This window comes from Siphateles boraxobius, unplaced genomic scaffold (genome assembly GCF_051911475.1).
Source record: "Siphateles boraxobius isolate OS27281-9 unplaced genomic scaffold, OSU_SipBor_1 3, whole genome shotgun sequence".
Lineage (NCBI taxonomy): Eukaryota > Metazoa > Chordata > Actinopteri > Cypriniformes > Leuciscidae > Siphateles > Siphateles boraxobius.
Window position 1 is genome coordinate 16,981,928 of NW_027508919.1, and position 144,179 is coordinate 17,126,106.

General features: G+C 40.8%; 1 protein-coding gene across 6 annotated transcripts; it reads left to right on the forward strand.

The window, feature by feature from the left end:
• The first annotated feature begins 16,238 nt into the window (after positions 1-16,238).
• On the forward strand, positions 16,239-105,201 carry gria1a (glutamate receptor, ionotropic, AMPA 1a). Of its 6 annotated transcripts, XR_013210374.1 has the most exons (17): positions 16,317-16,594; positions 16,760-16,894; positions 33,246-33,485; positions 38,134-38,318; positions 49,178-49,231; positions 66,446-66,604; positions 66,763-66,930; positions 69,041-69,145; positions 69,397-69,507; positions 73,084-73,290; positions 73,736-74,169; positions 90,105-90,303; positions 91,199-91,446; positions 95,891-96,005; positions 96,493-96,607; positions 99,025-99,159; positions 102,725-103,043. XR_013210374.1 is itself a non-coding variant. In XM_077248009.1 (16 exons), exons 1-15 carry the CDS (start codon positions 16,513-16,515, stop codon positions 99,262-99,264), a joined length of 2,682 nt encoding a protein of 893 aa, XP_077104124.1. In that variant the 5' UTR covers positions 16,239-16,512; the 3' UTR covers positions 99,265-99,275; positions 102,725-105,201. The 6 variants fall into 6 exon arrangements, 4 of the variants coding, with proteins under 4 accessions (XP_077104124.1, XP_077104122.1, XP_077104123.1 ...); XM_077248009.1 differs by lacking the exon at positions 96,493-96,607 and having other exon boundaries at positions 16,239-16,594; positions 99,025-99,275; positions 102,725-105,201; XM_077248007.1 differs by lacking the exon at positions 96,493-96,607 and having other exon boundaries at positions 16,285-16,594; positions 102,725-105,201.
• The last annotated feature ends 38,978 nt before the right edge of the window (positions 105,202-144,179 follow it).

The following is a 144,179-nucleotide window of genomic DNA, read 5'->3' on the forward strand; positions in this document are numbered from 1 at the left end:
AAGAGGGCCAGTCTGGCGGGTGTGACCCTGTATAGCCTTACACCCCTCAGCTCCCCCTTGGTCGCCAGCAGGCAGCTTGGTGCGTTCGAGGACCTGGTCATCCGCCTTCTCACGCGCCCCCTGCTGCTAGTGGAGACAGGTAAGTGTTGCACAGCACACTAACACCACTCTCTCTACTTTGCTGCCCCACCTCAGGCTCGGCTACCCCGCTCAAGTCAGTGATAATCATCACATTAGGTGTTGAGCAGACGTGCTCCTGAAAATTCAGTGATATTCATCACACCGAGTGTTGAGCAGTGCTCCTGACTTGTGCGTGCTTATCTTATCCTGCTGGCGAAGGATTTGATATAGCCGCTCCTCCAGCCGGTGCGAAGGCCAGTTGTAAACTTGTTCTTCGTGCTACTAGGTGGTGGGTCGTGACCATCTTGGCCCAAGATTGGTCTGCAGCTCCGACCTGAAAGACATGTGCTTCAGATCTCTACCTTCCGCACCGCAGGCCATCCTGTGTGTTGCGTGTAAGGGTGGAGTATCAGTACAGTGTCCTTCCCCTCGACTGCTCCAGAGCCCGTTGGGTCTTCAGGTCAACTGGAAGAGAGTAATCTCGCCCACGGGCTGAGCATGTCTTTTTCAGTTTTGGAGATGGACTCGGTCTAACACGTCTCTCCAATGAGAATGTGTTCAGCTGGTGTTTGAAGTGAGAAAGGGTCCCACTGAAAGAACTTTCAGAGGCTCCTGGGGTATATGGTAGTTGCAGCCTTTGGCTTCCTCCATATGTGACCGCTTCAGCGCTAGCTTCATGATCGAGTCCCGAGGTGACCGTGGCAGAGCAGCTCACCCTGTGTGACTATAGTACATCCCGGTCTGCTGCCAAATCCTCAACAGAGGGGCCATGCACAAAGGGCGTGTTTTAACGGGGGCCTGGGCGACCCTCGACTACACGGGCATTCGTGCCTCGAGTTGTTAGACATTGTGACCGTTGCGCAAGCTTCCCTTGCATGTCACAACTCACCCGTCACCTCCTCCTTGGAGTCAGAAGCTTCTGAGGACGCTTTGTTCCACTCTTCCCGCTCTACTCAATCGTGCCACCATCGAGCCTCACGACAGTTATAGCCAGGGCAAGTGGAGACTCCATCCCCTGGGTCCAGCTGGGTCATGACCATTCCGGGGCCGCTCAGTTGCCCCTCCGGTTTCGTCTTCCTGCCAGTGTTTGTATAAACCGAGCGGACTACCCTTGGACAAACACTGGCTCTCAGCTGCCCCAGGGGCCTGCAGAAATGCGTTTAACCCCAGTGAGCCTTCTAAAAGCGACTGCGACTCATGGTCGCCTTGCGCCTGCTCAAATCAGTGAATTCATCACACTTCATGTTGAGCAGAAATGCTCCTGAAGCTCAGTGAAGTTCATCGCACTCAGGTGTTGAGCAGCAATGCTCCTGTAGCTCAGTGAGTTCATCACACTCAGGTGTTGAGCAGAAATGCTCCTGTAGCTCAGTGAATTCATCACACGCAGTGCTGAGCAGAAATGCTCCTGTTGCTCAGTGAAGTTCTCCGTGCTCAAGTGTTGAGCAGAAATGCTCCTGAAGCTCAGTGAGTTTCTCACACTCAGGTGTTGAGCAGGAATGCTCCTGAAGCTCAGTGAACTTAACACACTCAAGTACTGAGCAGAAAATGCTCCTGAAGCTCAGTGATCTTCACATGTTGTGTTGAGCAATGCTTCTGTCTTTTTGCATCCGTCGCTTGCACCTACGTGCCAAGTCAGGAGAGGAACAGGTCTTCATAGTTGCCCCTTATTGGCCCAACTAGACCTGGTTCCCATCGACAGCCTTCCTGACTTCCCCTGAAAACTCTTTCAGGGACGGGGCACGATGGCACCTGCGTTCTTCCCCCGGAGATTCCGGGCGGTCTTACATCTGAACGCGGAGGTTCAGGTGGCTATCACAGGGACATGTGATAGTTACCATCACTTCTGCGAGCACCCCCTAGAAATGGGTAGCGTGCTTGCGCCTTTAGAAGTGGAACCTAGTCGTTGAGTGCGTCTTCTCTCCAGAGGAGATCCTGAAAGCTTTTCGATCACTTCAGTGCTCTCTTTCCTGCAAAATGGGTTGGAGTATGCTGTTTTCCTTCACCCTCAAAATGGTGTTGCCTCGGTGTTTAAACGACGCTCATCGTGTTGCAGAAGGGAACCCACCGTTCCCTGAAGGAGGGAACGGAGGACGTAGTCCCCTTGCCACTACCGCTGGACCACCGCTGACCCCGGGTTACTCTCGGCTCCTCAGCGAAAAGCAACTAGTGCGTGCATCCACTTCCGTATTTATACCCGCGCCGCGGGGCCGGAGTGTGTGATGCGAATCACGCACGCCAATTACATTGGCTCGTTCAATAGTACTCGAAGAGGATAGGCTCTCTAGCGAGATCCCCATTCAGTCGACCGTCGACTACGTCCTCCATTCCCTCCTTCAGGGAACGGTGGGTTGCATACGCAACCAGGACGTTCCTCGGAACTAGACAGCTGAAGCACCGGTGCCTCTTCCGGAGCGTAAAGAACCGTGGGACAACTCCGGAGAGAGAGCACTGGATCTCACGGGTAAAGGTTGAGAAAGGGTGAGATCCATTTGCGATCCCCACTTAACTGTGTGTTCACACCGCCGTCGGCGAAAGCGGCAAAATTCGCTCTCGCCGCCCTGCCAGCGACGCCGTGGAAAGATTTGTGGAAAAAAAGTGTATAAGCGCGAAAATCTTGCCTATAAATAGTGTTGCGCGCCTTCTTATCAAATTCAGATGATCAACGTCTCCTCTATTTTGCTTGGGAACTAATGTGGTCGAAACGAAAGTCTACAGGACTGCTTTCTCTGGAATCCTCTCAAACGGAGCACTTCTACATTCCAATTCGTTGCCGCCGAACTGTGTCATAGCTCATTACCATAAAGTTGACCAGATTTCAACTCTCCTCGCCGCTTTCACCGTCCAAGACGTGCCGCGCCGCCCTCGCCGGAGGCAGTGTGAACGCACAGTTAAGAGCTTCCGTGTTGCCTCGGCAGCAGCAGGGCCCGAACCGCAGGGAACGCTCACCTGAACACCCTCCTCAAAGAGTGACAGGCGAGAGCGGAGCATGAGAAGCGGCAGCCATTCACAATGCTCACAGTCATCCCCTCGGCAGACAAAGGCTGACAAAGCATGCTCCGCTCCCAAACACATCACACAAAGTTTGTGTGTATCCCCACCCATAAGATAACAAGGGCAGGGAGAAGCACACAACTTGAATGATTTTTTGGACGCCATGATAGATATATATAAAGCTGTATGGTTTCCGTGACAGACAACAATAAATATAACAGACAGTTTGACACAGAGCGCTTCCTGAGGCACAGAAGCTAGCGTGGTTCTAAACCGGATGTGCTTTTATACTATCCTGGTCATGACGTCAACCGCCCGTGACGTTCACTCTCGCCATTGGACTAGTTGACACATGTGCTTCAGATGCAATCAGGCAGGGACGTTCCCAAAGCATCATTGACGCATCGCTAGTTCCCTCGAAAGGGAACGTACAAGTATACTTGTGTAACCGGTCCTAACTGAGCGGGATTCAAACCGGGGTCTCAGGTGTGGTAGTCTGGCGAGCTATTAAGGATGCTAAAGAATGCAGCCGTTAGAACTCCTTTTGAGGCAAGTGGGGGGTGAGGTTTACACACACCGCTCTTACTGGCCTTCAATTCAAGCACATTGCATTGTGGGATACTATGTTTTCCTTCAGTAAGCTCTGTTGTACCACACATTTTGACAAATTGCACAAGCAAAAGTGCACAAGCTTTGTATGCAGTTCAGCCTCCATTCTGGCACCTTTCATCTCTTTCTTATTGCTAATGAAATGGAAGCTCACACTGTATAAAACAGGCTTTATCCCCTGTCACATGTGCACACTGTGATTGAGATAGATTGGTTGTCGGGAGTGGTGAAATACTCCTGGATCAATGATATGTGTACAATGAGGTAATTCTTTGTTTTTCTGTGTATTTATTCAGCAGGGATCTGAGCGTGTGCCAGGAACACTTGTCTTGCTCTCTCTGTGGAGTGACACTGACGACTCTCTCTTCTGACATTCCTCTAGGGTGGCCCGCTTCCTCTCATCCATCCATGCACTTGTCTGCCTTGTTGACAAAGTTTCGCAGGTCTCTCTCCATCAACACCAACACCTGACAGCACAGCGTTTTACGCCGCATGGAAGACTGTCGCGGAATCAGGTAATGGGTTTGCTGACACAAACTATGCGGGTCAATAAAACTCAAAGATGTTTCGGGCTCTGGGAAATGTCTTTTCTGTAATGTCTGCACCGTGATGAAGCCCTTTGAGGAGCCGGGAATGGGATCTTTAATATTGACCTTTGGCTATACACAGACACCGAGCTCTTGTTTTGAAGCCATAACAGAGTCTATGACACACTTAAGAAATTTTCAGAGGCTCACTTTGAAATACTCACCATATTCACCGTTTTGAAGTTTTTAAAAACATCCCACCAGGGAAATGTACTTTTTTTTTGTGCAAATATCAAATTGAAAGTTCTGCTTCTTGCAGAGAATAGTTTATTTTAAAATATTCTGTTCATAGAGTACCTTAATTAGCCTTTGGCGCTGACATGGCTTAATTCAATAAACAGGTTTTACTATAATTAAATGCATTTATAGTTAATAAATATAATAATTATTTATTAAAAAATACAGATCGCATCAAGGCGGTAAAATATTTTAGATTTAATTAATTTTGTAGATTTTATTTTGGTAGATTTTTTTATTTCTAAACAATTTTTTAAAAAAATTTTTACGTTTGCTGCCAGTTGGACCCCTCCAGGCGATTTGTGTATCGAAAATGAATATGAAAGGCATTATCCATATGACACGATGATGAGCCAGTAATAGAGCAGTGGAGGCACCACATGGGAGTTTTCACCCGAATTTCGCCATTAGCACACTTACATTCACGTCAGATTTTAGGATATCAATGACAACGCAATAAGCTTGAGGGTGGAGAAAGAGACTTTGCCTTCCTCTGAATCCTTATCTGTATCTGGTGTCACTGTTGGACAGTTACTTTTTGGTCACTTTTGAAAAAAATGACACTTTTTGAGTTCATAATTTGTTATATTTACTTCTTAAAATGATTTATTAAATATTTTTTTGTCTTGCTGATAATTTTTTCATCAGATTTTTCCCTCAGAGAAAACGCCCCTCCCAAGTAGGTATCTTTTGTGCTTGTATAGAGCTAGTATGACTCACTTCATGACCCCCAGTAATTGGCATGAGACCTTTACAAGATCTGTGAGCTTTTACTTCATGTTAATACAAGACAAGAAGACTTGAACCCTGCTGTACATGCCTTTAGGTGCAGTAAACGCATACATTAAATTTAAAAGGTCATCCAGGCCATAAAGAATACAGAGCACTCCTCTTACAAACAAAACAGTGTCTCTTACATTCATGTTTAATTATCTTGAGTCTAAGATGCTCCCAAAAAAGGTAAGCTTTGGCATGGTGTATTTTTATTATAAGATATATGTAAACATTGTTGTACATTTACGTTTTACATTTATTAATTTAGCAGACGCTTTTATTCAAAGCGACTTACAAATGATAACAATAGAAGCAGTTAAACTAACAGTAGGACAATATATGTAAGTGCTATGACCCTTCTCAGTTTAATCTAACGCAGTACTTTAAAAAATATATATAAATAGAATAAAAGAGAAGAGAAAGTGTTAGTATTACTGGATCAAGTGCTGCCAAAAAAATACGTCTTCAGCCGTTCTTTGAAAATGGCTATGGACTCAGCTGCTCTGGTTGAGTTGGGCAGATCATCCCACCAGCAGGGAACAGACCAGGTAAAGGTCAGAGAAAGAGATTTTGTGCCTCTTTGAGATGGCACCACAAGACGACGTTCGCTTGCAGAGTGCAAGTTTCTGTATGGCACATAAGTCTGAAGTAATGAGTTTAGGTAAAAGGGAGCAGAGCCAGTGGTTGTTCTGTAGGCAAACGTCAGTGTCTTGAATTTGATGTGAGCAGCAACTGGCAACCGGTGCAATTTTGTGAGGAGAGGAGTGACTTGTGCTCTCTTCGTCTCGTTAAAGACCACTCTAGCTGCAAGCTGGAAGACCTGCCAGGAGAGCATTACAATAGTCCAGTCTGGATAGAACAAGGAGTTGTGTAGCATGCTCTGATAGAAAGGGCCTGATCCTCCTAATGTTGTACATGGCAAACCACTTCTCTTCTCCACATGACATCACTAGGATCTGTGATTCAGAAACATCACAGATCCTAGTGATGTCATGTGGAGAAGAGAAGTTGTCCAAGCACTGAGCCCTGAGGCACCCCAGTAGCTAGATGTTGGGTCTTAGACACCTCACCCCTCCACGACCTGTATTAATAGGGGCTACTTTTGTGATTAGGGAAAGGCCTAGGTGAAGTTCACACTACTGTATATTTATATTTAAGTTTGGAAACAGGCTATTCTTGGCTGCAAGATGGACCATGTTACACAACATAATGTTCTCAAAGGGAAATAAAACATGTGTTATTCCAGAATACACCTACACACATAATGTAGGTTTCCAGAAAACGACTACACAGCAACTATACATTAAAGGTGCTGTAATAAATATCAGACGTTTCTCAATGTTCTGCGTTTCAGTTCTGCGTTCCACCTCTGAATTCTCAATCACATAATTATTCTGATTGGTTAAAAAACGTATGACACTACCCCTGGTCACCCCATCCCCCCGCCACCCCACACCCCCACCCCCCTTTTTTAAAACCCCTACTGGTAGATGTCATAACTGCAATATTTTACCTAAAAAGCATATTTCTGTATCGACATTATTTAAAATGGCCCTGGGTTCTGATTTTTTTCATGCAACACATTAGCTCTGTATTCTTATAATGCAGATGTTTATCCAGAGTCTTTTTTTGTGGAAGACTTGTAAAACCATGAAATTGACCTTTTTTCCCTGTCTTTCACGTCAGTGTTGTTAGCTTGTCATGGCATCATTTTCCTGCAGCTTTGGAATAATTAGTTTTATAGTTTTATGAATCAGGTGACTGGCTCAAAACCTGTATGTGGAAGGATGAAATCAGTCCTTATGGTCTTTTGCTCTTTCTCTAATTCCCTTCACTCTTTCATACTGTCATTCCCTTTTTGTATGGCATTAAGGTGATTGCATCAGACAGCCAAACGATTGAGATCATTAGGCGAACTGATTTAATGAACAGGAAGCGTCCTGCTTGGCCGTGGCAGGTGTGCGATACTCACACAGACAGGCACAAATTGATTTCTCAGCCAGTGATTTCCCTGCATAAATATATGAGGGCCCAACACCTCCACAATGCGAGCCGTCAGCTCAGGTGGCTGCGAAGGTGCTAGCACAGCATAAACAATGCACAAGGCATGATACGCAAATCCATCAATGCTAAAAAACACCTTCGTTTATCTCATATGACCTCCCAGCATTCTCGCCTGTTGCCATGAAGAGTCTTATATCACAGTCAGGGTTTGAAAAGTGATGGTATGAAAGCTGAAATCAGAAGTGACTGCTGTATTGTATACAGCATGACATGGTTTTGTCTCTTCTGTTTTGACTTTGTCCATCTCCTGTTTTTCTGCTCATTTTTTTGTAACCTTCACAATACCATTTTCTTTATTATTGTTACTTATTAGGTAATGCGTGCAACATGTTTGACTATACCCCACTAGGTATGCAACATCTCACAAATACTTATTTTTCATATTAAAGGGATAGTTCACCCAAAAATGAAAATTAGCCCATCATTTACTCATGAAGCCATTCTAGGTGTATATGACATTCTTATACATTCTTTTTTAATTCTTATATTAAAAGTATCCTGACTCGTCCAAGCTTGATAATGAGAGTGAATGGCTGTGAACGGCAGACGGTCGTACGCAAGTCGACTTACGCCAAAAGAGTAGCACAATGTAATGATGGCAATTTACCCTTCGCTAAGCCGCGCCCGAAAACCGCCACTGGCCAATCATGTCTTAGCAACCGTAACTAGGCGCGGAAGGTCTAGCAAGCTTTCGAGCAAGGGCAACATGGCGAAGCGTTGTGCGTATGGATTATGCAAATCTGATACCCGGTAAATTATCCTAGAAGTTTGGACGGGGAGTGGAATTTTTTTCCTTCCCGAAAATCTAAAAGCCAAGGGGAGAAATGATGGGCGTGGATCAAAAAGTGTGGGAGACCCCATTCACAACTAAATGTCGACAGGATTAACAAAAACACCTTGGAAGTTGGAAATAATGACGGTTGTTTGTTCATAATGCATATATTTTAACGTAAAATAAGACGATTGAAGACAAGACGGAGGCTCACTGACATCACTTCAGAAGACCTTTATTAACCCCCGCAGATCCGTGTCGAGCACTTTAATCATGAATAGATGTGCTTTAATGTACTTCCAAAGTTAAACAGCCATTGACTCTTATTATCAAGCTTGGAAGAGCCAGGACATCTTTTAATAGATGAATAGAAAAATAGAAAAATAGAAAAATAGAAAAATAGAAAAAATAGAAAATAGAATTTAATAGAAAAAAATCGGATTTTTTGAAAAATCGGAATCGAGCATTAAGCCCTTGCAGTGTGAACGAGGCCTTTACCCCAATTTCCAGTCTAGATGAGTCAACGTTAGTTGCAGATTTTGAGCAGTCAAAATTGACCGTTTTCACAGAAAATTGTGTAGTGTATAATGGGCATCAGACTGATTCCATCCAGTCGTAGGATATCAAACATGTTTGATATTTTGAGCCAATTTTAGAACACATATTGTTATTATATGTCACTCATCTCTTAGCATTGAGGCATATGTTTCTGCATGAGTTTGTTGTGTTTGGAAAAACTTGACAGTCTGGTTTTTTATGATCCTTAGTTATTTAGTGTATGATGCCCAGTTTTTATCTGTATCATTTACAAAGTTGGGAAGTGTATGATCTTTACTTTTTCAGTTTCAATTTTAAAAGTCATGTTTATTCCAGCTTTTAGTGACATCCGAATCCTAAAAATGCAATTCAGCATTTGTGTAAATAAAGAAGGCTTTTTTATAGACATTTTTGAAGGCAGCATGAATGTAACCTGTACTGCTATTGGTGCGTACAAGTCATTGAAAAAATCAAGGCCAGTATGAGAGTGGTGAACTTTTGTAGTGTTCAAATATTTACTTTTCTATATCTTGAATTTTTGTTCTATTTCATTATACATGGTGTTATGGTGCTTTGGGAGGTACTGTCACAGTTTTGCACTGTGATGCAACATGTATCCAGTATGTATCTGTCCATTGTTTGGGCCCCATCAGATACATCTTTACCCTTCTGCTTTCGGTGTGGGGTTTGGAGAGATCCACTGATTGGCAGTCATGTTGATTGGCACTTATTATTAGCCTTATGACTGCTTTGCAACTAAGTCCAATTCCATTTAACAAAAGCCAGCTATTGCTGTCAGCAATTAATTTGTTTTTATTGATTTTTAATGCTTGTCAACTATACTCGCATTTGGGCTGAAGCAACCACAGTGTGTCTCGCTCTCTTTCTTTAACCCGCATGTCTCTGTAGCAGATCACATTCATTTATTTGTTTCCTGCACCTTTTATTAGCGAGGGCGAACGTATCTGTTACATAACTGTTGTAGATGTATTTCAACTGCTTTTTAAAATGTGGATCAAAGGCTAGACGTAGTTCACAATTAATAGCTGTTCGTTAGTATATATATATCTACCCGTCGAATACCCTCCATCCCTCTCTTTTATCCATCCTCATCAGTGAGAATTTCCACCCCTTCACCTTGTCTTTATTTTCTCCTCCTCTTCTATATGAGCGTACCAAATGAATGGCCATATGGCAGGCAAAGTTCATAAGTATTCACAATATTTCTATTTTCCCTGAAGGAATTTATCATGAGTCAAGCGATTATAATTTGTTCCCTGAAATTTGTCATGTCTGTGTGCGGGGGTGTTCGATGTTCTGGAACCTGGCGAGGTATCGACTCCATCAATCAGTATTACCGCGGTAACGCTCTGAAAGCCCTACATCCAGCGGCAGGCAACGGGATGGAAAGACAATTATACCGGCGGGAACATGGAATGAGCGAGAGAGACAGATGGGGGTTTTAGGCCTTTAAAAAATGCCAAACACGCATATCTTTGACTCACTTGTTTTCAACCTTTCCATCAGTTGGTGTCAAACGTAGTTCTTAACAGTGTAATTTGTCCCTATAGACCCGCCATGATTCTGAATATTCAAAAATAGAGAAAATATGTTTTGTGCCACATGCAAACAAAGGGATCCGGAGACAATTAAACTAAAATAGTCTTAGTCTGATAAGGCAACTCTCTCAGTTAATCAAATATGGTAATTAATTCAGTCATAAAACCATTACCATTACAATTTATGCAAACTTGCTGTAAATAATACATCTTTTCCTGGACATCTCTACATGTTCTTTTGAATCTACAGAGGTACAGATCTTTATCCTAAGAAAAACCCCAACCACAATTGATCACAAAGTCTAATTAAGTTGCACATCAATACTCACAATTAAGACAGAGTTGAAGTTAAACATGCTTCCCTGCTTCATATCGATCTTTAGCATTGAGACATTGGTCCAACAAGTCAAAAAGGGATCCTTAGCTAACAATAAAAACTAATTATGAGAAACTGATGTTGTCTATGAGTATACAATTCAAAAAGTCAGTGCCTCCGGACAGCAATATCAAGTATGCAAGACCAAGGTCTATCAGCATGAATGGAGAAATAGTGAAATCTCAAAAACTGCTTTTCAGATCCATATTTCTGTCATGACAACTCTCTGAGTGTTTGGCATGGTAATGATAGCGAGGAGGAGTGAATGTAATTTGGGCCTAATGGGTGGAGCTAGAATATCCAACCACACCCTAACCCTACCCACAACTCCTTCCCTCCCCCCCTTAGAGCTCCAGAGAGGAGGAGCTGGTCGTCATTTGACTCTGCAGTGAGTACTACTTGTATATTTTGGTCTTGGCAGAATAGATTGCTACACTGCTGCTGCAGAGCAAGTACTGGACTTACTACTGCCAGTGCATTCAAGACATGCTACTGCTGTACAATATAGCGCACATGAATTACCCGTAGCAGATATATACAGGTGGAGTTGGGGATGGTGGAGTGTCTCAAAACACGCTGCAACTGCTACAGCAAATGCTAACCAAGTATTTGAAAGTTGAGCACACAAGTTCATTGGCTACTGATACAGCAGTAACCAATCAGATGTGACGTGATCACATCTATAGAGAATGATGTGATTGCAAACAGGTTGAGTTAAGAACTTATCAGGCTCTGCCATGCATCCAGAATTTCATGACAGAACTTTGTATTTAAAGCCACGATGAAATAGAAGTATAGCAACAGATCTTTCGTCCATATTGTGAAGTAAATCCGAGTGTAACATATTGTCGAAAAAGAGAAAAATGTAGGGAGGGGACTTTGTTCTATTGGTGGTTAAATGGATTTTGAGATGTTGACTTTGCACAAAAAAAAAAAACGGACATGAACTGACCCAAAAATTTTGTTTATTATCCTGAAATAGCATTAAAAAAACATATATTTCAGGTTGATCCAGCCAAGGCGCATATGCAGTCCAAACTCAGGACACTGACTGTTTCTATGGGAACCGGAGCTTCTAACGGCAGATGCAATGACTTGATGACTTTACCAATTGGCGATTGGTTCTTTTATTTTGAAGGTGGGACTTTGTCCACCATATGGTGCCCTGCAGTTTCTCTTATGCAAGTAATCTCTCTTGGTATTTGCAGTCTTTGGTCTTTTGGTTGAACAGCCCCAATCATGAACTAAACTAAACAGAACATGACAGACAAAATATAAACTATATTTCTATAGGTGTCATTTAACATCTTATATAATCTGTCTGTCTGTTTATATGGCCTTCTGTGAGACATCATGTGATTAGTGGTATAGGCATAATGCTTAAGCTTATGCAAATGTTTGTGTCTTCCTGTGAAACCAAATGCGTAAAAAAATAAATACTACAGAAAAAACAAATGTAATTTGTACCTAAATCATTTAGTTCAGGCAAGAATTTAAAAAACAAAGTAAATTTTAAATTAGTACTCAATTTAAGCTTTAAATTAAAGTATAAATATTAACGTTATAAAATTAAGTAAAACTATAGACAGTAAAGAAATGGACACAGCGACCCCATTGATTTCAACGGAGAAGACTGAAGCCCGATTATTGCACTTCCTGTCTGATGGCTGAGCGACTGCGCAGGCTCAAACTGAGCTTGACGACAGTCTGAACGTTGTTAATCTTCTAGTAGCTGTGGCAAGACAAATCTGAATCACCTAATTCCTCAAAAACGTTGTTGAAATATTTTGTCCCGTTGTTTTTATGGACTCTCTATCTACGGGCTTCTCCCTTGACTTTATGCCTCGATGTCCCCCCGATTGCCTCATAGACAGTAAAAGATTGCCTGCGAGCTTCTCCTCCTGTCTATACGTTAATGTCTCTATTGTGCAACATAAAGTCGCGTGGTTATGACGAAATTGTTAGCCTGTTTTTAACAAAAACGGCTTCTACTGGGCCATAACGTAAGATACAAAGTAATGGAGCTTTTTATACATTGTCGTGTTTCTTTAGAAATAAATAATGGACAAATTAAGTCTTTGGACGCTTCAGAAGTAAAGTTAATCGCTGTCAAAGTGACGCCAAAATGAATGGGAGTCAATGGAATGCTAACAGCAGGTGAAGTTCTGCTACAATGGCGGCTCCCGCGAGGCTTCAGTTTCCAGCTGATGGATTACCCCCTTGAGTAAAACCTACTTTACTTTCTTTTACTGGTGTTCCCATCATGCACTGGAGCATGAATAATTAATAAGGTTGCATTTTTCACTGTTTTCCAGCTGTATTTACTCTGTTTTATCATTATATATATCAATATATGTAAATTACGTATATAATGTCAGTGCCCATGTATGTCTGCTGCCTATATGAGAACATATGCAAAATTCATATATATAAAACACATAGACATACAGTATATGAAACATATTTCAAAATATAGCAAAAATGGCCGTTTTCATGTAAGTGCCATATATTTTCCCGTATATGTAGCTATACATAAATGTTAAATATATGTAAGACGCATATATGTATATATGCATATATGTACTTTTTTCAATGCATCAGCATGTATGTTTACATACATTTATTAAATATGTTGGAAACAAATATGTATGTCACATATTTATACTTAATGTTGTCCATATATGCAAGAAACCAATACTATACTGTAATATATGCAGATATATGGTATCATATATGCATGAACTCAAATATTTTCTTCACATGTTTGGACACATTAATGTTTATATATGTTGCAGGCATATATTGTTTTCTCAGATAAGTCAAATACTGTATATGTATAGATATATGTCATGCTATTTAAAATATAAGTACATATATGGCCATATATTACATTTTTGTATGGGTCAGTTTTATATTGTATTGAGTAAAATGTACTTGAAACAGATGACTGCAAAGTAATCTTCGACTTAGTGGAAATTAGTTAAACTTTAACTGGCTTGAAGTTAGTTATTTTCTTTGTTGATTTTTCGTAACATAGTTAAGTAGATTTTACTTAATTCCATATGTGAAATTTATTTTAAAGAATATGCATGCAAAAACTTGCAAAACAAAAATTAAGTACATTTTACTTAGTATTTTGTTCAGTGTGCAGTATTATAAACTGGAGGAAGATATGTAAATTAAAGATGATTCTGCGAATCAGTATCATATCTCTAATGCACAGAAAAAAAAACATGCTGGCATTAACCATTTGAGTTCTTTGACAGCAGACATCATCTTGAAAAAGAGATAACATTAATTATGTAGGCCCCAGAGAAGAGTGCACAGGATAGAGAGAACAAGATGTGTGTACAATAATCAAAACATCTTACGTAATGTGTGCAACTCATTTTCCAAGCCTCTAACTACTTGCTTCTTTTGCCTTGATGTCTAATAGAGGTCTTTTGGGTTGAATATTATACAGGCTTAATGAGAAAGGCCTCCTCACCTTCTCACTTTCCAATGGGTAATTGAGCTTCATGGTAAGAAGCTGGTGTGGCTGATTGCAGCCCATATGCTTTATCTCGCCTCATTTATACGTGTGCCTTTCCTCTTGAACTTAGTTCATAATAAATTATACCTTCTCTTTCACACTTTGCAGATGATAGTAAGTTCTAAAAAGTCCTCTTTCATTTTCTGCAGTGCTACATCTCACCAGATTTCCTCTAGTCTCAAAAATGTCACAGCAGCCAGATACCTATCATGTTTTATCACTGGTGCATTGTGCGTTTTAAATTGAAGGCAGGAAAAAAAAGGACTCTTGTTTCTCACCCCACACCCATTAAATCGCTTAAATTGTATTGTCAGTGAAAATATGCTAATTGCGTCCTCTTTTTGCATGAGACAATATTAAAAGGAAAAGCAATTTTTTCATTATCCAGAGAAGAGAAATTGCCAGGGTCTGATAAATGTGCTTATCCTTAATCCTAATTATGTCAAAGACAGGATTTACTGCCCTTTTTCATAAACAAGTAGGGAACTTCACAAAAGACTTGACAATGTAACGTGGATAACATTTAAGCCCACACTGCATTTAAAACACCTGACGCTAATATAGTTTCACTGTAGAAACTATGGTTGGTTGAGCTGAGCCCAAATAGGGCTGAGCTCATCAACAAGGATAATGCTATGACCAAATACATATGGCATTTTTACTGTATCCTCAGACATGTGATAATTTACCCCAGCTGCATGATATATAATACATAGATCCATGAGAATATGACCATCTTGAAGGGCTCATGTTTGAGAATTACTGTTGCTGCTGCGACAGTGACTGGCATGTTGTTTCCTGCAATGTTTGCCAGGTAATCTCTATAGCACTGAAAGTGCAGTGGATTATAAATAACCCACTGTTGTTCTGAATCAGCCCGAAAGCTCTAATCTTGTCATTGCTCTCTCCAGCTCAAAGTGGCTGTGAAGCCAGCTGTGCAGCTTTAAGTGGTAGAGATTGCCCAGCAACATCATAAAGGATGGTTTCAGTGCCCGACCCTGCATGTTACAAACCATCACAATTTTTACTCCAAGTTTAAATATTGTGTGAACCACGGAAGATAAACCATAAAGTGGGCCATTGGAATTCACTTGGAATCCCCTGCAACATGATCAAGCACAGACAACACTTTATTTATTTCTATTTTAAAATGACACATTTATTAAAAAAATAATCTTTTCAATTCATTTTTAATCTATTTCCTTACATTCAAATTGCAATTCTACATCTTGTTTTCTACATCAATTTAAAAGGCATTGTCCATTTAGTTCTGAATGGAGCACAAAACCCTGCTCTATGCAGTCTTGAACCACATCAAATTTATGTGAGCTGTACAAAGTTTTCTTTTTTATTATATGGCCTACTGGGAGGTATTATGTATGGACGTAATTCTTATTCTAAGCTTATTGAAATGTTTGCATTTTCCTGGGGAAACCAGATGCAGTAAACTGCATAGGCCTATATATATAAATATATGTCATCCTGTCATCTTTTTTCAGTATGGTGTCAGCTGTCAAAGAACGTAAATGCCAGCATGTTTCTTCCCTGTGCATTACACATACTGATTTAGAGAATTTAATTTAGATATTTTAAATCCAAATTATAGCTTAATATGGTTACAAAAATGTTACAAAGATGTCCAACATGTAGCATCAAATTTCTTATTTAAATTCCCCCCCACAACAACTGTTTTTAATAAATAACATACAGTTCTTGAAACCGCTGGAATCACAATACATTCTTTTAATGACCCGTTCAGTTAAAAAAAATAAAAATCGAAAACAAGATTTATCGTCATTACAAGAAACCAGAAGAAATATCAGAGCCCTGCGAATGTGTTCTTTGACAATGAAGTACCTTGAAGTGAAGTGACAAAGGTTGAAAAGCACTTTTCTGAAACATCATTTCAAAATATGGGCTCTTGTTTGTTTACGCGTTATTCGCTATCGTCTCATTGTGCGTACGCACAGTTAAACGCGAGAAAGATCGCTGGGTAATTCAATCATACAGTAAGTAGTTAATCGTGAACGTGAGAAGAAAGTCCACACACGGTGTTGAGCTGGACTGGAATACGGTTATTGGGGTCCGTCACTCATTCTCTCTCTCGCGCGCGCGTCCGCGTCCGTGGCTCTCAGAGGAAGTACTGCTTGTGCTGAAAGAACGGCTGGGAGCGCAACACACAAGGACGCAGCGCGAAAGAGGACAGCACGCGCAAAGAGGTGCACCTGTAATCCACGCTGTTCACTCGCCGATGTGCGGATAGTGTGAGCGCATCCAGAAGAGATATTCTACACCTCGCGCATACCCATGCTTGGGATTTGGCTTTCTTTTTCTTCGCTAATGCAAAAGGAAATATGCAGCGAAGCCTCACACTGCTCTGCACCAGTTTTCTGGGATTGTGCTTTGGTTCCAGTTTCCCAAGTAATATCAACATAGGTGAGTGAATTACAAAAGGGAAAGGTGGAGTGTAGAATGTTTCTTTATGAATAAAATAATGGTGATTATGGTATAATAAAATTATGGTCTTAGTAAATTTACTTATTTTACTAGAAAACTGCTTGTGTGGTTTTAACGTATTCTGTAATTTATCTCTCCCTATAGGAGGATTGTTCCCAACGGAATCACACGAATATGAAGTGTTTCGGTTTGCGCTCTCGCATCACCAGGATATCCCTAAACTGGTACCTCAAGTGGATATGGTCAAAATGGGGAATAGCTTCTCCATGACATATGCTTGTGAGTACAACCCATTTTTACAGTGTAGAGAAAATGTGTGTAGTGAATATCAACACACTGCAGCTGCTGTTCATGTCTATCTGCTGCGTTGATGGCAGAATGATAAAATGAAGAAGTCTGCATGTGAAAGTTTTGTCTCCCTGTTGCGCTTACAACGCGGAGATTAAATCGATCTTATTTGTATTAAACACTAATATATCTGGCATGGCAAACGTTTTTGAATGTATTATTGATATGCCTATATGATTCACAACTGCATAAAGTGCATGGCCAGACGCAAAAAAAAAAAAAAAAATGCGTGTTACGCCGAACGCGCGTGTGGAATCTGTGGTAAGGAAATAACCCAATGATCAAATTAAACTAATTTTAATGCACAGATGTACGTATTTTTTTGTTTTGTTTATTTTGTTATACTGTGCGTGCAATTAATCTCAATTATGCGTCATGGACGCGAGAGCTTGGTTGCCTGATAGCCTACATCATGAAACCGTTATGTTATGCTTATAATGCGGATCATTATGAATTAATATTTATTTTGCGGAATTTTTCGGAGGATTGTTGGTCAGTTATGTTGGATCATTTTGTGATTAAGTAGCTTGTAAGATATTTGTCTTTCTTAAAGCGCACAACGTGTGACAGCTTCCGTTGTGCAGAACAGAGGATCTAAGCGCTGTTAATGAAAACAAGCGTTACTAGCAATGAATTGATTATCAATGACTTTCAAGATCTTTAGGCTCACGAAGATGTCTAACAGCAGGAATATAGAAGGGATATAGACCGGGGATGTGAAATATCTCTCTCTCTCTCTCTCTCTCTCTCTCTCTCTCTCTCTCTCTCTCTCTCTCTCTCTCTCTCTCTCTGTCTGTCTGCATCAGTGATCCCCAATCAGGAGTAGCCTACTTCCATTTAAAAAAATAAAAAATCATTGTTAGATCTTTCTTTGAGAATGTTTTTCATATATGCACCTACAATATGCACCTATACTATGTTTGAAAGTTAATCATTGTAATAATAGCCATTTAATAATAATGCTGAGTGGTATATCCAGTATAACATGATGCTTATGATTCTTGAGCCTAACTCATTGGAGAATGTAAGACAAAAAATGCTTGGGAAACGCCGCTCTATATCTGTCTTTCTCAGTCTCTTTTTTCACCAAAGCCTCAAAGAATATATAGAGAGAATAGAGTTTTTAAAAATATGAGGCTTATGTCACTTGTTTAAGTCATCTAAAAAAAAAAATGTAACTCAATTGGGGGGCCCCCTGGTGGGGGAAGCAGCCGCTTAGTTCGCTTATGCCTCAGGCCGGTGTTGTGCCGAATTTCGACTCCCTGCCAAATCATTACCCCCCTCGTTGAAATCAGTATCTGATTGCCTAATCCTAACCCCACCCCTAATCCTAACCCCTCCCACACAACTAATCCTAAACCTACCATACTAGGGGGGTAAAAATTTGGCGGGGGTCATAATTCGGCACCACACCGGCCCTGATGACGCAAACTAGACACTTGATTAGGAAAATCAGTAAGCAGATGTCTTTCAGCTCTGTAGCATTTTAAATATTCTTTGTTCTGTAATACTACTGAGAGGACATCAACGATGTTCACATTAAATCTAAGGATTCGTCTCCCCCAGGCTACCAATATTTCTTTCTTTATTTTATGTGAATTTTGAGCTACGCATAGACCCTGCTGCCTCATCCTCTATTCATGCATTCTGTGTGTGCCCATCCATCAGCACCTCATGCCTTCTCTCTGGTCTTGAGGAAAACCAATCAGATGAAATGAAAACAATTGCATAATGGCCTTATTAACAGATAATAGGATGCAGATCCAAACACTAATGTGAGGGTCCCCAAACCCATCCACTGATTCTGTCAGAGCTGGAGGTGTGTGGTGGGATTTGTAATGGAGTGAAGAGACAAATGAACAAAATGAATTTCATAGGGTTCTCTCAGGTGGAAAATTCAACAAGCTCATAAGTCAATGATGTTCTTGCACTTTTTCCTCACTGTCTTCCTTTTCTTCCCTCAAGATAAGACATTTGTTATTCATTGACCCATTATGAAGCTCAGTCATATTTAAACGCTGCAGCAGTTTGTCCCGGATAATCGAAGGTCTCTTGTATTGCTCTGCTGTGCTCGCGTCCTGATCTGTTGCATGGTGAATGGCCAGCCCTCACGCAATGAGCTGTGAGAGGAGTGCTGTGAAGGCCCTGACTCTGTGTATTGCTGAATGGCCTCTTGTGCCATGGACTGAATGTGTGTCCGGAGACGCCTGAAGAAAGTTACCCTCAGTTGCTCCCCCTCTGTGTGGGCTCAATCCTTAGAGAAAATCATCCCTGTCAGCACCTGCCAGTGTGAACCAGAGGGGGGTGAGTACACAGAAAAAGGGGATAGGATTTTTCTGGGGCAAAGGTTGATTAAATAAGAAGTGATGTGGCACCTACGAAAGCACAGTTTTATTAATAAATGGAAACTGTAATGAGAGCACACCTACCCCTCATGTTCTCTTTAGGGTCTCGGAGACCTCAAAGTGATTTTAGTAGCTAATGTTAAAAATTTGTTTTCCTGACATTTCATTTCTGAAAAGTGGACATTTACTTTGTGGTAAAACAGCAGGATAAAGTCACAATAATGTTTGCTTACTGGGATTTGATTGAGTAAGAGAAACATATTAAAATAAATTGAAGTTTGATTGAGTAAGAGAAACGTAAAATAACTTGAAGTTTAAAATTAGTTTTAATATTTTTACCCTCAAATATTTTGGTTTCCGGAGAGCATCAAAATCAATAACAGAATCTGAGGGTTAAGACGGTCTTTTGTGATTTTATGTTTGGAATATTGTGTGTGCTGCTATTGTTCATTGTTATATTAAATACAGCATCAGCTGAATATAATATCTCTGTTGATTTCCCAAAGCCATGTTTGATTTAATTGCTGCTGTAGTCTTGTGTTTTCATGTGTTGGATGGTTTCTGATAACTTGTATTTTATTAAGCTGGAGTAAATTTAAATATCCTATATATTTAGAGAGGTAATTTTAATCAGATTGCCTCGTGGTAAAAAAGTAATTCAAATAGATGATACATAAATTGATAAACAAGGCCACCGGTTTCAAACACTCTCCCACTTTCCAGGAATAGACACGTTTTCACTTCCAATTTCAGAAGAATGTGCAATGCAATTTATTCAATGACCCCCAACCGTCTCGCTGACATTTGAAGTCCTCACAGTTAATGGTGGATTCCTTTATTTGATCCGTGAGCAGAATTAGAGCTGATCAATAGCCGGACCCCATTCAAAGGCTCCACAATCAATATGAGATGCTCACCGATTCCTGCATTCAAAGACTCAAGAGCCTATGGGAGACTGTGCTTTCATAGACCTCCAAGAAAGAAAGCCTTCAGACCAGAAGAATATTAGCACGCTTCTGGAAAAAGAACTGAATCGAGTGTATGTACTGTTGCTATTATTGGATCTGCGCAGAGCAAAGTCTCATAATACAATGCTCTAAATGAAACATCTTTTTTGTTTTTGTACTGTCTGCTGCTGTTGAAGTATGTTCATGTGTTTCCTTTTATTAGGTGTTTCAAAGTTTGTAGTTTACACCTTTGCATCTGATGTGATTGCTCTTGGGAGATGGCTGTAAACATGCATCAGAGTATCTCAGTATAAGCAGCAGCCGCTTCTGTCATAAGCCTGAACTGTCTTTCAGCACTTCACACTGAGAAGAAAATAATAACCCTCTGCAGCATGTCGTACAGTCACAGAGAAATGTGTACGGTAGTGAACCTCTAGGATTGTGAGTGTTGGGAGAGTTGGCTCCGGGGTATTGTGTTATTGTGTAACAGGAGAACGAAGCGGGGGAGGGATCGCCCTCAGCCACTGCAGGACCTCCAAATCCTGGTCAGAACAACAGAATCAGCTGGATCGGATTTCCTATAGCAGGATATTCAATTAAAGGGCCAAGAGGTTCCGTCTTTAAATGTTCTTTCCAGAAAAGGTCAGAACAATCAGAGTTTCAAAACCACAAAATGATAACATTATAAATTCAAATTGGATGAGACACACTGCTCACCTGGGACCGCACATCAGTCGAATTCTGTTACAGGTTGTGCTGTTGCTTAGTAACCGTAAACAACCTACAGTTAGCTGATAAATCACTCCCATTATAATCAATGTTCTGTCTGTACTTGTAGAATTTTAAGCAGTTGACACATTTCTACTGTCGCATGGCACTGGAAGTGTGTGAATGCACCTTGTCAGCTTCTGTGTCGCCTAGGCTGTATAATGGTTTATAATTGTACAATCGTTAAAATATTTTGGGATTTTAACAAAAAAATTATACTTTTATTCATCAAAGATGCATTAAATTGATCCTGTGTATATTGCGTGAATGACGGGTGGTTGGGCAGATATTGTGTTTTGTGGTAGGTGGTATGCCATACGGAACCGTTGCCACTGAAACTGCATATTAACGCACCAGTGGGGCTCGACAGCCTTAGTCAAACGGGTTGGCGCGTATGGTTGGGTTGCGGAGAGATTGTGAGATTGTGGTTAGGTCTCAGCAGCAAGAGGGAAGTAGAGGTCAGTAAGCTGGGCTGAGTTGAGTGGGGGATGGAGGGGGGTGACTCTGGGACGCCAGAGTCACTGTCGAGCCCTCTTGAGGTGTCGTGGGCTAGTCGACGAAACACTGAGGACGGAAGGTGCCCACTTGAAGACCCTAGAGATGTTCCCTACTCCGCTCAATCCAGAGGGTTGTTATGGGGGGACCACACTGTGGTTGCAGCCGTTGTCTGTGCTGACGCGCAATACACTGTATTAACACCAGACAGAAGATTCACGTCACTAGATGGAAAGAAGCGTAAATGGATGGAGAAGCATAGGTTACTGTAAAGCTACGTCTTAGTTGGTGATTATCTTGGCGAAAGCCGAGTACAAATCAGCATGAAGTTTTAACATCTACTCTCGTGTAATGGAAGTCATCAAAAGTGACCCTAAATACATTTACATTGTTGCAAAAGTATAATGTTTTTCTTTTGAACTTTCAATTCATTAAAGGATCCTAAAAAAAGTTTTATCACGCTTTCCACAAAAAAAATAGTAAGCAGTACAACTGATTTCAATAGTGATAATAGTAATAAATGTTTCTTGAGCAGCAAATCAGCATATTAGACAGATTTGAGAAGAATCATGTGGCAATGAATTTTCAGCAGCCATTACAATAGTCATCAGTTTTGACATCACAGGAATACGTTACATTTTCAAATATATTCAAATAGAAAATGGTTATTTTAAATTGTAATAATATTTCACAGTAAGTGAGGATAAGATTTTTACCAACCTCCACCTTTTGAACTGTCGTGTATATTAATGTATGAGCAATGTTTTGCGGTTCACATGAAACCAATCCCGGTCTGGACCAGTACTGGTCCAGAACCAAATGTGGATTTCTTGTTAATTGTGACCTTTGACCTAAAGCAAACATGAATAACAACATCTGCCTTTCACAATATCCCATGGCAGCTCTGCACACCAGCAGCTTAGGAAAATGCAATGCAATTTCATACATTTTGGGCATTCACAACGATAATAGGTAGGTGATTGAGTCTGTGGTGAATTTATATGGTGCCTTTGTATCTCTGATTTACTATAGCTGTTGGTTTTTAAAAGAGCTGTGAAAACGGATCCAGCGAGGGATGTACTTCTCAATGAGGAAAAGAGAGGAGCTGTCATGTTCAGTCTGAGACGAACAGAGACTCCCTTGTCTCGCACAGTCCTTTACATTAATGAGACACAGAGAAAACCACGTCTGCTCTCAACTGTCTTCTCCTCCTCAAAAACATGACAACCTTGCTGTTTTTTTTATTTATTTATAAAACTAGAACAAAGAATGCAAAAGGTGGTAAAACACTAAGGGAGTCTTTTGGTTTTCGAGCTGCAAATGACAAATAAAAGAATGAGTGTAACAAACTGAAGCATAAATTCAGTATGAGACAATCTTGCCTCGAAATTGTTATCTAGTGCAAGAGACTCCACTGTTACCATACCATCATACAGTATAGTGTCATTTTAAATAGTGGAAGCAGTCCAATTATGCTACATTATGAGGATGCCCCATATAGCCTGAGCTTCCTGTCTTAATGAGGACACATGCGTCTGTCTTGGCTGACATCACCATAGAGAATTTAAGAAGCGTTTTTTAATTCTAATCCCTGTAGGTCTTATTGCTTGTGAAGACGTAATCATGGACTGTATTATCCATGTTAGGAAAATGTTTTATGATCGAGAAGATCTGGCTCAGGTGTAGGGTTGAGAATCGATAAATACTACATTAAGAGAATTAAAAGGTACACTGAACCTAACTAAACTGACGAGAAGTGTTCTATACGATTAAATAAAGCCTATCAAAAACAATAAAAAACACATATTGTTACGGCTGCTGTGGTGAACAATCACAAACAAGAAAGTATCTCGAAGTATTTTAATATAGATAGCTAGAGATACAAACGCAGGAGAAATATAAACCACATCAACCTAAATATAAACAGCACCAAACACTGAACTGAGGAAACCAAGGGCTTAAATACACACGGAGTAATCAACAGAACTAAGAACAGGTGTGAAACTAAGGAGGTAACTATGGAAACTAACAATCACTTTGAATACATGCAAACAGGAAATGTACAAAATCAAACTAAAATACAAATTAACTAACAGAACTGAACATAAGCCTTACACATATTTTTTAACGAATTTGTTGTCGTCATTTTGTACAAATGTTTATTTAGTTATGCCCACTAGATGATAAAAATATTACAACAGAACAACATTGCACATTTTCACAATTTATGGCTCTTAACAACAAATTTGACTAATAAGAAATAATAATGCATATTAATATTTCTTATTAATATTATCTCAAATATGAATTCTTATCAAAGAAATAACCATATTTTAATTAATTAGAAATAAACTAAATGAAATAAACTGTTTGAGTGGTGGATGATATTTGAAAAAAATAATTACATTTTAAAAAATGCTAAAAATAGAAAATCGTTTTAATATTTCACAATATTACTGTTTTTATTGTATTTTTGATCAAATAAAATAAAAAAAATGAGTGTTTAGGGTGCCTTTTAGGACAGGACCACTGATGACGTGTGCACCGGCTCTAAGGCGGCACATTAACCCCTTCCTTAATATTTTTTTTTATTTACTAAAAATAGAATATAATGTCATGATCAAAATTTTCAACAGCTCAGTCTGAATTTGGGTTTTCTTACAATGATGCTGATTTATGTAGTTACAACAAAAATGGATAAAGTAAACTTGTGTTTCACACATTTAAATGGATTACACACACTGACCAATTATTTAAGAACTGCGTCACATTTACTCATTCTATTTAACGTAATTTAACAAGCAAATCAAATTATTTTCATAATATTCAGTTCTATTTATGCTTTTGCTTAAACATTTGCATTCTTCCAAAGGTGTGGATGCAAATTGCACTAAAACACTGCTATTCAATGGTTTTACTGTACTGTCTGCTACTACTGAATTTATTTTAGTTGAAAACTAACACGTGTGTGTGTGTGTGTGTGTGTGTGTGTGTGTGTGTGTGTGTGTGTGTGTGTGTGTGTGTGTGTGTGTGTGTGTGTGTGTGTGTGTGTGTGTGTGTGTGTGTGTGTGTGTGTGTGTGTGTGTGTGTGTGTCAGGCTGCTGTCTCTTTCGATGCCTGGTGATTGGAGTGGACGAAGGTTTGGCTTTCTCAATTATCCGTTTAATTACGCATTAAGTTTGTTTACACTGGTGTAACAAATTGTGGAAGAGAAAGTAAGAGACCAGCCCTGTCCCTGAATATCAGCTGATATTGGCCTCTTTTATCCTTAGCTACTTTGCTTAAGCACAAGAGCGTATATGTGTTACTGATGCCTGTCTGAGGACGGCGTTTGTCCTTTCTGTGATGTCGAGGACGCATACTGAGCTCAGCAGCCACTGGCTCACAGCACTATTAGCACTCTTTGAAAGTGTGACCGTTTTGTTCATCCCCTGCTCACCAAGACATGAGTGTCAAGTTCTCTGGCCAGCCTGCCCTTACACTCTTCTGGCCTACTTAAGTATAGGCTTGAGTATATCCATCTTTTCTAGTGGAAGGGTTTTCAGCTGGGAATTATTGTGCTTACATGTATTAAGGATTGTGTGTGTGTGAGAGCTTGCAGATATGTCCAAACATGCTATTTGAATGTATGCTGTAGAATGTGACGTTTTATCAACCAACACGTCTACTTAAAATAGCAGCTTGTTTCTGGGAAAACTGCTGTTTAGAAGCAGAGCTGCTGTTAGTTGTGTTACTATTTTTAGATAATTTCTCCACGTCCCTTAGTTGTTTCTAAAACAACATTCCTGTCAACCAGACAATTCTTCATAAGCTATACGGTTTACTTTAAAATGCAACTTTGCAGAGCATTTGTAATGTAAAATACTTTTTCCTTGAGCTAATTCTTAAGCCGTTCACACTGATAGTGAATCAGCTGCCAAATGGGTAATCAGTGACTTCAGGTCACTTTGTCAATGCAGATTGGTGTCAGTGTGAATTTTTTTTTTTTTTTTCATTATATTCCAGTGCCTTTATTGTGGTTCAAAAGTTTGGAGATTAAAAAAAAAAAAAAAAAAAAAAAAAAGAATGTGATTTTTTGTTCAGCAAAAGTACTTTAAATTGATCAAAAGTGACTTTAAAGTGACCCTATTATGCTATTTTAAAGTTTCCTAATGATGTTTGGAGTCTCCTACAACATGTTTACATGCATCAAAGGTCAAAAAAACTGTTTCATTTTCTAATATACATAATAATATAATATTCATAATATACATTTGCACATCACCACAATTTCAATTATTCTCAAACGACTCTGCAGATGAATGTAATTCATCTAAAGTAGCTCTCTAAATCCCTCCTTTCCGTGAGCTACTCTGCTCTGATTGGCCAGACAGCTCAGTCTGTTAAATTGTGATTGGTCTACCGCGTGTCGAAAACAAAATGCCCATTGCCACAACAACGTCATAACACGATTTTACCATATAAATCCGTGTGCGAGTCCGATGATGAAACACTGGAAGAACTAGTTATTCAACCCGAACCTCCATCACAAGGACGACTCAAGCAGGACGTTTCTCAGTGATACACTACAGTTTTAGGTACAATATGAGAGGTTGCCACTGTAATTCCTCACCATCAGCATTAACAAGTGTATGTCCATCAACAAACCGATTATTTTAATTGTACTTATTTATGTACCGAGTATTTTTCTAATTTATTGCGGTGAACATGTGGAAACTGTATCAATAACAGTCCGTACATTAGCCGAGCTCTATAGCATGAATGATTGATGTAACATAAAATCGATACGGTGGTAAAACAAATCTTGCTCCATGCTTAATCTTTCCTCAAAGTTGTAAGGACAACAGACAATCTGCATTTTAAGACAGAGATTTAGGTAATAGTGGCCCACAGCTGATTAGCAGAAGTATTTCAGTAAGACAGTAATAATGTGAGTTAGCCAGTTAGCAGGAGAGCAACACAATATAAAACTCAAAACTAAGTATTTTGAACACCATCTTTTAAGAGCAAGCGGTTTGCGAATCCTGCATTGATCTCCGAGATTTGAGAAGCTGTTGTCAGTAAAATAAAGGGAACACAGCAAAAGATTAGGATTATACTGCTGTGGTATAGATGTAAAGATGAATTTTAACCACTGATTCTTCACATGCTCGTCCTTGGGCAGTGAAAAAAAAAACTGGCTTTTCCTTCACATTGTAGAGCACAGCGTCTTCTCGACATGATGCCTATCCAGTATCCACAGGAATCAGCTGCCGGTTTGAGGTAAAAGTTTTCCCTGGTGTCTGCGCGCGCAATAAGTGGGCGGTCAAAATGCTAATGTTTCGTCTTGACGTCACAACGAAATGGCTTATGACTCGTTTGAAAAACGATTCATTTCATTGACTCAGAGTCGACCCTTACTTTTGAAAGACACTTTATATACGGTGCATTTTCAGATTTAAAACTTTGCAGGATGATTTCATTCCCTTAGAGCTATGTTACATACTACATGAAAGGTCATTTTCAAAAGTCCATAATAGGGGCACTTTAAACGAATTTATAATGTTAGCAAAAATGAATGTTAGTTTCTGGTTTCAATATTGGCAATAATCAGAAATGTTTCTTGAGCAAAAAACTAGCACTGGACTAATGATGCTGAAAATTCAGCTTCGCCATCAAAGGAATAAATTAAAATTAAAAAAGCTATTTTAAATTGTAATAATATTTTGCAATATAACTGTTTTACTGTATTTCGATCAAATAAATGTAGCCTTGGTGAGCATTAATGGCTTTGAAAAAAAATCTTAATAACCTACATTTTTTGAAAGGTAATATAAAATGTACACTTAAATGTGTCATGTGGGTTGGATTGGAAAGGATAAAGAGCAGGTTAAATATGTGTTTGTTTGTTTGTTTGTTTACTTCGGTTGTGAGAGTGATGGCATTCCTATTGTTTTTATAACCCTTCTGAATCAAAAGAAAACCAAAAGACAAAGACATTTCTATAACACAATTATTGCCCTCCAATTTTATGCTGTTATGGTTATACAGTTTGGGTTATGATTCAGGCATTGATTGTTTGGATATGTGCTGTGTGAGCACACAGTTGTGCCACCCAGCATGTCTGCCGTCATATTGTGCTATATTGTCTGTGGTGGATTTTAATCTCTTCCATATTTATCTGATTCTCACATTCTTAAGCTCAGGTTGTGTGAGTGACTCATTCTGAAGAAGTGAACTCTCATTTGGCCAATCTAGCGGTGTCTGCACCTGTGAGCTTCCACCCACCCAACACTGGATCACTTTTGCTGCATTGAGAGCTATTTGTGGCCTTCAGTATGAAGGACCTGTAACTCTGTATATCATTATCATTAAGGTCAATCAAACACAGTGAGAGGTATGGCTTAGTTATTGTCACACCTTTTTAAACACTTCTAAATCTAAACATAGACTATATGTTCTGGACAGAGAGACTTTTATTCAGACCTGTAAGGAGAAGGCTGTTGGAAATCGTTCAAGTGTGTTTGTGAGGCTTTTAAATAATGCTTTAGGGCCACAGCAGTAACTCTTAATGTCAGCCACCAGACAGGACAATTTAGTTGTTTCCATAAAATGAAACAAACATCACATTGAAGCTTAAACTGTCAATATTGTATTCTTTTTTATTGCAGCAAAAATGATGGACAAAATGACTTGCAGTACTCAGGCTATTTGTTGTGTTTGGGTAATAGAAAAAATAAAAAGATTTCAGAGGTTGCTTCTGGCTTTCGCTAAATTGGTTTGTTTTCCTGTTGCAGGAGTGATAACACCCGTTTTCACCCTCAGAGGCCTTGTCAGCAGACAGGTTCAGGACATGACTGCCGTTATCCTTTATAAAAAGATTTCTCTTGGATGTGTGGATGTGTAGAGGATCAAATTATTCTTTTTTATATTATTACTTTTTATTATTTAATTACAGTAACGAAAACAAAATTAATCATTATTATTTTTGATGGAATGTTGCAGTGTTTACTATAAATGATTTTATATCCATTATTGTTTATTTTGTATTATTTATTTTTTAATATTTTTCAATTTTTTGCCCTCATAATCTTTAATCAAAAACCATTAGGGTCCCCTTCCCCTCGCAACAACATCTCTTGTCTGGCCCTGTCCCAAATGACACACTTTATATGCACTTACAGTCCTGTGGACTTACAATGGCTGCCATGTACACATGTCCGTTAAGTCGATGAGACCATAGGGTGTCCCATATATCATTTTAGTTGTCAGAAGGGTGCTCGCGAGCGCCCCCCTTTATGGTCGATATGGGCCCTTGATGCACACTTTTAGCGAGCCCGCACTGAAGCGAGCTCCTCAGCAGACTTCTACTCGACAGTCAAGGCAGTGTTACGTCACGAAAGTGCGAACTCGTGGGAAGGCCGCATGTGTTTAGGGTGCCATTTTGGGCCTCTGATGACGTGCGGACCGGCTCTAAGGCGGCACATTAACCCCTTCCTTTCAGCAACTTGTCACTCGCATCAGATCAGAGAAATTAGCAAATGACAATAATCCAATCAAAATCAAGTACCTTTCTACTTTTTTTCATTGCCAGCTGTTTCCCTCAGATGAAATATGAGTACAATTTTTGTTTCATGCTAATGATAGCATGTGAAGAGTTTGAAAAAGTGACCCAAGTATTGAAAAAGGTCTCCTAGAGATTGTTGAAAAAAAAAACTGTAATTTCAGGTCTTGAGGATTGTCGGTTCCTTTTTAGACAAAATAAAAATTTTAAGACATTGATAAGTCCTCTGCCATTGTGATTGAATGGCAGTATGATATGAGCAACAGTACATGCAGTACATGCAAATTATGAGAAGTCCTCATCCTGGCTTAAATAACACATTATGTATAGCTGACCTGGAACTGTCCACTTAGGGCATAAATACAGCAGGATACAAGCGTGATTATTACTACACATTCCCTTGAGCACCCACCGCAATATGCTCCACTGTGTAGACTCCCATCAGTGAGTATGGACAGGCTTGTGTGTGTGCGTGTGTGTGTGAGAGAGAGAGAGAAAAAGTCTTGTCTTTGTGTAATTACTCTGGTGATATTTGCAGACACTTGTATGTGTATAGCAAGAGTGAGATCGCTGAATTATTTTAAGTGTGTGTATGTGTGCTTTATATTTGAACTGTGAAGGTAGCTTGTGTGCGTATGTTGGAGTGTGCCAGAGGATATAGTATGTGTGTGTGTGCGTCTATGTGTGTGTTTGTGTGTGTGTTTGTGTTTATACAGTGGACTGGAGGCCAAAGGAGCGAGCAGAACATCTAATTAAAGCAGTAGATGTAGATCGAAGAGGTGCTGCTTACTGTCCTTTAAAATTTAGTCCACTGCAGAGTTATTCAAATAATCCATATGCCGACACTTCATCAGGCATCAACATACACCAAATAACTGCACATGAAAGGACACACAGGCTCCAATAATCCACAGGTTTTCCGAGAGAAATAGTGAGAAATAGTGAGTGAGTGAAACAGATTGAGAAGGAAATGGCTATTTAGTCTCCACAGTTCTCCTGAGGGAGTCTACCTGAGACTGCTTTCGGAATGCAGTTTAAAGCAGGTTTACTCCATAGTGCTGCCTGGCAAGAACCTCTCAGACACGCTGTCGTTTAAATAGACTGGCCTCATATATATTAAGTGGAACTGATGTAATTTAGGATGAGGAAAAACAGAAACACTGGAAAAGCCAGTTCAGCAGCACAGCTACAACAAATATACTGTTTCTTCACTGTTGCCAGTTGATTTTGGAATTAGAAAGTGAAATATTTCTCGTTTAACGGAATAGTTAACCAAAAAATGTAATCCCTCACCTTTGGTGCCAAACATGTCGGACTTCCTTTGTTTTGTGGGACACAAAAGGAGAACGTATGGAACATGAAGCGCAGTTAGAGATTTGTGATTATATAAAGTCCATGAAACATTACCATGTTTTTTTTTTTTTTTTACCTTGAACGTCTGGCAACCACAGCTGCTGTCATTTTCTTTTTTTCTAGCTGTAAATTTAACAGGATTTTTTACAGTAGCTTCTAGGCTTATAGCATCAGCTTGGCTAAGGTTCTATGAGTCTCATGACCACAGACAAGCTGAACGTTCAATACAGTCATCAGTCATCCCTGTCGAGGGTCTGGTAGGGCCGAACAGACCTGTGGAGATCTGTTTGCGAGATGGTGCCAGAACGGGCAGATGCTGCCAGGATCTTTAGCAGGGCCAGAGAGCACAGGTTGGCCAGAGGTGTTCACATCATGTTTTACGCCTCCACTCAGGCTAACACAAACCACTGCAGGCGGCCAGTGTGTTCCTGTCATTAGAGGGCCGGATGACACAGCCATGTGCTCCCTGTCAGTTGGAACTTTTCAGAACAGTGAAGCAGATGTGAGCGAGAGAGAACCGCACACTTGCAGTCTGCTTCCACATCACACACACGTAGAAGTGGCAACGGCCGTGTGGCAAATGGTTTCCATTGAATTTTTTGTAAATTAGTTACTGATTAAAAACCAAATGCGTTCATGTTACTATTCTTGCTTGGATAACATTAAAACGGTCTTGAATTTTTTTTTTTTTTTACCGGTATTTATTTTTACTTCTTTTCAAATGACAAATTATGGTTGTCCTTCACTTGATAAACAATTTTGTTCCTAGTAAAGATTTCTTCAAAGTTGAAGAATTTGAGATTAAATTAAGAGTTTATTTTCCAGACGGCCAAAAATAGCCATATTTAATATTTGAAAAACAGATTTAATTTATTTTATTTTTTATTTTTTTGTAAAGAAATTAATACTTTCATTAAGCAAGGATACATTAAATTGAACGAAAGTGACAAAAAACACTGTTATATCTATTTAAAATAAATGCTGTTTTTAACTTACTATTCAACATTTATTATGGTTCAACAAAATGTATCACCATTTTCACAAAAATATTAAGCTGTTTTAAACATTGATGTTAATGAGAAATGTTTCTTGAAATCATCAAATTATTATGATTTCTGAAGGATCACATTACCAATGGCTGCTGAAAATTCAGCTTTACCGTTACAGGATAAATAAATACATTTTTAAGTATTTTAAAATAGAGTTTATTAGAGTTATTACATTTAAATTGTTATTTTACAATACAAAATATTGTTTTTACTGTATTTTTCATCAAATATATGCAGTCTTGGTTAGCATAAGCATTCGGTTGGTTTGGCTTTATTGGTAGGAAAATAGAAAAAAACAACAGGAAATGGTGCATGGAATAGGAGGGAAAAGATTATGAAACGAGTGTGTCTCACTCGCATCACTCTCAAGTGCATCAATCTGACTATCTCAGATAGCATTGCAAGTTTAAAAAAAAACATGAGCAAGACACTAAAGCTGTGTTAGGTAGGCTAATATTTAACTGTTATTAAAGTTAAGTAATTTAGAATGAATTATGCCTAATGATATCAAATAAAGGTCAGGCATATGTTCTGCTGTTGCCAGGAACCAGTTGAATGAGCACAGGTTATTAACATTGTATGCATTGATTTTTTTTTTTTTATATATGTGAAACCATTCAAGACAAGCACATATGGGATGATGAGGATCTAGATTCAATATGCCATATGTCTTCGGTAATAGCTAACACAGAGGGATGCAGTCCCCCACCTTCCTTTCTCTTTTCACTTTCTCTCTCTCTCTCTCTCTCTCTCTCTCTCTCTCTCTCTCTCTCTCTCTCTCTCTCTCTCTCTCTCTCTTTCTCTCTCTCTCTCTCTCTCTCTCTCTCTCTCTCTCTCTTTCTCTCTCTCCGGGTCCACAAAGCTCAGCCCAGACAGAATTAATGTGCAAGTCATCAGCACAGAGGAAGCCGAGCTGTGTGATAAGAACACCCCCAATATTACCTCAGAGCTCACGGCAGCGTCTGTTATAGACGTGCCACACTCATTATTGCTTAGCACCAAGCGTGTGACTTTTATATACAGTGCATGGAGAACTGTTTAATGAGTGTGCCTGTGTTTAATATCACATTCTCTTTATAAGATGTAATTGTGCTCAGAATGAGGCAATGTCTATCATACAGATAAAGTGTTTTGGCTGGATAATAAAATGAGTCATAGTGCATGTGATGAAGGCCAGTGGTCACAAACTCACATACACAAAAACACACATGCTGGAGGAGTTGGCACCCTGCACTGCTTGTGGGCTGTTGCATGATGGGGCAGGCAGTTTGGGTGATGGCCATGCCTATCGCTCCTACTCCCCCTGTGCCCCTCAGGCGGCCCCTGCTGGGATTTGGGCCTTGGGCAGCGAACAGACTGCAACTTCAATCTGTTTAGTTGCGGGACTGAAACGTGAGGGCCGGAGCCACGGTGAAAAATAACCTCCGCCAGGGCAAAGATAGCAACAACAGAGTATGATACAGCATTAAAATACACCGGGAAACCTGGTTCAAAACCGATTGAGGCCATTTTGCCACCAACAGGGAGAGGAAAAGATACTCATCGTTCAAGGCAGCAGAGATAGAACAGAGCCCTGCTGTTTGGTAAATGTCAGCGAGACCCTTTGTGTACATTGATTATCTGCCTCTTCAGAAACTCCATCCGCACCATTTCCAGTCCAGTGATGCATATAGAAACGTTTACTAATTGCTTTTCGGAAATTAATAATAAAACCAGCAAGATGCTAACAATGCGGCATAAATGATGTCTGTATTGTAAATCGTGTTCTGTTGTCATCTCCAGTCTGTTCGCAGTTCTCAAAAGGGGTGTACGCCATCATCGGCGTGTACGACAGGAAGACCGTCAACATGTTGATGTCATTCTGCGGTGCACTACACGTCTGCTTTGTGACGCCCAGCTTCCCCATGGAAAACTCCAACCAGTTTGTCATCCAGCTGAGACCCGAACTGCAGGATGCCCTGGTGGGCGTTATCGAGCACTACAAGTGGTCCAGATTCGTCTACATGTACAGCTCGGACTCTGGTGAGGACTGCTTTTTATGATCGAAATCTTTGGATTTTGGAGGGAATTGTCTAAGAATGAATTGCACCCACTTATAACAGTGTTTGTTTACACACTCTTATTTGCAGCATTTGGTTATTATTTGACGTATAACTGCTTCCATGATCTTGTGTTTAGAAATAAAAATCATTTTTAAATAATAATAATTATTATTATTATTATTATTAATGTCAATTTAGATAATAATATTGGCGATTTCACTATTTTTTCACACAGTGGCAAGGTATTCATATTTTGGGGTTGATGGCATCAAAAAGTTTGAAAAAGCCCTGACATAATCAATAGACAATATATTTATCTCTAATACATCTGTCTAATGTGCTCTAAAATGTGCAATGTTTAATAAGCTTAATTTGCATAGAATGGAGGCATGTTTTCCAATTCAAATACAGTATGCAACATTCTCATTGTGTAGTGCTGTAGCGATGCATTTAGCAAGTCTTTCTTAAACTGGTTTATGGGAGCTTAGTGAATAATACACTGGTTTTTGTGCTGAAATTCCATGCGCTAAACTGAATTCGCCCCTTAGTGTTCTCTTTTGAATACGTTGGTTTTCTGAGACCCAATTTTTACCACCACATTGCTGGCGTGCACATTGAGTCAGCTTTTGTTCCCTGTTAGTTTGTGAACATGTTGGTATGTAATGACAGATATAGATATGACTCATGAGAGAGCTGCCTGCTTGTTTGTTGCTGGGATGAACAATAGTGTTCTGATCTGAGTGGATGCATCTCTCCCCTGCACTTGGAGCTCATTTGTGCATCTTTCTCCATGAATATCTGCCAAAATGAAACCATTGTGACAGAGTAAAATATATCCAGCTGAAGGCTGAGGAAATAAAATCCCAATTTTATTTCCTAATCCCAATATACCAAAGAAGCCCAGATGGCTTCTTTGGTAGACGGTTGACATTTATTTAAATCACGCATGTCTTTTACATCAGATTTGATTTTATCACAGTTTTTAAGAAAGTTACCTACAAGTTGTTACTAACCCAAATTTTACTTCCATTTGGTGCATGACGAGTTTTAATTTTGGACCTTTTGCCACCTACCATCCCATAGCAGAGGAATTTTGATTGCCTGTCTCATCTCACTTCAAAATAAATACCTGAAATTCCTAGATCTGCTCTAGAAAAGTCATGGGCATCCGGTGCTGCTCCACAAACAGGTACAATCTTACACACCTGTCAGCACCAGGTGTGCTTCCACCCCCCTCTCCCCCCCAGCCAATAGGCTGCAGTATCCCTATAATGTGTCACCATCTGCCACAGACATTCAGCTCAGCCGACCATGATGGGAGCATGGTGTGATCTGCATATTAGTATTTTTTAAGAAATGTAGTTTCCCATAATGCTCTCGCCGCCAGCCCTCTTCTTTCCAACTCACTTTTTTGCTTTGTCGCTGTCAGTTCTGTCACCGCTGTACGCACACAATATGTTTGATGCCTGCCTATATGCACACCACAGGTGTCTCAGTGATGGTTTTATCTTGTTGAAGTGCTGAGGGCTCTGGGTTAAGATTGTGGGATCATTAACTCTGTGACTGAGAGGAACCAAACTGCAGGAATCCCTATCATCAGCCTCTTGTTGCCTAGATACAGCGCTGCACTGTCTACGGGGTTATTTTAAGCCTTTTAAGGACATACGTGTGAGAGTGTATGTAGCCCGTATGTGAATCCAGTCACGCTGTAAGCTTCCTATGCGTATAAACCCGTCCCCGCTGCCATGTGCTGTTTTGCATGTTGGCGTAGTACTCCATTGGCATCACACCACCCCAGATGAGTGAGAATGAGGCTAAGGAGAGACGTCTTCCCCCGCTGACCCTGTTCTCTGTGTGCATCGTGAACCATTTGTTCAGCCTGCTGGGAGTGTGAGCTCCTTAATGTCAAATCACCCTGCAGTCTTAAAGTGGTCCAGCTGTACTCACACTGAGTCAAAAAGGAAGCAGCACTGGCTCAGATGCAAAGGGGTCAAAGGGCAAGTGCTCAAAACAGAGGCGGACCGAAGTAGAGGAGGGAGTCAATATTTCTCGCTCCTGCAGTCAATATGGGCTTTCTTTACTTGGGTAAAATTGGACTGTTTAAATACGTTTCTGTGACTATTTGCTCAAATCAGTTTTTCCTGTAATATTCTGAAGAATTGCACTTGTGGCTTTTTCTATGCATTTAGTCCTCATTCCAGCTATAAAAAGGACACAAATGCTCCCTTTTAATATCATAAATGTATAGTTAGCATGACTTATGCACTATATTTCAAATCCACTGAAGCCACATGATAGCTTTGTGTGAGAAACAGACTGAAATTTAAATCATTGTTCACTGATAATCTTCCCCTCTGGTGCCTGTTAATCACTGCTACTGAATCATATGATCGTGAACTCAAGAATTGAAACAGTTAGATTCATGAATGAAATGAAGTTCCAAACGTAGGTTCGGGGGGAGCCTAAACATTCAGTCATGTCAATCATCAGCAGTCAATCCCTCCTCTATTTCTCTTATTCTTCCTCTGCGTAGTGCTGTTATAGGAGAGTCTACCTCGAAGCTCGAGCCTAGCCTCTGTTTCGAGCCTCCTTCAAGGACAGCAATTAAGACTGAATGGGCAGGCGAACTCGTGAATCTTTTATACCAGTTTTGTGAACTAGATCAACTGATTTATTGAAAAGATCTGACTTAAAATAATTAATTCACAAACTGGATAACACTTCCTAGTTATGATGGATGTCAAGTTCTTAGTGAAAAGGACTCATATAGACTCCCTTTATGATACTTTTATGGTGTGTTTGCATCCTTTTAAGCTTGAAAGCTACAGTCCATGTTCATTGTAATTGCATGAAAATGAGTGACTGGATTTAATTTAATTTAATCACAGTTAATTATATATATATATATATATATATATATATATATATATATATATATATAATTATTAACATATAATTACATATAATTATTGCAATTATAAGTATATATATATATATATATATATATATATATATATATATATATATATATACATACAGTATACATATAATTTATTTATTTTTCATCACAGTAATTGACCAAAAATGTATCCTTTTAGTCTCCCACAATTAAAATAAAGTCATATGATGTTGATGTAAACTGGTGTGAAGGTAAACAAGCGATGACTGAATTTTGATTTTGGGGTGAACTCATCCTTTAACTTTAAATCCTTTAAATCCTTTTTGCATTCCCTATTGTAGTCTAGTGCACAGAATGATTCTTCTGGAACAGACACAGTTTCCTGTAATTTATGTTGTGGTCCATCCCACCCCATAAATGAAATATGTATTCCTGTTATTGCTGCTGCGGGATCCATTGCTTCCATAAATTAATGTGTGCATCCTTGGTGCTCTCCTTTTAATTGCAGCTCATACAACAGCTGGGTGGTGGTGCATTAAACAAAGGCTATAAAATTCAAGTGCATGCTTTTTCTTTCTTTATTTTTTTACTTAAATTCGTTTTATGTTTTGAACAGCACCCAAAGTCCATTAAACATTTTATAAACAATTTCCCATATAAATACTCACAGGGGAGATACTGTATGCCTTATACTATGTCTCTTTGTTAAGCTTGCCACAATTTATAGGCAGCCATAGACTTTCATAGTCAGTTTTTGAGAGGGATTTTAAAAAACTGGATACTGGATTACTGGATGAACTTGGTCTTGTTGTGTAAAGTATTCACACAGCAAAAAGCATAGATGGCTGTAAAAGTGTGCAGTTGAGTGTTTGGAGGGGTTTTGATGAGTTTTGAGGAGTTGGCCATGATGCTGAAGTACTGAGAACACATGGAGCATAAGCTGCTCCCAGCACCAGCATAATAAGAGCAATAATGTATGCTTGTGCTTTCAACTGTCATCACGTCTTGGGATCATATGATCCTTCAGAGCTGCTCAGTTCTTATGTGAGAAATGCGGCTCGTGTTACAGTATGTGTAGACACTATCACTTTGTTCCAAAACCTGGTGAGCTGCCTCCACAGGCAACATTTTAAGGCATCATAACCATGTTCTTGGTTTGAAGGCTGCTCCAAAAAGTTGATGATGTTGGCTCTAATGGTTACTTAGTTGTTTTTGATCTAGAGAGATTTTTGTTGGTGTCTGGGGAGAAAGCTGATTGGTCCTTTGGGGGTTTCCCACATGCACATGCCAAGATCAATGTCTTCACTAATCGAACCCAATTTCTTGTCTGTGAACAGTGTGGCTTTCACTCTCCACTGGTCTGTATCTTCCTGGCAGATTTTTCTGAAATCACAGCCAATAAAGTGGCATTCAGATGGTTAGATGGTTAGTTGCTGGAGATAACAGAGTGTCAATACTATAGTCGAGCTGCTTTAGAATGACTTTTTAGTGAATTAGCTTAGGCATATTATCACGTCATCATTTACACAGTACATTTCACACAACTTGTCACATTAAGTGTCTCATCTTCCACCGAAATTGTTAGTTTACGTGCAGTTAGATTGCTTGTGAAATGCAAAATTAAAATCTAAAATTCTTGTAAATTAACTGTGGAGTTTATTAACTTAAAATTGATGTAACTCAACTTTTTTGATTTCTGCTAACCTAATATTTCCCATTTTTATTCAAGGACTGGCAGTTCTGCAGAAGGTTCTGGACACAGCAGCAGAGCATAACTGGCTAGTGACCTCCGTGAATGTGGAGACAATGACAGAAGCATCCTTCCTCAAAGTGTTCCAGGACCTTGACAAAAGAAAGGAGGGCCAGATCATCCTCGACTGTGAGCTGGAGAGACTCACCTCCATCTTGAAGAAGGTAATTGGCTCTCGCCAGTCTTATTACAGTTGTACATGTTGTCAGATGCTCCAACTTAATTTGGGATTCAAATGTTCGATGCAAATGGAGCATGTTCTTTGCTTTAAATGTGCTAAGACTACAATATGTCTTTTAACCAAGTCAAACAGCTAGTCATCTGTAATGCTGCTGTAACCGTGCCATTATGAATATATATAAATATATATATATATATATATATATATATATATATATATATATATATATTCAAATATATAACAATAATCATTTGCAGGCTCAGATGACTCAACTTAAAATGCAATTCTGAGCTTGAGTACTTGGACGAAGCCTGTGGCCACTCTTATTAGATGGAGTGGCCTGTGCAACAGGCCCCAAGATGCTCTCTCTCTCTCTCTCTCTCTCTCTCTCTCTCTCTCTCTCTCTCTCTCTCTCTCTCTCTCTCTCATAGAGCACCAAAGAGGGAGCAGATAAATAACACTGGGCTGACATTTGGGGTTGGCAGCAGAGCCATAGTGACGCGTCACTTTCTCTGTCAGCTCTCTCCACTGCCTGGAGGAGGAAGAAGCGTCCTGTTACTGTAATTAATGAGAGCGTGTCTTTTCTTCCCTTTTTCTTTCATGACTCAAACGGAAGACCCTCGACAGGCCATGTTGTGTTATTGATAGTACAGTGGCCACAGTTAAGGCTGTTGCATCATTTGGTGGCAATTTCCACAGCATGTCTAGACAAATTTTTTCCTCTCTGAAAGTAATCATCCATCACCACGCATCCACCAATCATAGCGTAAAACAACATTGGTGTAATTTTCCCCCACTTTGATTCTTTCACTAACACCGGGGGCCAGACGGTTTAACTGAGGAAAATCTCTCTGTACATGTGTTTGTATCGCTCTCTTAGCATGCAATATGTTGTGTGGAGCTTTTTAGATATAAATATTTCCTATTTTTAAGACCACAGTAGTTTGACAAACACAGTTTACACCTTTATTACGAGATGAAATCATCATTATTTTTGTCCACTTTCCAGTATTTCCCTCTGCTACAGGTTTTTTGTCAACTTTTAGGAGCATGCATCATATAGATTGCTTCAAGCTTAAGGTGCAGTCACATTTACCATTCTTCAGCAAAGTTTTGCTAGCAAAATCCAGTCGTTTCAATAGGAATGCATGATATTGGGAGTTTCACATAATGTTGAAAAAGTTCCACACGCAGATTGCTTGTGTTCAAGTTGGTCACACAAATGTGCCGTGTTAACCAACAAAAACTGCTTACTTTTCTGCTTACTCAACTCTAGAAATTGGCCCTAGAATGAAATGGTCTGTTTTTACCTTATTTGGAAGGGTCATGAATAGTAATGAGGAGTTCAGCTCTGAAGGGCTGTGGTGCACTCTGAAATACAAGCGTTCAAAATAATCACACGTCAGTTTTCAAAAATTAAAACATTTCAACATATTGACTAACGTTAGATGCCTTGTCAAATAAATATAGCTTCAACTTATGTAGTGTAGAATGTGACGTTAGCTAGAAGGATCGAGTGAGCTAACATTATCTGTGAGCAACTAAATTAACGTAGTTAGCCCCTGATGTGTTGTTGATGAAATAGACAAAACTACAATTATTTGACAAAAGGGAATTTACATATGTATCTAAAAGTATTATTTTGTAGATTTGTATGACAACACAGGCAAGAAATATTAACCTCAGCGTAAATACTTTGTCATACTATTTAGTTATGTATGCTCGTTACTTGGAGTTTGATATTGGTTACTGTAATAGGATCTTGCGCTGGATCTAGATGACACAGTGTAAATTATCGTTAATAAAATCACTACTTACCGCTTGCGGGAATATGGTTAGAATTACCCCCTTCTTCAGTATGAGACGCTGAGAGAAGCCTGCTTGATATTGTCCCAGGTTCGAAAATAAGTCTGTGGTGAAATGGGCAGAGCAAACGTCTCGGGTTATGACTATAACCCTTGTTCCCTGAGAAGTGAACGAGACACTGCGTCGAGAATCGACACTTTGCGGACGCTCCCTTAGCGTGCGCCTCTGAAGTAAGAATGAAACTAATCCAATCCTGATTGGTGTTGCGTCGTGATGTAACATGTGACGGCATAACCGGATGCATAAAAGTGACGCTGACACACACACACATCAGCTCAGCGATGAAGCAAGACGCTCTAAGGCCTCGAGGGGCGTGGCAGGACGACGCAGTGTCTCGTTCCCTTCTCAGGGAACAAGGGTTATAGTCATATCCCGAGACGTTCCCTTTCGAGGGAACTCAACACTGCGTCGAGAATCGACACTTTGGGGAACGAATGCCCACTAAGCCACGCACCGAAAACAGGCCTGCCCCGGAGTGAAACTGATTCAGGCACTCAGCTAGGACGAGAGCACGTGTGCGCCAAGCGTACTAGGGAGGTGCAGACTATAGAACCTAACAAAAGTGTGTGGGGTAGCCCAACCGGCTGCCTCACAGATCTCCTTGATGGGAACTCCCGAAAGGAGGGCCCTAGAGGACGCCATGCCTCTAGTAGAATGAGCCCTAACGGCCAAAGGTGAAGGGAAATTCCGCACCTTGTAGGCCTACTTATGGTTTGTATAGCCGGGAGCCCCTAATAGGTGATCCAAAACACACTACAGTAGGTCCGACCTCCTCCAAGAAGAGGACCTCTCAAGGTAATACTCGGAACTCTGACTGGCAGAGCAAGGAACCTCTCCTTTTCTGCCGACACATGAGGTGGAGGATGAAATACTTGCAGGACCATGGACCTAGCCATGATAAATTGCACTTAAGGCACATAGCTGGGTCTCGGATGCAGGATGGCCTTAACTCCGCCGGGGGCACACCCCAAGCAAACTGGCGATAATGCCAGGGCTTGGAGATCTCCCAGTCTCTTTAAAGAAATAGCTAAGAGAAAGGCTATCTTGAACGTGAGGTCCTAGGCGAAGCCGACTGGAGGTATTCGAAGGGAGCCAGGGATAGCCCTTCGAGAACCACCGCCAGGTCCCAGGAAGGAACCCTGGACCTGACTGTCGGTCTCATCCTCCAATACCATGGATAAATATATTGACCAGTTGGTGCCTCCCTAAAGGCCCAACATTTAGTGGTGCATGGAACGCCGCAATGGCAGCCACGTACACCCTACGTGTGGAAGGGGAGAGATTCGCAGAGAAACAATCTTGAAGAAACTCCAGAACTGAAGCCATTGGGCAGTTAACTGGGCCTAACTCAAGTTCTCTACACCAAGTAGAAAAATATTTCACTTGAGGCCATATAATCTCCTAGTAGACGGAGCCCTAGAGATAAGTATGGTTTCGACCACCTCAGATGATAGACCAGCATCTAGGTACTGAGCCTCCTCAGAGGCCAGACCCACAATTTCCACAGCTCTGGATGAGGATGGAATATAGTGCCCTCCGCCTGAGACAACAGACCCTTCCTCAGAGGAATCTGCCATGGCGGAGCTATCAGGGGTGAAATTAAGTCTGAAAACCATACTCGGGCTGGCCAAAACAGGGCTATCAGAAGAAGACTGATGCCCTCCTGACGGACCCTCTCCAGGACCCCCGGGAGCAGAGCGATCGGGGGGAAAAGCGTACAGGCGAAGCCTCGGCCAGGCCTGTACCATGGCATCCAACCCCAGCGGGGCTGGATGAGTGAGGGAGAACCAAAGTGGACAGTGGGATGGACGTCCCTCGAGACGCAAACAGATCCACTTCCACTGGTCCAAACCTCTGCCATATGAACTCCACCACCTCTGGATGGAGTCTCCATTCCCCGGGCCTCAGCCCCTGCCTCGACAGGATGTCCGCTCCCTGATTCAGATACCCCGGGACATATATTGCTCTTATAGATAATATTTTCCCTTGGGGCCATAAAATGATCTGATGCGCCAATCTGGATAGAGGGCGCGATCTGAGTGTCCTTTGTCGATTTAGATAAGCTACCACTGAGACGTGGTAACCTTTGATGTCTGTGAGGAAGCTCCTCAGAGCCCTGAACACAGCCAACATCTCTAGGCAATTTATATGCTAAGAATGATGATGGTCCTGCCACAGACCCCTGGCAAAGCGGCCGTCCGAGACCGCGCCCCAGCCAGCGAGGGAAGCGTCTGTCGAAACAGTTTCCCGGCGACATGACGCCCCTACCACTAGCCCTTGGGACAAGAACCCAGGTTTCTTCCATATTAATAGGGAACGAAGGCATCTGCGTAACCTTTATCATATGGAAGGGATTCCCCTTGGGGAAAAAACCCTTGGCTTTGAGCCACCACTGAAGGGGCCTCATATGAAACAGGCCCAAAGGAATTATGTTGGATGCCGCTGTTATGAGGCCCAGCAGTCTTTGAAATTGCTTTACAGTGATGGCCTGGCCTAGCTTTATCCCGGACACCATGGCCAGGATGGATTCGATACGAGCGGGAGAAATACGTGCTCAAAGAACGATTCAAAAGCCCTAGATCTAAAATTGGCCTCAGTCCGCCATCCTTCTTTGGAACTATAAAGTACCGGCTGTAAAACCCGGACTCCCTGTCTGGTAGGGGAACACATTCTATGGCCCCTTAATTCCAGTAGAGTCTGTACCTCTTGTTCCATAACCCGAGGCTGTTCTGGAATCACTGCAGTCGGTACCACCCCAGCAAACTAGGGAGGTCGGTGATCGAACTACAATCTGTACCCATAGAGATATATTTGGAAGGCGTTGCCATTCTTCTACAAAATCTACTAAGGGAACCAGCCCCTCGAGACTGGCCTCGGGTGTTTTCCGAGCACTATTCTCGACTTCCTGAAGCGGAGGACCGGCAGGATAAAAGTCGATACAGATTTTGTGACCATAGTCGGTGCCCTGTTGCAAGCTTTTGGGGCGAACGCCACGGAGTGCGTTCGCTGGAAATCGATGTGGCCCGAAGCGTCAAAGACGGCGTGACAACATCTTCTACCCTGAGGGCACCTGCTGCTAGAACAACCTCGATTGTTCCACAGCGGGGGGGGGGGGGGGGGGGGGGGGCAGCCCTCAGAGGTCCTACAATTAGGACCTCTTCGCCTGAAGGACGGCCCTCAGGTCACCCTTCTGGCTGGAGGACTTCGGTTGAGAGTGCTTCCTCTGATTGCCAAACTCCCGCAGGAGGGCCTCTAGAGCCAACGCTCTCTTTTTTTCTTTTTTTTTGCTTCCTGAAACCTGTCAACGACTGAAGTGACAGCGTTGGAAAACAGGCCAGAAGGAGATAGCGGAGCGGCCAACAGGAAATATTTGCCTCACTTAGATCTTTAAGAAGATCGGCCTGGTACGCCTGCAAAATCGTCCTAGAGTGCAGGCACGCACCAGCCTGACCTTTTCTTTTCTAAATATTTTACCAAAGGAACCAGGCTCTCCAGCCTGGCTTCGGGTATTAATCGGGATTCGTTCTCGACCCCCTGAAGCGGGTTTCCGGAAGGGCTGGACCGAAAAAGATTCTCGATTGGCGAACGCGAATGCTGCCTGGCCGCAAAAATGTGGGGCGGACAGTGCAGCCTGCGTTCGCTGGAAACCGATGTGTCCCGAAACGTTTTTAACGGCGGAAGAGCAACATCGATTTCCTGCACCATATAAGCCCAGCCAACCAGTGCAGAGGTGTCCCTGCACGGTTTGTTGGAAAGCGCCGGGGCTTTAAGTGAAGATGCCGGATCAGGAGAAAGATAGCACGCTAAAGCTTCCTCCATCTGCGGCAACTTGCCATAACCCGACTCTCTCGCACCCACCACATTCGAATAAACATATAATGAATGTGGTGAGATACCTAAAGAATGGGGTTTTTTCCAGGATCTACACATATATATTTATATTTTTATAAAGATCTGGGAAAAACAGTAAGCCCCGGCTCTGAGGTTGTGAACGGTGCTGCAGGAATCTCTCGTCTAGTTCATTTTGACGGTGATCATCCTGCTTATTTTGTGGGCAGCTCATATATTTTATATATATAAATATATTTATTTATATATTTATTTAGTCTGGCCACCGCACGCATCACAACCTCCACGAGCTCTACATGAGCAGAAACATAAGCCGGCGAGTGTGACTCATGTTGCTCGTTCCCGATGCTGAGCACATCTACTTCCTTATAAACAGATAGCTCGAGCACTGGGCACTCGTCACGGGCAGAAGAAGCCGCATCGCGGGCTTCTGCGTCGTGAACGAGTGTCATAGAATCTGCGGATGATGAGAGAAAAGGTGCCTCAGCAGTCTCGTTCTCATCCGCGAGATCCTTCTGCGATCTCCACGATCTAAGCCGTCGCGCCGCCTTAATGGACGCGGGACCCGGATGCGATTTTGCAGAATTTTTGCTAATGTAACCGGATCCTTACAGACATAGACTAAAAGTCACAAAACAAATGTTAGTTTTTGAGGCTTCTTTTTCATTCCTGTGTTCTGCATTAAAGAAAAAGATCACTCAAAAATGAAAATTCTGTCATCACTTATTCATCCTCATTTACTTCCAAATCTGTCTTTTTCTTCTGTAGAACATAAAAGAAGATATTTTTAAGATTTGGTTACTTTTGACTTCAATTGCATGGACAAAAACCACTGAGAAATTTCTCAAAATCTTCTTTTATGTTTCCAGAAGAAAAGTCATACATGTTTGGAACAATGTGACGGTGCGTTTTACATTTTAGGAGGAACTCTCCCTTTAATTTCGATCACAGCACTGAAATACACAAGAAGACCAAGTCCTTGTCAGAAGTGTTCTCCGCCCTGGGCTGGCCTGCCGGATGAAATCTTACTAGGGTCACCATTAATAACTAATGCTACTGTCTGTCATGGCCACTAGCTAAAGTCAGCTTTCACAACTTCATTTTACAGAAAAGTGTGTAAGAGCACACATCTACTCACATATATACAATTTGGTCACAGAATTGTTCTTTACGATCGCTCATTGTTATTTTGAGTACCCCATTAGTCCTGTACATCCCGAGTATATGCAGAGGATTTTCTTTAATTATAGCCACAGAACAACATAACAGTTTGATGGTGTCAAAGTCTTTGATACCCATTGACACTGCACACTACGCACTCACGAACATCCACACTGGTTAAAGCTGTGACCCTCGGTCAGTGTGTGCCAAACAGAACTAAGAGCGCTGCTAATGTGTTCCTCCCCCGTCAGAGTATGACTCATTGTTTTTCGCCACTGTTGTACTCTTCATGCCTGCAGAAGCTTTGTTATCTCTATACCCCCAAAGCCCCCCCCCCCCCCCCCCCCCCCACACACACACACACACACACACACATACAAAAACGAACATTACAAATCTTCATTCCTCTACTCTTTTTTACTTTGAAAACATAGCCATCTTGCTTCTGAAACACCCTGAACTCAGTGTAAAGATGAAAACTCAGGATTGTAGTCATATCATGGAAATGAAATGTGTTGTTGTTGTTGTTGTTGTTGTTGTTGTTGTTGTTGTTGTTGTTGTTATTTAAATGTAAAATTGTTATGCATTTTGCAGACACTTTCATCAAAGTGACTTACATTGCATTCAAAGTGACTCACATTACACATTTTATCAATTCATGTGTTTGCAAGGAATTTAAACTAACTTTGGTGTGTACTCTTTGAAGTAAAACACAAAATAAAAATAAATCAATATAATAATTATTATTATTGTTGTTATAGATAATAATCATTAGTATTTATTAACCATAACTTTGGTGTACTGTTTGAGGTAAAGGAACACTAAATATTATTATTGTTATTATTATTGATTTGGTTCAAATAATAATAATAAATATAATAATAATTATAGTAATGTAAAAAAAAAATCCATAGCACGTTTCACAATACATGTTGTTTCAAAGCAGTGTTTATACTATCTTAATATCTTAAAGGGGTGGTAAAACACATTTCTTTCTAAGGCTTGATTGTGTTTGTGGGGTGCACTGTAAGCTGTTCATGCTTCGTTTTTAAAAAATTGCATTATTTTTCATATATTTTACTTTTATTCTACACTGCTTTGTCCCTCCTTGTAAAAACGGTCCCTCAAAAATATGCAATGGGCTCAGATTGGTTAGCTGGCCAAGTGTGTTGTGATTCGCTAACCACCTAGGGCACGTTTTCGGAAACGTTACGCCCCTTACCTTTACCGGTAGTTTGTGCTTTAATGTATTATAAACAATGGCGTCAATAAAACCATACCAATTTGAGCCCAAATCGGACCCAGAGAATGTTAGTGAAGATGATCGAGCTGAACCTGTTCAAGAACGGCTGTTAAACGACGTTTCAGAATGGTTTGTTTTTTGTTGTTGTTGTTGTTGTCTCACTACTTTTTAGATACGCTGTTATTTAATTGTACTAATTATTATAGTTGATGTTTAATTTATAACAGTAACAAGTGTTTGTCTATTCACAAAAGTGTATTCAAGAATATTTTTAAAAAATATATATATATTACTTTGGTACACCTGTATGGCACCGTTACTTTTGTATTTTTAGAACGATTGTAGCCAAATATCTGTCAGCAGAACTATTAACCCAAAACGAACATTGGCTTTACTACAGTAGCCAAATCAAACACAGAACCATGTTTAGCATGCCTGTAGATAAACAATACATAAAGCTCTAATCAAAGAATAATTTACACTAATTCCATGTTTGCTGTTGAGATTAAAAAAAAAGTTTGTAACGTTAGGTGTTTGTCGGATAACGTAAGTATGAATGAGCATTTAACAAACTGGTTCGCAGAGCCAAACAGTGTTCTCATTTGTTTACTTCCTTGCTACAACGTACAATTAACAATACAAACTATTACAGGAAAACACCTCGACGAAAAATAAATCATACTTACAGGTTGTGGCCCGTAAACAAAAGTTCTGTTCTTAAAGTTGGAACAGCTCCATCTTTCAGGACAAGCCATTGTGCGAATCCTGCACTGGACTCGCGAAGATTGTGGAAGCTTTCCTCCGCAAAATGTGCAGCACAGAGAGCGAGATTTGGGTAATAATTATGAGGGACCGAGTTAAAAATAAATGTTAACCATTGATCCCTAACTCCCCCGACCCTAGGAAGGCTGAACAAAGTGGACCAGCAATCCGGATGGAAATAACAGCGTTTCGACAGCAATGCGGCAACAACAGCCTAGTATACCACAACAACTCTTCTCCAAAGCAAAATAAAATATCTTAATAAATTGATTTCTTTATAAGCAAATATCTCCCTTTGCTTTGAACTTTGAGCGTTGTAACTTTTCAGATGTTGTTTATGCTCAAACAGCAACATTACACAAAAAGATACAACTCCATCCACTCAGTTGAGAGATATGAACACCTGCTACAAGTACATCCGAGAGGAGAGAATGGGGAAATATTGAATTGAGCTAAAATCAATCATTATTTTAAAAATCCAGATAATCATTCTTAAAAAGATTGATCTTTTACTCTGTCTTTTTTCAGAGGATGTGTGGCTCCTGTTATTTTTAAGATCAATATTTTCATAATAAAAAAGTTAGGAGGTTCACTGTACTGTACCAGCATTTCCTCCATGACCTTTCCATCTTTAGCACCACGGTAAAATATTTTTTTTCACAGTATTTGACTGTTAATGTGCAGTCACATTAGCAAAATATGCCCACAGGGTGAAATTGCAAGCACAATAGTAAACATTCATGGCCTAATAGTAATAATTCGAGTCAGACTGGTAACCCGAAGGTTGCGCGTGATGTGATTCGTGAACCGATCATCTCTTCTGATTACTTGATTACCGTTACTTTTGTATTTTTAGAACGATTGTAGCCAAATATCTGTCAGCAGAACTATTAACCCAAAACGAACATTGGCTTTACTACAGTAGCCAAATCAAACACAGAACCATGTTTAGCATGCCTGTAGATAAACAATACATAAAGCTCTAATCAAAGAATAATTTACACTAATTCCATGTTTGCTGTTGAGATTAAAAAAAAAGTTTGTAACGTTAGGTGTTTGTCGGATAACGTAAGTATGAATGAGCATTTAACAAACTGGTTCGCAGAGCCAAACAGTGTTCTCATTTGTTTACTTCCTTGCTACAACGTACAATTAACAATACAAACTATTACAGGAAAACACCTCGACGAAAAATAAATCATACTTACAGGTTGTGGCCCGTAAACAAAAGTTCTGTTCTTAAAGTTGGAACAGCTCCATCTTTCAGGACAAGCCATTGTGCGAATCCTGCACTGAACTCGCGAAGATTGTGGAAGCTTTCCTCCGCAAAATGTGCAGCACAGAGAGCGAGATTTGGGTAATAATTATGAGGGACCGAGTTAAAAATAAATGTTAACCATTGATCCCTAACTCCCCCGACCCTAGGAAGGCTGAACAAAGTGGACCAGCAATCCGGATGGAAATAACAGCGTTTCGACAGCAATGCGGCAACAACAGCCTAGTATACCACAACAACTCTTCTCCAAAGCAAAATAAAATATCTTAATAAATTGATTTCTTTATAAGCAAATATCTCCCTTTGCTTTGAACTTTGAGCGTTGTAACTTTTCAGATGTTGTTTATGCTCAAACAGCAACATTACACACTAGCTAAAGTTAGAAAAGTTAAATCGTGTTTTACCACCCCTTTAATGCATTATAGTCAGATTTCGCAGATCAGAGCTTGGCAATTATACAGTTTAACGCATGCTCATTGACTACTGATTCAATTGATTAATGCAGAGAAAAACAAAAAATACAATACGTGTTTTGCAGTTATGTGCCAGCAAATATTATATTACTGTGTGATTTATTAATATTTGTGGGTTTACTGTCATAAATAAGGCTTTATATAGTGCTGTGTTCTCCAAAATGAATACTGACCGCTGTAACTTTTCATCTTATTCCTTTGGTCCATTTCAGATCATCGAGCTGGGGAAGAACGTGAAGAGTTATCACTACATCCTGGCAAACCTGGTAAGCAAAAACAAACAAACAAAAAAGGCACTCATTTCAGCACTATGAGAGATCTCATGACTAAACCTTAGCATTAGGCTTTCAAATGCCACTGGACTCTTGATATTAAAAGTGATTTGCATATTTTCACTACTGACCAATCGTAAGAAGATGCTCACTATGACTAACAAATGAGATGTTATATAAACATTGCCTGGAGAACTGCTCTGTGAATATCAAAAACTACAAGTGATTTCTGCAGTCTTTGTCTGTAGTTGCACTCAACGTATGAGAGCAGAGGGCTAAATTGATTTAAACTGAAATGATGATAATCGCAGCATTAATATGCTGTGGTGTGCTCCTGGATGGCACACTGCTGAGGATTTTAAATTAAACTGGTCTGGACGGTTTGTTAGATGTAATTGTAAATGATAAACGATAAAGGTTGCAAAGCAATAAAGAAAGATTTGCAACTGCCTGATATTTCCATAATTGCCAAATTTTAAGAAGTGAGCAAATTACTCCCAGTGTCCCACGACGGGGAGCTCAATTCTATTTACACTATGTTTGCGTGAGTGTGTGTGTGTGTGTGTGTGTGTGTGTGTGTGTGTGTGTGTGTGTGTGTGTGTGTGTGTGTGTGTGTGTGTGTGTGTGTGTGTGTGTGTGTGTGTGTGTGTGTGTGTGTGTGTGTGTGTGTGTGTGTGTGTGTGTGCACGCATTCATGGACGTTTGTATATGAGTGGATGCCTGTGTAAGCTTTGCCTCTGTGTCCAAGCCTTTTGGGTAAAGGCTAGTTTCTATAGTAACATCACCAACTCACTGCACCACATTTGCAGGGACGCCAAGCGGAAAAAGATACAACTCCATCCACTCAGTTGAGAGATATGAACACCTGCTACAAGTACATCCGAGAGGAGAGAATGGGGAAATATTGAATTGAGCTAAAATCAATCATTATTTTAAAAATCCAGATAATCATTCTTAAAAAGATTGATCTTTTACTCTGTCTTTTTTCAGAGGATGTGTGGCTCCTGTTATTTTTAAGATCAATATTTTCATAATAAAAAAGTTAGGAGGTTCACTGTACTGTACCAGCATTTCCTCCATGACCTTTCCATCTTTAGCACCACGGTAAAATATTTTTTTTTCACAGTATTTGACTGTTAATGTGCAGTCACATTAGCAAAATATGCCCACAGGGTGAAATTGCAAGCACAATAGTAAACATTCATGGCCTAATAGTAATAATTCGAGTCAGACTGGTAACCCGAAGGTTGCGCGTGATGTGATTCGTGAACCGATCATCTCTTCTGATTTAATTACAACATGAAATAAACATGAATGTACATCAGGAGGTATGTTGAAAGCTTGGCCAAAATCTGTATCATGATTATTTAGCCATTAATTACACAGATCTGTCTAATTAAACATGGAAAATACACTAATAACTACCACTAATAAATTAAATTTGATCCAAACCGTTTTGTGATTTTTATAGTTAATTTAGGCCTATGTTTAGTAATACCTAAACCATGGGTGAAAAGGAATAAGGATGGTCCTCTTATTGTATATGTTTATTCATATTTTAGTTAATGATTTGTAAGTGCATCATTGTGTCATGACTATACTTGAGGGGGCACATCATTACTAACTCATGATTAAGCAACCATACACTAACATAAAGTAATGGCTTTTTAATGCATGACTGTGTCATGACTTTACTTGAGGGGGCACATCATAATTAATTCACTGTTAACTACTTACTAATTTCAGCTCATGATTTATCATAAAAATACTATCAAATACACATGTACTACAACTAGTATTCAGTCCAGTTAAGCGATGTTGTATGGCTTTTCAAAATGTCAGACAACGGAGGTACAGCCTATTTAATATTTTCTATGTTTGATAAGGAGGATCAGTTAAATTAATGACAAACTAATCATTTGCCTTTCAGTAATGTTTATGATGAAGCTGCTGATGTCAATAGTTTAAATTATGACTAATAAATTGTTTAATGTATTTCAGTCAAAATATTTACTATTTATTCTCATGAAGCCTGATTAAATTATTTTACCCCTAAACGTTAATGAATGCATTAACTTTCAAACATGTACCAACATGTTTAAGGATGCTGTTATTCATGCATGAATCATTATGACTTCTGTCGTAGGATTGCTCTTCATCGGTTCATTATTTGTTAATATATTCACTAATCATGAGTTCATGTTGAAGTTACTATTAATTCAGGTATTAGTACATGATTATTCATGCCCTGTAATTGCAAAGTGTTACCAAAAATTCTCCTGAGGGAGGATGCCCCTTGACACCCCAACAACAATTTACTTTGTAAACATGTTACCGTTCCCCTTCAGGGACTACCGCTGCGTGAAATCGCAGTGGGAACGCCCTCAGCGTGACGCGTCTGAAGCATGAATGAAATCAGTCAATGGAGAGAATGAGCGTACGGCGAGTGACGTCATCGACCAGGAAGCTATAAATATCCCCTGAGTACACAATACGCCAGCTTTTAGTTACTTCAGCAGCTCTGTGTGTGTCTGAATCTGTCGATTGTGTTTGTCTGTTTTGTCAGGAGTTTTCACTATATATATTTTATATAAAAAAACCAATATGAGCGAGCAGTATAAGAAGTGTGTTCCCCCCTGTACTCGGCACATCACGGGTGGGGATTCACACGAGCTAAGTGTGGCTTGTTTGGGAGTGCAGCAATGCCCAGTCGGCTCTCGAGGGAGTCGATTGTCAGCATTGCGAGCGTTTTCCCTTGAGAACTCTCACTCGCGGCGATCGCTCTTCGAGGAGAGTGATTTGCTGCGAGCTCCCCGAGGCTCGGGTCCCGCTTCTGTTGAGGCAGAGCGGCGGCGCTTGTCTTTGGGCTTGCAGATGGATCTCGCTGGCGACGTTGAGACGGGCTCCGCCCTATCTCAGCTATCTCCGACGAGATCTAGTGCCTCTCACCCAGCTCTGGAAGCACGCGCTGCGGCGGTTACTTCTGCCCGGGTGGAGGCACATGATGATGTTGAATTGAGATTTTCCAGTTCTGAGGAGCTGGATGTCGAAAGTTTATTATCAGAGAAAAATAGTTTATCACATTATACTGCAAATGAAGAAGGTTTGATGGATGTTTTATCTCGGGCTGTTGAAAAGCTAAAAAAAAAAAAAAATAACAGTATCGAGTGGCCAGCTGATAGACAGGTTTCTAGAATTAAAAGCAATCTAGATGATAGATTTCTGTCTGCACGACCTCAACCTTCTAGCCGGTGCTTACCGTTCTTCCCAGATCTTCATGCTGAGGTTTCAAAGACCTGGGTTAGACCGGTTTCAAGCAGAATTTACACAAATCAGTCCAATGCTTATGGTAACATTGTTGGTGCTAAATCTGCTGGTTATGTGACGATACTGTAGGCGGAGGAGACGCTTGCGAGCTATCTCTCTCCTGCTTCATCGTCTTCACTTAAAGCACCGGCTCTTCCACCAAAAAAAAAATAAATAAATAAATATATATACCTCTGTGCTGGTGGGGAAGGCTTACTCGGTGGGTCGGCAGGCGGCTGCATGTTTGCATACGATGACTTTTATGCAGGCTTTTCAGGCCGACCTGCTCAAAGGAAATCTGAGGGGGGTCCCCGCCGAGAGAGACTTGCGTTCACCTCCCTTAAGGGTGCCCTGTCTCTCCCGGCGCCCTCAGGGGCCCGTCCTACTAACCCTGCCGAAACAGGGCGTAGAAGGGTCCGGCGAGTGCTTTCCCGAGGGACGCTCGCCGCCTCTAAGGAGGGTTCTAGTGTGTTCAGACCAGTCGTTCCCTGCCGGTGCGCCGTTACAGGGCACTGTGTCTGTCACGCAGAATGTTCAACCAGAGCAAAGTCTTTCGTCGAGTTCGTCTTCAAAAAGAGCACAGCAGAAGCGGAGTGTCACGTCTCGTGCCCCCCTGCAGAGAAACTGGAGGGACGAGGCGGGGTGCTCTCCGGCGCGGCCTTCTCGGGGCAGGACTGATCTGAGGACAGTCATTGTCGCCAGAAAGGCCGCGTCGAAAAAGTCCTGACGGGCTGAACGTCAGGACTCTGAGGGTGGTCCCCATCGGGAAAAACTTGAGTTCACCGCACAAAAACACGGTGCCCTGTCTTTCTCGATGCCCTCAGGGGTCTGTTCTACTAACCCTGCCTATACAGGGCGTAGAGAGACTCGGCGAGCGATTTCCCAAGGGACGCTCGCCCCCTCCAAGGAGGGTTGTGGAGTGCTCAGACCAGCTGTTTCCTGCCAGTATGTTACAGGGCGCTGTGTCTGTCACTCGGGATGTTCATCCGGAGGCCAGCCTCGAGAGGCTGGTTCCCTTAGTAGAGTTCCTGGCGGAATGGGTCCCCCACCCAGCAGGGAGTTAGGATACTACTTCATCGAAAAAAAAAAAAATCCTGACGTGCTGAACGTCAGGGTTCTGAGGGTGGTCCCTATCGTGAAAGACCTGAGTTCACTGCACAAGAACACGGTGCCCTGTCTTTTCCGATGCCCTCAGTGGTCTGCTCTACTAACCCTGCCTTCACAGGGCGTAGAGAGACTCGGCGAGCGATTTCCCGAGGGACGCTCGCCCCCTCCGAGGAGGGTTGTGGAGTGCCCAGACCAGCTGTTCCCTGCCAGTACGTTACAGGGCGCTGTGTCTGTCACTGGGGATGTTCAAATCAGATCCGAGGACTGGTTTGTCATGATAGATCTAAAGGACGTTTACTTCCATGTATCTATCCTCCCTCAACACAGGAAGTTCCTGAGGTTCGCTTTCGGGGGCGAAGCGTACCAATATCGGGTTCTTCCGTTCGGCCTAGCACTGTCACCCCGAACATTCACGAAGTGTACGGATGCTGCTATAGCCCCGCTGAGGTTACAGGGCATCCGCTTTCTGTACTATATAGACGATTGCTTGATTCTAGCTCAATCGGAACAACAGGCGGTTCGGCACCGAGATGTCGTTCTTGCTCATATCAAGTGACTGGGGCTGAGGCTCAACGCCAAAAAGAGTGTTCTTTCTCCATTACAGAGAACCACTTTTCTAGGTGTAGTGTGGGATTCAACGACGATGCAGGCACGATTGTCACCTGCTCGTATTGCTTTGATTCTCGCTGCAGTAGATCAGGTCAAGCTAGGCCAGTCATCCACTGTAAAACAGTTCCAGAGACTGCTAGGTCTCATGGCAGCTGCGTCCAACGTGATACCTCTTGGCCTCTTGCACATGAGACTGTTACAGTGGTGGCTCAGGACCAAGGGATTCTCCCCGAGGGGAAATCCGCTTCGCATGATCGTGAGTTTGCGACGGTGTCATCACGCCCTGATCATGTGGAAAGATCCTTGGTTTCTGTCCCAAGGCCCTGTGTTAGGAGCTCCTTGTCGTCGCGTTATGCTAATGACAGATGCCTCTCTCACGGGTGGGCTCAGGGTCTGTGGGAGGACCATCATCGTCTGTGGCACTTAAACTGCCTAGAGATGTTGGCGGTGTTTCAGGCTCTGAAACACTTCCTCCCAGACCTAAGGGGCCACCATGTTCTTGTCCAGACAGACAACACATCGGTGGTTTCTTATATCAACCATCAGGGGGGTTTGCGTTCTCGCCCGCTTTACAAACTGGCACGTCAGATCCTTCTATGGTCCCAGGGGAAAATTCTTTCTCTGAGAGCTTTTATCTCCCGGGGTATTTAAATCAGGGGGCAGACATCCTGTTAAGACAGGGGCCGAGGCCCGGGGAATGGAGTCTTCACCCCGAGGTGGTGGAACTCCTATGGAAACATTTCGGTCTTGCCGAGGTAGACCTATTTGCTTCTCGAGAAACATCACACTGCCTGCTGTGGTTCTCTCTCAGCCATCCAGCCCCGCTGGGGTTGGATGCGATGGTACATCCGTGGCCGAGGTCACGCTTGTACGCTTTTCCCCCGATCGCTCTGCTCCCAGGAGTTCTGGAGAGGGTTCGCCGGGACGGGCTCAGTCTCCTGCTAATAGCCCCGTTCTGGTCGGCCCGGGTATGGTTTGCGGACCTAGTGTCTCTCCTCAACGGCTCTCCCCTAGAGATACCGATCAGGAGAGATCTGCTCTCTCAGGCGAGTGGGTCGATCCTTCACCCCCGTCTAGAGCTATGGAGGCTGTGGGCTTGGCCTCTGAGGGGGCCCAGCTCATAGATTCTGGTCTCTCGGCTGAGGTCGTTGAGACCATCCTCCGATCCAGAGCTCCCTCCACGAGGAAGTTATATGCCGCGAGGTGGAAACTTTTCACCTCTTGGTGTGGAGAGCGCCAGCAGGACCCAGTTAACTGCCCGGTTGGTACAGTCCTGGATTTCCTGCAGGACCGTCTCTCCACAGGGTTATCCCACTCCACACTGAAGGTGTATGTGGCGGCCTTAGCTGCTTACCACACCCCTTCAAGTGGAGGTTCCCTCGGGAAACACCCGCTTATGTCTCGCTTCCTTCGTGTCACCTTGAGGCTGAGGCCTGCAGTTCGCACAAGGGTACCAGCTTGGGATCTGGCCGTCATCTTAGAAGGTCTCTCCCTTGCTCCTTTCCAGCCCATCGAGGAAGTTTCGGAAAAGTTTCTTACTCTAAAGACTATCCTTCTTCTCGCTATCTCATCTCTAAAAAGAATTGGAGATATTCAAGCACTTTCGGTGGCTCCCTCGTGCCTGGAATTTGCTCCTGGTTGGTTAAGGCCTTTCTCTTTCCGAGACCAGGTTATGTTCCTAAGGTTCCAACTGTTTCAGTTAGACCTATAGTTCTGCAGGTTTTCTGTCCTCCGCCTTTTCTGACGTCAGACCAGGAGAAAATTAATTTGCTGTGCCCAGTTTGGGTTTTGATGCTTACGTCCACAGAGCTGCCCTGTGGAGGAGATCGGAACAAATGTTCGTCTGTTTGGGTCACCTAAGAAAGGGTGTCCTGCATCTAGAAAAAGGATGAGCAAGTGGGTGGTCGAGGCCATCCCACTTGCTTATGGTTCGGCCCATCAGCATTCACTTTGGCTGTAAGGGCTCATTCCACCCGGAGTATGGCTGCTTCTACAGCTCTTCTTTCAGGAGCTTCTCTTCAGGACGTTTGTGATGCGGCAGGCTGGTCCTCACCGCACACTTTCGTTAGATTTTATTCCCTCGATCTTAGCTCCACTCCCGGGGCTCAGGTTCTCTCGTCGGTTTGTGTCTCCTAATGACACACGACGGGGATTTGGTCGTATGGGGATGTGGGTATTGCGTTCCCACTGCGATTTCACGCAGCGGTAGTCCCTGAAGGGGAACGTCCCAGGTTACGTATGTAACCCTAGTTCCCCGAAGGGACGGACGCTGCGTGTCCTGCCATACTCTCGGCATCCCCTTGGGTCGCTGCTTCAGTAACTTTTAAGCTGGCGTATTGTGTACTCAGGGGATATTTATAGCTTCCTGGTCGATGACGTCACTCGCCGTACGCTCATTCTCTCCATTGACTGATTTCATTCATGCTTCAGACGCGTCACGCTGAGGGCGTTCCCACTGCGATTTCACGCAGCGTCCGTCCCTTCGGGGAACTAGGGTTACATACGTAACCTGGGACGTTTTCATCTCTTGTGAGTTTGCAGGTGTATTTTAGTGAATCAAAAACATATTTACGTACAAATGACTCTAATGATCAATTAAAAAAAAGAGGAAAAAGAGGAGCGTCCTCTTTAGTTTTTTGCAGTGATGTGGAAATATCCTAATGGTGTAACACAGAGACTGTGCAGGTTTTCATACTGCATGCTAAGGAGACACGTCCACAATATCTCACATTTTGGCTGCAATTCTCGAGTCTTGTGCTTGACTGATGTGATTTGAGAACTTGTAATGAGAATACAGGTGTCTTTATGCAAAATCTTGCATTCCTTAGATCATTCACTTGGTTTACAGTGAGTTTGTGTAGGATCAGATGGGCAAAAGCCCTCTATGTAGTTCTAGAGTGGGAGGACCGCCTACGCCTGAAATTGAGAATAATTACGCTGGGCCAAGAGAACAAGACTGGCAAAAATGAACGAAAAACGTCAAAAACCTGTAATCAATTATATCAGTCACATACAACTGAAGGATATCATCAGTGGTGCTCTGTTCCAGGAAACAGGATGTCACTGTTGCTATGAGAGCAGATAGAGCAGATAGTGACATAAGAAGGAATGCCAAAAGACGTGCTTCTGAATGAAAAAAAGAAAGAAAAAAAACAGAAAGATGCGGCTAATCATGAGAGAGCAGTGGCAGTGCTTCAGAAAGCAACTTGCTGTTGTAATCAGGAATGACTCCTTGCCCCATTTCTCCTCCATCTCTCGATTGGTTATAGACTCATAGAGTCCCTAGCGTGGTGTGTCTAACCAGGCAGATTCAATTCAAGGCAAACGTCACTATTAATATTAGGCCTACTGTCACGTACTGCTCCGAGACACAAAGGTTGAGGATCCAAATGCAGTATTTATTGAACAGAGAATAATCAAAATACGTAATCCAAATCCAGGCAAGGGTCATACACAAACAAGCAATCCAAACAATAACAGATAAGGGCTGAGGCAAAGAGAGAAATCCAAGGGAACAGGCAGAGAATCAAGATAACCAGGACACAGGAGAAACAGACTACAAACATGCTCAGAATTGCAGTACAAACACTAAACAAGACTTTGCAGGGAATGATAGAAAGAACCAGGCATATATAAGGTGAGCAAACAAGAAGATGAGACACATGTGAAAACAATGAGTGCCAAAGAGTCCAGGCAAAGAATTATGGGAGATGTAATGAAAAGACAATAGTCTGTTGTGGAGAGCCACAACAGAGTTGTGGTGGCTCTCAAGGGCACTCCAGCTGATGATCGTAACACCTAATAACTCTTGCTAAATCATTCAACTTAATTCAACTTGCATTTCAACTTTAATTTCAACTTAAAATTATTTCATTTAGTTGTCGAACATTTCTAATTTTCGTTGATGTTCTTAATCTTATTTATCAATTACCAAAAATTCTTTGTAATTGTTTTAGTTTACAATAACAACACTGCTTCAATATAGTTGTTGCGAGTTTTGGGCTACAGTTGGACCTATGAGCTAGTGGTTATTAAGTTATAAAGTAGTGAATGATTAAAAATATATAACCTGTCAAAATAAGAAATTTGAAACATTTATCTTTCTGAAATGAGAGTTTCAGACGTGTGTCCATGAGAGTTTTGCTTTTTTTGAAATCAGTGAAAGTTTCATTCTGCAAACTGCTTGACTTTGTTTTCTCCTTTAATTTATTATAAATGTGCTTGGTGAATGAGCTCTTGATTGCCTTCAAAGACTGTAGTCATGTTGATTGAGGGAACAATGTGCCATGTTTCAGACTTGAGAGCTTGTGATGACATGCGTCCCAGTTTTGCGCTCAGTAACAGCATGGCATAATATGGTATGTGCAGTGATGCAGGCAGCCTGTGTATCTCTGATTGCCTTGCTCACTCTCAGAGTGTGATGAGGCTGTGAAACGAGGTTGTGTGCCGCTTCAGCCCTGAGGTCAGCCGTGTGATAGCACTTCCCTCCAAGTATTGATTTGATGTTACAGGATACTTTGAGTTGTCCCTGTGGAATGGTAGTTCTCTTACGAGAGTATCTCTCGTACTGCGTAATATCTTACGCTACGGGGAAAACCTCTTTTCCACGAGATATTGAAGCCAAAAATTATCCTTAATTTTTAATCAATGTAAAACGCTTTGCGACAGCATGCAAACATAGGCAAGGCAGCTTGCGTGCCTATTGGCTGACCTGTGGCAAAAGCAGCAGCCTATCGACAGAGGCCCTGCGAGACATGACACCCAATGGGGCACTTCGCGACAATATACGTCACGTCCCGCCAGAATAGGCGTGGCCTTGGCCTATAAATACAGATCGATAGGCTGATACAAACTGATTTTCATCTCTTCAGCGAAGCATCTGCATCGCTGGATCCGGAGTGAGAAGCCGCGCCGTCTGAGGTAGAGCTTAGATTCTCTGCCCGAGCCCGAGCCCGACCCGCGGGCCGCACGCTGTGCTTTAGGCCTATTGTGTAGCTTAAGTGCAACATGGAGCTTGAAGAAGTAAAGAAAAAAATTAAAACAGGAGAATTAACTTTGAGCAAGTATGAAGGAAAGTCGGAGGTATGGAAATATTTTAAACTAATCGTGGACAGTGACAACATATGTGCTGGCTTTGTTGAGTGCAAGTGCGGCGCGCTGCTAGAGAGTCTGTACGTGTTGTAGCCATTAAATAAGCGCATTTAGTTTCATATTTATTAAAATATTATAATGTTATTTTTGTCCATCTATGTTGATTATGAAAGTGAACAGAGTAGATAGGAGGATGCGCAATATCAGGAGACATGGAGTGGTTCAGGCATGATTTTGACCACTTCATTATGTTTTGTTTTGTAGAAAGCCTTTCTTTCAAAGTGAATTTCGTTTTGTATAAATTGTATCTTAATTTTAATAAATTTTTCATCAACCAATTGCCTGGATTTAATAAATAAGCAGCAAATATAGCAGACAATAATCATGATATGGAGGCGCCGGCGAGCCGCGGTGACCATAGCATGTGAACTATAGCCGTCTCATCATAAATTAAATCAATTCTCGGCACGCTTGTCACCGAATTTACAAATTCTTGCTTGTTGCACGCACACATATGTCGAAATAACATTATTAATAATAATGAATCTTTAAGAATATTTGATTGAATGCTGAATGTTGTGCTTGTTCAATTTAATAAAATTAAAACTTTCATTGTGATAATTAAAATAATCGAATATTAAATATTAAGTGGCCAATTTTTGCACATTTATTAATAGTATTTATATAATATATATAAATAATATATATTTATGTATATATATATATATATATATATATATATATATATATATATGTATATAATATATATTTATAATATATATTTATGTATATATAAATAATATATATTATGTAGTGCTGACGCGGGCAAGCCGCGTCAGCACTACACACAATGGCCATCCTGCAGATCTTCCAGGCCGATCTTCTCCGAAAAATGGACGAGGAAGGCGCTGAATTCGATCAGCGTTGCGGATTTACGGAGCGCTACAGACCTGGCTCTACGCGCTAAGAAATCAGTTGCACAGGCCATTGGGTGGAGCATGGCCTCTCTCACCGTGGCTGAGAGACATCTGTGGTTGACGCTGTCTGAAATGACTGAAGCGGAGCGCGCTGTATTTCTCGACGCGCCCATTTGGTCAACTGGCCTTTTCGGATCTGCCGATTCGATTCCAAGAGGTTCAAAAGACATCGCAGGCTATGAAGCACTTCCTCCCGAAGCGCTCTAGTTCCGCAACAGGTCGCTCCTGCCCGGAGCTCCCAGCCGCAGCCTGCACCACCCGCCGCCGCCGCTTCTCAACGCCGCCAGGCCCGAGAACAGAGACCGCGCTCTCGCTCTACCGGACGCCGCCGCCCTCAGTGCGGGCCCCGGCCGAGGATCGAAATCAAGCCCGAGGTCTCAAAGCCTTCCTAGCCTCTCTAGGAAAGCGACGGTGTTCAAATCCCGGCCGGGTTTTCACCAAAACATTTTGCTCGTCCAGTTCCATGCAATGTGACTGTTCCAGTGTATTTAGCAGTCAACAAGCCGGTTCATTTGCCCGCTTGCCTGCACACAAAAGCCGTTTTTACGGCTACCCAAATAAATCCAATAAAGAGTGTATTTTCTGGTGTTCCGGCCACGGCCGATGGTGTTATGAGTGTGGTAAGAATGCCCACGTCCCAGTGCCCATTCCCACACGCAGACACAGCCCGCCACAGCGCAGGGCTAGCACGACTCAGGTCGATTGTGCAAACAATGTAGTGAATGTGCCCACAACACAGTGCCCATAAAAACTCTCCCAATGCGTATCCATCAGTTTCTGTAAAAATGAAACCGACACACATTGAGTCAGCACAAGCTGACGGTGTTATAAGTGCAGTGAATGTGCCCGCTGTCCCGCGCCCACATTCCCTCACAGACACGCTCATCCCCACGGGGTTTGTCCCGCTCGCTTTCTCTCCACAACCGGTCATTGAGAATTCGAGTGCGACCAGGCTGCCCGCTGTGATCAGCGCGCCTCCCGCCTCGCACGTTGTTAACACAGTGTTTATGTCTCAGCACACCGGAGCTCTGCAACCGCTGCAATGCCGCGGCCAGAGCCCGGATTTCATTCTACCCCTAGCTATCCACGCAGATGCGTGGGCAAAGCTGCCCGGGGTATCAGAGTGGGTGTTGAACACTATAAAGAGAGGCTATTCGCTACAGTTCGCTCGACGTCCCCGCCGTTACACGGCGCGAGTCGAAACCTCGGTGAACAACGAAGTATCTCATCTACTTCGAGCCGAAATAGCGAAACTGCTGAGAAAAGGGGCCATAGAACCTTTATCTCAGGCTCAGAGCGAAGGGGGGCCATACAGCAGATATTTTCTGGTACCCAAGAAAGACGGGGGTCTCAGACCCATTCTAGATCTGCGACAGCTGAACAGAATACTTATGAAGCGCCAGTTCAGAATGCTGACAACCAGGAAAATCCTCGCGCAAGTGCGCCAAGGAGACTGGTTTATGTCAATAGATCTGAAGGACGCCTATTTCCAAATACAAATAGCGTCACGTCACAAGCGATTCTTGAGATTCGCCTTCGAGGGCCAGGCTTATCAATACACAGTCCTACCGTTCGGCCTGTCTTTGGCACCCCGTACATTTACGAAGTGCATGGACGCGGCTCTCGCACCCCTGAGACTTCGGGGCATGCGAGTGTTGAACTACTTGGACGATTGGCTGATTCTAGCTCGATCACATTCAGAGCTCATAGAACACAGGACCACGGTGCTGGAGCATCTCGAGAATCTGGGTCTCACAGTCAATTGGGCGAAAAGTTCGCTGTTTCCCAGCCCGAAAATCTCTTTTCTGGGAACAGTGCTGGACACGCTGTCTATGACAGCACGTCTATCGCCAGAGCGAGAACTGGACATTCAGCGCGCCACGAAATCCTTCCGCCGCGGCTCTATAGTCCCGTAAACTGTCACACATAAACTGTCTAGAAATGCTAGCAGTAGGCAACGCGCTACGGCGTTTTTGTCCCCAGATAAAGGCCGCCATGTCTTAGTCCGATCGGACAACATGTCAGTGGTGGCATACATAAATCACCAGGGTGGCGTCAGGTCCCGAAACCTTTACAGGCTGAAGGAACGCCTCCTGGTCTGGGCTCAGCACAACCTGCTTTCACTGAAAGCAGCGCATGTGCCTGGTCGCCTGAATCTGGGACCAGACCATCTGTCCAGAAACAATGTCCCAGCAGGGGAGTGGTCGCTGCACCCGCAGACGATCCAACTGCTGTGGGACACATTCGGCAGAGCGCAGGTGGACTTGTTCGCGTCCCAAGAAAACGCTCACTGTCCGAACTTTTTCTCCAAGAGCAGGGATGCGCTGGCCCACGTATGGCCCTGCTCCCCCCTCTATGCTTTTCCCCCCGTCTCGCTCCTGCCTCAGGTGCTAGAACGGATCAGGGAAAACGGATGCCCAGTGGAGAAACCAGAACTGGTTCCCAGTCTTGATGCGGCTCACCAGCACTGCCCCGTGGCCGATACCGGTGAGGAGAGACCTCCTCTCTCAGGCAAAGGGCTCGATTTGGCATCCTCGCCCGGATTTATGGTCCCTACATGCATGGGCCATCAACGGGTACCCGCTAACCTCCCAGAGGGAGTGTTAGATACAATCACGCAGGCTAGAGCCCCGTCTACTAGACGGCTCTATTCCTCGAAGTGGTCAGTATTCTCTGCCTGGTGTCAAGCTCAGGGCTTTTCACCCGCAGACTGTGGGGTTACGGAAGTGCTCTCCTTCCTTCAGGAGCTGCTGGATAAGGGCAGGACCCCATCCACGCTCAATGTGTACGTGGCGGCCATAGCGGCGTTTGCAAAACCGACGTCTGGCCAGTCACTGGGGAAAAACGACCTGGTCGTGCGATTCCTCAGGGGAGCTCTGAGGCTGAATCCTCCCAGACCCCCCTCAGTCCCTGTTTGGGACCTTTCTACGGTTTTAGAAGCCATGAAAGGTGCCCCATTCGAGCCAATCCATTTGTCAGACATGAAACATCTGTCTCTCAAAACGGTATTCCTTATGGCTCTCGCTTCAGTGAAGCATGTAGGGGACTTGCAAGCGCTTTCAGTAAGCGCGTCATGCATGGAGTTTGGGCCTAACGACTTGAAAGTCATACTCAAACCAAGGCACGGGTACGTGCCCAAATCTCTCAACACACTGTTCAGGGCCCAGGTTATATCCCTGTGCGCCCTCCCGGCTCGTGATGAGGAGAAGGATGTGAGTCTCCTCTGCCCTGTCAGGGCACTGAGAGCTTATGTGTCCCGCTCGTCGGTCTTCAGACAGACAGAGCAGCTCTTCGTTTTGTTTGGCGGACGCTCCAAGGGACTGGCCGCATCAAAACAGAGCCTATCCAGATGGATAGTTGATACCATAGTGCTGGCTTACACTTCTAAGGGCCTGCAGTGTCCTTTGGGTGTCAGAGCGCACTCCACGAGAGTTATGGCCTCGTCGTGGGCGTGGTCTAGCGGTATCTCCTTGCAAGATATCTGTATGGCGGCAGGCTGGGCCTCGCCGTCTACATTTATAAGGTTTTATAACCTAGAGGTTCCCGCCTTACAGGCTAAGCTGCTGTCGGTCTAGATTTCAGTATTATCTGTCCCACTGCGCCGGCGCAGAATACTGAGTCATTGCTTATGCACACTGATCGAGAGAACAGCTCCATGGGTGCTGAATAACCCGTACTGTTACCCAGTTCAGGCTGAACAAGTTCACCCTGTCTGTGTGGAACACTGTTAACATAACTAGCTCCTGTATGCTGCTATTTCTTGGGAAATGATGCTTGCAGCCTGTCTTCCCCAACTCTCTGTTAGTCTATGGTGATTATGCACTATATGGGCCCCTGGCTACTGCCCTTGGGACTTTAGTGTCGGATCCCAGTACGCACGGCGTGTTGCATTGTGGCGTGTTGCATTGTGTTCCCCATAGCGTAAGATATTACGCAGTACAAGAGATACTCTCGTAAGAGAACGTACTCGGTTACTAACACAACCTCGGTTCTCTCTAGAGAGGGAACGAGTACTGCGTATCTTGCCGTGCATACTACAGCTTGGTTCGCTTCAGCGATGAAAACCAGTTTGTATCAGCCTATCGATCTGTATTTATAGGCCAAGGCCACGCCTATTCTGGCGGGACGTGACGTATATTGGCACGAAGTGCCCCATTGGGTGGAATGTCTCGCAGGGCCTCCGTCGATAGGCTGATTCTTTTGCCAAAGGTCAGCCAATAGGCACGCAAGCTGCCTTGCCTATGTCTGCATGCTGTCGCAAAGCGTTTTACATTGATTAAAAATTAAGGATAATTTTTGGCTTCAATATCTCGTGGAAAAGAGGTTTTCCCCGTAGCGGAAAGTTCCCAAACAAAGTTTGGTTAAAAAATTCAGGAAAAACAATAATACTGTGAAAAGCTTTTTTTTTATATATATGTTTTTAAATGTAATTTATACCTGTGATGGCAAAGATGAATTTCAGCAACCAATCATCCAGTGTAACATTTCTCAAGAAACATTTCTTATTATTAATTAATGTTGAAATCAGTTGTGCGGATTATACTTTTTTTATACTTTTTTTAAGAAGCCCTTGATAAATATGATACATTAATGTTGAATAAAAGTATTAATTTCTGCTAAATAAAAAAGTGACCCTAGACTTTTTAACATTAGTTTATACGTAGTTGCCTTTATATTTTTGCTAAATATATTTTCTAGCGAAGGGATAATTTTTTTAGGGATGTGTGGCACCATAATATTTAGGTTGACAGCCTCTCCTTCTGCATATTTAAATTAGTGGGCAACCAATATGGGCCAACATTGGCATATGGGACTCCCCTGCGGTGCCATTTCATTTTTGCCTGTCAGTGAGGATGTCAGAACATGATATGTTTGATTGCCCAGTCGACACTGTCAAATGTAACAAATCTCCTAAAGATTGGCTGCATATCATATAGTTTGACATAAAAAAAACACATTGAACGCTCTGCCAAGTAATACTATTTAATCTTATGATTCTGACCAGTAGTTTGTGTGTGTGTGTGTGTGTGTGTGTGTGTGTGTGTGTGTGTGTGTGTGTGTGTGTGTGTGTGTGTGTGTGTGTGTGTGTGTGTGTGTGTGTGTGTGTGTGTGTGTGTGTGTGAGGGTCTTTAAGGTAAGACACAAGCGTGAGGTCATGTTAGAAGCGTAGTCAGTCTTGTTCGTTGTCCTACGGAGCAGATGTTCCCAGGGTACACAGGGACATGTTACTGCTCCTGGGGGACCAAGCGTGTTATGGGATCAAAGATCAACACACTTACGGTCTGACAAGAGCTATTACACTCAAAACTGAGTGTGAGACACACACTAACGTATTTTGTTGTTGAGCTGAACACAAACTTATCTTTAGTACACACACATTTATATTTGAGCTTATAGGAGTAAATAGTCAGCATCATGAAATGAAACATTCCTCGTAATACTTCAGGTTCGATTCAGTTCGGTATGATCTCTGGTACGGAGAGTGTGTGGGCTGCTCTGGGGCAGCTTGCCTCAACTGATAGGATTGTGAGAAAAGTCCTTGAATTACTGAATAGAGCCATTGGGGTTAAAGACAAACCCTCAGAAAACTCTCATGATGTGCCACTGTTTTGTTTTTTTTACTTCAAATTCCTATTCACAGCTCCTGCATTTTCCAGAACCACATCGGATAACAACCAAGCTTTCTTGGATAACCAGCCTCAGTGGATGAGAGGGATTAGCCTTTTTCATTAAGTGATTGACCCAACCATTCTTTCTATTATAATTTTAAACCCTGAATTACATTTGACAGCACTCCACAGGCCCGGCCTCATGCTCTCTCTCTACACTTGACCATTATTGTGGAAATGACTCCCTCTGCTGCGAATTCAACCTGCATTTCTTGTCGAGGTCTTAAGTTGTATTTTGTTTTTGTTTTTAACAATCGCAAGGGATTCGCCATCGTATTTAATCTCAGATTGGTTTCCCTTTTCAATTGAGTCAATTACTTGCTTTTAATGATTGGCATTTGGTTGAAATTGGATTCTTATCTTCTTATTGACTTTGGAAACCTTCTGTGTGCTCTACTGTAACTGTAATCACAGTATGTCGTGCTTACATGTTCTCTCTTCTCTTATAGGGATTTCTGGACATCGACCTGACAGAGTTTAAGAAGGGTGAGGCGAATGTAACAGGCTTCCAGCTGGTGAACTACGCAAACCCTAATATTAGTAGAACAGTGCAGCAGTGGTTGGACTTTGAAAACAAAGATGCCAAAGTTCCCAAGCGAGGGCTGAAGGTACATTTCACAATGTAAAGAACGAATTTAAACCTGATACATAAGAAGTACAAAAAAAAACATGTAATTAGGTTTATATATATGCTTTATATATATTAAATATAATGTGTATGTACATTAAATAAAACTAAATACAATAAATGTACTTCTTTATGCAGTACACTGGAGCTCTCACATATGATGGGGTCAAAGTCATGTCCACAGCCTTCCAGAACCTCCGCAGGCAGAGGATAGATATATCTCGGCGTGGAAACGCTGGAGAGTGTCTGGCCAACCCACCAGCACCTTGGGGGCAGGGCATCGACATTCAGAGAGCACTTCAGCAGGTATCTTGCCCTGTTGGGACTGCACACAGACCTTTTTTTTGAATGAACACATTGTTCACTAACGTTCAATCTGCAAGACTGACACTGGTTCTAATCTATTCTGAGTGCACAAAATGAAACCCCAATAAGCAAATTACATCTTTATTTTGTCTCATAAAGTTCACATTGATTCACCAAAGAGACCATCACAATCAAATGTGACACTGCAGATAATAAAGCCTGTTGGCGATAAATGCTGGTCCTAACAGCACATGACAAGTTATATTTACAAAGAGAGAGAAAGAACACCTGGCTTTGTTGTGTTACCCTTAGGCTGATGTTTGTCTCTTCGCTTTGGGCATCGTATGAATATTTAAGCACAGAGCATAGAATTTGGCAGGCGAGGATAAGCAGATTTTGTTAGCCCAAACCAAATGAGACTTATTGGAGATTTTTTAGAAATGCCCTCTCTTTGAAAAGCCATCAACAAATTGGCAGTTTCTTCCAGCCGTATCATTCGTTTCTCCATTTCACTTAAAGCTGCAGCAGGGAGTTTTGAGAAAATGTTGACTTAGCCTGAAAATTTGAACAAGCACAACTTACAGGTCCAACCCCCTTGCTCTCTGCTACGCTACAGCCCTCCCTCCACAGCTCCTCCCCCACAGCGGAGCCTGCCGGGAACGCGCAGGCTAGTAAGCAGGACCACCGATGACGGCGGATTATAAACAGTTATGGAACATTCACTAATAGGGACGAAACATCAACAATATGCTTTACATTGACTATGGCCTCCCCATACTTTGACTACAAACTTGGTCCTCAAATCATTATGTATTTTGCAATACATGTAACTTTATAAGGTTGCACTCTTTCTATAAGTTATAGCTACTAAGATAACGTTAAAGGATTAGTTCACTTTAAAAAAAAACTTTTACTAATAATTTACTCACCCCCATGTCATCCAAGATGTCCATGTCTTTCTTTCTTCAGTCGAAAAGAAATAAAGTTTTTTGATGAAAACATTCCAGGCTTTTTCTCCATATAATGGACTTCAATAGGACACAAACGTTTCAAGGACCAAATGACAGTTTCAGCGCAGCTTCAAAGGGTTTGAAACGATACCAGACGATGAATAAGGGTCTTATCTAGTGAAACGATCGGTCATTTCAAAAATAAATAAAAAAACTTTAAGTTTTATAAGCACAAATGCTCGCATTGCTCTGTTCTGTGATGCACGTTCGTGATCCTGTTCGAACTCGTGCATCCAAATGAACAAATCTTTTTTCGAGTCATTCGTTCGTTGAATGAATGAAATGACTCCGAAAAAGACTCGTTCAAAATTAATAAATCTTTTTTCGAGTCATTTCGTTCGTTGAATGAACGAAATGACTCGAAAAAAGATTTGTTCATTTGGATGAACGAGTTTGAACAGGAGAGTCACGAACGACGGTACGCGCTCGCGCTGTGCAAGAGAGGGGTGATCAGTGCGTACACGAGCGTGATTGACACTGCTAAGACATTCCTCCTGGTTCTGATTGGTTGTTTCTGACCGGGAGCGGTGTATTTCTGCAAATGGCAGTAGGACCACAGGGAGGAGCCAGAGGAGCTTAATTTTTTTCACAGATTATCTGTCTCATATTCTACTTTCAGGACATAATGAGAGTTTTAACAAATATTTGTTTACAAAAGCTACCTACTGGAGCTTTAACTTAATTATAAGTTTGTGGAGGTCTAAGCAATTTAGTTAATTTAGTGTGTAGCATTCTTCTTGCAGAGGTAGGCTCTGTCACACAGTTGCCCCAGCTGTGTCTGCTGAGAGTCTGATGTGTGCTGGACTAAGGCAATTTGGTCCATCTGCTGGGAGGCCCGAGAGATTGATGTTCAACTCGGTCAATTAACTCCATCATTCGGCCTGGGAGACATTCTGTACTGTACACACAGAAGAGGCGCTGTGAGAGATGTACACCCTTCTGGGGAGGAGAAAGAAAGAAAGAAAGAAAGAAAGAAAGAAAGAAAGAAAGAAAGAAAGAAAGAAAGAAAGAAAGAAAGAAAGAAAGAAAGAAAGAAAGAAAGAAAGAAAGAAAGAAAGAAAGAAAGAAAGAAAGTCATCTCCTCTGTGCTTTTTACTCAGGTTCGGATTGAAGGCTTAACGGGACACATTCAGTTTAACGAGAAGGGACGAAGGACAAACTACACTGTCAGTGTGATGGAGCTCAGGCCGACGGGACCGAAAAAAGTAAGTACTTAAATATCAGGAAAAGGATTAGGAAGCCTCTTGATGTGACAGATTGTTTCCCATTTCTCAGATGGATTTCTTCACTTATAGTTTAAAAAAACATTCACAGACTCCTGTATGGTTATTGTTTCAGCAATCCACTCTGGCCTAACTAAATGAGCACTGTATTTGATGTAGTGTCTCCTGTGGGAAATCTCAGAAAGGTTTCTGATGATGCTCAAGTTCCTGTCCCTGATTTGATCTTTTCTCAGGTGGGTTACTGGAATGAGGATGAGAAATTTGTGAGCACGGCGGCCTACATACCAGGCAGTAATGAGACTTACGGACTTCAGAACCGCACATATATTGTTACCACTATTCTGGTATGTCTTCAAATCATTTTTGTGATTGACTGGTTTAAATTTGTGCTGGTTTGAAAACACATTAAATGTTATACTACTGTTCAAATAGTTGGGGTCAGTAAGATTTTTTTTTTTTACACAAATTAATACTTTTATCCAAGTATGCTCAAGTATGTATAAATTCAACTGGCATAACTTTAGAAACGTTTCTTCAAATCCAATTTTTAGTGAACATCACTCTTGGTAAACATAGTTCTTTTGTTTTTTGTTTAGAAAACAGTCCGGTTCCATTCACAAAGCAGAGCTTTGCCGAAAATGCGGTTGTGATTTCTGAAAATTTACGGATGGGAGTTCGGTTACAGAATGTAGTTGTCACTTCTGTAATCTCCCATATATAAAAATAATTATGAAAAAAGTATTATTTTCGTGCAGCCAGTAGGCTCCTACCCAGTGTAGGCCCCTGGGCTTCACCCCATAGAAGCCAGTGCATTAATTCAGCAAGGATGCATTAAACTGATCAAAAGTGTCAGTAACGACATTTATATTACATAAATCAAATATATGTTTCTTGAGCAGCATATCAGCATATGATTTCTGAAGGATCGTGTGACACTAAAGACTGGAGTAATGGCTGCTAAAAATTCAGCTTTGCCATCACAGCAATACATTGCATTTTAAAATGTACTTATATAGAAATCAGTGCATTGAATTTCTCTGTCAAGGGTGGTCCAGGGCCCTTAGAATCTTCCTAATCTTCCCCAACATTACGGCCAGGGTCAAATAAAAATACAGGAACTCAGACAGAGTCCACCATCTCATGATTGTTCTTCTCCATTTTTTTATTTTTTATTTCTTAGAATGGCTGATGCATCACCTCCATGTTTTTAGCCCTCAGTATGATGGCGGTAAAGCTGTTCTGTGCAGATAAAAAAGCTTTGGTGCTCTGTCTGTAAATGAGACATTATTGCTCCTCCAGCCACAGTGTTTTCATCTTATACTTAAAGGGAAACCGTGGATTGAATTGCCAGCAGTGGACAAAAGATTAATTTTCCTTTTCTTTATCCTCGTCTTTTTTGAGGCGATCTTTGGGCTTAGCCTGCGTTTTAGCGATTCTGTCGCAAGTTAGGCTTCAGAGGGCATTTATTAACCTTTCATATGTGGACTACCCGTCTCTTTCCAAGCCAGAGAAAGGGCAGAGTGAGTGGACCGGCCTCCTGATGGAAGGACGTGGGGGGAATAGGTGATGGGGTGGAGGGAACAGTAATGGATCAGCGTGTGGGTTAGGGGCTAAGCGCTCACAAGGGTGTAGGATGGATTGCAGGAAATAGTCTGAGCTATGCTGTTTGTCCTACAGAGACTGTTTATCAAAGAGGCTGGAAATAGTGGCATCACCACGGGTGTTCTAAAGAATGATCTGTTTCTCTGAAAGACAGCATGTACTGTAGGGCATCTCAGAGGTCTACATTAGCAAGTAATATGGTGCCACTGTTCAGGTCTGTTTCTAAGATGCATTGCGGCACAGCTGGATTCAAATGTTTTGTTATACTGAAACATTTGCAGATATGACACACTTATCAGGCATTTAGCATTTTGAGTTTTTTTTCTGGAAAAGCTCTATTTTTCTTTCTCTCCTCTACGCTCTCATGTTATTTGTTCATTGTGAGCTCCTAAGGAAAGTCCTGTTACAGAGTGAGCTGTCAGCAGGGCCTCTGGTGGCATTTGTTGTAATCTCCTCAGGATGCCCAATCTATCTGAAACATCACAATTGAACTGCTAACTCATATTACAGACCTTCCACAAATAGAATCACCCTACACTTTCTACACAATTGATAGCCAGGTCTGTCCCTGATGCTCAAGAAAAGTCATCTAAAAATAAGCCTGTCAAGTTCACCATGTTCTAAATAACAAACCACTATTTATGATCTGCTTTGTCAACTATTTCTAACCCCAACTTTCAATGTCTTAATGGTTTCCATAATGCTTACTGTCTATTGAGTTAGATACAGTGGCCGAGAGAGCTCAACGTGCTGCAACAACACATGCAAATAAAAAACGTGCGCAAATTAAGAAAACATCTTCATCAGTTTTACAACACGTGTGCTCCAAATACTCACAACACAACCAAATACAGATATGCGCTGCAAAACTTCACAACACAACCAAATACAGAAACACGCTGCAATAGCACAGACCACAATGGAAATGTTTCCAAGAACCCCAATAAGTGACGAACCTGGGTGGGACATGCTTATAGCTCAAAGTCTACTTATTTTATTTTATTTAATTTTTTTTTAACTTTTTTGTGTGCAAAACAAAATATGTTTATGACATATTACTTTGTATACCAATATACAAAATGCTATATGTTCAATTTAATCAGAATACAAATGAAAAAAAGAGGAGTTTACAATGAGCTTATTTGCAACAGTTCGGTTAACAGCAATAATAAGATATTTCTGGTAATAACAGCTATTCAGCTGATGGACACTGTGCTGCATTGTTATGGGAACATCCCAGGTGAAAATAATGAGGAAATTACATTGTATTTCTTTGCTCCCTTCATCAAGTGCGTTCCAAATGGCTACATAATGCCACACAAGTGCTCTGCTCACTCCAAAGTCCCCAATTCAACGGCTCTGCACTTCGAAAGGAGTAGGACATGCTCACGAGCAATGAGCACATCCCAGCTGGGTTCGTCACTTATTGGGGTCCCCTGGAAACATTTCTGCTGTGGTCTGTTCTATTTGCAGCGCGTTTCTGTATTTGGTTGTGTTGTGAGTATTTGGAGCACACATGTGTTGTGAAACTGATGAAGATAGTTTCTTTAATGTGTGGGTCTTTTCTATTTGGATGTGTTTTCTTCAGTTGCAGCGCGTTGAGCTCTCTCGGTCACCGTAGTTAGACTATAACTAAATTGCTGCCAATAATTAATGGAGCTGTCAACATCAGAAGTTCTCATTGTATCGCATCCGGTGCAGTGTGCCTTCAGTTGGTAGACTCGTTTTTTTAATCTTATTTGCCTTGTCTGTCTTAAATACTGTAAAATATTTTTACAGACAAATGTATTTTTTTATTAAAATGTAGTGATATTAATATTATACTACAAAAGTAAAAAATATTATGTAAAATATTAAAACATCCATTTGTATACCAAACGATTTTCATTGAAAATAAAGTAGGATACATAGTTATTCATATATTCTTTTAGTCTTGAATGGTTAAAGGGTAACTAAACACTAAAACAACTTTTTTAGGTTAATGATCTGTAAGAATGGAGCTTCATAAATGCTGTTCATTGATTCGAGTAATTTTTTTTTTTTTTTGGGGGGGGGGGGGAAGTTGGGGTACCCTCCGATGTCAGAGGGTACTAGCTAACCACACCCTTGCCTACAGAGAGACGCGTCTCAAGTGCACGCCCCTCTCCGCTGGGCTCTGCCCACTTTTCCAGCATTTTTCAAATATTGCTAGTGGGTGGAGTCAGGCTCTGACCAGGGGTTTAGTTATCCTTTAAAGAAATATCAGGTCAGTTACACAAAAATAATGTAAATATTTGTTGTTCACTGTATATGTCTGTCTACTTGTGTGTCCTGTCTAGGAATCGCCATATGTCATGCTGAAGAAGAACCACGAGCAGTTTACAGGAAATGATAAATATGAAGGTTACTGTGTGGAACTGGCAGCAGAGATAGCCAAACATGTGGGATACCACTACATTCTCAAGATAGTGGCTGATGGGAAATATGGAGCCAGAGATGCTGAGACCATGATGTGGAATGGAATGGTGGGAGAGCTTGTCTATGGTGTAAGTGCTACTTCTTATTTTCTCACTACATAAATCCAGACCCGAATATCAGAGTGTTAAGGATGAATCCCAAAGAACACAATAGCTTTTTTTTTACCAGTTATGCTACTGATAAAAAGAAAATGCTGTTTTAAAATCTCAATTATTTTAATCAGCTTTTCACTATTGAAAATCTAAACATTAGTGTACTGAGAAAACCAGACCTCATGAGAAAAGGTTTGGCAATTGACAAAAATGCTTCATATTTTTACCTCAAGCTTAATAACACGGAATGAGAGAAAAAATTCCTTCTGGAAAGGAATTTACTGTAGATGGAGGATAGAATCAGAGCAGGTCCGCTCTTCATTTACTTTGTCCTAGATTTACTTCTTCTACTGGTTCTACTGGTTCATGTTTAAATATATACTTGGTATTTATTGCAATGATATCATATATTCCTCTGCAGAAAGCTGACGTAGCTGTGGCCCCACTGACCATAACCCTTGTCAGGGAGGAAGTCATTGATTTCTCCAAGCCTTTCATGAGCCTCGGCATCTCCATCATGATCAAAAAGCCCACCAAGTCCAAGCCTGGTGTGTTCTCTTTCCTGGACCCTCTGGCCTATGAGATCTGGATGTGTATTGTGTTTGCCTACATCGGCGTGAGCGTGGTGCTTTTCCTAGTCAGCCGCTTCAGTCCCTACGAGTGGCACGCAGAGGACTATGACGACGGAGCTGAACAGAACCCTAACCAGCCCTCCTCGTCATCCGCCCAACCGGGTCAGGGCCAACAGAACCAGAACCAGCAGAGTCAGGAGCAGAGCAACGAGTTTGGCATCTTCAACAGTCTCTGGTTCTCATTGGGAGCTTTCATGCAGCAGGGCTGTGATATCTCCCCCAGGTGAGATGCCAATTTGTGTTTTAGTTCAACGCTTCTCAACTGGTTTTGCTTTACGATTTTAAATTGGCAGCTAAACACTGAAATTGTTTATCGTACAATGGTGAACAAAAATGTCTGTATAAAATGAAACACATCACTCACAAAAAAAAACGTTGGGTCATTAGGCAACCCAGTGTTGGGTAAATATTGTACAGAAAACATGGTGAGGGTTTTTTCATTTGCTGGGTTGTTTTTTCCCCCCTTGGTGCTGGGTCAAAGAACCTGATGTTGAAGGTTATTCATTTTATAATCACTATGCAGTGACTATGATATGGCCTTGTATCTGTTCCAGGTCATTAAAAGACAATCTAGATCAATAGAGAGCTACCATTGTAGTCAATGGAGCTGTATTCACTGCATGTGCTCGGCAACTTTGTTACATATGACAAGGATGTCACATTGTGTCTCTCTCAGCCCTGGAGTGTAGATATTCTGGGTTTGTAGAAGGCTAGCGTTCCAAACAGATATTTGTTGCAAAGTACATTTTTTAAAGAAAAAAGGTATAATATGAGACTACAGACGTTTCAACTGTAATCATTTGATTACACAATTGAAAACAATTGAATTTAATTTAGTAAGATACCCCTCTGGAAGTTTTCTCTCAGAACAGAACACAAAATCACTGTTGACAAATGTATGCAGTTTTAATCGGTTTGGCACAGACAACCCAACATTGTGTTGCTCTAACCCAGCTCTGGGTGGATGTGTGAGGGAGCATGTCAGTAAAATTGACAGGAGCTGAGTTACACAAAAACTACCCAGTACCTGAGTAAAAACAATATGAAACAATAAAAACAACTCAATAAAATGACCCAACAGACTGAACACAGCATTTGGGTTTCAAATAACATAGCATTTTTTATTCTAGATATTTATTAATTGTTTGGTTCATGCACTCAGTTTATCTTTGTTGCAAATTAACTCCTATTCAGTGTCATTTGGGTTGATTTTTTTTTTTTTTTACTTCACTTAGTTTGAGTACGAGTATGAGGGCATGTCATGCAACTTTTTCAGGTTGGCATTTGTCTAATTTTGCTTCTACCAGTACCAAGTGGCAGATGAATTGCAGCAAAATACCATAAAGTTTGTTTGGGCACACACACAGCCTTTGATGTCAGCAGAAAATGAAAGTGAAAGCAATTTCCTTTTATTTGTTGATAAGCTGTTTATTTTGCTCTGCTACACTATTACATGGTTAGTTGCATTTCATTATGATGATTTCTTCATCATGTCCCGCTTTATGTTTCGATTTAAGTTTCAAATGACTCAACTGAGCAGAGCAATCATATTGCTTGCCGAATATTTTTTAAATGTTTGGTGTCTAGTGATTTCTCAGCGGTACTGCTGTTGTGTGGCTCTTGGCAGATTACTGATATGTGCTTGCAGTTTAGCAATTTCTCATTTGCACAGCTGGTTTGTAGTATATGGCAGTATTTCTAAAGATCAAATAGAGTTGGACATCCACTTGGCCCGGACACAGCAAGCCTAATTCCACAGTGTCTAATGAGAGGAAGACAGCAGCTCTTTGAAAGGCAGATTAAAGTGCTGTGAGGGCTACATTTGAGCCTTCCACTCTGTGCTGCTGGTGCACAGGGCCAGATATGAAGTGTCTCTCTCTACACAGTTGCTCTTAAAGGTCACCAATTAAAAACCTAATTAATTGGGGGTGAAGCTGGCAACATGAGGTCAATGGCTGTGGGTTTTAAGGGCACAGGGAAGGATAGTGCGGTATGTCCCAGAGAGAGAAATGTCAACGGCTGAGTTCAGGCACCAGACAGAATTCACACCTGTGGGCAACACATTAAAGTTTCGCTGATGCTTAAAGCTATAACATTCCAGATGGATTTCCTAGATTTCTGGTTCTGAAATATCATTAAACGTCTGTCTGATCTATGAGTCTCTAAAAGTTGAAGAGAGAGTTATAAATGTGTGACTATGTTCTGTTCCAACATATAGTGACTTAAATTGCATTCAAGGTATATTTTAAATCCATTTATGTATTCTCTATGAATTATAGGCTGTTCTAAAAATGTAATAATCCTTTCGTGCATTTTAAAAATCTCAGTTGTTGGACAATGTGGGAGAAATCGTGTTTATTAATGAACACATTTCATTCAGTATTGAAAATTATCAATAGAAAAGGTTCAGTGTAGTAGAAGGACTAACTATTTTACCATATCAGTATCTTAGCTTAGCAACATTTTAACGCCAAACTGTATTGGAATCAATTGAGTCTGCTGTGCGCTTTATGTGAGGAGCTGTTTGTATGACACATGGAATCGATGCCTAGTTTGGACATTTTACATCAGTCACTTATTGAACTTCAGTTTTAATTCAGATTCTTCCTTAGAAAACGCTTGTCTATGTAGACTGTCGGTTGCTGTTGTTTTTTGCGGTTTTGCCTGTGGATGCCATTTCATCAACAAAACAATAATTGTCCCTTTCCTTTTTTGGAGAGGACAATTACTACCATAAGCATAATTACAAATGGGTACGTTGGCAGGGAGTCATTAAAAAAAGAGATGTGAGGAGTAAATAATGAGTTCAGTTTCAAAGTTAACATCTCTCACATCTTTTAATATGGCTTTTATGTTCAGCAGCGCCTGTATGGCAGCATGCACTTTAGGTACAGTACCATGAGTGCTCATTTTTTGGTGGTGATATTATTAATATTATTATTATTAGTATTATTATTATTATTATGTAATTCTTGGCATTCAGTTAATTTGTCTACAAGAGAAAGAGAGCAAAAACGAGAGTGAATGTGTTGATGCATAGAATCTTTTGTGAAATCTCAAATGGCTCTTTTTCCACCAAATGTTTCAAACTGACTGTCCTACACAAGCTAGTTTGGTTGGACGTCACCACCCACACACACACACACACACACACACACACACACACACAGACACACACACACACACACACACACACACATTAGTCAAAATCTGTCAAGGGGTAATAATGGAACAGCAGTTTTAAAAAGTGATCAAAGAAACACAGGGCTGAAGTACACAGAACATACCAATCAACAAAATGAATAACAGGTGTGCAAATTAATCAAACAATGAAAAACGATAGAAACTAACTGAAAACTAGAACACAGAACTAAAACATGTGACAAACCCACCCAAAACAGAAACAGACCCAGATTATCCCTTACACATTTGAATTCTGACATTCCTGATTTTAATATTTCCAATAATTTTCTATTCTTGACTGATATATTTTCATAAGTTTGTCAATAGATGAACTTTTAAATTAGTGATCTATTAGTGAAAATATATATATTAAGCAGCACTGTTTACAACATTAATAATAATAATTTTATAAAAATCACTTGTCAAGTTTATAATATACAATATATTACATCAGCATATGAGAGTCAAATTGGATGACAGGGACTCATCATCTCAAGATCACTAATTTAACAGTTCATCTATTGACAAACTTATGAAAAAAAATCAGTCAACAATAGAAAATTATTGGAAATATTCAAATCAGGAATATCAGAATTCAAATCTGTAAGGGATAATCTGTATATATATATATAATTTTTTTTCAGGATCTTTAAAATATATTATTATAGATTGTTTTGTTCAACTTAATGCATCCTTGCTTAATTAAAGTATTAAGTTTATTTTATAAAAAAAAATCTTACCGGCTGGTAGTGTATACATTATTATTATACATAAATTATTTTCTATGTATAACAGGTCTGTAACACTATTACACTGGATGGGGAAAAAAGTAAGAAAGTAGAAAAAGCTCCAAGATTCCAGCCAAAGGGAATACTAATCTCCATAATGGCCAATTAAACTGTTTACACTCTTATCCCACAATGCAGTGCAATATGGTTATATATGGTTTATTTATGTACTTATTTTTTGCTATGTTGGTATGGAAAATGACCTGAACCTGCACTGATTCACAGTGATAAATCTTGAACAATCCTACAGTGCGTCATCCAGCATATCAGAACTTCCAGGCGGTATATGTCTCTGTGAGCTCCTATATGAATTGATCGTGCTGTCTCAGCCGTGATGCTGAAATGTCAGCGGTGTGAGAGAGAGCAGCACGTCACTTTCCTGTGGATGTCTCCTGTGATGGGGCACAGAGTGTCTTCAGAGGATCTTAATTAGACTGTGTCATTTCTCCCTGTCATTTTTTCACTGCGACTCAGACTCTGCAGAGTAGAACCAACAATGCTGTAGTGATTATACCTTCTCTCTCCGTGTCACTGAAGTTCTATAAATAAGTGAGGACGGGTCGTGGATAGCATGTCCGCATTGCGGGTGAACATGTTTCACTGTCTAGAACACGTCACCTCAGACATTGCTGTATATGAGCAGACATCCATGACTGGTTCTGTTTGTATGATGACATTTAATTAGTGACTAGAGGAGAGAGTGGACGATAGCGAGTACAGCAGCAGCATTAACCACTTCATTTATGCTTCTTTAATCATGGGTAGTCAGAGCCTCTTTCCTCTGTGATCATCTGCATGGGAATTTACACACTTACTCCTCCTGTCTAATGAGCGCGGATAGGTTGAATGGTGAGTGGTCTGGCCGCTTGATGGCAACAGTGAGGCTATAGTTAGCCCAATCGTGTGCTATTTATTCTTTGGGAGAAAAAAATATCCTTGTTCAAATGTCAGACCTGTCATTCAAACCTCCCCATCAGGCCTAATTTATGCAAGCCACTCAAGATAATGTTTATCTCCTCACACAGGTGGGCCCACAATCTTACACTGTCCTTCTCTTCTCTTCTCTTCTCTTCTCTTCTCTTCTCTTCTCTTCTCTTCTCTTCTCTTCTCTTCTCTTCTCTTCTCTTCTCTTCTCTTCGCTTCTCTTCTCTTCGCTTCTCTTCTCTTCTCTTCCCAATTCCCTTCCCTTCTCTTCTCTTCTCTTCTCGTCTCAAAATTATATATAAAATTATAAATAGTACTATTTTTATGTTTTCAAGCATAATATGCTCAGCAAGGCTATGTGTATTTCATCAGAATTAAGAAAAATGGTCATATCATGAAATTACAATTAAAAATGTTTTTTTTCCTTTGATGGCAAACGGAATTTTCAGCATCATAACTCCAGTCTGCAGTGTCACATGATCCATAAGAACTCTTTCTAATATGCCAGTTTGTTGCTCAAGAAACCCTTATTATTATCAGTGTTAAACTGTTGTGCTGCTTAATATTTTTTATAGAAAGCTTGACACATTTTTTTGAGGACGCATATGTTCATACATTTATGTCTCCTGGCTGGCCTGGGAACGCCTCGGTGTCCCCCCGGAAAAGCTGGAGGAAGTGTCTGGGGAGAGGGAAGTCTGGGCATCTCTGCTAAGATTGCTGCCCCCACGACCTGGATAAGCGGAAGAAGATGATGATGATGATGATGATGACGATGATGATGATGATGATGATGATGATGATGATGATGATGATGATGATGATGATGATGATGTTCATATCATACCAAAAAAAAAAAAGCACTTTTCTTACTTAGTATTTTTGTCTTGTGGGATAAGATTTTATGTTTTGTTTTCTGGAAAAAAAATCAAAATGATGTCAGTTTTTGCTTAAACAAAATGATCTACCAGTGGGGTAAAAAACATAATCTTAATTCAAGATTATTAATCTCACAAACAAGATTATTTTTCTTACCCCATTGGCAGATAACTTTGCTTGTTTTAAGCAAAAACTCGCTTCATTTTTTATTTTCATCATCATAACTTCATAACTTCATCGTAACATCATAACTTTTCTAGTAAATAAAATAACATAACTTGTCTAGTAAATGCTTCTTGGTTTAAGAATTTTTAGATATTTGGACTGTAAACAAGACAAAAAGACTAAGTAAGAAAATATTTTTTGCAAGGTAGGAACAGCATTTATTTGAAACAGAAATCTTTTGTAACAAGATTATAAAGTCTTTACTGTCATTTTTGATCAATCAAATGTGTCCTTTTTAACACTGTATTGTGTTGTATTTTGTACATTTCTTAATCTTCCCAGCCACTTCATGAATTTATAGACTCTGACAGGAATCTCCCATAGTCCCCAGAAAGGAATGACATGCAGAGCACATCACTCGCAGAGCACATCATGACTTGTCTCATGCTTGGTTTACTCCTCTGACCTCTGCTGTACCTTCTTCACTCCTGTTCCTTTAGTCTTCATTTCTAGTTGTGTTTCTGTGTTCCAGAATCGCACAGTGGGTGGGTTCAGTTAATCTGTACTAAGAGCAGAAACTATCTAGTTGTTGAGTGCTTGATGGACCCTCTTACACTGATGATGGCTCTCACAGGACAGGGATCTTTTCCATATCTCCCAGCGGCTTGCCCACGATTGCATATCAAAAGTCATCTAGTGGAATTACACCAACACACACACAACTGCATTTTAATGGCCCTGATCACACCTATACAGTGATTAACCCTGTAGAGATTTTCTTTGTGTATAAGAAGTTATTTGTACCTGTTAGTACCTGTTATTTTTGTAAGTGCCAGTTCAGCCACAGAACCTGTTTTTCAAAAGGTCAAAAACAAGGTCTAGAGATGCGTTTAAAAAAAAACATAACTTATTTTAACTTGAACGCCGCATTTTTAGAAGGTGATGTGCCACGGAAGCTAGCGTATCTGCGCTGACGATAAGGAGGACAAAGGAGGAGAAAAAAATAAAATGGTTAATTTTAAATATTTATAATAGCCTACTACGACTGTCAACTGTCACCCATATTTACAGAGTGACCACAGAACTAACAGTGTGTAAAAAAATTGAAAGTGACTCCCTTCGGCGCAGAATAGAGTGGTGTAGGTATAACGTCAGATCCCAGAAGACTCATTCGCTGCCAGTTTTATGTTGTTTTTTTTTATGTGTGTGAAATAAAGCGAGAAAAACATAACTTGACGATACTTTGGCGATTCGTTCTGCAGCTTACACTGCACACACTCACACCCCAAGCTGTCTAATAGTCACTTTTTAAAAACATACATTTTCAAAAATTAACATAACTGCTTCAAAATTTGCATTTTTCCCTATGGGTGTGTGCAATTTACGTTGTAGAACAAAATGGCAAATTATAGTCTTATATATTATAATCTAATTAAGTTATGTTTATCACAGACTTTATGTTTAAGTGTATGACTTTACACTTAAATCGGAGAAAAAAAACAATTATAAAACAAAATATTCAAACCCATAGAAAATGTTTCAAGGAACCCGCGGCGAAAACTTAATACCTGCACACTCTATTGTGATGAATTCCCATATGAATGTTTAGACTGAGGTCACATTGCTAAGCAATGGATCTGTATCTGATCTAGAGCCACATACTGTATATGGAAGTGGCCCAAATCAGAATTGAAAAGATCAGATTGCATGTGGTTTGTGCTGTTCACGCGATATGAAAATAAACATCTGAGTCACATTATGAGCAAAAAGAAATTGGATGTGGGCCACTTTGCCTGCAGTCTGACTTTAACCATGTTTGGCAATACAGATTGATGTTTCAAATTCGGCTTGTCATTTTAGTTTAATCACTTGTTTGGTTTCCTTGATGTTTCATTTAAGCAACTATTCTTTGCCAACATGCGTTTCTTTCTTTCTTTCTTTGTGCTGCTTTTAGTTAATCCTATTGCGTCAGTCAAAGATCCTTACATAATAAATGAAAAGATACTGTCAAACATGTTTTTTGGGAGAAGATAAAAGTTTTATGAGGTATGTTTTGTCTTAATGCGTTGTGCAACAGGCCTCGAGAAGAGAGAACGAACATACAATAAGAACAGGAGCAGCAACAGTTTTCTTTTTAATTATCTTCAGTGAAGCAGTCCCTGGAGGACTCCACTTAGACTTATGCTTTGCAGTTCTCTCTACGCTTCCTCTGAGGAGTTACATCGCTTATTAGATATTTAGAGTAACTGCCTGAGTCAGTGTCCGGCGTTCTGCATATTTACTTGCATGCTCATGATCTTCCTCACATCAGCTTGTTTTTTCCACCGAAACAACTGTCTTCCTGCTTCCTATCTACTTTGTGTTCTACAGAAGAAAGACATTAAAACAGATTTGGAACATGAGAGAGTATTACAATGAACTGGTACAATTATTTAAAGGGATACCCAAAATAAAATTGTATCAACATTTACTCAATCTCTTTATGATTGCACACTTAACATGTGTTGTTTGCTGTGTGTTTTGATAATTCTCTTTAAAGGTATAATTATAAATATGTATTATAATTATTAGTATGCCTCAAAAATACGCGTGAGTGCGCACGTCTAAGTGACTACGTTATGGAGAAGAAAGAGAACTTTAATTTAAAATACTTAGTAACCCAAATATCAAAGTGTACATTTATTATAAAGTAATGCGTTACATCAAAAAGGTCATCTGATTATGTAATGCACGTTACTTATTGTCACCCTAAACTGTGGTTGTAATGAATTTGCACGATGATCAGAGATAACACAAACAGTCTTTAATATAATAATCCAAAAATACAGGAATACACAGGAGAATATCATGGGGAGAAAACACACAACAACTCAGGGTATAAATACACAGGGGTTAACAAGGAAACTAAATAAACCCCAGGTGAACTTTCAGGCACACACTAGAAAACTGGGTCAAAATACAAGCAGCAGGAAACCGGAAAAGTACAGAACCAATTCAAATAAACACACTAAAACATAAACCTTAGACTTATAATGGGCCCAACACTGTCTATTTATTTATTTATTTATTTACCTAATTACTTGGTTCAGAGTTACCAAAATATTGGTCCTCTGTTGAATGGCGTTATGCCTGTTAAAGACTGTGTGATTTTGACAATCCTATAAGATCATTACAAATCACACTATATGACCTGGATCTGGGTACGACGTGTATAGTAATTAGACTGTATGATGATGACACCTATTGAATCGAAGGCTACGACGCAGGTTGGTATAGAAGAATAAAACGACATCAGCATGCGCTAGTGGTAAACAGAGCAAGATGAATTTTTTTTATGTTTTTATGTGCACTGAAAAAAGAGGAGGAAGTGAAAGAGAATATGGAAGCAGTCATGTCTAGGCATAAGAGGCCAATTTGGCTTGCCAGTTTTGCAAATGGAGCGTGGAGATAAGTATTTTTCCGTTTTAGCGCGTTGATTAATATGTCATTTCATGTTGCATTTTTTTGGGGCTGGTCAGTAGATCGTACGCAGATCGTAGCAGCAAACACTCTGTGACATGATCATGCTAAATTTCTGACACTATCAGAAAATGATCGCAGGCTGTCTTTGGTCGCAAGACCATGACAACGACCGTCTTTGAACCTTTCTCACTGTACGACGTAGGACCAACGTTTAGCAACCACAACCATAGAAATCGCCATGATTTGTCATCTTTCGTCTGGGACAGCCCAAAATCGTACAATGTGTACCGGACATTTTATATATATATAGTTTTGTCATCTGCTTTACATCATCCCCAGGAGAAAGGCATTTCTGTGTGGGACTCAGAATCAGATCGGTAGAGACAGAGTTTCAGAGTTTAGAATAACAGAAATTCAATTCAATGTCAGACAGATGAAAAGAGAAAACATGCAGCGGACAAACAGTGGGCTTCTCCGAGCTACAGAGAAGTATGCTGGCTGTAGACGGGTTTCAGTCAGTTCAGTGTGGACAGAAAGCTGCTCAGTGACAAAACGCATATCAGCCGCCTGTTTGGAGAGAAGAGAGTGCTGCCATGGCAACGCTGAAAGACATGGGTGTTTCCTCTGGAGTGGCACAGCTCACAGTGTGAGAGCACTGCTGACTGAGTACCACCATTCGCTTGTGTGTGTGGGGGAGAGGCAGGTTTAGCCTACATTATAGGGACCAAATGTCCCCACAATAATGGAAGAACAGGGAAACAGTGAGAGGTTTATGCAAAAAGGTTTATGTGATGGAGGTTTCGGTATAGAAAATGCAATTAGCTGGCATGTCAATGAAACGTCCCCACTATAGAAAGCTGTGTGTATTAGTGTCTGTAAAGTCATAATTTGCATAAGAATGTCTGGCTTTCATTGGTTTTCATGATTTATCAGGGGGTGATTTGTGTTTTTAGGTGCATATTGTATCTAATGCTGGTTCTAGGTGTGTGTGTGTGTGTGTGTGTGTGTGTGTGTGTGTGTGTGTGTGTGTGTGTGTGTGTGTGTGTGTGTGTGTGTGTGTGTGTGTGTGTGTGTGTGTGTGTGTGTGTGTGTGTGTGTGTGTGTGTGTGTGTGTGTGTGTGTGTATGCTGTTGCAGGGAGAGTCAATAGCCACAAATATCTGGGCCACTTTCAGTAGTAAGTTATCTTCAACAGGGCAGTGCAGAAGATTATGGCTATCATTTATATAACACAGGAGGGCAGTTCTATCTCAGCAATGGATTTCATAAGACACTTACACATCCGTCTAAATAAGAAACTCTGAGCCAAGCTTGTTTTATAATGATCTGTGAGATATGAAATTAAAAGTGCACTAATAAAATGCACAGCATTTTCATATCTCTACATACCGAGTCACATACATGTGCTCTGCAATGAGCACATTATGAAGACATTAGGGAAATCACTCACAGTTTTTCTCTCATTTAATTGCAATTTCTATCATTAGTTTGCAGTAAACGGCATTTGCATAATCATCTCATCCCATACATGCAGAGCGTAAATACTGACCTCGTGAGGAAGTGGGAGCGGCAGCTAGGATTTAAGCACGGGGATATTCTGACATGTGACCAGGAATGAGATCAGTGTGTCAGCTTCACACCGCTCAAACGGCGCCCAGCAAAAGCTGTCAAACAACATCAGAGCACTGAGCTGCATTTCCCTCTGCCAGCTTCACATTTCTGGTGCCCGAGCCTCCTGCGCACATTTTGCCTGTGGTATATTTGTAGAGTTTGACTTGGGCTTTTTTCACAGCCTACTGATGTTTTTCATGGGTGTAGGAATTATCTGAAAACTGGGAGGGAACCATACATGTTATTAGCTTGGCTCGTGAATATTAGGTGATTAAATGATTTGCTTAAAGTGCACATACATGAAATGGGCACTAACTAGCTAGCTATAAGGATTAGCACTTATTAATTGTGTTTTCGTTCATTCAGTTAAATTCTGATACAGCCGATTGGAAAAGGCCACTTTTTAGTTTCCTTCCAAAACAAAGCTCTTTAAAAATAAATATTACGGTTATTGCCAAAATCTCAGTATAAACGTGCTTGTGTAAATCAAGAAGGGGAAAAAAATATTCTAAATATTTTGAAATGCATTTAAATATGAATACTTGAAAATATATTTTATTTCTAACTATTTAAATAAGCATTAACTAACTATCATTTAAACAATATATAACATACAATAGTATATAGTTACCAGTGTTATTTTTAGTGTTATTTTTATTATTATTTATTATTATTATTATTATTATTTTGAAGTAGCTTTTTTTCTTTTTAATTTTAGTTTAAGTAATTTGATTGTGCCTATTATTTATTTTTAGTTTTTTTATATATATTTTCTTTTCTTTTCAGCCTTATTTTTATTTCAGTTTTAGTAATTTTAGTACTTAAACTTTTTTCACTTAGCTGCCAAGGAAATATTTCTTTTAATTTATATTTTTTCATCATATATATATATATATATATATATTTAGTTTCAATTTTTTCCATGCAAAGTAAGTGTTAAGATGGTTCACATTTACTGTGTCCGGCATTCTGCAATGTTTCAATAATCAAGCTGTTATAATCACAGTATGGTGACTGCAATGCTGACATTACTAATCAAAGACATAAATTAGTAATGAGTCATCCATTTTATTTCTGCAAATACATTTACTTCAGTATGCCTTCACATTTGATTATCACATTTGTTGTAAATATGGCATGCTGTGTATTTATCAAAATATGTATAGTGTATTTAAGGGTAATTAGCTAATATGAACTATGAAGCTGAATAAACAGCAGACACATCAGCATCTTCATGAGACCAGTTTACCACTAACTCAACACACTTCGGCAAGTCCTGCCGTGAATCATTTTTACGGTGTAGCCTGGAATTGATTTACCACCATCATTACATTATAATACTGCTGTGTACTAAACCATTCAGCAAATAAATTTCCCATCCTACAGTAGGTGCTTACATAGCTTTCTGTACACAACTGGATTTGTAAACACATTTCACGCAATGAGAGAACACGGAAATGAAATATAGACATGAGTAAGAATCTCGGATTTTTAAATCAATCTCAATAACTGCAACAGAGCTTGCCCCCATTTTTACCGGCCCTGGTTCCGCAAGGTTGTTTTTTTTTTCTTCATTTTCCCATTGGGATTTTAAAATAGTCTTTGTTAAAAGAGTCATAAGCCATGAACCAAGTCAATCAGCTGCGAAGTGAATCACAACAAAAATTTGATTTGAAGCAAAAAATATTTGGAAATCGGACAAAACGACAAAGTTACAAGACTGTGAACTTAACGGTGTTAGTGAGGAAAATAACTACAATCCCATGAAGCATTGCGAACAGCATAATCGAATTTAAAATGATGGAGGAATCTAATACACATAAATCAGTAGTTTTAAATGTATAAAAACAATATATTTTATGTTTATTGCAAAGTATGGATATATACAAACAATTCAGCATTTTTTAAGGCATATGGGAGTTCGACTTGATTATGACATTCGCAGTGCTTCATCGGAGTGGGCGGAGCTAAAGAGCTATTTTGGAGCATGTTGCTTTTTTTTGACTCTCTGATTGGTGTAATGTCCTGTACAGCACCATTAATATTTCACTGTTAATCACAAATTAATTATATTGTAAAAATATAAGATAAAATAATGCAGACTGATGACTGCCTCAGCAGAAGCAAATTCCATCGATTAACAACCTATTAGCTCACAGGTAATTCTGCCTTTAAAGGTTTATAAGTTGTTTTTCAAAATCAAGTTTTTACTTTCGTAACTCAACTGTTGCACTTAGGGGATTCACAGAAATTTCGTCTGCCAAAAATTATCGGTCGAAAATGCCATTTTCGATTTTTGGCCGAAATAGAAAAGAAGCCGAAAATATACGGCGAGAATATGCCGCCCGCACCTCTGTGTTCAGCGATCTGCATGTTTTGTAACTTCACGATGGCTCTTTTTTTCCGCTTTTTTTCCGCTTTCCGCTCCCTGTGTGCGCCGCGCTCTCCGCTCCGTGTGTGTGTGCGCGCGGCTGCTCGCTCTCTGCTCAATGTTCTGCTCCGTTCAAGGCTGATTTATACTGCTGCGACGTTGTCCGCGTTGACGCTCAATCACACATGCAGAGGGAGCACGTGAATCCGAGGGAGGGGTTCTAGCAGACCAATCACAGCGCTTGCGTCCGCGTAGAATTGACGTGTTGTTGCATTTTTGTAGAGGTCAGGGTACGCCGAAGGGTATGCACGCTACACACAGCCTACGACGTAGCTATGGCGTGAGTTTGACGCAGAAGTATTAATTTGGCTTGAGCGTAGTGCGCTCTGCTCTGTCGCTCACGGGCCAAATAATCCACTCATGTACCAATTACGCTCAACGGAAAAGCAAAGTCTGCTCAAATAACGTGCGGACATGAAATTTCTCTGTAGTAGTCTTGTTTCTGTTTGCAATAGCCCTGTGCTGTAACATGGTGTGTATAGCCTTGCTGAACAACCCTGGTAAAATGATGCTACCCTCTCGTTCACTGATCCACTCCCTGCTATCTGCTTACATGCTCTGATAATAATAGTTGTTGTTTTTTTATTGAGATACAGTCAAATTATTGCATTTAGTTTAAAAGTCTAATAATAATACAATTATATAAAAACAAATTAAATTAAACTTTTTTTTTTTTGTCATTTTCGGTTTTGGTTTTCGGCCAAGTGTATCCAGATTTTTCGGTTTCGGCCCAGAATTTTCATTTCGGTGCATCCCTAGGTGCACTCTATAGACCTGTTAGCTACACTGTAAAACACATTTATTTTTAAAAAGTTCTAAATAAAGATTATTGGAATAAAATACTATTTAAGTTTTTCTACTTCAAAATTGTTGCTTGCATTTTTTTTTGTATTGATTTGTGAAAACTTGACATGAAATCCTACACCAAATTTGTTTAGTGTCTCCTGGCTATCGCCTATCAAGGTGGATTCACCATGTAGACAGTTAACCCCACTCTTTACTCCAGCAGAGAGAGAAGATTATGCCGCTCTGCTGCCAGGAACTCAGTTTATGTCTTCTAGTCCTGCAGGTAGACCATTTAGAACACCCTCAGAGACATTAAACTGATCTCATATGCCTGTCTGAGCTTCATTCAGGGCATGGGATTAGAGACCACCCCCAAGATCTGGCAGAAACTAAGAGATGCTTAAAAAATATTCTTGTCACATAGTGTTCTGGCCAGGATTCAGCCAGGGGTGAAGTCATTTTTCCTTTTTTTTTTTACCTGTAACATTGAAATTTGTGAGCGGAGATATCTCAGTCCAGCCTTTAAAGAATAAAATCAAATACCCATTATGCTCTTTCTCTTAAATATATATTTGTTTGCCCTTTTGACAATCTCTGCAGATTCAAAGGCTTCTGTTCCTGTTTGTTGCAATCTTGACAGCCTTTCATCATGGGTTTCGCCTCCCTCACAGCTTAAACGATTAAACCGTGCATTTGTTTTTGTTTATGTGTTTTTATCAAAGCAGCTTTTCCTGTTCCACCACACATCAAACTGCTATTTTCCCTGGAGCTTTTTTCACACACTGTGTCTTGTTGTGTACTGCTTAGACAAATTTTTGGACAAATTGTTGTTTTCAGGGTTTATTATTATTATTATTATTATTATTATTATTATTATTATTATTATTATTATTATTATTATTATTTGTTTAAGTGCAATTACAATGGTGGCTGAGTGCTCTCAACACCATTAATCCCTGACAATTAACATGCATGTATTACTTTAACATACTGGCAACTTTCTAAAAGTGAGATTAATGCACTGCTGGTGAGTTGTATTGTGATGGTCCTTATCTCGTTTCAGCACATTTCACTAAGAGTTTATAGCTGAGTGGAGTCAGAGAGCAGTGTATCAAACAGACTAGACAACCGACCACTGTAAGCATCAACGTGTGCATTGCCAGCCAGTATTTGTAATACAGTTAAGATTAAGAAAATGTTCAGTGCTCCACAGAAATGAGATTTTTTGATTGGGTACACTTGATAAACTCATAATGGATCTCCATTTGAGCATGTGATTTCCATTAGTTTCTCTGAATATTTTGTATCTGTGCTGCTAAATAATTCAGTTCCTGAGTGAAATTCTGTCTGATACTCATGAACTGATAATTGTGTTCTTGTTGACTGATAACTGATCATGATTGATGTTAATTTTCTGTAATGTTTGGTCTATGTGCAGTACCATTCAAGTTTTATCAACATTGATATCACTGATATATGAAAACAGAAAAGAGTTATTTTAAATTGTAATAATATTTGACAATATTACTGTTTTTACTGTATTTTTGATTAAGTAAATACAGCCTTTGATTAATTAAATGCAGCATAAGTGACTTCTTTCAAAAACATTAAAAAAAAAAAATACTGACCCCAAACTTTTGAACGGTATTGTCAATTAAAAATAAAACACTTTAAGTTAAAATCAATCATTTTAAATTTTAGAAGTGAATTTTAGAAGGCACCACAACAATACATTTACAGTTTATAGAAAATTGTATATTCATTTTTAAATTTGCTAAATATTTACATTAACTATACACTAACATTTGAGAACAAGAAATTGTCAAAAATGTTTTTAGTTTTATAATACAGACACATTTTAAACATGGTATTTTAAGTATACTAAAAGTTATTGAGGATATTTGCATTCACATATACGCATATGTTTCCACAGGTCTCTCTCTGGCCGTATCGTGGGTGGTGTGTGGTGGTTCTTCACTTTAATCATCATCTCCTCATACACAGCCAACCTAGCTGCTTTTCTCACAGTGGAGAGGATGGTGTCCCCCATCGAGAGTGCAGAGGATCTTGCCAAACAGACTGAGATTGCTTATGGGACTCTAGATGCCGGCTCCACCAAGGAGTTTTTTAGGGTGAGAGGTGCCATGAATGAAGGCAAATGTTAACCTAAAAAATGTTAACCTAAAAGTTTTTTTATTCAAGTCAAAGATATTATTCAGCATCACTGACATTTAAAGTGCCCCTATTATGCTATTTTAAAGGTTCCTAATTTAGTTTTGGAGGTGCCCTACAAGAGTTTTACATGCATCCAAGGTCGAAAAACACATAAAATTTCTCAAAGAGTCTGAAAACTGTCAGTTTAAAGATTTAGTCTCCCTAAACCTCTCCTTTCCGAGAGCCTACTCTGTTCCGATTGGTCAGATGGCCCAGTCTGTTGTGATTGGCCTACCACTCACAGCGTGATGTGAAATGACCATTACCATAACTGAATTTCAGCTCCAAAGGCTTCCTCAGCGCTTCAATACACAATGATACGAACAGTAACGCTAGCATCAGTTTTATCATATCAATATGAGCCCGAGTCCTCATCCTTTCAAAATGCATGCCACGTGGACTTGCTTTCGCAGCGCAGAAAACACAGTCTTCTCAACATGTTGACAACACACTTCCAGACCTCAGCTACAACTACAGTGTTTGAGAGCAGCTCAAAGTAGACGTTGGTTTGGAAAGCCATTGAAGACCATAGACTGGCATTATGCTAATTTGCTACAAACCTATGTAGGTTTGTTTAGGAAGTAAGGCTAGACTCTTTCAGGCAGTTCAGAATCGGTTTGTTCTTTTGTGAAACGATAACTCCATTTATCATGCACTTTGATCTTTGAAACTTTTTAGATTTTTACATTCACAAACAGCTATATTACATTAGAGGTAATTCAAAACAATTGCAAAACAATTTCAAAACAAGTGCACGTTACCACTTTTTACAGTATGCAAATGCATAATATTTCACTTTCTTTCCTCTTTTAGCGGTCAAAGATTGCAGTCTTTGAGAAGATGTGGTCCTATATGAAATCAGCAGACCCCTCAGTGTTTGTGAAAACCACAGATGAAGGAGTTATACGGGTGAGGAAGTCCAAGGGGAAGTATGCCTATCTGCTGGAGTCTACCATGAACGAGTACATCGAGCAGCGCAAACCCTGTGACACTATGAAGGTTGGAGGGAACCTGGACTCTAAAGGCTACGGCATCGCCACCCCCAAAGGATCACCTCTCAGGTAAAGCCAGCTGTCCACTGTATGCTGACTGTATTTGACCATTATGAAAATAACATCAGAAGGTGGTTCAGTTGTGGTAGAGGCTGGATACAGTACTAAAGGGGTTATGCTCACCTTGGCTACGTTTTACATCTAAGTTTACATCATCTACTAGTTGAAGAAAAAAGAAAAGAGAAAGAATTCATTAAAATATGTATGCCAATCATGTCACGGCACAAGCATAGCCAAATAAATAAATAGATATTTGCATGTTACAATTCCCAATTTTGCAAACCAGTTCTGAATAGATTATGAAGGACTCAGCAAACTAATGCAATCTGCTATACTTTACTGAAACGGTATAGCATCACTCCCTCACTGCAGTCCAGGCACCTAAATCAGCTCTTTAAAATGCCAAGTGTGCTTGAGAACACTGCCTAATCTATATGTGGAACTATATGTGCTCTTCTCCATCGTTTGATGATTTTTTTGCTGACATGATTGCAGGAAAATATTGCTGAGTTTTGCAAATAAGATGCATTCATAGCAAAACAACAGGTTTGTGCTGAGAATGTCAGTGACTTAATTTAATACTCGCGGTACAGCGCAAAAAAAAAGAACATTTAGTGCCTGGATTCTGGGTGGTTTGTGAATAAGGTGGAGGTTTTTGCCAAATTGGTGTGGCATCAGTGAACTCATCTAGTTTCTCTTTTGAAGGACTTTTTAATGATGTTATACATGATCATTTGAACCAAGGGCGAGGGTAGAAGTACTGTGCTAAGCAGCCTCTGCTATAACAGAACATCCTGTTGAGTGGGTGTACATATGTGTGTGGAGCTGTTCAAAATCCCGCCTCTACCTCATGTTGCTTGAAGGGGTTTTCAACACACTCCACCAGAAGTGCTTGCATAAGAAACGGCAGGAAAATGACGCGTCCTCTTCAGAAGCTCTTTAGGAAACACGTGTTTTCGCCATCCTTTCATTAAACAGCAGCGCCGCTCTGCAGAGCCCATTGAGACACCACAGACATTATTCACGACAGGCACTTTGAAGCTATAGGTCTACTGGATGCTAATTTCAGTTTCTCTCCTTCATTCCGAATTACGAAAGCTCTATTCTCACCGAGTGACTTGTGCATGAAAGAAATTGGGCAATCAGTTGTCATTCTTATGCAAGCCATTTCTAAAGATGAATGTCGACATTAACATGTTTCTTTTATATTCTCTGCAATATAAGGTGAACAGTTGTTATTTCAATTGTACACCATCATCATTAACGACACATTTATTGTGCTTGAATGTACCCATCTGACTAATACACCATGGCCCACATGATATTACATTCATTGTAGTGCAAAGGGCCTCGCAAGGCCAATTTGGAGCTGTTGAAATAACCTCAATAACTCCATCTCTCTCTAATAAGATAAGCTCCTTGGGGAAACGACCTCATAGCAATTGTACAGTCATTTTTTGGGTCACCTTATAGCAAAGCGAACAGGGGTAGAGGGTGGATGGAGTGGGAAAGAGAGAGACATCAGATACACGATGTAAATGACTGACTTCCATCTTGCCACCTAGAGCAGGACTCAAATTAAATTTAATACTAGCTAGCCATTACATTGACAGCAAGAGTGAAAGAGGCTCGGTAATGGATTCATAAATGTGTTTCTCTGTCTGTTGAGTTACCAGCTGTGCGGTGTATATCTGATTTTGAGAGAGAGCAACTATCTTACTGACGCGTTTACATGAGCCGGTATATACTATATGGGCACCTACTGCATTATTTCAACATGTGAAAGACAATGGGAGATTTTGCTCTCTCTGTTAAAATCAATAAACACTGAATTGAGCATTTAGATTGTTTGTGATTTGCTGAACTAACCATGTGGTGCAGTTGTCAAAATGTAATAATGCTCCTGTGTATCTTTACTGAATTTTGCATTTTATGGCTTTATATAAAGTCAACCAATTGTTTTATTTATAGACATCTGGCACAGATCTATGGAAGCTTGTTTACGCCTCAGAATAAAACCATTTAAAAGATAATTGTGACTTTGTATCCCCCAATTCCGACTTTATAACTCGTAATTGCGAGTTTATATCTCGCAATTCTGACTTTATAACTTGAATTGCAAGTTTATATCAAGCAATTCTGAGAGAAAAAAGAGGCAGAATTGTGACATAAAAAGTCACAATTACCTTTTTGTATTTTTTATTCAGTAGCGGAAACAAAGTTCCATACTGATCAGATCTTGTTAGGTGCAAAAACTGTTTTTGTTTTTTTACATCTATAAATCTATATAACAAAATTATATTAATTCTCTTTTTAATTAATCCTCTAATCTGCGAAAAAATGCAATGACTTTTTCATTGAGATTTTAATTAAAAATCACTTTTCAAATTGACAAATATTTAAAACTGCTAAGATAATTTTTAAAATGTAGTTAGAAGAAAACAATTAATAAAAATGTATAATTTTAAAAATGAAATTAATGCATTTTAAACGACTAAATTATTCTGATCAAAGGCTTTATTAGGGATCATTTTTACACCTTACTGTTTTATATGTTATGGTCTGCTAGTCTCATCCTGCTTTAATGATCAATTTCGTAACAAAGATGTTAATTGATCTTTTGAACTTGTTTTACCTTGTACTTCACTTTGTGTTTTATAGGTTAATTTACTGACTGATGGAATAATCAGTTGTTTTGGTGCATTTTGACAGCTGTTCCACATTTTCCTTGTCTTATCTCAAACTGATACCTTAAATCGGTTTGTTTTAGTCAAGATGTGACGACCCTAAAGATTGATGTGTGCGCCCTTTTATCTCTATTCATCTGTGCCATTCTTTGAGTTTAGTCAATGAAATCATCTCACCCAAAGCACTGCCACCTCCTGAAGCAAATGCTCTTCAAACTGAATGTAGCTCTTTGTTTCTCATTCCTGAGACACTCTCTGACTTCTTTCTGTCTGGTACTACTCGGATTAGAAAGAATTCCTGGGTTTTATCAAGCCAAAGAATCACTCCCTATACAGGCAATGCTGCAGACGACATTTGCTCACAATGTAGATCGGCCAGCCGATTCTTTGGGTCGTGAGGAGATGTATATTTGTGCCTTTGAACTGTATGGGGTGTTTAAGACCTGAGGATGAAGGAGAAGATGAAAAGAGAGACACACATTTCAGATGTGGTTCTTGATATCAGCCATTAAAATCAAAAATTCTATTTTTATCATCATCTACTCTGTTATGTTATCTATAATGGTATTGCTCTGAATCACAAAAAGAGAAGATTAGCAGAATGTTCATGCTGCTCCTTTCCAAATCATGAAAGTGAATGGTGACCCAGCTCCAAAAATGACAAAAAGCACCATAAAAGTAGTCAATACTTATAAACGTATCTGCTGCAGATCTAAAATCTTATATTTACTTTACATTTGTGTATTTTAAAATATGGTGCATTGCATTGTTTGTGAAATGAACTAGCCAGTCAGTATTCCAAAATCGTAGTAACAAGATCTCGCCCAAAAATTGATGCACCTCTTGATGGAAATAAATATTGTGATGCTATTTCCATCAAGAGGTGCATCAATTTTTGGTCAAGATCTTGTATTGACAATGCAAGAGTCAAGCACTCTGTAAAATTAACTGCAGCACATCCCAAACTATTTCAATGAATTTAAGGTCTGGACTCAGAGGTACCAATTTATAAGTGAAAATTATTCTTCATGCTCCCTCTCAAACATTCTTTGACAATTTGAGCCTGATGAATCTTAACATTGTCATCCTGGAATATGGCCATGATGGAGTGTGTAGCTTTTCATTTCTTAAACAACCATCAATTAGGGTTAAAATAACTATTGCCAAACATATAACATGCTAGAAACATAATAATCACAGCAATAATAATCCAGTCATAGACTCTTAAGTATTTGCCTATTTATATCCAAACAGCGACTTTTTTTTTTGACCGGGCAGTTTATGTATATATATATATACATACCCCAAAGAAACAGTTTGGACTGAGGGTGAGAAATGATGACAGAATTTTAATTTTGGATGAACTATCACTTTAAGAATTTGTCTAATGCCTTTAGTCTGTTGTTTTAGATTCACATTGTTACAATTCCCTAAAAGGGAAGAACCAAATGCAGACAGCAAAAAACAAGGACATCTTTTTTCTTCTCCTCTGTCTGAAGAAGTCTTGTTCTTGTGCTTTATAAAACCTGTCTTTCACAAAGGCCACTAACAAAAACATTGCTCTCCATTAAAACACATATTAACATACTTTATATACAGACTCAGGGCAAAACCACTGCAAATGCCATGCATTTAACATTTCAACCTACATAAAGCAGTGGCTGTTGTGTTCAAACCAGTTTGAGTCTGTTCTCCCATCACACTGTCTCTGAAATGGTTTATCTGGGCTGACACTGACCAAAATATTATTTCATTATCGTTTCAAGAAACCCAGTAAACCTGGCAGTGTTAAAACTGAATGAACAAGGCCTGTTGGACAAATTGAAAAACAAATGGTGGTACGACAAGGGAGAGTGTGGCAGCGGAGGAGGTGATTCCAAGGTCAGCCCCAATGTGACAAACCCAACGGGTAAAACCACCACTACCATGGGGGGTAACCGGCAACTCACGCCGACCAAACACTCTAGATGAAAACAATCTGATCTAAATTGAGCTAACTACTAGCATTTTGTTTGATTAATGGCAAGTAAAGTTTTGATCAAATGATGGCGTATCATGGCAAGTAGTCAATAATAGCCAACCGCATTCAAGTTATTCCAGACGGAGTGTTTGCGGTCTGCCGGTTACCCAAAGTGATATAATAATGCACATCTTGCAGCAGGGAGCAAGGAAGCATCGCTAGATGGAGTATTAACCCATATCACTTTTACAATGAACTGCCAACATGTTTCTGATATGTGTCAATTAAAATAAATAAAAACACACACACACAACAGTTGAGTTGATATTGATGGGTATGTGTTTAATGTGTGCTGAATAACATAAAATAACATGGATAATGTTATTTATGTTATTTCCCTGGTTGAAGAATCCCAGTTAACCTAGCGGTGTTGAAACTCAGTGAGCAAGCCGTCTTAGACAAACTGAAAAACAAATGGTGGTACGATAAGGGGGAGTGTGGAAGCAAGGACTCCGGAAGAAAGGTCAGTTCACACATTTGGTCCTGCTCTGTTCCCCTCAGTTTAGCTTTCCCAGAACCCCTTTCAGAAGCTGCAGTAAGGAATCTGGACATGGGCGGCTCTTACTCTCCCTCCAGAGTTGTATTCTTTCATTTTGGCTGGCAGAGGACAAATTTGAATATATTTTATGCATGATTTAAATGAAAACTGCTGGTATTTTTAATGACTTTCTTGTTTTCGGAGTAGAATATTTATATACTACTTACTGATTTACAGGTTTAAACTAGCAAGCAAAGAAGTAGACATGCTAGTACTGAAGAATACTAAATTGTGTCCTCTACCTTATGCATGTGACTGGTGTCCAGTTAGCAATTTGGTAGTAGACACTGCCATTTTGCATTTTTAATTAAATTTTGTGTAAAAGCATCTTACCTTTTGACAGTCAGGTCAAAAAATATCAAAAACAGCTTGGAAATGGAAAGTCAAGTTGTCTGCATTGCTTTGTGGTATTGCAGTTTGCACCCTGCAGTGTTATCCATTACCGATCAAAAGATTGGTGTTGGAAAGAATGAAAAATGTTTTTGAAAGAAATCTCTTGCGCTCCAAGGCTGCATTTATTTGTTTAAAAATACAGTAAAACAGTGATAATGAAGATGTTTTAAGAGTAGTATGTTAGTGTCCTGTCAGAAATGACAAATTTGTGTATATGTAATAAATTAGATTAAATTGTAAGCATCCATTTACAAGCATTTTTATGCCGACAGGTTTCTTCCCATTTTTTGAAAAAGTCAGGGAAATGTTGTATTTAAAAATTATAATATATAATATGATTTTTATATTATTAATTCAATTGTAAGTAATAGTATGTCTAGCTCCAGGAGTCGTGAGGTGAAAAGGCCATTATTATAGACTGGATGACTCACTGTATGATACACACACTAAGTTTAAAATAGCCTGGTGGTCTGAATAAAGCTCTGGAGAGAGACTCTGATCATCCGTAAGAGTCAAGCCCCCTTGTGGTTCTCAGCCTCTGTGTTCTTCCTTCTGTCTGCCCTTGGAGTGTGCATGTATTTGGATGCAAACCCAGTGGACAGCTGTCTGTGCTGTCATAGGCCCCGGCCGCCACACACCCCCACCGCACCAAACCCACCTGCATGGCACACACACCACATCACACCTCACCTCCCTTAGATTGCCTTTCGGTAACACTTTACAATAAGGTTTCATTAGTTAAAATTAGTTAGCTACATTAGTTAACGTGAACTAATAAGGAACTGCACTTCTAAAACATTTATTAATCTTTCTTAATGTTAATTTCAACATTTACTAATACATTATTAAAATCAAAAGTTGCATTTGTTAACATTACTTAATGCACTGTGAATTAACATGACAATGAGCAAGCTGTATTTTTTATTAACTAACATTAACAAAGGGTATTAAATAGCCTACTGTAAAAAAATGTATTGATCATAGTTAGTTCATATTAGTTAACTAATGTTAACAAATGAAACCTTATTGTAAAGTGTTACCTGCCTTTCTTAGAGAACCGGTTCCACACCAATTAAACTCCTTAGATTGTTAATGTCCTTATAAAGGAAATATATCACCTTTGAACAACTACAAATCCAAATCTCCTTAGATTCATGGCCTGGGCTGCATGGGTGCCAACCACTAATATAAACATTTGCAGCTGTTATACTCTGTGTATGTTTTAAAAGATTGTAATTTATGGAAATGCTAACTAGTGGGATAAATATATAAGTATTAAATTAGTCAAAGGTGAACACAGACAGCCTGTGTTACTGCATGAATGCATGTTCCTAAGGCCTAAATGACAATGTGTGCCATGTTTTAAGATTTATGCTTTATATATTTGTTTAATATATAGACACATATTTGAAGTACAAGATGTTTAACCTGTATCATTTAACAGTTATTATTTATTATATTATTATTATTAGTTATTTTGTGTATATCATATTAATATCAATAGTATTAACATTTAATTATTTACTAGTTAATATAATATTATAATAGTATTTTTTTATATAATAATATATTTATATTAGTTACTTATATAATAGGATGTTTCATAATGAATATTACTATTGATTTATGAATATTATTTAACAATAATGCAAGATATCAGTTCAACAGTCAAAACAGAAACTAAATCTTTATATTAATGTATAATGATATTATATACTCAGGTCATGTCTGAGCAGGAATTCATTTTAAGCAAACTTGCAACATTGTTCTAGATCTAGACAGTTCTTATTTTAGCTTTTATATTCAATGTCTATGTTCAGATGTTTGGCGATGAATGCATAAAAGTGTATATGTTATTTACAGGAATGTTTGTATTGTCTTTGTCCATGTGTAATTGTTAACGGTGTATACAGTAACTCTCATCTAAGACGCTTTTCCTTCTCCTGTAGGACAAGACCAGTGCTCTTAGCCTCAGCAATGTGGCTGGGGTCTTCTACATTCTGATCGGCGGTCTGGGTCTGGCCATGCTGGTGGCCCTGGTGGAGTTCTGCTACAAGTCCAGAACAGAGTCCCGCAGAATGAAGGTGTCTGCGCGGGCCACTCAGGCCTTTCACTGCACCGCCTTAGACAGCAGCTACACTGAGCTGCAGAGTTACGGCCTGTACGGTCCCGACACTGTTAAGATATAAAGCACTCTGGGGTAGGAACCTCAAGTATCGCGGAAAACTAGGCCACATCCTGCCCACATAGCAGCCTAAGCTGCCCCCCCATCTAACTGTCACCAGAATCAAAGCTTCTGCTGCCCACTTTCAATATCATCCTTTTTTCCACAACCTCTTCTTTTTCTGTTTCTCTTACACCGTTGTTTTAAAACTATGGTAGGGCTGTCAAAAAATGTAAATAAAAAAAAATTATGATAAAAAGTAATTGATAACTCTATGATTGTTTAATGATATTAATCAAAATTAATTGCATATATCAATATTTTTTGGGAAATATCTCTATTTTCATTTTTATTTCTTTTTTTTTTTTTACTTTATTTTAATATTTGAAAAAAAAGTTTTTAGTTATGTTTAATTTATTTGTTTTTTTATCATTTATTTTTTAATTGTTGGCGTATGTAAACATGCAGACAACATTTATCTTGACAGCCCTATTTAATACTTCTAATCTAATCTCTCTTTATCTCTTTATCTCCCTTTATTTCCTGCTCCCCTCAGTTTCCAGTTGGCTGCTAGCCTCTCTGTCCATAGACTAGAGCTTTGTTTATATGCATCGTGTCTCTGTTCATTCATGAAACAGAGCAAGTGGTCCCCGGAGACACTGCAGGTCTCTGTTTTCCACCATGACTCCAAAAATAGTCAGTCTAGATTTATGATTATGCTTTATTCAGCTTGTGTGCTCCTTCATACATTAAGACCCAAGTCAGATCGTACCTAATGTACTTTTGCAAATGCATAGTTGATTAAAAGTATCTATCAGGTAATAATTTATTTTATTCAGGCCAAACTGACAAATCCAAGAAGCACCATTGCTTCTTTGAAAAAAGGTCCTTGCTGAACATAACTCTTTGAATATACAGATACCTCAGTGTGATTTTTGTAATAAGTATCTTTATGACAGGCAATTACCCAAAGTAGGATTTGTAGCAAGTTTAGCTGGGTATTACACACTCGTGTAATGCTATAATAGCACAGATTAATATAGATTTGCTTTGTTAATTCAATTGACAGGAGTCACATTTGACAGCTGTCCATTTTTCATATTAGGCGAGCAGGAATCTGAGTCATTATGGGCAAACTAATTAGTCTGCATCAGGCGTATAGCTTCATCCCCCAACGCGTTGAAGTGTAGAGCAATGAAATCATTCCTAGATTGGAAAAATGCGATTTAAAGGGACACATCATTAGCCTTGGTTTCAGGCCCACTGGCTGTGACTACAATAGCGGATTGCTCTTCACAACAGCAGCAATAAAACGATGACATTTCTCACTTCCCCACCACCGTAGCAAATTAAGCTCGTGTTACACGCCTATCAAGACTGTTTATTGTCTACCCACATGTCAGAGATGCTTTACAGTGTCAGCTTTGGTTTTGAGGGCCTAAATATGGTGGTCCTTGGGGGCACAATGCAGCGACAGCAGCAAAGCAATTAAAAATTGACAACACAACAGCATTAGCCCACAACACATCTTTAATGCAAATAAGGGTTGTTCACAGCGAGTGTTCAGTACAGTTATAGGTAGCACAGCATGGAATTGCAACACAGGCTCATGGGAAACAATGTGCCTGTCGCGACATTTCTGAAAAGTGATATTACGTCGCTGCTTGCACGTTTTGTAACACTTTCAAAGTGAAATGTCCAGTGAGTGGTGCTAAAAAAAAACGCATTCAGTTTTGTTCGAAACAGATGAATGTGAATCTGGCCATGTTTTATCATGGTGCTAAAAGGTTAATGGTCTATCGCGTTTGAAAATAGCGTGGCCCCTATACTAAACCTAACCGATAGTGTTAACAATAGCAAACGAGAGATACAATCGCATTTGCTGAAGCAACCATGTCATTTTATCTTGCTTCTACATTGCTTCTTTTATTGTTTCACGGACTCGTACCCGAGTGCTCCGCATCACAAGAGCAATGTTGTACCAGGTGAGCGACCAAGCCAGTTTACCACCTTCAAAAAAGCCATATGGATCTCATTATGTGATGCAAACATAAAAACGTATTAGTTTACAAATCATGCACTATGGTAAAAAGTGTTTTGAGGTCATGATGTGCTAGGAACCAATTAGTGATTATTAATCGATAATATGCCACTGTAATCATAATATGTTTAAAAAGGAATAAAAGTGGTTTTACTTCCAGTAGTGTCCCAGACAGCAACATAGTGTAGGCCCAGATCCGGCTCACATCTGGTACACATGGATTGTGTACAGATGTGGGCCGGATCTGGGTCGACACTAAAGGGGCTTTCGCACCGAGTAGTTCTAGGAACTAGCCACCAGGTTGGTTCCCCAAGAACTAATGGTTCCCATAGGAACGTTTTACTGGTTGCATTCGCACAGCCAGTAGGAACTCTGAAGTGACCAGCCAGAGCCACACAATGCTCGCATTCTCCTTGTTCATTAGTTTACCATCTGTCTAGCAGTCCTTTCTAATACGTTATTAGACATAACTGTTATATATAGAAAATAATACAGTAATGAAAAGTTATTCGCGTATGCAGTGTGGTTGATGTCCAGTGTTGCTAGCTGAGCAGAAATACATAATCATGTCTCGCTTGGATTATCTCTTTAGTGTAAAGGTTGAGAAGCCCATCTATCACTGTTTTCCATGTTCGTAGAGTTAGTTTCTGGAGTATAAATATATAGGCTTTAATCTGTGTTTACATAGCTTTTTTTTAAATTGGCAGGTGCTGGTGTTTCGCGTGGGTTCGGCCAATCAGCGTACACTAACGTCACGGATAGTTTCCTAAAGTGCTTGATTAGACCCTACTCTGAAGTAGGAGCTAAATTAGTTCCTCCAAAAGGAGTTCCTACTTAAATCGCTCCTAGTTCCTGTGGTGCGAACACGCCAAAATCCGGGGTTTTTTCCAATAGTTCCAACCGCCAATAGTTCTAGGAACTTGGAAAAGGTTCCTCCGGTGCGAAAGCCCCTTTATTTTGCTGCCTGGGGTTCATTTTAACTGAAGTTAATTGAATGTATAGGTATGAGTTTTGCAAAAATGAAAAATTTGAAAAAAAAATTCAATGAGCCTACAGTATGTTGTGGAATTGGTAGGTTTTCAAGTGGAATAGAGTGCTACTATTGTTATTGATTATAGCAAAATGGCTAATATTGGATTGTTTCCTGAAATGCATAATTATCAGAAAAGTTGCATCAGTGTTTCATCTTTTTGCTTTGCTAAAGGCGTTGTGTCGCGCCCTCCAGGCCATCATGCTGATCAATTAAGTCAGGAAACCCAAAAGATGGAAATCTTTTGGCATAGACCTCACAAATGTTGTCTAACTAATTATCCAGTCATCACATGACAAAACATTTTATGTGCATACTCCATTAGACAGATGCTTAAATCATCATCCTACTAAAATTGAGCATCTTTCAAACATTTCCATTTTCCTGTCTAACGCTGTTGTATCTCCATCCCAGCAATCCATCAACGACGCCATGCGCTGCTCCACGCTGACCAGGATGAGTGGAAATGGTAGCGGTGGGGAGAACGGGCGGATCGTCACACATGACTTCCCCAAAGCTGTGCAGACGCTGCCGTGCATGAGCCACGCGGCCAGCATGGGCCTGGGAGCCTCTGGCATGTGACCATCTTGACGGAGCGGCACGCGTCACATGTAACGCACGGACCTCCCGTTCACCTGCCGTCTGCCCCTATGTCTGTCTGCCCGCCCGCAACAGACACACCATACTGCCAAAATGCACTCGAAGACTCTTCTCAGTGAATAGCCAAACTTTTTTTCTAAAGAAAGACGGAACATTTTAAAAAAGGGAAAAAATGTGCTGCAATAACAAGCCTGTGGGACTCTTTTGGGGGGAAAAGTGTTCGTTTATGTCATGAATTAAAAAAACAAACAAGAGAAGTCACGTGTCTGATTCGACACTCGCGCTGTGCCAATATTATAAACCTGTTTACTTCTGTCTCAGTGTGCAATATTTTAGTTCATATCAGTGTTCGGCAATTTTGTCTCTAACTTGATTTTCTTTACAAGGATTAGCTCACAGAGATGTTTTGTTGTTTTTGCTAAGATATGTTCTACGATATGACAAATACAGCATTTCTGTAAGTTCCTCTACCTTATACTTACTAGAAAAGAGTTAAAGTAAGCTAATGAGCAAGATCTTACTCATTAAGATGGATCCAGTGCCCCGTAAACAACTTTGCTTATTTCTCTCCATCACTGCGTAGTGAAGAAACATATCAGCTCATTTAACACAAACACGACCTGTCGATAGTGTAAATACTCTGATGTAAATCTGAAACTGAGAGAGGGATAAATTTGATTTGTTGTCGATTGGTAGAACATAGCTGAAATGAACTTGTTGATAATCTTGCTCTGTGATTTCCCACCTCATGGACCTTGCATAGCTGCTACGCCTCGTTTCAGGCACCATACCTCACCGGAGCCCTGGGAGCGAGCCGCCACATGTTTGATTGCCACTTCATTGTGAGCTCTCCCAGGAAGGAGGAAAATTTGACCTCAGTTATGGGCAAATGAGCTAGTTTGTCCCCAACTCAAAGCACTGAGTCTCATTAAGGTGAAGCCATTGAGTATGCATTATGAGAAATTATTCTTGAATGGTGGTGCTGTAACAAAAAGGGACTTATTATGATACTTTGCTAATGATTCGTTGACCTACAATTCATTCTGCATGGAATATCCAGAGATTTCCACCAAATCCAAATGCCCATCATTGAGTTTGTGCCCATCATTGAGCATATTTGGCTAATTTAATAATGCTAAAAGTGTGACTCTAAATTTAATTAATTTAAAATCCATTCAACAAATTGTTCCCTTCAAACAGTGCAAGATTTGTAAATAAATTAATGTGGGCCTAAAGTGATAGTTCACCCAAAAATGAAAATTATCATCATTTACTCACCCTCATGTCGTTCCAAATGACATATTAGTCTGATATTTTCTTATGAACATATGATATTTTCCTCTGTGGAACACACACACAAATACTTTGAGAAAAAAAAAAAAAAGTTTTTTTGTCCATACAATGAATGAAGTAAGTCAAGCAGGTTTGGAATGACATGAGGGTAAATAAATGATAATTTTTTGGGTAAACTATCCTTTTAAGTTGTTTTCTGTTAATGGAACAAACAAAGAAAAAGACAGCAGATTAGCTAGGCCTACAAGATCCAAACATAGGTTGTTCTGTCTTATAGAAACACTGTGCAACAAGGCTCCTCATGAGATGATGTTTGTGGAGATATCATTGATCGGCTTCTGGGGTCAAGCTGACCTTTCAGAGCTCTTGGCTTCATCACTGCAGGCTTTCAGAACATGGCTTCCAGCTCTACCTATTCAGCCTTCCCCTGCACACTGCCATTGTACCGCGAAACATGACACACTGTGTGGCCATCGAAACTCTTATATTTCTCTGGCTTTTTCTTTCCATTTTCTTGACGTGTTTTATTAGGCACAGAGCACTGCGGTCCTTTATGGCCTCGTGTGAGAGCAGTATTTTATAAGCAGTAAACGATTTGTAAAGTTCAAGTGAGACATTTACCATTTATACCGCTGTGAGATTTTGAAGAGTTGATTGAACTGGTGTTTTGCACATTGCTGAAGCATATTGTAATGAAAGATATTCTCACTGATAAGGATGATGATTTTGATTAGTTAAGAGAGAAACCTGGTCCTTGAGAGTCTTTGTGTTTCTGTTATAACAATGTTGACACTTCTTATTTTGGGGGTATTTTAATGCAAAATTCTTCGTGCTCACCTACTTCTTGACTTTTTCACAAACTTTAGCCTTTTATTTGGGATCTTATTGATTTATTTTGTTTTGTTTTGTTTTGTTTTTTATCATTTAGGAGAGATGTGGTTGAAATTTTACTGGAAAATACATTCAATCAATAATGAATAAAACTTTTCTAACCACAATCATCAAGAGTCTGGGCTTTTCAACAATGGCAAATAAATTACAGTTTATCCATATATTTTTTGTCGTAAATAGGCTACTTGTGCATTAGGTGTGATTTTTTTTTTTATGTATTCAAATTAGAAAAATATTTATTGCTATTTTATGTAAACAATGATTTCATAAAAGCAGGGTGATAATTCATTCATTACTTGATAAGTGGCCATCGCTGAAAGATTGGTGTTTAATGTATTTCCTACTGATCTCTAGAGCTTGTCTCACTGCAGAGTATTTTAATTACCTGCAGGTGCATTCCACACATAATCACTGATGTTTCACCAGTTGGTACATGTTGCCTCAAACCTATTAATTTGAGGAATTATTAATTCTTTAATCTTTGTCAATTTGAGCTCCCCTGTAGAAATAATGGAAGGAGTTAATTGGGGATGCCTCATGGCTCTCATTATGGAGATGTTAACAAAATATGGAACAAAGAAACAGGTGTTTATTCCCTCATGTTTGGTGTGATGCCATACATCGCATTTAAAGTCTCATCAAGGCATCCTACAGAAATCTAAATTGTACTACGACTGCATTATTGAGCAGATGATAAATCTGGCATGAAGTAAAAAATAACCAAGTCACAGCTGTAGCCAATATTTTTCACAAACATACTGTATGTGCTGAAACTTCAATGATCACCCATGTCTGTTTCAGTTCCATCAGGATCCCTCAGCCACACTTAGAGATGCCTTAGTAATAACTGAAGTTTGTTTTCTTTCTTTAAGATTTGTGCTCCGGAGACTCAATTGTGAAATTCTGTCAAGATGATTTGTAGTGTAATTCCACACATGATAGGCAGGCCTCTGTTGTGACTGAATGTCTTTTTTTTTTTTTTTTTGCATATCAGATTTATAATCAGCTCTGCTCTATTTCCATGTTTATTCTAAAAGTTGCCATACTGTGCAGCGTGTCAGATGTGGCATTTTCAGCATAGTCCTGTTATCCACCGTGACACTGGAGAAAATTAATCGTTTGTTCATGGGAAGCTGCAGTCAGGCAATGAAATCTGGGTTTGTCTCTTATTTCCCCAGAGGTGGGTGACATAAGTTAACTTCCTTGATCTTCCAGAACATCATTACTTTCTAAAGTAAAGGATATGCTCTAGGCCACTGAGAAAAAAATAAAATAAAAAGAATAATTGTTATACATATATGTGTGTGTGTGTGTGTGTGTGTGTGTGTGTGTGTGTGTGTGTGTGTGTGTGTGTGTGTGTGTGTGTGTGTGTGTGTGTGTGTGTGTGTGTGTGTGTGTGTGTGTGTGTGTGTGTGTGTGTGTGTGTGTGTGTGTGTGTGTGTGTGTGTGTGTGTGTGTGTGTGTGTGTGTGTGTGTGTGTGGCAGGTATAGCTGTGTTTGCTGCTCTTTGCAACATATGGGAAAAAATATGAAACAAAATTATAAGCAATAATGAAACTGTTGTCAGGGTTATGTCTCGTTTTATGTGTTTGAGTTTGACTTTGAGTTGGTCTTCACTGTTTCTGGATCAGTTTCCTTTGTGTTCATTCATTATTATGGTTACTCCTGGGTTAATTAATGTTTTCACTTGATGTTCATTGGTTTGTTTCAGTGTAAGCTCTGTGTTCATTACAGTTCTTTGTCTGTCATCACGTTTAGCTTAGTTGATTATGTTCCTGCCTAGTGTTTTTTCAAGTTCTTGTGTAAATAAAGTCTAGCTGCATTTAGATCCTTTTCCTTAATCTTTGTTTTCAACAAGCTGTGACATGTTGCCATGTTGATATTTGGAAAAATAGCATGCTTTGAAGAGCCATTTTGCTACAACAGTTCAAGAAACAAGAAGTTATTTTTTGAGTAACTGACATTTTAGAGGCAATATTTTCAGTTGCTTTATTTGTTTTGGTCCCACTTTATATTAAGTGGCTTTAACATGTACATACATGTTTTTACATTGTACTTATATTTTAAAAATACCTGCATGTATTTACAGCTGTAATTACTTTATGTAATTACATTTGTAATCACACTGTTGACCCTTTCCTTACACCTTAACCCACCCTTAAACCTACCCATACCACCACACCTGACCCTAACCTTACCCGTATCACACCTCAATTGCAGCACAAGTGATTTACAATACAACATGAAGACAATAAGTACATTGTACTTATTTTTCGATGTAAGTACATAGTACTTAAAGCCACTTAATACAAAGTGGGACCTTTGTTTTTGCTGTCAATGGAAATAATTCCATACAAAGCCACAAAATAATAACCAAGTCTTCAAGCAACACAAAGTACTGGTGTTACTGAATTAACCAGTGTTTTTGAAATAATTGCTTAAGGTGAATGATTCAATGGCTCACTCATAAAGACAGTCTAGTTCCATTCCTGTATTTGAACAAATCAGTGTAGTAAATGATTCATTGGCTTACTGATAAAGACATTGGCTGCACCCGAAATCACATACTTCCCTACTATATACTGTAGTAGACAAAAAACAGTATGTGACAAAAGAAGTAGCCTATGTCCGAATTCACAATGCTCATAAAAGAGAAGGCAAAAAGTACCCGGATGACCTACTACTTCCAGCGAGATTCTGTAGTGTGCATATGACGGACACTTTACTATCCCATGAGGCCACTGGAGGGGATTTGTGAATGGCAGTGAAGCAACATAACTGATACTAGTAGATCACATGATAATAACAACATGGCGAATGTAGTGCGTCCATGTTACATTCATACTGCACAGACTCATACTACATAGAACATACTTTTTTAGCGGTTGTAAAGTAATTACTTATTCAAAAATTTTGCAGCTATTCTTGTTTCATTTCAGAATGAATCAGCGTATTTGAACAAATCGGTTGAGAGAATGATTCCGTGGCTTACTGATAAATACAGTCTTGTTTCGTTCCTAAATGAATCAGTGTATTTGAACAAATCGGTTGAGAGAAGTATTTAGTGGCTTACTGATAAATCATTCCTGAATGAATCAGTGTTGTTGAACAAATTAGTTTATTTTTTTAATATCTCACTCATAAAGACACTCACTTGTCAGCACCTGTCACTGATCACCGAAGTCACTAAAAATTTCCTCCACTAATACACGAATGGTCCATTTCGCTTGTCTATGGAACTTGCAAACACAGACAAGTGAAGTGGTACAAACAGTGAAAAGTCACTCTTGGAAAACAGCTCAGCCAATCAGATTCAAGGACCGGAAGTGACTGTTGTACAAGTTTTCTTAATCTGGGGCCCTGCATACTGCAATAACTTCTTTGACATCATCTAATCAAAAAGACTTGAAAAGCATCCAGTATAAAAGAAAACCTCAATTTTAAGGCAGTCTAAAATAGCAGTATGCTTCCGGATAGCCTGAGCTGTTTGATTGCCCACACTGTGACTGTGGCATTGTAATGTGTGTGATTGTGTGGGCCTGAACAGCATACATAATGAAGGCACAGTGTGGGTGTGTGAGACGCCATGAGAGGATCCATGACACCTGCCACTGTGCCTCAATCCCACGCTCTTTCTTTTCCTTTCTTTGCTATTTTCTCACACACTCCTCCCTGTGAATTGTATTACTTCCCATCAATCTATCTCTCTTCTTTTTGTCTGCACAATCAAGTCATAGCCCAGTCAGTCACAGCTGCTTTTATCTGAGCAGAGGTTCTCAGACCATCCAGCATCACATCCAGGTTTTCAATAAAATACAGACATAAACATTCATGAATATATTATCCACAGCAGTGATGTACTATGAAAATACAAGCAAAGGATATCTTAAGTGACATGCAGTCTCCTGCCTAAGCTTCTCTGCTCCTAGATTGATATTAATCATGAATAGTAAAGGGGGCAGAATATTTGATCTGGGTCTGATCTGACACTACCATCCCATCATTTAGAGAAAGAATGGCTTGGGGCAACGCGGTACATGGTGGATGGATCAACGTGGTTTGAAGAAGCAAACATACATGAAACATGACAGAAAGTCATCTCCCTTTAGATCATATCATACTCAATTTTCCATGCAATTACAAGGGTTAGAAGCGTTCAATTTTTTTTTAAAGCAAAAGCACATACTATATTTAGGCTATGAGCCATTAGCTGACTGGATTGTCGAGTCAGTGAGTTGAACTCGATATTCTGATCAGATTATTTCATGAATGAATGAAACAAATCGTTTATGTGAACATGATGAAATTCATTAAAAACATCAGACTCACAAGAACTGTTTGTTCACAAATCAGAAGAAAATAGAGCTAGGGCCAATGTTGGGATTTTTTATAAATAACGACAAATTTGAATGTGCTTCTAAGACATTGTATATGGAAGCCCATTTCTACCACATAAGAAAAACTATGATGATTATTATTCAAAATGATCAGATACTAAGTCATAATTCTGAATTGAAGACTGAAAATTGTGACTGAAAATCATATTTATGACTTAAAGGTTTGAAATTTGACATACTGAAGATCTGTGCCATAATTATGACTTTTTTGTCTTTTATGTTATTTTATAAATTATTACTTTTTATGTCACAATTTTGACATTTTTTATTATAAAAAATTATATTAGATCATTATGAGATAAAGTCAAAACGTCTCGGTTACGTATGTAACCCTAGTTCCCTGATAGGGAACGAGACGCTGCGTCAAACGCTGCGGGAACGCCCCTGCGTTGTGCGTCATGAAGCACGTATGGAATCAGCCCAATGGAGAGATGAAACGTCATAGGCGGGTGACGTCATCGACCAGGAAACTATAAAGCACCCCAAAAACACAAGCGCATTAGCTTCTGATAGGCTTGAAGGAAGCGCTAACGGGAGTGCCGGGAGTATGGCGGAGCGACGCAGCGTCTCGTTCCCTATCAGGGAACTAGGGTTACATACGTAACCGAGACGTTCCCTTTCAAGGGAACTTCGAGCTGCGTCAAACGCTGCGGGAACGCGAATACCCACGTCGCCATAGGACCAAATGACCGTCATGTGAGACTAGCGCACAGAGGACGAGAGCACCTGTGCCCCAGGGGTAGAGCTTAAGTCTAGGTCATAGAACTTAATAAAAGTATGCGGTGAAGACCATCCAGCCGCATCACAAACATCACTCAGGGAAACCCCCGACAAAAGAGCTTTAGAAGCAGCCATACTCCTGGTAGAGTGAGCTCGGACAACCAAAGGTGAAGGCTGGCCAGCCGACTCATAAGCAAGTGAGATAGCCTCAACCACCCACTTGCTCATTCTCTGTTTAGACGCCGGAACCCTTTCCTGGGTGGCCCGAAACATACAAAAAGTTGTTCTGATTTCCTCCACAGGGCAGCTCTGTGGACATAAGGGTCTAATGCCCTAACAGGGCAGAGTGAATTAAGTTTCTCCTGGTCCGATGACATAAATGGAGGAGGACAGAAAGCCTGCAGAACCGTAGGTCTAACAATATTAGTAGGAACCTTAGGAACGTAACCTGGTCTAGGATGCAGAAAAGCTTTAACCATGCCAGGTGCAAATTCCAGGCACGAGGGTGAAACCGACAGAGCCTGCAAATCTCCGATTCTTTTTAGTGAAGAGATAGCAAGCAAAAAGATAGTCTTAAAAGTGAGAAACTTCTCGGGAACTTCTTCGATAGGTTCAAAAGGAGCTAGGGAAAGACCTTCTAATACAATGGCCAGATCCCAAGTCGGCACCCTCGTACGAACTGCTGGCCTCAGCCTCAAAGTGCCACGGAGGAAACGAGTTATAAGCGGGTGTCTCCCAAGAGAAACTCCACTGAAAGGGACGTGGTAAGCAGCTAGTGCCGCCACATACACCTTTAGTGTGGAGGGGGATAACCCTGTGGAGAAGCGCTCCTGCAGGAATTCCAGCACTGCACCCACTGGGCAGTTAACTGGGTCCTGCAGGTGTTCTCCACACCAAGAAGTGAAAAGTTTCCACTTCAAGGCATAAAGCTTCCTCGTGGATGGAGCTCTGGAGTTAAGAATGGTCTCAACAACCTCGGTTGAGAGACCGGAGTCTATGAGCTGAGCCCCCTCAGAGGCCAAGCCCACAGTTTCCACAATTCTGGGCGGGGGTGAAGTATCGTGCCCCCCGCCTGGGAGAGTAGATCCCTCCTGACCGGGAGCTCCAAAGGAGAACCGTCCAGGAGAGAAATCAGGTCCGCAAACCATACTCGGGCCGGCCAGAACGGGGCTACTAGTAGTAGACTGACCCCGTCCCGGCGGACCCTCTCCAGAACTCCTGGTAACAGAGCAATCGGGGGAAAGGCGTACAGACGTGACCTCGGCCACGGCTGCACCATAGCATCCAACCCCAGGGGGGCTGGAAGAGTGATGGAGAACCACCGATGACAATGAGTGGTCTCCTTGGAAGCGAATAGGTCCACCTCGGTGCGACCGAAACTCAACCAAAGGAGCTCCACCACCTCGGGGTGGAGTCTCCATTCCCCTGGCCTCGGCCCCTGCCTCGACAGGGAGTCTGCTACCACATTCAAATACCCAGGGAGATACATTGCTCTCAGAGATAGTAGCTTCCCTTGGGACCACAGGAGGATCTGACGGGCCAACTTGTAAAGCCGGCGAGACCGCAGGCCCCCCTGATGATTTATATAAGAGACCACCGACGTGTTGTCTGATTGAACTAACACATGATGGCCTCTCAGGTCTGTTAGGAAGTGTTTCAGAGCCTGAAACACAGCCAACATCTCTAGACAATTTATGTGCCACGAAAGATGATGATCCTGCCACAGACCTTGGGCTGGGCGACCACTCATGACCGCCCCCCACCCTGTGAGGGAAGCATCCGTCGTTAGCGTTATGCGACGACAAAGAGCCCCCAGCACAGGACCTTTGGATAGGAACCAAGTTTCTCTCCACATGACCAGAGCACGAAGGCAGCGCCGCGTGACTTTGAACGTGCGGAGCGGATTTCCCCTCGGGGAGAATCCCTTGGTCCTGAGCCACCACTGTAGCGGTCTCATGTACAACAGGCCGCAAGGTATAACGTTGGACGCTGCTGCCATCAGACCCAACAGTCTCTGAAACTGCTTGACAGTGAGTAGCTGGCCTAGCTTCACTTGTTTCACAGCTGAGAGAATCGAAGCGATGCGGGTCGGAGAGAGTCGCGCCCGCATCGATACCGAATCCCAAACGACACCCAGAAAAGTGGTCTTCTGGGAAGGAGATAATACACTTTTCTTTGCGTTCAGCCTCAACCCCAACTTTCTGATATGAGCGAGGACGACATCTCGATGCCGAACCGCCATCTGCTCGGTCTGAGCTAAAATCAACCAATCGTCGATGTAATTGAGAATACGAATGCCCTGAAGCCTCAGAGGCACTAGTGCTGCATCCATGCATTTCGTGAAAGTGCGGGGAGATAAAGCTAGGCCAAACGGAAGAACCCTGTACTGGTACGCCTCGCCCCCGAAGGCGAACCTCAGGAACTTCCTGTGTTGTGGAAGGATGGACACATGGAAGTATGCGTCCTTCAGATCTATCGTGACAAACCAGTCCTCGGACCTGATTTGAGACACGATCTGCTTGATAGTGAGCATCTTGAATTTTAGCTTCCCTACCGAGCGATTCAATATGCGCAGGTCTAAAATTGGACGCAACCCCCCATCCTTCTTTGGAACGATGAAATATCGGCTGTAATAACCTGACTCCAAACTGGGAGGAGGAACCCGTTCTATAGCCTCTTTTTGAAGGAGCGTTTTCACCTCTTGTTCCAATACCAGAGCCTGCTCGGGGCCCACCACTGTGTGCAGAACCCCTCTGAATTTTGGTGGACGACACCTGAACTGGATAGCATAACCCTATTCTACTGTCTGCAGGACCCAATGAGATATTTTTGGAAGGCTTTTCCACTCTGCCAGAAATTCTACTAAGGGTACCAGCCTCTCGAGACTGGCCTCTGGTGTAACTTGAGCAGCAGACGCAGCGCCCTGTAACGGCGCACCGGCAGGGAACAACTGGTCTGACCGCTCTGAGACCCTCCTCAGAGGGAGCGAGCGTCCCTCGGGAAAGCGCTCGCTGGGATCGTCTGTGCCCCGGCATAAAGGCGGGGTTGGCAGAACGAGCCCCTGAGGGCACCGAGGAGGAATGGGCACCGTAAAAAGAGGTGAACACCTTTCCGCCTCGGTGGGGACCACCCTCAGCATCCTGAACGGCTTGGCGTCAGGACTTCTTCTTAGCCGAAGCCTTCTTAGCCAATATAACTGTCCTCAGATCAGTTCTACTGGGAGAAGGCTTCGGCTGAGAGTGTCGCGGCTGAGCCCACTGTCCAGCAGGGGGAGCACGAGACGCGACACTCTGCCTCTGCTGCGCTCTATGTGATGAGCTCGAAGACGGCCGGGGCTGCTCCCGCCCAGCAGCCCCAGGGACATGAACTTTAAGGGGAAGAAACTTTTTAAAAGCTGCAGTTTGTTTCTTTTCTTCTTGGAATTTATCGATAACTGAATTCACAGCATCACCAAACAACCCCATGGGAGAAAGAGGAGCATCTAAAAGAAAAGCTTTTTCTCTCTCTTTAATATTAGTCTGATTTAACCACAAATGTCTTTCTGCGGCCACCAGAGCTGCCATAGAACGACCCATTAATTTGGCCGATTCTCTGGTGGCACGCAGGGATAAATCAGCAGCCTGACGCAGTTGCGAACTACGTCAGTACTGACCTCCTCACTCTCACTCATGTCCCTTAGCAGATCAGCCTGGTATGCCTGCAAGATTGACATAGTATGCAGACATGACACAGCCTGACCTGTTGCCGAATATGCTTTACCCACCAAAGCCGAAGTGTTTCTTAAAGGCTTGGTGGGTAATGCCGGTGCCTTAAAAGATGATGCTGCTTCGGGGGAGAGATGGCTCGCAAGCGTCTCTTCCACACGAGGCAAAGCACCATAACCATGAGCCTTGGCTCCCATAATATTAGCGTATGTTGAAGTCTGGGGACTAAACACTCTATATGACACCGGTTTTCTCCATGATTTCGACACCTCGGCGTGGAGATCATGGAAAAACGGCAGGCACCGGCGTGGAGGCTGCACACGTGACGGCAAAAATCTCTCATCCAACTTTGATTTAGAAACAGACTCCTGTCTAGTCACTGGCCATTCAATATTAAGTTTTTCAACAGCTCTTGTTAACACCTCCATAAGCTCATCACTCTCAGGAGTGTGGGGTGGCGAATCCTCCACATCTCCCTCAATACTAACAACATCAAGTTCCTCAGAACTGGATAGCTGCAGCATTGGTGCCTCAGCCCGAGCGGAGGAAACCGCAGCGCGTGCTTCCGAACCCGGGACTGAGGCACTGGATCTCACAGGTGAAGGGAGAGATAAGGCAGAGCCCGTCTCAAACCCCGCTGTGAGATCCATCTGCGATCCCCACGATAAGCGCCGCCGCTCTGCCTCGGCAGAAGCGGGACCCGAACCGCGGGGAGCGCGCACCGAACCGCTCTCCTCAAAGAGAGATCGGCGGGAGCGGAGCGTCCTTAACGGCAAACGCTCGCAATGCTCACAGTCTGCTCCCTCGAGAGCAAACTGGGCATGCTGAACTCCCAAACAAACAACACAAAGATCATGTGTATCCCCGCTCGTTAAATAACGCGAGCAGGGAGGAACACACTTTCTAAACTGCTGTTCGTCCGCCATAATCTCTCAATATATATATATATAGGGATAAATTGTTTGTGTGGTGCAGGGTATGTAAGACAGACAATATCACACAGGGACAGATTCACATGTAGCGCGACTGAAAGCACAGAAGCTAATGCGCTTGTGTTTTTGGGGTGCTTTATAGTTTCCTGGTCGATGACGTCACCCGCCTATGACGTTTCATCTCTCCATTGGGCTGATTCCATACGTGCTTCATGATGCACAACGCAGGGGCGTTCCCGCAGCGTTTGACGCAGCTCGAAGTTCCCTTGAAAGGGAACTGGTACAAAAAGTCATAATTATGGCAAAAATGTCATAATTTCAAATCTTTGTCATAATTGTGAATTTTGTCACAATTTTGACTTTTATCTCATAATGACTTACTTCAAAATGTTGACTGATATCATAATTGTGATTTACTAAGTATTTTTTTTCCTCTGTGGTGAAATATCTTATAATAGGAATAAAGGCTTTTACTGTAATATAGTGTGATTACTGTAAAGATTTTGCATCCATTTTGACACTTCATAGTTTCCGTCCCTGTTTATTGTAATTGATTGGAAAAGAGCATTCAAACCATTCTCCTTATGTCTTTTGCAGAAGAAAGAGTCAAAGTTTGGAACTAAAAAAAATGTGAGTAAATAATCACAGTTTTCATATTTCATGGAGGGGTTTCTGTAAGAGGTGTGATTTGTTGTTATTTGTTTGCTACAAGGGGGCAGACATGAGTGGGAGCGATGGAGTGATAGACCAAAAGAGAGAGGGGGCATGCTTACATGTGAAAGAGAGAGAAAAGAGCATTGTATTTGTAAGTTGGCTCATCAGCTGCTCCCATTGTTCTGCGGTCTGTACGGAGAGCGGAGGCCTGTTAATCACACGGGCTCATCATTGCAGTGATAAAGATAGATCCCCTGCCTCCTGTCCTGCACCGCCACGGTATTGCGTACGAATCACGCTAATGCGCTCATGATTTCACTTCTGACCTACAAAAGCGCCCTTCACCGTTTAATACCAGCCATGTTAAGGCACAGTCTTTGATCTCACCCAAATCTCCTCTCTGAGAGGGGAATCACTAAACGCCATATGCGGTAAATCAAAAGTTAAAATGAAGGCGCACCCCACTCCTTCTACAGTGGGTGAAGCAGGCAGGCTCACTTGGCCAGTGTTCGTGTTGGGCATAGATGTAGAAAGTTGGCTGTGTAAGATGGATGGTGAAGTTAAATGAGTAACGCAGAGAGCGAAGAGATGTATGGTGGTGCACATGAAGTGAGACGGAATGACGGATGAATGGATTACAGTCACACTGGAGCCTTGCATGTCACTGTTGAGAGGGGAGTGAGAACAGCCAAGCAGGACAGTCCCAGCTGACCTCCAGTCTGTTACAAGGCCTGCTATAGGGACATCACACGGAAAGAAAAGTTATGCCTCTGAAGACAAAAAATTTACTGGTTCATGTTAATTTTTTTTAATTTACTTATTTTTTAATTAATTTTCATAATAATTTAAATTAATTTATTCCTGACTTCTTGAATCATTTTAAGTTAACTTAAACCCTGTCCCTCCACTATCGACCGTAACCACACATTTATTTTTAAGTACAACGGCCACATCTCAAAATCCAATCGACAACCAATGGACAGAACCAAGTCCCTGCCCTACATTTCTTTCCCCCTTTTTCGATGATACATTACACTTGGATGTGTCACAAAATGGAAGAAAAGATGTGTCACCACTTTCATAGCGACCTTAAATTGTATAAAATCACTGGCTTATCATTTCCTGCAAATGTACCATATCCACACACACAAAGGCTTCACGTCTTTTATTCTATACTTCCATTCAAATCTATCAAGTGCATATAACTCGTATGGCCCACTTTTAACGTTGATTTGTGTAGTTTTACAATTGGCAACAATGAACTGTCATTGTATGGCAGAGCTCTTCCACTCCAGTCCAGGAGGGCCACCTAGACCGCAACACAGTGTCGACTCAGATCCGGCCCACATCTGGTACGTGTGGATTCCACGTGTACCAGATGAGGGTTGGATCTGGGCCAACACTATGCTGCTGTCTGGGCAGTGTCCTGCAGACCTTAGTACTGAACCCACCCACTTTAACCCACCTTTCTGTAATTTGCAAGTAATTCTGAACACCTTGATTAGCTGTGAATTAGAGTTGAAGTTGTGCTGGCAACTTTGCCATGTTGTATATAGCAAGAACTGTGTAAAAATTTTTAAAAATGTCAAAAATGTCTCATTAATGTTCCACAGAAGCAAATAACATCATAAATGTTTTTAACAGCATGAGGGTGAGTGAATAATGACATTATTTTTGGGTGAACTATCCCTCTTCATACAGAAGAAAGCACTAAGTTCTGAGTAGAGAACATAATTTGTGTATGTATAGATCACTGGTGATCACTTGTGTAATGTTTCATAATTAGCATCTTGAGAGCAATGTAAATGCAGTGCAGTTTTATCTCATATACAATTTCTTAGTAGCATCTTTGTATTGTCAAACCGTACCTTACTTCTAACAAACAGAAAGCACCACTTGTGCCTTGAGTGTAATGTTAATGTATAATAGATGCAGCCCATTTTCATTTCAGTAAACAGCATCTCTAACCTTGAATAATGGATTCAGCGCCTGAAAGAATGATCGGTGAACCTTGATCTGAGTCTATTGAAGTTTAATATCATTCTGAATGTCAGAATGCTTTACAGCAGAGAAACATAATCCTTTTTCACTGAAGGTTGGGCTTGTCACCCAGACGTGCTCCAAAACAATTTCAAATTATCTGAGATTAACTTTTGAGGTTCGGCAGACATGAACAATTGAAAAATTATGGCCGAATAATCATTTCAATTTATTTATTTGATTCAAAAACTATTTGTGGACTTTAATCTTTTGTCATTGGGTGTAAATAGACTGTGGACAATTACTGAATGAATTGGAGCTTGAGTCCTGAAAAAGACTCCATTAGAAATCTCTCTGGGTATCTTTTCCCAAACGAGCAACAACCCAATGTTCTCTGAGGTTTTGAGTAGCACATCTAAGACAGCAGGAGAAGCTTTTCCACTTCTTGATCCCCGAAAATCACTTAAAAGCATGAGGTTTCCAAAAATTAAATATGAGCAATGAGAAGTGAGTACATGTGAGTACCCCCTCATTGGATCAGTATATCATTCGAAATGTTCAGACCTGCTTTTTTAAACTGGCAGAAGTCCACCTGATCGCCATCAACAAATGGTAATGGGGAAAAGAAATCAATTGGAAACACACAGCACTTGCCTTTTGTCATTTTACTTGAAAAGTGAAGATTTGCTGTCAGATTGCAGAGTATTACTGTTGTTCAACTCAGCATGATGACCTAAGATGACCAAGAAAATTTCTTTCTTTCTGATGTACATGGGTTTATTTCCAATACACTTTAACAATGTATGTCACCTACAAAATGGTGTATTGCCCAGTAAATGAGACATATTTCCGAATATAACGGTCATGTAATGTGGCAGTCTTTTATATTTCTGAGACAGCATTCTACAAAAGGCAAACTATATCAGCTCATCATAAAGGTGAATTAATATGGGCTACATATCTAAACTGATAATTAATCTTGTCACAGTTGTGACATTTTTGCGGGCACAGTTTCCATTTTCTGCCTCAATCATGGGGCAGTCTTTAACAAGAGAACAAATTCTATATTCACGAGCATTCACTGGACCATTACGCTGGAATGCAAATAGGTTTGCTGCAGAGAGGGGGGAAGTGTGCTGGGCTGCCATGTCCTATTGTGGATTTTTTAAAGACATGGCAGTTTTGATGATTATTCTAATCCCACCAAGGACCTCTTAGTCTGAACTTTCCTTATCTCTCACTCCCAGTCATTCTCTCATTAAAAGGCAATCACAGGCCACCAACTCTAATAAACCTGCAAGTTCCCTTTTGAAATGGGAGTAAAATTGACCTTTCTGGAGGCCACTGTTTTTCCTTTTCATGATGGTAAAACCACTAGATGTTAATGCAAATAAATGTATATTGAGCTATTGGTATAATATGTATTGTTTCTAGATTTTAAAGAGTGTAAAAGCAAAAGTCACATATAATAAAACTCAATGAAGGGCAAGTCTTTGTATTTATAGAAGGCAGGTATAAAATTCTGCCTGAGTTCAACTGGCGTCAAAGATTTTTGGGTCAACTAATCCTCAAGAAATCACATGTACAGGTACAAACAGAAAATCTTACCTGAAAGTGGGAACTCTTGTCAGAGCTGTGGCACATTCATTAGTGCACTGCTGTATCTATGTTGGAGCTGAAGTGTTTCTAAGGATGCAGGTTTGGATCTGAAAAAAAGGGAGAGAAAAAAAGTTTTTGCATCAGGTTCAACAATAATGTGTCTCAGATCAGTCACTATATGATGAGGTGCTGCACAGTTGTAAAATTCTCTAATTCTGTTAAATATATCACAGGTCACATCTGTGATAATTGTAATTTTGTAAGTGGTAATTCAATGTGCAGTCATTCTACCTTAATATCATTAAAATTATTGATTCTTTTGCTATAAAGCCTGTCATGATTATGAATTTTGAACTGATGATTAATTATCACACAAATAAATTAACGATTTGGGATTTTATTCTGTTTTGTTCATGTCACTTACAATGTACGGCTATTTTTAACTTCTATATAATATAATTAAAAATAGATGCATATGATTTAATATAATGCTGTAAAAATGCAAATTTTTGTCCTTTAACATTTAAAGATCTAAAACCTTCAAAATGACTTCCGATTAACCTCCATGGTATTTATCTTTATTAAAGGCCCTGTTTACACATGGTATTAAGATATGTTTTGGTCGATTGGATCACAAGTAGATGAGGGAGACATACCCGTTTACACCTGGTGTTTTAATCCGTGACCTTTGTCCATTTTCAACCACTTCTGTCCTGATTTCTTCGAGGACTCTATCGCAGCTTTCATTGACCAAGAGGCCGTCTGACTGACATGTAAAGCAATCAATCACAGTTTGTTTTGTTCCACGTCATGTTTAGGGGCGTGAAACTCTAACTTCCTTACAATAACAGACTGGTGTGTATAACTCTTGGACGCATTTAAAGAGTCTATGCCACGAACGTTACATACTTCACATACTTTTGAAAATCCAGCATTTAGTTGATCCTGATAAGCGCTCATGGTCACAGTAAAACGACGGTGTTGTTCTTCCATGAGGAACAAGTCTCCCGGACATCCTGTAGAATTCAACCAATCAGATGACGACTTTGAAATTCCTGAAGTGTTTCCAGTTAAGTGTGCCATACAGTATGCATCAGATGTTCTGCCAGCGGTCTGTGGGCATGACGTCTGAGGCTGAGACTAATGAGCGGGTAAATGTATGGGGGGGGTTTCCCCATATTCCCATATATCCTATTTTTGGGGGGTCTCCAGCCAACAAAGTTTAAATCCCATCTGGCTAGCGCTCTTCCCATAATATTTAAGCATTAGGTCAGTAGGCGGAAAGTAGGCAGTCTTTTGCGGCATTTCTAACACATTTAACCACATGAGCGTCTACACTATGAATGCAATCCGGCCTAATGTGTTTTCGTCTACATCTGGAAGTGGACGAAGCTCAAAACGTTTTGGACACCATTTGCACCTGTATTTGGCGTCGTCCACTTGTGATCCAATCAACCAACTTCAATCAGCCAAAGTCATTGATCAGTTTGATGAAACTGTTTGTTTGTTAAATAGCAATTACCAAGGCAGATAGCTATAATAATATGCTATACTTTCTTCCAATTTTAGACAGGGACAATCAGGCAGGAGACAGAAAATCAGTGTTGAATTAATCTTCCAGGTTTTGACATCATCCCTGAAGCCCTCTATACATGTGAATATAAGAAATCTAGCATTCTAACTACAATTCTAATTACAAGTGTGAAACGTTCAATTTCCCACAGTGTTTAGAACGAGGATAACCTGTGGTTAGGTGCAATGTGAAAAGCCCTTATCCGAGCTACAGCAGATCTGCATGACCGTATTCTCAGCTACCACCACCGCAACAGGTAAATTAGCCAATCGAATGATTTCCAAACAGAGCCAGAGATGGTGTAAATAACCATCTATGTAAATCCCATCTGTTTTCACAACAATTGCCCTCATAGCTAATGTTTTAGCACCTATTTTGGATTGATGAAACCCCTCTTAACCTGCTTTGGCTGGATTTTTAGCACTCCTTGGAGCTTGGAGCTGTTCTTCCACCACATACACTCTAATAATGTGGCATGGATATGGAGTACCATTCAGGGACAGGGCTTTTGCAGTTTTATTGTTCCACTGAAGAGTAACATAAAGGTTGGGCTCTTCCCAAACTTTCAAGATCAATGATTAATGCACTGAGTGGCACAAAGCCAAACATTGCAAAAAGAGGGGGGAATTTATGTAAATAATATGCATTAAATAGAGCACCAGCCAAACTCAGAGCAAGCGGCTGTCACTCTTTGTGATTCATAAATCTATAAGTCGCCTTTGTTACTAAATTATGTCCACAATCTGTTAGTGCTTCAGGGCTAGAGGCCGCCTGCACAGATCTGTGACTCGCGAAACAGCCGTCCACAGCAGTGGATCCACATTTTAACACTTGCAAGCATCCAATGGGGTTTATTTTCAATCTTACTCAGCATGGGCTGTAAAGTATCAGGAAGATACAGCATCCTGGGGCTTTGCAGTTGAGATAAACAAGCTAAAAAGGACTCAAAAGCAAGCATACTCAAGTCAACGTTCTTCACAAAATGCGTTTACGTTCCCATTTAAACATGCATGTGAACTTTGAAATAAAACATATGTTCTGCTGTATTAAAGCGTCTCGGGTCATTTGCGCTGGATGAGAGGCACATTTCCTCAGATGTCTTAGGATATGCATTATTTATGGATCTGTTCACACAGCGAAACCTCATATGGTTGGCTGCCATGTCCCAGTTGTGTTCCCAGAATCCCCTTCTCATCATCTTTAGGAGGAGATAAACCTCCTTGGTGTAATGCAGTGGACCTGTGAGATGATACGGCTCTTTTCTCACAGCACAACCAAGATTATGTGCTCCACGACTGCGTCATGGCGGCGATGAGACTATGATAGTTGCAGCCTACATGTCACATTTTGAGTCTGTGTAATCAGACTGTGACAATATTTTACAAGCACTGTCGATTCTGTGTTTTTCATGTGATTTTCATGTGACTAGTAAGTCAAAGTCCAAATCACAGTCTTTGCTGTCCCAACTTAATTGATATAAGTAGTGTAGAACATTATATAGAAACTGTGTCTATTCCTCGTTTAGTGAGGCCAAACAATAAATCTACTGTAGGATCTAGGAAAAATCTTATCTCAATATCAGTGAACAAAAACAATTTCAAAATCTAGGTCTTCTAAACATTAGATCACTCACACCTAAGGCGGTTATTGTAAATTAAATGGTCACAGATAATAGTTTCGATGTATTTTGCCTTACTGAAACCTGGCTTAAACCAAATGATTATTTGGTCTAAATGATTCTACTCCACCAGGATACTGTTATAAGCATGAGCCCCGTCTGATCGGCCGTGGCGGCGGTGTTGCAACAATCTATATAGATATTGTAAATGTTACTCAGTAAACAGGTCACAGGTTTAATTCGTTTGAAGTACTTGTGCTAAATTTTACGCTCTTAGATGTAGGAAAGAAATCCCTATTATCTCTAGCCTTGGCTACTGTATATAGACCTCCAGGGCCCTATGCTGATTTCCTAAAAGAGTTTGCAGACTTTCTTTCAGATCTATTGGTCAATGTCGATAAAGCAATAATTGTTCGAGATTTTAACATACACGTAGATAACACAAATGATGCGTTAGGGGCTGCGTTTACAGATTTATTAAACTCCTTTTGGGGTCAAGCAAAACGTCAGTGGTCCCACTCATCGTCTAAATCATACACTAGATTTAATTATATCATATGGAACCAATCCAACCGATATAGATATAGTACTGCAAAGTGATGATGTCACTGATCATTACATGATAACTTGCATAATACGTACTGCTGAATTCTGTCATGTTGCGCCACGTTATCGACCAGGCAGAACAATCCTTCCAACCACTATAGATAGATTCTCAAATAGCTTACCTGATCTATCTCAGCTGCTCAGTGAACCCAAACAAACAGATGAACTAACTAGAGGAAATGACTAGCAGTTTTAGCACCATTTTCTCTAGTACACTAGAAATTGTTGCACCAATTAGATTAAAAAAGGTTAGAGAGAAAACTAAAGCACCATGGTACAACAGTGCTACGCATGTTATCAAGAGAGAAACTCGTAACTTAGGGCGTAAATGGAAACAAACTAATTTAGACGTCTTTAGAATCACGTGGAAAGACAGTGTCACGTTATAAAAAGGCTCTAAAAGCAGCCAGGGCTGAGCATCTCCGCAAACTAATAGAAAATAACCAAAACAATCCAAGGTTTTTATTCAACACCGTAGCTAGACTAACAAATAAACAGACATCACCAGAGCAAAATATTCTGTTACAGTATAGTAGTAATGATTTTATGAATTTCTTCAATGAGAAAATAAAAAGCATCAGAAACACAATTGTAAATGTACAATCTTTTATGGTGTCTTATGATTCAGCCTCAATTATCACCCCTCAAGAACAACTACACCGCTTTACAACTAATGGACAGGAAGAGTTAAATAATTGTATCATTGCATCTAAACCAACAACATGTTTATTAGATCCAATACCCACTAAACTACTGAAAGAAGTGTTACCTGTAGTGGAAGAGCCTCTTCTCAATATTATTAACTCGTCTTTATCTTAAGGTCATGTTTCAAGAATATTCAAACTGGCAGTACTAAAACCTCTCATTAAGAAACCGCAAATAGATCCAAATAACCTAGCAAATTACAGACCCATTTCAAATCTTCCATTTAAGTATAAAATAATAGAAAAATTTGTGTCCGCTCAATTGTGCTCTTTCTTGCAAGAAAATGATATCTAGGAAAAATTTCAGTCAGGATTCAGACCGCATCATAGCACAGAAACTGCGCTAGTCAAATTTACAAATGATTTACTTTTAGCTTCTGACCAAGGCTGTATCTCAATACTAGTTCTACTCGATCTTAGCGCTGCGTTAGACAATATAGATCACAAAATACTCTTGGATCGACTACAAAACTGCACTGGTGTTCAGGGACAGGCATTAAGCTGGTTTAGATCGTACTTATCAGACCGTTATCATTGTGTCTGTTTAAATGGGGAAAAATCGAAGATAACGTCAGTAGACTATGGAGTGCCGCAAGGATCTGTGCTAGGCCCTCTGCTATTCTCAATATACATGCTGCCACTTGGTAATATTCTAAGAAAACATGGAATTAATTTCCACTGTTATGCTGATGACACTCAATTATATATTTCATCACGACCAGATGAAAACACTAACTCATCTAAATTGTCTCAAAGATATAAAATGCTGGATGACGTGTAATTTCCTGCTATTAAATCAGATAAAACGGAGGTATTACTTATTGGTCAAAAAAACACCCACAAAACCTTATACAATACAACTTTAATTTAGAGGATGTCCTGTTACTTTATCCACTACAGTAAAAGACCTGGGTGTTATACTAGACCGCAACTTGTCTTTCGAAAATCATGTTTCATATGTTACAAGAACAGTCTTTTTCCACATTAGAAACATTGCTAAGCTTCGTAACATGCTATCTGTTTCTGATGCAGAAAAGTTAGTTCATGCATTCATGACCTCGAGACTCAATAAACAAGCTACAGTTAGTGCAAAATGCAGCTGCTAGAGTTCTTACTAAGTCAAGAAAATATCATCATATAACACCAATTTTATCATCTCTACACTGGTTACCTATGAAGTTCCGTATCAATTACAAAGTACTACTACTGACCTATAAAGCCCTAAATGGTTTAGCTCCTGTGTATTTAATGGACCTTCTATCCCCCTACAATCCATCACGTTTTTTAAGATCACTAAATTCGAGGCTTCTGGTCATTCCTAGGATATCTAAGTCCACTAAAAGAGGGAGGGCGTTCTCAAAATGTAGCTCCTAAACTCTGGAATAGCCTTCCTGATATTGTTCGAGACTCAGACTCGCTGTCCCAGTTTAAAACTAGATTAAAGACGCATCTATTTAGCCAAGCATTCACATAATGCTTACCTTTTATACCACTGTTGAATCAGGTCGAATGCATTAATATTATGAACATCAGCTATGCTAATTATCTCCCATCTGCTCTTCTGCTGTTATCTCGAGACGCTAGTCCCGAGGTAAATAGCGTTCGTCAGCTCCAGTTTGTATCCAGCCTCTCACGGAGACTTCAGATGCCCAACACCTGCGATGAGAGGACTAAACGTCTGTGAAGAGACGACTCGACGCCTGTGAAGAGACAACTCAACGCCGGCGATATGTTATGCCCTAAATTACTACATGATTAACTAACTGTATTTTTTCTATGTACATTTCTGAAATGCACTTTCTGTAAACCTGCTTTGAAACAATATGTATTGTGAAAAGCACTATAAAAATAAATTTGAATTGAATTGAATTGAATATCAAAAAGCAGTTATTTGTCTATTCACATCTCATTTATTTGATATTTTGTCCTCTGTGTGTGTGTGTGTGTGTGTGTGTGTGTGTGTGTGTGTGTGTGTGTGTGTGTGTGTGTGTGTGTGTGTGTGTGTGTGTGTGTGTGTGTGTGTGTGTGTGTGTGTGTGTGTGTGTGTGTGTTTTGTTTACTTAATTTCAGCTAGCTTTTCCAATTTTGGTGCAAACAAGTTTGACTGATGAGAATAATCTAATAAGAGAATGATGTCTGCGTACCCCACTGAAGGTCTGTCACCATGACAATGCTCAGTCAAAAGAATATTGAGAACTCATTGGGGCACTGATGAGAATAGACGAGCATGTTTTCATCAGTCAGAGCAAAAAGGCCACTCCGGCTTGCAGCCAAATAAGAGTTCATTCTGTCTGCTCCGACAGACAGACAAGAAAGAGTTATGTGCCTAATTATATATAATAATTACATATAATAGAAGTATATATAATAGAATTATATAGTAAATATATTGCTGGTTAATGGCTTAAAGTCGAAGACACAATAGCAAAAAAACACTACTGAAAGGGACAATGTGTAGTTTTTTAGGTATTTTATTATCTAAAATCAATATTTTTTTTCATAAATATGACCTAAATGGTGTACAAATACCTCTGCCAATTATCTGACTCATCCTCGTAAACGAAGAATTAATTAACTTTATATGTGACGGGTAGGTCCAAGGAGGCTTCCATGTCGTTCCGCCATCTTGAAAAACTATAATAGCAGAGAGGGTCAAAAAGTACTAGGCCAACGTGTTTCCACAATGCGTTTTCGTTCAGAGCCAGCGTCACGTAACTGAAAGCAGCAGAAACGGAGGAGCAGAGCAGTGAGAGGCGCTTGTCACTGCCCCGGCAAATTTAAAAGGCTGCATTGCACTGTTATTATTCATAATGTAACATTCATTTGTTCGTTGTGTCATGTTGCAGTTTGTTTGAAATCAGAGGTAGGAGTAAGTCACACATGTTCAAGTCACAAGCAAGGTTCAAGTCCCTACCATCAAGTCTCAAGCAAGTCAACAAGTCGCAGTACACACAACCAAGTCAAGTCAAGGGTTCACTTCAAGCAAGTCGACTCATGCCAAGGGTCAAGTCAAGTTACAGAATTTTTTTAATATTGGCCTCAACCTTATTTATTTTTGATTACCTTGATTACCTTTCTTATACATTTATATTGTAATATTAATAATATTCATATAATTTATTACAGCATGTATTTATGATTATCAAAATTTTGAATTATTATTATTATTATAACAATTATATGAAAAATGTTGAAGATAATACATTTGAAGGTAAATTCACAAGTGTGTGATGCATTAATTATATTGGTTTTATAGTATATGTCATATGTTTAACTTTGCTTATATATTTGTATTATGCAATATCACCGGCAGACATTAACTTTCCCATTAATAGCCTATATTTGACCCCTTAAAGTGATTTCCAGGGGCATTTTTTTCTCTGTTTTAACCATTTTTTTCTAACCATGCATTTACACTGCAATTACAACACCATAAATAATGTTGAGATTAATGATAAATAAAGAAATATTATATTAAATATAATCATTTTAAAGGTGGGGTATGTGATTCTCTTTTTTGTCCATTTTTTCAAAATAACTTGAAATCCTATTCCTAACCCACTTACAGCCACTGAGTTAGAAGCACTGAAATGCAAACTGAGCAATTTAATCATCTGTGGAACGGGCAGGACTCGAAATACTCCAGCCAATCATTTCCAAGACCACCTGGAATCATTGGACAGTAAGTTTGTCAATCAAACGGCCGTACCACACCCCCCTCCCCCCAGCGCGCGTGACCCCCTTCGTGCGCATACTCAAAGCTCGTGACGCATGCGCATCTCGTCAGTAAAGCCGGTTCCATGATTAGTAGTAAATCGTCATTACAATCTCTCGCACATCTGAGTTTTCGCTCGTGCATGATTGCGCGTCCATGTTCTTCAAATGGGTGGAGTCAGAGCCAGCGTTGGAGGAAAGAAGGTAGGACCATTTGAATTGTGTATTTTCAAAATATGCCGGTCGTTTTCCAAATCACATACCCCACCTTTAATATAGAAAAAAATTAGATGCTAAAAAATAATAATAAATTATATTTTTTTTAATTATGAAATTAAACCACCAATGGGTGGCGCCAAATCATTGTCTTAATGAGCGAGTCATAGAGGCATTCATTCAACTGATTCGTTCAAAGCAGCAGATTCATTCTGGAACCAAGCAACTAGGTCACTGAATCACAAAAACCTCGGATTTGTTCGGAGACGTACAACTCTTTTTCTGTGGCTTGTTTGGAACTACTGTCTTTGGAGAAATAGAGCAAAAACAGAGAATATTTACAATATTACGTCTAGCTTACTTTTAGACGTGTTGAATGAAATTCGAGGTTGTGATGGTCATGTCCGATATCCCTTGCCAGTTATTATGCGTACAGCAAATCTTCTTGTATGAATATGGTAAATTTCTAGTGTTTATATCCAAAAAGATATCTCTTTTTGAGCAAGTCTCAAGTCCTTAAATTTGCGACTCGAGTCAAGTCATGTGACTCGAGTCCCCCATCTCTGTTTGAAATAACAAACCTGTTCACCCGAAGGAAAACTCGACGGAGTGCTATTAGAAGACATCCTGTCATAGCTTTTTGGTACATAACAGCTGCCGTAGATGCAACACGCATTTGAAAAAGCGTGGCGCTGGAGAGCACAATTCGTTTGAATGCAAAATACAATTTCACCACTAGATGGGAGAAATTCCTACACAATGTCCCTTGAAGAATCATATAAAAATCATAAGACAAAAAAAAATTAGTAAAAAAAAATGTAAAACGTAAAAAAGACAGCTTAAAAAATGACATGTGATTTAATGCGAGGAGTCTTTATCCTTAACATACATCAACAAAATAAGTACTGATGGTTAGCTAGGGGCACCAAAAGACATTTGACCAAATCTGATGGATCATGTGACAGAAGCATTTGTGGAACTTTTTTACAAACTGTGCTGTATGTTATGAATAAAAAGACGAGCAATAAAATGTGTGGGGTGGCCTTTGCTGTGCAATTCCAATGAACACAAAATCACAAGGTCAGAGTAAATGGGAACCAAAGGTACAACCCCAAATCCAGAAAAGTTGGGACATTTTGTCAATCACGATACTCTCACTTATTACCAATTCACCTAATTATTGTGGACTGTTTCAAAAGAGTTTAACCTGGATATTCTATAAGCTTTTCACTTATAGTTTGCCACTGTCCCAACTTTTTTGGAGTGTTGCAGCCATCAAAATCAAAAATTGGGGTTGTAATAACAAATTAAATAAACATTTTGAATGGAAAAAACAGGCGGTGAAACAAAAAAAATGTCAGGCAAACCTGATCTTTATTCAAAGATCAGGTTTATGTAACCTTTACATTTGCTAGTTCGTTATTTTATTTTATTTCACTAGTGGATTATTTAATTTGGGGAAAAAGAAACAGATGTCAAACAACAATAATTTAAGAAAATGTTTTATACATTTTTATTTGTCTTATACAAAGTTTTATATATATTGGTGTAGAGGTTATTTTGTGCTCCTGCCTCTTTAAGGCAGAGCGCGCTGGGGGAAAAAAAAAAGGAGAGAGGGGAAGTGAGTTGTATGCGAGACGAGTTAGGCAGCTGTTCATGCTGTTATGCCGATGCTTCTGAGTAAAGAAGAAACGTGAATTATCACCATTGTAACCCGTGTTTTATTTATGTTACCCACGATGAAGAGACTGGAGTAATCGCCGATGCGGAATCAAGAAATAAGGGTTACAGACTGGTGGCAGCGGTTTCAAGTTCAAGAGTTTCTGGAAGTTTCACGGCAGTAGCATTTAACTACGACGGCGCATTTGTAATGCACCGCGAAGCGTAGTGGTGAGTGAACCTTGAAGTGACATTTGGTCTGTTTAAGGGACTATTTCATCACTCGCTCCGTTCGAAGTTAACAGTACCTAATCGACGGAAAAATGTCTATTGATTCTCGCGCGCTTCCCGCACGCGCCTCGTCTCTCAACGGGAGCGATGATGACGAATTGGACAGTACGACTCACCGTCCGTCTAATCATACAACAAAGGTGCTGCACTTCAAAGTCGATCTTCCACCATGTTTCCATGGGGACGGTAAGGATAAAGACAGTTTTTCCATATGGAAAGCCCGATTAGAGCTTGCTGTTAAGGCTTGTGCTGATGCACAGACACAGGATTTGGCCGCCATTTTGCCTACGCGGTTGAGTGGAGATGCTTTAGCTTACTGGCTCTCCCTGTCTCCTGAGATACAACAAGACTATGAACAGTGTGCTGCTGCATTAAATGACGTTTTTGGACGGAAGCAATTTTTGCTGCATTTTCAGACTTTTGTGAATGCCAGACCACGTATGCCCAAAGAGCCTTTGGAAGTATTTGCAGCTGAGATTACAAGACTGGTTTTGGAAGCATTTCCAAATTATGGTGAGTCCGCCATTACTATGGAAAGATTTAGACGGTTCATAGCCGGTCTTGACCCTGTTCTCCAGGCAAAATGTCATGAGCATGGCGCTACTAGCCTAGAAGAAGCGTTAGCTATTGCTTGTAAGTGGGAACGAGCACAGGAAGTTCTCAGGCTAGCACCCCTTTCCCATCTCAGTCAAATGACCAGCCTGACGCTAAATTCATCATCAACTTCACCTAGTGGTGAATCGCTTTCTGCTATGGTATCCACAAAGACTGCATCATCTGACATTTCATCAGAAATCATGACTGCCGTAAAGCAACTAACTGCTGATGTTAAGACTCTCAGGATGGAAGTCGGTCAATTAAAAAGACAGCAGGAGCCCAGTTTTCAACATGCTTCCTCCAGACAGAGAGGCTACTCACCTGAACGTGGTAGAGATAAACATCGTTACTCTCCGCTCTTATCTCCAAGAAGATACCAATCGTCACCTGCATCATCTCCATATCGTCAAGAGGAGCCTTATTCCTCCATCCACCGAGACGGTGACAGACATCGAGGCTATAGAGACCGTCACGTCAGTCCATCTCCACATTATCGAGAACATCACATTAGCCCGTCGCCACATTATAGAGAACGCCACGTCAGTCCGTCGCCACATCACCATGATCGTTATGTCAGCCCATCGCCACATCATCGGGAACGCCATGTCAGTCCGTCTCCACATCACCGTGATCGTTACGTCAGCTCATCGCCACATCATCGGGAACGCCACGTCAGCCCATCGCCACATCATCGAGATCGTCACGCCAGCCTGCCTCCACATTATGGTGCTCAACATGCCAGCCCTACTTCTCATCGTCATAGCCAACATGTCGGCCCGACTCTACATCATCGTGATTATTTCAGCCCGACATCTGATGATCGCTTGCATCACGCCTATCATCATCAGGATCGTCATGTGACAGAATTGCCCTCCAACAAGTTGTCTGGTGAGAGATATGGCCCACGATCTTCTGGTGACCATCTACCCTCGTGTAGGGTCTGGACCAATCAGACACACACTAATTATTCATATTCACTATATTTAATGAATATAAAGGTCTATGAAACTCTCCCCCAAAACTAACCTCACAAATGAAGTTACTTTGTCAGCCGGGTGTCCGGTTACAGAACACTATAAGACTGATAACAGACTTTACGACCTCAAAGGAATGTGGCCACATGCGCCACATGCTTAAGAGAGAGAGACCATCTTTAATTAAATAAACTTTGCGGTGTTACTCTGATCTATGAAGGAACATGCCTCACAGAAACTGTTATGATTTACTGTCTCGTGTACTATTAGGTATAACAACATGGTATGTTTGATTGGGGTGTATGTGGTTGAACAACCACCCAACGGTCAATATAACCTCACCTGTATCATGCTTCCTAGCAAATTAATCCTCATTTAATGACACACACTTTGATGTACATCACCTTCTCTTAGAATGCAATGTGAATTTGTTATGTCTATTTGAGCTTGAATGAACAGTCTAAGCATGCTGGGGACAAAGACCATAAATCAACTAAGAGCCGCTTCCCCTCTCGGACATGTCACCTTACTCATAGGTCCATTCAAACCTTAGGGGTTGGTTCTTTCTCAGGGTATATCAGAGGCAGGCAACAGTGACCGCCCTCTCTTAGTTTTTTCATCCAGCCGCAACACTGTTCTGGTGAGACTGGGGAGCCCCCTCCCCCTCCACGGGGGCCCCAGGGCCCAGCAGGCCTCGATTCCAACCAGATCCGGCCTCATGGAAAAGAGAGAAGACTCTCTCACAAAGAACCAAGGACAATCTCAGGAGTTTTGGAACAAAGACTCCAACCAACAAAGACTCCAACCAACAACGACTCCAATCACCCATCCTTCCGACTTCCTCACTTCTCCTGGGTGCTCGGCGTGGCCTCAACAGAGTCCCAGGCCTTCACCAAACCAGTCATGCGTTCCTGGAGAAAGAGAACGCTCAACCAACTTCCACTTGACACTGCCGGAACCATCAACGACTCCAATTTTCAACAACTTCAAGAATTGTTCCCATTACAAATGCAAGTATTCAATTCAATGAAATGTGAAAATGAAATTCTGATGGTTCTTCTCATAGACCCTCTTCCGGTTTCCAATTTCATCCTATCACTAACCTATTTATGTATTCATGTGTGTATGTTGTTTAGTTTATTTATATTCATATAAATATCTATATTTAGTTAATAAAACTTGTACATAATATGTATTTGGTTCTGTTTTGTTTGCAATACAAGTCACTTTACGATCACGGTTTTTGCTACTGGCTCAAAGTACTGTACAGGCGAAGAAATAATTATTCTTCGGTGGCCATGGAAGATACCCTTTATTAGAATATATTAATAATCAAAATAGTTTGTTGGAAGAACTGATTAATTGATTGTAATATTAATGCAGCCACATCAAGTTAATCCAATTAACTGACCCAAACATTTATAATTAATAATAACAAGATATTATTGATTATTAATATTTCCAAAAAGCTGAGTTCCTTACACTCGTCTGGTGATCATCATGTCAGTTTCGGCGATGAGGATGTTGAACAGCAGGGAAACGTCTGGTAGCAGGTACTATGGGCCAAGTATCTGCTGAGTCTATGAGTGGGCCCAAACAAACTGAACTGGTAACTTCTGTCACTCCCACACCTTATGTTTTTGCTATCATTGAGAATATTGCTGTACAAGCATTTGTAGACACAGGCTCAGAAATATCTTTGATCAGTGAAACACTGAGAATGTCGATACCCTCTCTCATGAAAAAGCCTATTCAGAAATCCTTTCTGCTGGCAAAATCAGTGACGGGTGACTATCTTGACACTCTTGGTATGTTGCCTATTACTACTAGGCTGGGTGAGGAAGTGTTCTCCCATAATGTCCAGGTGGTTAGAAATGCTACACAGCCTGTTATCCTTGGTTGGGATTTTCTTAGCAAACATCACGCTGAAATTGACCTCAGGGAGAATCATTTAAAATTGTGGAACTGGACTGTTCCTTTCTTGTGTTCACAGCATATAGTCCCTCTTAGGAGTAGTGCTGTGACTTTAGAGCCCATTTTGATCCCAGCCAGGTCACAGATGAACGTTTTGGCAAAAATTCAGCCCAATATTGGGGAAAAGGAGTTCACATGCAATTATGTTGGAATTTTAGACCCCGAAATTCAGACAGTACCTGGTCTTTTTGTAGCACGTACCGTAACCTCTGTAAGAGCAGGCGTGACTTGTGTTCGAGTTATGAATCCGACTAGTGAGGATTTTCATGTTCCCTGTGGCACGAGGCTAGGTGATTTCCATTCTTTAGTCTCTCAACCAGGTGAAGAATACACAATGTTGGAACCCACAGTAGCTCAAATACAGACTCAAATTGAGCCGTGCCCAAAACCCAAGGTAGACCTCGGTCAATCTGCATTGGACAGAGAACAACAGACTCAGCTAGAGACCATGATTTTCAAATATGCAGATATCTTCAGTGCGAATGATTATGACTATGGTCGTACAGATTTGGTCAAGCATACCATCCGTACTGGGGATGCGCGGCCCGTCAAGCAGAGGGCTTATAGAACATCGCCACACATGCGAGCTGAGATAGATAGGCAAGTTCAGCAGCTCCTTTCTCATGATGTAATCGAAGACAGTTGTAGTCCTTGGGCTTCCCCTGTCGTCTTAGTAAAAAAGAAAGATGGCAGTTACAGGTTCTGCATTGATTTCAGGAAGCTTAATGCAGTCACTGTAAAAGACTCGTACCCCTTACCCCGACCATCAGACGCTCTAGACAGCTTGTCAGGTGCATGTTGGTTTAGTACGATGGATCTGTCAAGTGGATACTGGCAAGTTGAGCTAGACTCTGTTGATAGGGAGAAAACGGCGTTCAATACAGGCAGTGCTTTATATCAATTCAAGGTTATGCCGATGGGTCTTACGAATGCCCCTCCGACTTTCCAACGACTGATGGAGCTGGTGCTTCGTGGACTTAATTGGAAAGTTTGTCTTGTGTACCTTGATGATGTATTGGTGTTCAGTCGGACTTTCAGTGAACATCTTAACAGTCTTGAGGAGGTTTTCAGTCGATTTCGTTCGGCAGGTCTAAAATTGAAGGGTAGTAAATGTCATTTTGCTCGCACTGAAGTGTCTTACTTAGGTCATGTTGTATCTAGTCGAGGTCTCCAGCCAGATGAAAAGAACCTGGACAAGGTCCGGTCATGGCCTACCCCCAGGACTGTCACGGAGGTGAGAGCGTTTGTTGGCCTGTGCTCATATTATAGGAGGTTTGTCAGGAATTTTTCTATAATAGCTACACCCCTTCATGCTCTAACTCAAAAAGGTGCTGTCTTTAAGTGGTCGAGTGAATGTGAGGATGCTTTTAGATCACTGAAACATGCCCTCACTAATCCTCCCATTGTAGCTCACCCTATATTCACACAGCCTTTTCTCCTATACACTGATGCTTCTCATGATTGTGTAGGTTCGGTGCTCGCTCAGATGCAGGATGGTAAGGAACGAGTAATTGCGTATGCCAGTCACACTCTGACTCCTTCTGAAAAGAAATGGTCAACTTATGACCGTGAGCTTTGGGCTGTGGTGTGGTCTGTCCGACATTTCAGACATTTCTTGTCAGGGGCCCCATTCAAAATTATTACCGACCACAAACCCTTGTTGTATCTGAAAAAGGCAGCAGTTGATAATGATCCGACAGGTAGAAGAGCACGTTGGATACTTGAAATGGACGTGTATGACTTTACCATTCTACACAGAGAAGGAAAGCAGCATAGTAACGCTGATTCCTTGTCGCGGCGTCCTAGCTCGCCTGTGACAGAAACAAAAGCAGTGCAGTGTGTCATTCTAGGCCATACCACTGCTGAAAGAGTCTCCTCTTCTGCTGAAGAGCCAAATGTTTGTGGAGTTCTTCCTGACATGAGTCCGACATTGTCAGTTGATTTGGCTGAATTACGAGCTCAGCAAAAAGCTGACATTTGTCTTAGTGCTGTCATCGACTGGAAAGAGAATGATAATCAAAGGCCCCCATTAGGCAGACTCAAACGATCCCCTGCCACACTGAGGAAACTCTGGCATGAATTCCCCAAATTATCAGTCCAGGAGAGTATATTGTGTCGCAGAGTAAAATCATCTCCTCATAGCCCTCCTGCTTACCAAGTAGTCTTGCCTGAGGTACTCATTCAAACAGCTCTTAAGTGTTTTCATGGAGAGAAGTTTAGCGGACATTTGAGTGCTGAGCGTACTTTGTTGAGAGCCAGGAAAATATGCTATTGGCCGTACATGTCTCGTGATATCCATAAATTCTGTGCTGAATGTTTATCTTGTCAGTCCTGTGCTTCTATCACCCCTCATGAAAGGGCCCCGTTACAGTCGATCAATGCGGAAAGACCATTCCAAAGAATTGCTGCTGACATCACTGAGCTACCTGTTACTTCACTTGGGAATAGGTATGTTTTAGTTGTAATGGACTATTTTACCCGCTTTGTCAATCTGTACCCCCTAAAAGACCAGCGTGCTACAACTGTAGCACAGTGCATCTTTGAGGATTACATTAAACAGCATGGGGTACCTGAGATATTCCATACAGACCAAGGTAGACAGTTTGAGTCCGATTTGGTTAAACATTTGTGCAGTCAACTTGGCATTGAGAAAACCCGTACCTCTCCCTACCACGCCCAATGCGATGGCATGGTCGAAAGACTGAATCGAACATTGAAAGACCAACTCGCAAAATACATTTGTGAAAGTGGGGGTGAGTGGGATGTGTATCTGCCGCAAGTGGAACTGGCTTATAACTCCAGTGTTCATTCCAGCACCGGGTTCTCTCCTTTCTTTCTTGCACATGGCAGAGAACCACGACTACCTGCCGATATCCTTTTGAACTGTAGTCCTACTGTCACTTCCTGTGCACCAGGTACCCCTGCGGACTATGCCCGAGATGTGACCACACGTTTGTCCTATGCTTTCCGAGATGCTACTGCGCAGTCCACTGCAGCTAAGCTTAATCAGAAATGGCAGTATGACAAAAAGAAATTTTTCCACCCACATAAGCCAGGGGACATCGTGTTTTTGGATGGCCCAGCTCAGAAGCAGAATAAGCTGGCTCCAAAATGGAAGGGGCCGTATAAAATTCTGAGGAGAATGGACAAGGATGACAGCCCTGGGGTAACTTATGAGATTACAGATCCAAGAAATCCCCAGTCAAGACGGTGGGTGGTACATCACAATCGCCTAAAGCCTTACAGAGGTTCCATAGGGAATTTGCCTGCCAGTTCCTTTCCAGTATCTGTGCCTCATGTGGTGGATAGTGCTGTGGCCCCTCACTCAGTTCCACTCACTGCATTGTCAGGAGCTTTGCCTTTCCGACCCCCTACCCCACCTTATGTGCCTCATCCACCTGAAAAGCAGATTGCACTTGGAGCAAGGACTGAATGTTCAGCTCAAACTGTTTCTTTGTCTCAGCCAGAATCTGTGCCACAGCCTAGTGTTTGCCCTACAGCCTCTCAGGCCTCGGGGAGGGTCCTATTGCCATCAGTGGACCCACCTCAACTGACTCGAAGTGGCCGCATGGTTAAGAAACCTGAGAAATTTAAAGATTTTGTTTGTTGATGTGTTATGCACAAATTAGTTGTATGTGCACTGTACTGTTACTTTACTGTATAACACATAATTTGTATAACACACCTGTATTTTTCATACAGGATAAGAAATTTGTATTATTCTAGGTGTGTTGGTAATATACATTTTGATGCACTATTGCATATGCACTGTTGGTGTTGTCATGTTAATAAGCTGTTGCGATGTTGTAGAGAGAAACGAGGACGTTTCTTTGATAAGTAGGGGAAGCCTGTAACCTTTACATTTGCTAGTTCGTTATTTTATTTTATTTCACTAGTGGATTATTTAATTTGGGGAAAAAGAAACAGATGTCAAACAATAATAATTTAAGAAAATGTTTTATACATTTTTATTTGTCTTATACAAAGTTTTATATATATTGGTGTAGAGGTTATTTTGTGCTCCTGCCTCTTTAAGGCAGAGCGCGCTGGGGGAAAAAAAAAAGGAGAGAGGGGAAGTGAGTTGTATGCGAGACGAGTTAGGCAGCTGTTCATGCTGTTATGCCGATGCTTCTGAGTAAAGAAGAAGCGTGAATTATCACCATTGTAACCCGTGTTTTATTTATGTTACCCACGATGAAGAGACTGGAGTAATCGCCGATGCGGAATCAAGAAATAAGGGTTACATTTAGATGCACAGCACTTAGTTTAAAGGGTTAGTTCACCCAAAAATGAAAATTAAGTCATGTTACTCACCCCCATGCTGTACCAACCCCGTAAGACCTTCGTTCATCTTCGGAACACAAATGACTATAAGTCAAACTCAACTATAAGTTTATCAAGCGACGAGAATACTTTTTTTCCGAAAAAAAAAACATAAATAACGACTTTATTCGACTATTCCTTTTCTTCCTTGTGGGCCTGAGACGAGAGTTCAAGAGATTTCCACGACGCATGCGCGAGAACTGAACAAGAAGTATTAGAAGAAGAACGTCCTCTTCTCATTTCTCGCGCATGCGTCGTGGAAATCTCTTGAACACTCGTCTCAGGCCCACAAGGAAGAAAAGGAATAGTCGAATAAAGTCGTTATTAATGTGTTTTTTTTTCAGAAAAAAAGTAGTCTCGTCGCTTGATAAACTTGATAGTTGAGCCACTGTAGGCACATGGAATATTTAAACATGTTCTTTAATGACTTTCTGGGCCGTCAAGTTTCATTCCCTTAGGCAGCCTATGTAGCAGTGATCCACCTCTCAGATTTAATCAAAAATATCTTTATTTGTGTTCCGAAGATGAACGAAGGTCTTACGGGGTTGGTACGGCATGGGGGTGAGTAATTAATGACTTAATTTTCATTTTTGGGTGAACTAACCCTTACAAGACATGACAAGACATGACCCCTTATCCACATACAGTAAATAAAGCTGTAGCACAGTATAAAGTAATAAAGTAAAACAGTAATGGTGTCTACCTGGGTAGGTCTACTGAATTACCTGCTAGGGTAGCACAATACCTAATGTATTTAAGAGGAATTTACTAGAGAAGCATATTCTTTCCCTATTGTTATGGTCTGTACTATTTGTATTCCACTCTTTCGTGGTCACTGTATATTAATAAACAAAACTCAGGCATAATGTGCTGTCATGTCGACCCTCAGCTCGACCAACTTTTATTTATTCTTCCCACTTCCTTCCGGTCACCCCCTGGTACTCCTGGGTAATGCAGTTCAGCATATAACAATAGTCACAAACATTACATCTTCCTTTTTTTTTTTTTTTTTTTACAATTCTGCATGAAACAACAGAATGTCATGTCACATGAACTTGAGTTGGGATATAGCCTACTTATGCCTAAAGGAAATATTTGTATTCCCATTTATATGAGATAACTGTAGCAGATGAACTGGCGAACTATAGCTTAACATACAATATAACTATCGTATGATGTTCTTCAAAATGAATATCAGTAGCAAAATGTTTGCAGAATATAACAATATAACATTTTTTTATTTGTTTTTTGTTTTTTTACATTTGGAATGAAGGTATTCAATTACCATTTCAAGCATACACTTATGTGTTATAGATCAAGTATTTGCCTCTGTTTAACTATGCGACTTGATCTGGTAATCACGCAATGATCACTGGGTGTAGGTGTGGTTGCATTTGAGTCCATAATGAGGTTGCTTGTTGTCGCTTCCTGGAAACTCGAGTTATCATCACAAACGGGCTGTGCTGAAACTGCCACACTTTGTCCCTTTACATCCATCAGGTGCTTGCAGTTACGGTGATTTTCCTGACCTTCGGTGTTTCGGATAATGTATGAGCGTCCGTCCTCCAATGCGCTCGACACTACAGCAGGCTTCCATTTTCCGTTACTTTGCTGGGCATATATGCTGGCTCCATGTCCCAGTGTGGTGAGTGATTTCGTGGATCTGTCGTAATATGACTTCTGCTTTACTTGACATTGTACTTTACTTGGCATTGTACCAGCTGTGCTGGTGATTTACGACCATCAACAGGTGTGTTTCTATGCTCCAGAATGCTCAGGTACGGATCTTTTCCTTTTTCACACGCTTTTGTGAGTATACGCTTTGCGGTTTGGACTGTTTTTTCTGCGAGGCCGTTACTTTGGGCATAGTACGGGCTTGTTGTTGTGTGCACTAAGTCCCACTGTTTTGCAAAAACGCTGAACTCCTGAGATCTGTATTGCGGACCGTTATCTGACACGATCTTCTCGGGCGCGCAAACATTCCCTTGAGCTTTTGGATCACCGCAGCCGCGGAGGTTGAGTGTAGTTTTTCGCACTGTAGTAGTCGACGGCTATGATGTACTTTTCGCTTTGCCACGTGAAAAGGTCAGTTGCGATCACTTGCCATGGACGTTTGGGAATCGGGTGTGCGATCATTGGCTCAGGCTGGTTTGAATTACGGTGCGTTAAGCAAATAGAACAATTTTGCACAAGTTTCTTCTATTTGCTTGCCCATGCCCGGCCAGAACAGGACATCTCTCGCTCGTTGTTTACTTTTTTCCACTCCCATATGCCCTGTGTATATCTTTTGCAGCATGCTGTTTCTTAGGCTTTGCGGTACAATGATTTTTTTCCCCTTTTAGTATGAGGCCGTCAGCAAAAGAGATCTCATCTCTGTGATTCCAAAATTCCAGCACCAACGGTGGACAGCTCCTTCGCGTCTCTGGCCATCCTGTGTGGACTATGCGCTTTAAGGCCGTGAGCTGGGAGTCTTGCTTCGTCGCCTCACGGATCTCTGCAAGCTTTTCGTCTGTTACAGGTAAGTTGCTGATTACGGTGTGTACCTGCGCTTCCATGCCTTCATTTAATGATGTGTCATGGTAGGCCAAAGATTTTCTGGATAATGTATCTGCAACGCGTATTTCTTTACCTGGTTTGTGGATCAACGTGAAGTCATACTTCTGCAGCTGTAGACACATGCGCAGTAGACGTGGAGGGGCGGCAGATAGCGGTTTCTTTAATATGGACTATGGTTTGTGGTCCGATTCCACAATTAAAGCTCTCCCATATACATACTGGTGAAATCGCTTGCACCCAAACAGAACGGCATACTGTTCTTTTTTCGATTTGTGCGAAATTCTGTTCCGTCTCTGTGAGTGATTTGGATGCGTACGCGATTGGTTGTTCCTGTCGGAGAAGTACCGCGCCCAAACCATCTTTAGAAGCGTCGACTTGCAGTTGCAATTCTTCGTTTGGGTTGTAATATGCTAAAACAGGTCCCGTCTCCCTCGTGATCAAGTCTTTGATTTGTGTCTCGTCCCATGTGAATTCATTGCCCTGCTTCAGCATCTGTCGCAGCGGTGCGTTTATCTCTGCCAGTCTAGGGGCGAATCTGGACGGATAATTAATCATGCCCAGTATGGTTTCCAGTTCGGATTTGTTTTGTGGCGGTTCCATTTCCCTTATGGCTTTAATTTTCTCTCGATCTGGTTTGATGCCGTCATGTGTTAGTCTGTGTCCAAAATAACAGACCTCAGGCACGCAAATTGTGTTTTTTTCAGGATTTTTCAGGACACCTTTTTCCCTCGTTCTTTCCAGCATTGCACGCAGGTTTTTGCAATGCTCGTCTTTTGTGCGACCATACACTAGGATATCGTCCACAATCGCTGCTACTCTGGGCAGTCCTTCGTACGTCTCGTCGATTTGCTTTGGAACTCATCCTGCACAGAGATTACCCCGAAAGGCAGACGGAGGAAACGGTACAGACCGACCACCGTGTTGAATGTGGTGAGCATCGATGACTCCTCCGTCAGTCTAATGGCCCAGTACCCTGATCTGGCGTCTAATACACTAGTATCTTGCACCTGAGAGTCTGGAGATCACGTCATCCAGGGTTGGTAATGGATAATGCGGCCTTTTGATCGCTTTATGTAGGTCCCGTGGGTCGAGGCATATGCAAAGCGCCCAAGTCCGGGGTTTTTCCACTACAACTAAGGCGTTGACCCAATCTGTGGGCTCGGTTACTTTTGCGATGATTCCCTGATTCCCTGGCGCTCCATTCTATCTAATTCATCCTTTTGACGTCCACGTAGCGTGAATGGAATTTTCCGTGGGGGATATACTACTGGGACTGCAGAGGGGTCTATGTGTATTTTACACTCGCCTGGGAATTCACCGATTCCTTCAAAAACGTCAGCAAACTCGCTCAGTAGATCGTCACTTTGTCTGGTATTGTTTTGTATGGAAAGGACCAGCTTTATTAGATCCATTTCCAGACATGCTCTGAGTCCTAGGATAGGCGGTGCTTGAGTGTCAACGACATAGAATTCTTGCATGGCTTTGGTCCCTTTGTGCTTGCATTGCAGCCTACATGTTCCTCTCACAGATAAGGGTTCTCCGCTGTATCCTGACAATCTACGTGTTGCTGGGCTTATTTGGCTGACATCGATAACATCTCCTATTTTATTTTCTGGGATTATATTTACTTGTGCCCCAGTGTCCAATTTAAATTTCATCCTCTGTAGCTCTGAACCTACTTCAATTTCGGCAAAAGCTTGTTCGTTTATCACGTTACTGTGCTCTTTTGTTATTGTGTCAATGAAGAATTCCTGAGGTGATTCGTAAGCTTGTTCAGTGTCGTTATTCACAGCGTGTACGTTTTTTTGTTTCCACGTTTGTTGCGATTTGCAAGCCTTTGCGAAATGGTTTGGTTTCCCGGACTTCTTGCACTGTATACCCATGGCTGGGCATTTTTCCTTGTCTCTATGCACCTGCGCGCATCGTCCGCATGTTGTAGATCTCATGCTGTCACGTTCGGCTCTGATGGTAGTCTTTATATGTTTCTGTTTATTACCTCGTTTGAACACAGCATGGGCAACCTGTTGCGTGTGAGTGGTGCTGTGCTGTCCGGCCATGGATTTTAGCTGTCGCTGTGCTATTTCGTGAGATCGTGCAATGTCTATGGCTCTATCAAGGGTTAAATCTGGTCCGAAGTTTAACAATTTCTCCTTCACTTTTGCAGAGTTTATGGCGAAGACTATCCTGTCTCTTACCATCTCGTCTGTATTGGCATATCCGCAGTCTTTAACTAATAATTTTAGTTCAGTGACGAAATTGTCAAAGCTCTCACCTTCCGCTTGTACTTTCTCGTGGAACTTGTATCGTGCGAAGATGTGGGTTTTTTTTCGGCATCACATATGCTTTGAATCTTTCGTAATATGTGCCTAAAACTTTTGGGTTCATAATAGGAGATAGCTGCAATGTTCGTCTTCCGATTTTTCGTGGAGTGGGCCTTTGAACATCAGTTCTGCGTGTTGTCGGAATCTCCTTCATGTGTCAGGCAAGTCGAGGGAATCCCAGTCCATCCTGGGCATCGGAACACCTCTTCTCGTCTGTGTGAGTTCGTTATTTTCTCTGACACCATGTACAGTATTTGTATTTCACTCTTTCGTGGTCACTGTATATTAATAAACACAACTCAGGCATAACGTGCTGTCATGTCGACCCTCAGCTCGACCAGAGTCCGTCTACGGTGAGTCTTCGCACTTCCTATTAGCCCCGTTGTATATCATCTTGGTTGCAGTTCCATTAGAATTCCACTGGAGGTGATCGCGGGCGAGTGCAGAATGAATGGGAGTCTATGGAGCTAGACGGCTAAATGTATTCCTTTCTCCTGCTTGTCGTTGAATCAACGTAGATTTTATTGTTGATTCCGCAAGTTCAATATAGATTATAGACCAAAAGTCGAATGAACGAGTACTTATGTCCTTTCGATTTCTTACAGGTTAGGTCGTTGTTGGCCGGAACACGCTAGCATTCTGCCATTATGTGACGTCATCACATTTTTTAACAGATTTTTAGAACAGTAATTTTCCGCTGAGTGTATTATCTTAGCCCCCCCTTTTGAATGCAACTTTCAAATTACTTGACAAAAAATTAAATCCTGAGAAAAGTGGATTTCTGGGGGTGAAACCCCATAGACTCCCATTCATTCTGCACTCGCCTGCGAGCGCCCCCGCATGTACAGAGACGTGTTACTGCAGCCAGTCCAGAAACCGGAAGTAACCAGACAGTGCCAATTCTCCCCTTATTAGACATTCTCTGGCCAACTTTTATTTATTCTTCCCACTTCCTTCCGCTCACCCCCTGGTACTCCTGGGTTATGCAGTTCAGCATAACAATAGTCACAAACATTACAGGTCAAACAGGAGACATGTTCATTTTGACAGGTATTTGAGTGAACTTGGCTGATAAAAATGCCATTCATGTTCAGCTCTCATCCTCCACAAACCTGCAAAAATCAGCAGTCTCTTAGCTTTCTCCAACACACAATTATGAGCTTCAGAAAAGAGACCTGAAATCAGCAGGCAGCCGAAAAAATAGTGACTGCCAAAAGCCTCCCCATAGAAAACCAGCTTCTGCTTACTGCAAGTTGAAGTCTTTATATTTTTTGGAGCTTTCTTTATACTTTTAAAATAGGGTTAATGCTATCTTGGCAGAGTGACATTGAAAAAGTTTGTGTTAAATGTAAGGTTGTACCAGATTATTGGGGGAAAAAAGATAGTGACAGTGTTATTGCATTATGATGAACTATATTCAACAGGGCATTTAAAAATGTGATATTATAATGAACTATATTACTATATAAAAATGTTTCCATATTTAAATATAATTTATTCCTGTGATGGCAAAGTAGAATTTTTAGCATCATTACAGAATACATGCTCTTAACTGGCATTGCAATTTACAGCTTTACAGGTAGAGGAGGGTCTTTCTGTCCTTTATGCTTTATTCTCAATGTCTTTCTGTGTAATCTAATACTGAACTTCCCATTTCCTGATGCCTCTCTGTCTGCCCGCACTCGAGAGTCTCCAGCCAAGATGGCCGCCGCCATGCCATAGCCCTCTGCCAAGATGGCTGCTGCCATTCCAGAGTCTCGTCCCGTCATGGCCGCCGCCAGGGACAGACTGGCAATCTGTGCGTTCGGGAAAAGTCCAGAACCGCCGTCCAACCGAGGGCTGTCGGCACAAAAAAAAAAGTCTAATAAAGCAATATGAACAGCCAACAGCAGGGGCACTAATATGATCACTTATATGCTACATGTAAAAAAACAACTGAGGAAGAAGAGTCAGCCTACTAGCCACTGACAGAA

Coding starts and splice junctions, on each gene's coding strand:
- gria1a (XM_077248007.1), top strand. CDS start 16,513: ATGCAGCGAAGCCTCACACTGCTCTGCACCAGTTTTCTGGGATTGTGC. Junction 66,605..66,762: donor TTCCCAAGCGAGGGCTGAAG/GTACATTTCACA, acceptor TTCTTTATGCAG/TACACTGGAGCTCTCACATA. Junction 69,508..73,083: donor ATATTGTTACCACTATTCTG/GTATGTCTTCAA, acceptor TGTCCTGTCTAG/GAATCGCCATATGTCATGCT.